A 144,179-nucleotide genomic window follows, 5' to 3' on the forward strand; every position below is an offset into this window, starting at 1 on the left:
CTCTACCACCATGTCTTATTTATCTTTGTGACTAACAAAACGCTTTGCTCGTGGATGCTTAATAATAATACATTAATAATACTAATTAATACAAAGAAATTTGCATTAATACAAAGCAATATTTCCTTCAACAAATAAAAACTTTTGCAAATGACATATCTGATAAGGGTTAGTATCCAAAATATATAAAGAATTTATAAAACTCAATACCCCAAAAATAAATAAGCCAGTTAAAACATGGGCAGAAGATATGAACAGACATATCTCCAAAAAAGACATCCTGATGGCCAACAGACACACGAAAGATGCTCATCATCACTCATCATCAGGGAAATGCAAATCAAACCACAATGAGGTATCACCTCACGCTTGTCAGAATGGCTAAAATCAAAAACAAGAGACAACAGGTTTGGCAAGGATGTGGAGAAAAAGGAACCCTCATGCACTGTTGGTGGGAATGCAAACTGGTGCAACCACTGTGGGAAACAGTATGGAGGTTCCTCAAAGAGTTAAAAATAGAGCTACCCTATGACCCAGCAATCGCACTATTGGGTGTTTACCCCAAAGAATACAAAAATACTAATTCAAAAGGATATATACACTCTTATGTTTATAGCAGCATTACTTAAAATAGCCAGGATATGGAAGCAGTCCAAGTGTCCATCGATTGATGAATGGATAAAGAAGAGGTGATATATATATATGTATATAATATATTATGGAATGTTACTCAGCCATAAAAAGAATGAAATCTTGCCATTTGCAGTGGCATGGATGGGCCAGATGCTAAGTGAAATCAGTCAGTCAGAGAAAGACAAATACCATATGATTTCACTCATATGTGGAAAGCAAAAAAAAAAAAAAAAAGGAAAATAATAAGAGAGAGACAAATCAAGAAGCAGACTTTTCATTATAGAGAACAAGTTAATGCTTCCCAGAGGGGAGGTGGGTGGGGGATGGGGGAAATAGGTGACAGGGATTAAAGAGGGCACCTCTGATGAGCACAGGGTACGGAAGTGTGAATCATTATATTGTACACCCGAAATGAGTACTACACTGTATGTTAACTAACAAATTTAAATAAAAATACAAAATAAAAAAATAAAAACGAGAAGAATCTAAAACTTACATTTAATATGAGGTCATCTACAAATTTCAGTTTCAACAGTATATGTCTCAGACTTTATAAGTGTATAATGAAATTTGATGGTTGGCTAACCAGATTTTTTTAAAAGATTTTATTTATTTGCCAGAGAGAGAGAGCACAGGAGAAAGAGCAAGAGTACAAGGAGGGGGAGCAAAGAGCCCCACTGAGCAGGGAGCCCTCAATGTGGGACTCCATCCCAGGCCCCTGGGATCATGACCTAAGCCAAAGACAGACACTCAACACACTGAGCCACCCAGGTGTCCCTGGTTAACCTGATTTTTAACCACATTTTCTAAAACAAAATAATTTAAAATAACAAAATAAAAGTACATGTATTACTTGATGTTTATTTCATACTTAGACTTTTTAAACTTTTATTATCTATATTAGCTAATAGAACATATGTTTATAAAATGAATGAGAACATTCATTTTTTAAGTTTTCTTCTTTCTGAAGTTTTGAATTGCTTGAATTATAAAGGAAAAGCATGTAACACGAATAATAAAAGCATTATTCTTTAAAAAAATCATGTAAAATCATGTAACTTTCTCTACATAGAATTCTTTAAAAAAAAAAAAAAGATTTTATTTATTTGAGAGAAAACGTGCTCACCTGCGAGAAAGCATAAGCAGGGGGAGGGAAGGGGCAGAGTGAGAGGAAGAAGCGGACTCCCAGATGAGCAGGGAGCCTGACATCACGACCTGAGCCACCCAGGCACCCAATCTACCTAGCATTGCAACAAGAAGAGAGACAAAACAGCAACACTGGGTAACAGCATAATGTTCTGATGTTTAATTTGACCTCTGACAACTTTAAAGAGATATTTTTAAAGCAGTTACTTCCATATCCTTCTTTCTTAGGAGAAAAAAAAAAAAGGCTAAGTTGAAAATGATGAGTCTTGCACCAGGTCCCAAATGCTGGCAATTTGGAATTCTCAAGGCCCAAGCGAAAGTTTGTTTCCGTAAGAAAGAAAACTATATGGTTAATACCATCAGCGGATCAATTAAATTACCGGGCAGCTATCTTCCGTACTGCCTTCACTGACATTGCTGTGAAATTAACTATTAGATGTAGTATAGCAATTGATAGTATATTCCTCAAAAATAACCAGTTTCAACAACTTCTCTGTTTTTCCCTTCATTCCTTTTTGAATGCCAAAGTTCCTCTCACTAATGGATTGCTTATGATATGCCAAGGAGTCTATCACCAGAATAGAGTAAGGGTAGAGATAGAATGTGGTCGTGGTGAAATTTTGCTATATTCCATTGCAGAGGTGATAAAAATACAAGGTGTCTCGTAAGTATTTCTGACCCATTTACTTACAGAGATGGGAGTACTTACGGTTTGGAAATCCCTGGCTATAAAAAGCATTCCAGTTTATTCTATGCTATCAAGTAGCCTTTTGTTAAAGTAGAGTTTTATGGGTGAGTTATTGCTGGGAAATCTGCCTTTAGAACATTAGTAATGCAATAAATTCCATCCAGCACATCTAGGTTATTTTGAGCAGAACTGTGTCTAAATGAGCCAACTGCATTTCACCAAAGATATTCTGTTCTGTTCAGAGGCTCATATGTGATCTTCTTGGTCCTTGTCTTTTTGAGAATAGTAGTGACCAAAATTATCATGGTGGGAGTTTCTTTTAGAGAATTTCAATCAAAAGATGACATAAAAAAATCCACCAAACAAAAATTTGTAGTTAAACCGAGTAACTGAACTGATCCTTATTCACTATTAAATCATATTTCAGTTCATGAAGATTGCATGTGAGATCCATGAAAATATTTTTCTATCTTGAATATGAAGGTTATAGCATGTTCTTTCAAATTTGTATGGACGCTATGGAATCATAGTCCTTTTTTTTTTAAAGATTTTATTTATTTATCTGACAGACAGAGATCACAAGTAGGCAGAGAGGCAGGCAGAGAGAGAGAGGGGGAAGCAGGCTACCCGCTGAGCAAAGAGTCCAATGTGGGGCTCGATCCCAGGACCCTGAGACCATGACCCGAGCCGAAGGCAGAGGCTTAACCCACTGAGCCACCCAGGCACCCCTGGAATCATATGTCTATAGATGTACCATACATATCTGTTTTGTTTTCAAATTAGACTAAAAAGATATTGATATAAGCGTTAGTATATTTAGAAGAAGCCGTTCAGCTTTGGGGTCAGATGTCTTGTGTTTCAGGGCTGGCTCTGACACTTAGCTGCGTGTCCTTGGACAAATCACATAGCAATCCTGTGCCTCACTGTGTCTCACAGAGAAAGACAATAAAAATATCTATTTTTTGATAATTAAATAAGTGTTTTGTCCTCCTATTATTATTTTCCTTCTGTGTGTTCTCACACACAGCATCCTACAGAGTAAGGGACCCCAGGAGGCACCCAGTATATATTTATTGAGTAAATTGGCCTGAGTAGATTTTATATGATTAAAGAGGCATTCAGTAGTAGCCTTGTATGGGGTAGGGATAGATAGGGCTTGGGAGTTAGGAAGAACTGAAAAACTCGGTTTATCAAACTACAAACTTTGCTGAGAAATTGTCTTAGTTTTCTCACTGGTAAAATGGCACCAAGAATATCATCTTAAAAGATCATTGGAATCAGAGACAATATATGGTGAGCATTGGCAAAATATCTGACACTCAATAAATGATAGCCATTACTAGCTAACATTAGTTTCTACTCACAGCATACTTCTGACACAAAATGTATGTGGGGGTTGGTTTCCCACACCACCAATTCCCCAACCCTTGTGTCATGCAATTTCGTGCTGACACTACCAAAAATTAGCGTACACCCACAAGTTAAGAGTTTGGTCCCACAAAACTGCCCCCATTTCACACACCAATTTCAAGTCCGGGAGTCCTGTACTGCTGACCTCTTGGCTACAATTGGAGCGTTCTCACGACCCCCTCCTCAGGTTTGATAACTTTCTAGAATGGCTCAAAAATTTCAGGAAAACAGTTTATTTGCTATGACGGGTTTCTTCTGAAGCATGCAATTCAGGAACAGCCAAATGTAAGAAATGCACAGGGCAAGGTGGGAGGGGGCGTTGGAGCACAGAGCTTCCATGGCTCTCTGGATGCCCATTTCCTCCACACATTGATGAATTCACCATCCCAGAAGCAGTCTGAACTCCATCATTTAGAATTTTTATGAAGGCTTCATTACTTTATTGTGCAGGAATAACTGATTAAAGCATTGGCCATTGGAGTGCCTGGGTGGCTCAGTGGGTTGGGCCTCTGCCTTTGGCTTGGGTCATGATCTCGGGGGTCCTGAGATTGAGCCCCACGTTGGGCTCTCTGCTCAGAGGGAGACTGCTGCCCCCCCTCTCTCTCTCTGCCTGCCTCTCTGCCTACTTGTGATCTCTGTCTGTCAAATAAATAAATAAAATCTTAAAAAACAAATAAGAATGACAACATGGGTCTGCAGACATGATCTCACCACACTGTGTGGATGTCTACCTCGTGCAACAACGCTGTGCTGGTGACTGGGATTGCGAGAGATAGAAAACACATGACTCCTGTTACTCCTACTCTGCTGAGAAGTAGGGTTTTAAAAAGATGGTGAAATACACAAGTTTTGCAAAGCAAGGTCAAATGACAAACCTAAAACAACTGAGTAACAAGTTTGATGTCCTTTTTGCAAGGGAAAAACAATCCATGGATGGGAGGGAGGGCAAATGTCTCACCAGCAGTGGAGGGATCTTTCTGGGGGGTTTGGGGCAAGAGGGAACTTTTTTCTTTTCTTTTTTTTTTTTTAAGATTTTACTTATTTATTTGACAGACAGAGATCACAAGTAGACAGAGATCACAAATAAGCAGAGAGGCAGGTGGGGTGATGGGGGTCAGGAAGCAGGCTCACCGCTGAGCAGAGAACCCGATGCGGGGCTCGATGCGGGGCTCGATCCCAGGATTCTGGGATCATGACCTGAGCCGAAGGCAGAGGCTTTAACCCACTGAGCCACCGAGGCGCCCCAAGAGGGAACTTTACAGAGATTACAAGTGGTGATGGGGCAACGGGGCACAACTGGCTAGTGCTGCATCTCTGACATCATTTAGAAAGATCCGGGAAGGAGATCAGTATTTGGGGATTGGCTGACTAGCTAGCTACATTGTGTTTCTGGTTTCTGTTTACAGAAATTCGAAAGATCAGTTTGTGGATGTAGCACCCTGAGCCCCCCTCCATCTTGGGCCCAATATATATTTCAACTGCGTGGATTTTCAAAACTTACCCGAAAGTAAGTAGAAAAACATAAATATAGATCAAGAACCCTATTGTAATAAACCATGGCCAACACTGTTTTATTAAAATCTTGAGCAGGTACAATAGCACAGTAAGAAGTCAAAAACTAGGTCATGTATAATAAAATGCTTTGTACTTCAGTGGTGCAAAGTGGTACTTAATTTTTTTTTTAATCTGGAACCCAGAAGATGGATTTGAGTAACATAGTTTAAATAAAATAAAATGCATTTTTTTAAAGTATAGGTCCCTGAGAACTGATAGACACCCACCTACACCCTCTCCCCCAAGCATAAGAGGTAATTTCAGGCAGTCAGATATCAGGCGTGACTCTTCACATGCATTGCTGGGCCACTAAAGTTCAGCACGCCTTCATGAGGAAGAAGGGTGTTTCCAGAAAGTCCAGTTTACTCACACCATCATGAATCTTTCTTTGATCTCGTCACATCCCTTGAATTGCTCATCTGCTGGTTAGGAAGTCCAACATAGAAAAAGTTATGTTGCTTGATTAAGACAGCGGATTGCTCAAAAACGACTTCTCATGAATCCTCCCATGTGGGATGACTTTTGTTGTCTGCCCCATCTTACGTTAGACAAAATTAAAAGAAGTACAAATCATTGCCTTTTTGTAGTACTTTCAAAGCATTAGGGAAGAAAATTTAAAGTTCCCAATTCATTTCACCAAGTTCGAAAAACTTTCCAAAATATTATAATCAAAAACAGGAGGTCAGCATTTCCAAAACGGATCCAGAAGTCTTTCTAACACATACTAATGAATAATGCACACACAAAAGAAATTTTTGCAATCAAATAATTAGCTAAGTACCCTTATGATATCCTTTTCTTGAAGACTCATAGTTTTCATGTAAAAGGCTCCAAGAAGCAAAGAAATCAATTCAACCAAGAATTTCCCAAGTTGATTTGGCTGTAAGCAATCACTACCTTTTTTGTGGCCCAAAGCCTTTCCCGAAGCAAAGAGGGTAAAAGATGCCAAAACAATGATGACCCATATCAGATTTCATCAGGACAGGAGACATAGGCCACAGCCCTTGCTCTGAATATTAATAATAAATTTGTTATACCCCTAAGTCTGACAAATACATGATTACCTATTTATCCATTTACATATTTAATTCCTATACAGGTCTTTCAAAGTGGATTTCATTACCTTAAATATCAGCATCTGTGCAGTTTGTTTTTAATATTTGGTTTTTTTCCCCCCATTGGGTTTGAGATACACCAGTGAAATTTGGAAGAGCCAGAAATGTCTGGTGTAATTCTTTACCAGAATGCTCTCTCTGCTCTATAAATAGCATAGGTTTCATATGCTGTTTGACACGAGGCTCTGCTTCGCCACGCCCATAGCCATGATGCCTCTCTGCTGGCTTCACAATGGCAGCTTCAGGCTTACACGGGAATGCTTTCTGTAGCCAGCACAGTGGGCGCCATTGAAACAGTGTTTCCGGCCTCACCCGGAACAACGCCATGACTTTCCTAATATCAATCCATCCAAATAGCTGTCATTTGATAAGGGAAAGCATCCATTACGTAAACTGTATTGGGTTATGAACACCTTCAGCTTGGAATAAACCAAACTGAACAATGTCAAACATTGCCTTCCATGCACAAAAAACTGGGGAGCTTCAGCCTGAAAGAAGTTTTTAAATGCACCTTGATTTTAGTACTAAAGAGCCTGGTTTTGTTTCACAAAATATATTGAAAAGCTATGAATTCCTCTATTTACTAGAGAAATAGAATTTTTATGCAACTAACAAATCTTTGAACACTACATCAAAAACTGATGATGTACTATACGTTGGCTAACTAAGCGTAATAAAAAAAGAAATGGAATTTCTATATGTTGATTACTTAGATACCTGATACAGAAATCAACTGAAATTTCTAGGTGCCATTTTGATGCAGAGTCTACTTTGCTTCTTTTGTTAATTTCTAAATCTAGCGAGAGATCATCAAAATAAAAACCCAACATTTTATTTAACAAGCAAATATCAACAGTTTCAGTTGAATATCTCATGTGTCTTGGTTAAAAGATGCAAAAGTTACTAAGTTCAGTTATGACTCCCACCCCCCCAAAATCCCTAAATATTTATAAAAATGGATGTTGCATACAAAATACAGGGCATGGACCTATAAACTGGTACAAAATAGCTTAGGCTATTTCTTTGAAATTTTCATTGTTATTTATATTTGTGATTTGAGTCAAAACAGTGAAGAAATAAATAATCATAAGGGAAAAAAATCCAGTTATATATGTGTTCAACTCCATTAATTATTTCTTATGAACAATATCAAGCATTTTAATTTTTCATTCTAATGAAGGTAAAAAAGGCTAGATAAATCATGTAAAGACACTATTAAGAGAGGCAATGATTACCATACTAAACAGTATCTTGTAATTTGTTAAGGACTGCTCCAGTATATCCAAAGAGGGAATGAGGTTTTAAGAATATTCGCATTAAGTAAAAAGAGACAATTTTACTCCAGATTCATACAATCGCATCCATTTATTTTATTTAATTTAAATTTTCAGCTAGATGTTAGAGTGAAAATACAAGCACTAAATTTAATGTGTTAAGATTTCAGACAGTCCAGGGGCGCCTGGGTGGCTCAGTAGGTTAAAGCCTCTGCCTTCGGCTCAGGTCATGATCCCAGGGTCCTGGGATGGTGCCCTGCATCGGACTCTCTGCTCAGCAGGGAGCCTGCTTCCTCCTCTCTCTCTGCCTGCCTCTCTGCCTACTTGTGGTCTCTGTCTGTCAAATAAATAAATAAAATCTTAAAAAAAAAAAAAAGATTTCAGACAGTCCATATCAACTTTTCCAGAAGAATTTCTCTTACCAGGATTGAGCATGTACGCTGAGGAAGTTCCCACCATTAAATGGGAAAACAGTTCCCATATAGTCTGTTTGCAGGGAAACAGACTGTGAGGCCGAGGTTAGCATGCAGGAGGCTCCCTGGGGGTCTCTGAGGAAGGACTCCGTGAGGTAGAAAGAGACGTGGGACCGGGCAGAGGGCAAGGTTAAGCTGATGCGGCTGTGACCAAGGTCTTGGTCGGCTTCAGCGAATCCCACAGGAAGCTGTGGAGCGGGTATGGCCCTTCGGAGCTGGGCAACCTTGAGACAAGGGACCAGGCCTTTGTACCTCCACACGTGGGTTTTGGGATGTGCGCCACCTTAGGAAGGAGATAGAAGCTTTGGCCAAGAGCAACGCCTGGGGAAGGACCCAGCTGTGAGCTGGCAGCCTTCAATCCTCGGGGCAGCTGCTGGAATGAAAGCGTCTCAGGCCTTGCACAAAGCAGCCACTACCCGTCCCCAGCGTGTGGACCATTACCAATGGGCGATATTGAGCTGCAAGAATTTCTGACATTAGTAAAATGCAATGAGAAATTCATTTCATGCTTGTCTACTCAGGTAAAATCTAAAGAAGAAAAAGCATCAGGACAAAAAAAAAAAATCAATCTAGAGTTTAAGTTTGGTAAGAACAAAAACAGATACAAGGCCCTTCCGAGATAATGGGTATCTGCTGAAGTTTGGTCCTGCGTGTTGAGATTCTTCCCCCCACCCACGTGCACATACCATACACACCATGACCCTTGAGTCAAGACAATTTCGTTTAATCATCGCTCCTGATCAGACAAGTGGGGCATCACTCTGAGGAGCAGACATCAAGGGAAGACCCAGGCATGCCATCAGTTACTCAGGCCAAAACGCAAAACATGTGCTCACACATAGGTAATATGAGTGCATGGAGACATCGACTCGGCAAGAACGTTTTATTTCCCCCATGAGAGTGTTTCGGCGGCCGAGAAAGTTCTATTTGCAAACACTGAATCCCAATAAAATGTAAAATGTAAACTCCCAATTTTCTATTTCTCAGTCTTCGCCCATCTCAAAACTAAAATGGCTCCTACCAGCCACCCCACTGAATTCAGTCAAATTCTTTTGCAATTAACAAACTATAATACAGACAAGTACATGATGCTTTCAGTTACGTTCGCTAAAACAAACCAGAAAGTCAGAAAAGCATTACTTATTTGAAGTCAAATATACAGAATATTAGAAATTGCCTTGATTGTAGCGCCACAGTTTTGGGTTGGAAGTGTTGATGAAGTCTGTCATGCATTTTTCCTCAACCAGAAACCTATCCGTTTTTCAAAACTAACACCCACAAATCGTTTCAGAATCATTTCCACACCTAAAGTATATTGAATAAGCTATTCTACATGAAGCATACAGTTGCAGAGTGAGAAAGGACCTTAGATCACCTTGTTCAACCTGCCTGTTTTAAAAAGTAAATAAAAATTGAAATTTAAATTTAAAAATGTAAAAAAAAAAAAAAAAAACAAACTACCATTTCACAGATAAGGGAAACAAGGCCAGAAATGGAAAGACCCCAAAGGATGTACAGCTAATTAGTAGCCACTGACATAAGGGAACCTAAATCTCGAAGCAGTGTCCCTCCTGCAGTAGTAGCTTCATTACCATTTCTGGAAGTTTCAACAGGTTCTAGTTTTCTACCATGACTGCAATTAATTCACATTTAATCTGCAGGATATTGTGGTTCCTAATGTGTTGGGTAACACTAATGTTTAAATGTTTAAGCTACTTTAGTGTTTTGTGTATAATAGTGGAAACTGGAGCCAGATTTTGTATCTCAGATAAACCTGGTTATGTCTTTTGTATAGCCCTTAAAGCTGGGAAAGGCGGTTACCGAGTCAGAAAATTCAAATGCATCCGGTGTAAGCTCCTTACCTAGGCCCCAGGCCCGTGCAAAATAACTGAGTCCATGAGACGTATGTATGGCTGGAACTGGCTTCTCTAATAACTTCCAGCCACATTCTGCCTGGCAAGAGGTTTCCAGCTTAAGAGGACGTGTGGCCTGAAGCCAGCACCGATCATATAGCATGAAAAAATTAAAACCAGAATATCGTTTCAAAATCTGTAAGGCATTTTGAAGGCCTGGCTTACCCTGCTTTCCAGGGTTCATCCTAAGCCTTCGTATTTTATTCAGAACAGCATTTTGTGTCAGAAGTTTTGAAGAGACTACAGAGGGGGGAGAAATCCATAACCACACACCTTCCCACACCTCTTAACATTTTCTTACTGTTTTTCACTTTTATTCTGGGTCTTTCAAGAAAAGGAAAAGAATGATATACTTTTGCTGAGCTTATTTTATACACCATCTGCGGCGGATGAGCTCATTCTTGCTCATGCAGCCGAGGTTAAAAGTTCGGTTTCGACAAGAACCAATGACCTGCCCTCTGACTTGTGCTCCTAGACAGTGTTCCAGAACCTAACTACTTCTCTAGTGAAAGATAATAGGAAAGCCCAATAGTGAGTGGACGGCCTCCTCGCACTCCTGGAAAATATCTTCGATGACGCATCCTCCCCTGGAGGCCAGTATCACCATTTTTACGGAAAAAGAGCAGAGGTGCTGACAGTTAAAAAGCAAACAAAACAACTGCGTTCCAGGCCTTGCCCCAGACCCTGGGGATGCAGTCATGGGAAGTTAGGCACAGTCCCTGCCTTTTCAAAACTGGATTCTAAATTTTGCTCCTTCCAGGAGGCCTGTTGGAAAATGTCACCTAACCCTAAATGTCCCCAAGCTTCTTGAGCAGTTAGGGTCTATGACTCCATGCTATAGGAATATGGGACTGACACTGGCTTTCCGCTTGTCTCATTGTTTTTCGTTCCTGCAACACCCCTCTGTGTCATTTCCCCAACCAGATTACACACTCTTTCACATCAAGAACCGTCGCTCTTCGTTCTCTATCTTGCTTAACACAAGAGTGGTCACACTATTGACACCAATTAGCTGTTGCCTTTTTTACTGCTCTTTTTTAAAATTATTTTTATTAAAAAATAATGTATTATTTACCCCAGGGGTACGTGTCTGTGAATCGTCAGGCTTACACATTTCACAGCACTCACCATATCATATACCCTCCCCAATGTCCATAACCCAACCACCCTCTCCCTAGTCCCCTCCCCCAGCAACCCTCAGTCTGTTTTGTAAGATTAAGAGTCTCTTACGGTTTGTCTCCCTCCAGATCCCATCTTGTTTCATTTTTTCCTTCGCTACCTCCCAAACCCCCCACGTTGCCTCTCAAATTCCTCTTTTTTACCAGTCTTAAGCAGCTAAAAAAAAAAAAACAACCCACAAAATTACAGTTAAGGAACACAGAGTGATTTCATATAAAATATGGACTGATAATTCGGTTCCTTGAAAATGATCTTTCAAAACTTAGAGAATAATCTTTGATCCACATAATATGCAAAGCCTCCACGCAAACTGATAAGGAATCTATTCATCCGTGAATGTTAATACACAGTATCTGGATGACATCAAGTGGAAAAAGAAACAAATGATTAACACTTTATATGCCTAGCACAAAAAAAAAATGAAGGTAGACCCCAAAACGCTAAATTAAACCATATGAAACTGTGGCTTGTGTTGCTTAGGAATGTTCAGCTTCCAGCATGTCTGTGAGTAAACCTGCTATTAATCAGGTTTGGTTCTCGATGTGGACCTTATAAATGAATTAAAATGGTCTTCATATTTTAGGTTATTTCTATTATTTTTCTATTTTCCTCCAATGAACATTTTTGTTAAAATTAGAAGAAAGTCTTAAAAATAATTCTGATTCATTCACTATACTAGTCAAGAGTTCTTATTTCACATTTGTGAGATGATGGCTCTGTCACAGGAAGTCTGGCATCTCGCCTCCCGAGTCTCCGTGAGATTTGCTGCATTAGATCGAGCTCAGCACTCCTTGAAAAGGCAGCTTTTAGCGTCTAACACCCTCTAGTGAGCAGATTGCAAACCCTCGGTTCATTCTAGGAATTGCACTTAAAAACAGAGGGTCCCTATCGTTGAAGCCAGCATTGTTACTAGTGGGTTTTAGTTACAGAAAATTGCACTCATGACTTATTAAATGAGCTCGATTTTTGTTCTTTCAGACTGAGTCCGATATGTCCATTTTTAACAGGTCCAGCTCTTACCTTCAATTGAATTTGAGTTGCAGACTCCAGGTGGAGAATAGTGTCACAACGTCAAGGACATCAGTGTTAACTAGATAATCCAGGACCCGTCTAACTTCAGTGCAGCCTGGCTCTACCACGTACTGCGCTGGTCAGAGGGATAACGGCCACGTGATCGGCAGAAGAACCACATTTGTAGCCTGTACAGGAGGACTGGGGGAGGATTAAATGCCACGTGATGGAGCTGTGCCCCTGAGCCAAACATGGCTCTCAATGGTCGGTATTTATTAGGAAATTGGATAAATGTCAGTCATTTATACAATTTCAATTTGCCTTCTGTTGCACTTACATGTGAGTCAGATTTATTGTGGAAACTTACATTTGTTGCGTTAAAGAAATAAATGAACATCTAAATGTATGTGCTCATTTAGAATTTGTACTTAACTCACTTCTTAAATTTATTACCCATTGCTCTCTGAGGTTGAATGACTTCTGATGGAGACCTTTTTGGCACATCTGCAGGGTAACTCCCTTCTTCCCCCAGGAAGGTCCCCGCTAGTGCATCTACACACTCTCATTTCCCTTCAGACTGGGATTCGTTTGTTCTTTGTGAGATACAAGCCTCAGGCTGAAACCCAGCTCACATTTCCTGCTTATGTTGGTTCAACAAGCGTTTATTATGACCCTATTAGAATTAAGTCACACGGTGCTTTTTGTGATGTGTGGGATACAAAGATGAATTTTTTTTTTTTAATTGGAAACTGCCCCTCTCCAGATTATAAGAGGAGGAGTCTTCGTCTGTATGTAGCACCTATAAGTAAGGCAGAATGTAACAGGTGGCCCCTGTGAAAGGTGCAAATGAAGGAGGGGTGTGAGGAGGGAGTGGTGCCATCACCACAGAGGACTTCATGGAGGAGGTGGCACTTGAACTGAAATGATGACCCAGCTCAAAATCTTTCTTCTGCCAATTCCTGCCCTACTCTCCTCTGCACGGATCCCTCCTCTTGGAGTGCACACTAATTTTCTTGCCTATCACCTGTTATGTCATGGCTAGGGATTGGTCAGATGCCAAGGGGGAGGCAGACCTGGGAAAAGGGAAAAAGAACAAAAAGGTCAGGAGCCAGGAGGACAGAAAGACAAAATGTGTCCCACAAAGACAGGTCAAGGGCTCATACTTTAGGACTGAGACAGGGCAATAAAAACCTGTGGCATGTCTGCCTTTTAACGAGCAGTTTGGCTCAGGCCCCAGGTGAGGGAATCATGGAAGTAAAACATACTTATACCAAGACATGTAAGTGCTCAGGGCTCCAGGGAAGTACACCCCTTCGATCTGTCAGTCCATCGCCATAGCGCAAGAAAGAAGGGTTTCTTCCACTCCCAGAATAGCTAAGGTCATCCAGCCCAGAGAGGGGACAGCACTCTCCCTGAGTTATCTTAGCCAATTTGAGGCTTTGAGCTCAGGTTCCCTTGATTTGGATCATTGCATTTCATATACGTTGAAAAAGTGGGAAAAGACCCATCCTTCTTAAAATAGGGAATAGGATGGACTTTTCCTTCAACATCCTTAATAATCGCCTGCCGTAAGTAGAAGATAGGATAGAATAGACCTGGGGAAACGGTCCTTCAAGGACACAACCCCACCTCATATCCCTTCAGGAGGAGGAAGGATGGGGAACGTTAGTGACTGTATACAGTGTTAGGGATAAACACAGACAGATGCTTCCAGACTGTTCGTCGTAAGAATAGGACTCATGTATTAGTCTTGGAGGAGCTCAGGCCTCCTCAGACCTTCACCCCACACAGGACACCTGTGCGCACACTTCACTCCCGGTAGGGGGTGAGCCTACTGCCCTCCCAGCTTCGCTTGCCCACCAGACGACTGGGAAAGGAACATTCTCCCTGAGTTTCACGATCAGAATTGTTCACTATAGAAGCTTCAGCTTCTCACTGAGAAGGGAAGGCCGAGAGGGGAGGCAGCTGAGCATGAGCACAAGTCTGGGAGACGCGGACCCCGCTGCAACCTGGTTCCCACCTCGTTGCATCCACATGTCTCTTGGCAGCTGGCTTCTGGTCTGGGGTCCAGGAAGAGCAGAAGTTCTGGCGTTATTAGCCCTATAAACTGTTTTAAGGACGAATCTTTGGTAAATTATGGCAGCTGGGATTTTGTGCAGCCCTGCTTCCAGCAGATGGCAATGAAGAACTTTCTAATTCCTCCAGATGGGGGAGGGATCCAGTTTATGCTCTTAAATAATTATAAGAGATTTTGTTCTGATATAACCAATGGTTAGGGACAAAAAGAAAAGAAGAATAACACCTACTTTTCCCCTTTTCGTCAGAAAAAAAATATAAAATATAAATTTATTAATTCTTCCGACCCAAATATGTTCGCTGTGGCTCCGAACAGGGCACAGTGGAGGCTCTGTGGGAAGATATTGCTATGAACCGGACATGACGTCCCATCAGAGAAAAACAGGTGGGTCCGGTCTCTCTGTGCGAGGACATTCACAAACAGCCAACTAGAAGATGTTAAAGATAAGTTTGACAAGACGTACTCACTTCTGACTCTAAATACGGAGACTTAATGAAATCATGAAGGCAGTTGGACCAGATCAGTCCTCCCCAAATCTGGCTGATGTTTTTCAAGTTTTTCTTCCAGATAATTCCGATTTACTGGGTCTCGATAAGATTTACTGGGTCTGTGATGTATGTATTTCTAAACACCTCAGGCGAATCTGAGACACCCCATGTCAGATTAGGGGTCTTCTTGCCACTAGATGACCTTTGATGCCCCTTCCACGACCAAAGGACTTCATTACCATGAAAGACAGTCAAGGCAACAGAACCAGTGTCTGCTGGGTCAGTCACCTGCTCAGCTGAGCCAGAGCTGAGAGTTCTGAGAGTTTTAAGAGCAGTCTGTTTGGGAATAGAGATGAACATTTTATTCTGCATATGGACTTGGCAATGTGTACTGTATGTATATGTGTGTGTGTGTGTGTGTGTCTGTGTGTAAACACTGGGAATATATAACAACCAAAGGTGGTCATCACTGTGAGGGTTAGAAAATGTTACTAATGCCATTTCAAAAGAAAAAAAAAAAAGAGAGAGAGAGCCACTGTTTCAATCTTTCAGGAAGCAACATATATGGTGAGTACATTTTTTTTAAAGATTTTATTTATTTATTTGACAGAGAGAGACACACACAGCAAGAGAGGGAACACAAGCAGAGGGAGTAGGAGAGGGAGAAGCAGGCTTCACGCCCAGCAGGGAGCCCGATGCTGGCTCCATCCCAGGACCCTGGGATCATGACCTGAGCGAAGGCAGACGCCTAACAACTGAGCCACCCAGGCTCCTCATGGTGAATACATTTTTGAAGAAACTTGTCAACATTTATGATTATTGAACAGCAACGGACATGGTGCATATCTGTTTTACTTGAAAGCAATTAGAGCTTAAGCATTAGCATATCTTTCTTTTTCAGGGAGCCAATTTAACTTAGAGCCAAACAGACAGCACAAAGCTCTGTAACTTAGACAGAAATAGTTATTAACACTGTCAAAGGCAACACACTTAAGGATGAAAGTAAACTGTAGCTGACACCTTCTCATTATTTGCTCACACCCATGTTTCCCTTGGATCTGTACTTGTCAATTCAAAATTATTAAGTTTCAATGAGTCATTTGTTTTGTTCTGATGGAAATGTCTGAGATCCTTTTTTGGGGGGGATGGAGGTATCCATTCCTGAAGTAAAAATAATGCAGTCCTATTAATTATTAGCAGACATACATATACATTTAAATGGACATTGGGGTGTCTGGGTGGCTCAGTCGGGTCCCCGTCTGCCTTCAGTTTGGGTCATGATCCTGGGGTCCTGAGATCAAGCCCTGCATCAGGCTCCTTGCTCGGTGGGGACCCTGCTTCTTCCTTTCCTGCCCTCTTATTCTTGTGCTCTCGCTCTCTCTCTCTCTCTCATGAATAAAATCTTAAAAATAAATAAATAAATGTAAATTTACATAAATCTCAATTTACATATAAATCCCCGAACTTCCGCTCAAGGACTATGCTGTATTTGTATTTTAGAAATCTTAGAATAAGGGTCTTCAGCTCCAGTGTTCTCTTTCCCGTTCCTGTAGCCATTCCTGTTGTCCGTACCATTCTTTGGACAATAATGGTCTATTCCAGATTTGTGACAATGAGTCATTCTGGTCTTCCTCTTTGCAGGAGGGGGTTATGATGTGATAGGTGGAGTCCACTGGGTCTGTGGACCCACCAACTAAACATTTACTTTGTTCCTGAATTCATCATTGGGACTGGCATGCTTAGTCTATCCCTTTGTCAGTGGTTCTAATACCAGTTGGGCCTCGACAGGGGGAATAAGGGATATCATGGTGGGGAAAGTCAAATCAGAGCCTCAGGAACTGCCCAGCCCCAAATTTTAAATCAGGTCCCAGGGGCGGGGAGGTGGCAGGAATCAATGCCACCCTTAAGGATGTACAGGATGCAGGCTGGTGATTCCCCATCATATCTTCATTTCATTCCATTTCATTCTTCAGTCTGGCCCATGGAAAAACCAAACGGGTTCTAGAGTGCAATACTGAAAACTCAACCAGACAGTAGCCCCAGGTGCAGCCACTATGTCAGAGGTGGTGTTTCTCTAGAGCACATCACCACAGCCTCGGGACACAGTACATGGTCACTGATTTAGCATATGTTCCTTTCTAACCAGAAAAGAAGATTGGGAACAGTTTGCATTCACGCAAAACAGGCCAGATTCTGCAGTTACAATCTGCCCCCGAGCCATGTGAACTCTCCTTCCACTGATAATAATATATTCCAAAGCCATGTGGACACGATGGATATCCCAAGAGAAGCACAGGGATTCATTACATATATAACATGACGCAAACTGGGCTGGATAAGTGAGAGGTTTGCCATGCTGAACACCCCAGTAAGACCCGCATACTCCAGAAGGCAGAAAAAATGCCTGACAAAGATTCAAGGGGCTACATCCAAAAAAATTTCTGGAGTCCAATGGCAAGAGGCATGCCAGTAAATCCTGTCCATAGAAAAAGACAGATTATTGTCTCTTCCACCTTCTACCTTGAAAAAATACACTCAGTGCACTGAGGTTCTCAAGGCAGTGTATGTCACACCCGGGCATATGCTTCAGTCTCGCCAACAGGGGACACAGAGTCTGCCGGCCTGGAGGGGAGCCCAGGGAGGAAAAGAGCCCAAAGCAGCTCCAGGCTTTGGCACCTGCAACAGCTGGGTCCCCTGGGCCTCAGAGCCAGCAGACACCACAGTGTTAGAGATGCTGGTGGTGGGGAAAGATGCCGTTTGGCATGTAGTGTAAGCCCCAGTAGACAGTGACGACACAGGCCCTGGGGGTCTGGAGCAAGAGACCACGCCCTATGCAGGAAAGAATTACACACCTTTAGAACAACACCTTCACACTGGCTCCTGAGCTCTGTGTGAGATCGAGTGCTGGGCCTTAGTCATTCCCATGGTCATTCCCTCAGCTCACAACCACAGCCCCATGGGAACCCCTTCCCAGCAGCAGAGGGCCATGGTTTGGGGGTGGGTCAGCTCCATTGGCGGTACAGCTGAAAGTGTTTCTGCCTCCCTTGTGGCCACCATAGAATGATCTCAAGTCCTGCAAATGCTAACCTCAGGACCAGAAATAATCTGGCCCACGGAAGCGAAACACCAGCAACAGCCGACCCGAGCAGAAATGATTTGTTTTTCTACTGATCGGTTCCCAGGATACAATCACTGGCGTAGTAGGTGTTCAATATCCAGCAGATACTTTTTCATGTTAACTGACGAACTGAAAGCCAGGCGGCTGAGCTACCCTCAGACTAATTGCAAATGATGTTTTCCAGAATCCCAGATCTCTTCTGTTTCCAGCATCATTGCCGTCACCTCCTGAGGGTAAAATGGCTTCAATATTGAGTCACTTTACATCACGATACAAAACAGGTTTTGCCGGAAGCAGGCTAGGAGACTAGGATGTGTACACCTCTTCATGGGAACAAACACGAAGCTTCTTCCCATATTAATTACATTAAGATCAAGGAGCCCTAGCTGCCGCCTACAATAGACTAAAAACAGAGGGAAGTCTGGTTCTTTTAAAAGTGGTCGACAATTAGACTTTACTCCTTCTTGTAAAGCTTATTCAGAAAAGGCAGTACATTTTATAGACGGGAAGACATGCTTTGTCCTTTCCATTACACCCCACTCAGGAATCCAGCCCGAGCCTACTCTTATAGCAGCCCAGGAACTTCATTAGCTTTCTGGTTTTCACTTCCTTTTGCAGCCACTCATTGGGAACGACCAGCATTCAAACACGATCACAGGGACGTGTCCCGGCGGCACTGTGAGACAGTCGCTGCGTTGCGGCAGCGCTGTTGGCCATACCTGACAGGTGCTGCTTCCCACCCCCAGAGCCAGCGGCTGTAGCAAACCTGCCCGGTCCCTGTCCCAGAGGCAGTGTGTGCCACGGAGCCAGATCCTCTGCCTTCTTAATCTTGTACTCACTTAGCATATGGGAAGAAACATGGTAGTTTCCCTCAACTGGCCCTGGGCAAAACCGTCAAATGTGCAAGAGAAACTTACAGCTGAAAAGAAGCCCCCACCTGGACTCATCCTCACACGTTGTAAACCGAAAACCCACCTCGTAAATAGTGGGTGAGACCCTGGAAAGGCTCAGCCAGGGAGCAGGAAACACTGAGGGGGGCGCCGTAGGACAGCCCACCTGGGCAAAGCCACCTGGGTCAGCAGCGGAGCTAGCGGGATTGCCCTGGACATCCTCCTCCTACTCACTGCCCCTCCGCCTCCCCCTCCACACCCCCAGCTCTCTTTCCGGTTACGGACCCTCCATCTTCGCCATCTCTCTGGTTGGTTCCAGCTGTTTCCCCTGGTGCATGCTATCAGCTGGGCTCTAGTCGCGAGAAGAGTTATCCTAGGTATTTAAAACAGAGGGGATTTAATTCAGGACTCGGTTACATGGTTGTCGGAGCACTGAAAGGGCGAAAAAATGCAGGCTAAAACAATCCAGTTATTACTCAGTGCAGGAAGCAGCTCCCACCACAGGCAGGGGAACAACGGGGGAAACACAGTATCAGCAGAGGCTAGGCCCTCACAGGAAGGCTCCCCAGGGCGCAGGTGCTTCAAGGCCCAGGGATACAGTCCTCAGCTGGCGCCTTGTGGCTGGTACCTGGCTCTATGAAGAAATTGTCCTACGGTTGCTGCTGGTCAGATCATTCCAATAGGAGTTACAAACTGTTGGGGCACCAGGATGACTCGGTTGGTTAAGCTTCTGCCTTCAGCTCAGGTCCTCATCCTGGGGTCCTGGGATCAGCTCAGCTCCCCATCATTGGCCTTCCTGTTGGGTGGGGAGTCTGCTCCTCCCCCTCTTTCCTGCTCGTCCTCTCTCTCACCATTTCTGTCTCTCTCAAATAAATAAATAAAATATTTTTTTAAAAAGGTTTTCAAAAAAAAAAAGAAAGAAAGAAAACAAACTGCCTATGAAAATGAACTGTTTCATAGCATCTGAAAGCCTTGTTATGCTAATGAGAGATCATTTTATGTAATCATTAAAGCCAGTCCTTTAGGCATATATACCAGGCAGAACTTTGTAGCCTCATTCTAATTACTGCGTGTAGTTGACAGTAATCAAAAAACATTTCTTCAAAAATACCCTGTAATTAAAACTGCTCACTCAAATTTGACTTTCTCCCTATCCCAACTTGTCCGAATTAGTCATGCTCTTAACAAGAGCGATAAATTAAAACCATCAAAGTCACTCTAACTGTGGTCCGCTTTGTCCCTCAGAGACCTGAAATGGCTTTGGTCATTGCCTCAGCTTTTATCAACAAGAATACTTGCTACTCTTTCTTAAGAGTCCATTAGACACCAGGTAATTTCTAAAAATGTCATTTGATCATCACAACTTGTCTGTGAGGTGTTCTTAGTCCCATCTGAGAGGTGAAGAAGGAGTTATGAAAATTTCCGTGACTCACATTCACGAAGTTTTTTTAGCAATTACTTTATGAGTTACAATACTATTATAGTTATATATATACACATTTAGTTATATATATATAGTTATATATATAATATATATATTAATCTCTATGCTATTATAGAGATTAAATGGAATTATGTAAAAATAATTAATCCAAAAGAACACATAGTAACAAAAACTATCCAAAATGGATCATAGGGAGAATTTTTACTATAGCTGTGACAGCGTCTGTGTCTGGTGGTTCCATTATCTCACTAGTTTCTCCTTGGTTTCTACTGATTGATTTTTTTTGGGGGGTCTAGTTATAGATTTTATTTTCTTGCTACTTTGCATGCCTGATGTTATGAGTTAAATTTCATACTCCCTCCAAAATATGTCAAAGTCCTTACCGCTGCTGCCTCAGAATGTGGCCTTATTTAGAAATAGGGTTGTTGCAGATGTAATTTGGGTTGTTGCAGTAGATAAGGTCATACTAGAGCAGGGTGGACCCTTCATCCAGTATGACTGGTGTCCTTATAAGAAGGGGGCAGGACAGAGACGCACAGAAGAGTACCACATAATGGCGAAGGCAGAAACAAGAGTGACCCAGCTCTAGCCAAGGGCCACCGGGGACTGAAGGAAGCTAGGAAGGGGTAGGGAGAATTTCTACCCAGAGTCTCAGAGGGAAATGACACCTTAATTTCATAACTCTGGCCTCCAGAACTATGAGAGAGTCCATTTCTGTTGTTCTAAGCTCCCTAGTTTGTGTGCCTTCGTTATGGCAGCCCCAAGAAACTGACACCCCTGGGAATTTGGATTGGATGCTGGATATTAGAAATTTTACATTTGGGGGTACTGGATTTTGTTGTATCACTTTAAAGAGTATTGGACCCTATTGTAGCATGCAGTTAAGTGACTTAGGAAGAACTTGCTTTATTTAAAGTTCACCAGGATGGGGGCACCTGTGTGGTTCAGTTGGTTAAGCCTCTGCCTTCAGCTCAGGTCATGATCTTAGGGTCCTGGGACTGAGTTCTGCATCAGAGCTCCCTGTTCAGCGGGGAGCCTGCTTTTTCCTCTCCCTCCCCCTGCTCATGCTCTCTCTCTCTCTCTCTCAGTCACTCTCTCAAATAAATAATAAATTCTTAAAAGAAAAATGAAATAAAGTTCACTAGAATGGATCAAGAGAAACTGGTAGTTCCATGCAAACCCCCTTCCTCTAACCCTACTCAATTCCCTATGCTTTAGAAGGCCTCCCCACTCTGGCTGGTGCCCGATATGATCTATTCCCAGCCCCGTGTGAACTCTGGCATATGTCTGACCTGTTGCTGGCTGAGTGTCTTCTCACACACGTGCAGCTCAGAGCTCAGCCAGAGGCTACAGAGGACCCACCGGAACATCTCAGAGACTCTCTGTATAATTCTCTCTTCTTTGGCATTGTGTCCCACAAACTCTAGGCACCTAGAGAATTCCAATCTCCATCTCTTCAACCCCGGCAGACTCTACACCCTGGAAACTGCCTTTGGGCAGAAGTTTGGGTTAGTTGTAGAGCTCATCGTACTGATTTGGTTGTCCTTTCCTCAAGGATCGTAATCCTTTATCGCTTTAAAGCTGATGTGCGGAAACCTTTGCTTCAGACATTTTTGTCTGATTTTTCTTTTTTTATGTTGGAGATTAATCCAGGCTCTAGTACATCATCATGGCTAGAAGGAAAGTATCTTAGTTATTGTTTAAGTAAACAGGAACATGGTGTTTCTCAAAGTTTCGCTTTTTCCTCCCTCTTAGGATCTGGAGGGCACTTCTCACCTCACTACTCCAGGCTAATGTGTAACATATCACGTATCTTTTCGGTGCCGTAGGTTTTGCTGTGACGTCTGCAAGAAAGAGAAATCTAAAAATTGAATCAGAGCCTGACCTGTCAGACCCAAGGGACCCCAAACTCAATAAACATCTTGTGTTACCAATGACTGTTGGGGGCAAACTGGTGTTTTGCTTTTTAAGTGATTTCTTAAGCCAAGCAGATGGCAAACTCCCTCACTAGCCAAAGTGCAAATTTTCTGATCCCTGCCATTGAAACGATCTTTACTTCAGCACTGTGCTGGACCAGGACAGTGTAGAAGCTTGCAAGGGATGACAAATAAAAGCTGATTTCTTGTGTGGTGTGTGGTGTGATCATCAGAAACCAAGAAATTCACATAAGAGTAAGTTGGGCAAAAAGCAACACTCTTTACTGAACACATGCTAAATTACATAGACTTTATAAACACGCCGAATTCTATAGGCTGACATTTTTTAGCGGTTCATGGATTACAAGACACTCCCATATTTACTTATTTCCTTCAAACTTATTCCATCCACTATCTTCAGTTTTTCAGCTAATGGCAATTCCATTTCCCAAATACTGAAGCCAAAAATGTTAGGAGTCATTGTTGGCTCTTCCCATTCGCATGTCTTCTACCCAACCCATCAGTGAGTCTAGGAGGCTCTAGCTATAAACTAGATCTAGCTGCAACCACTCCCCAGTACCCTTGACGCCTGAGGGACTGTTATCTCCTGGATTCCTGAAAAGGTGTCCTAACTAGTAAGCCAGCTTCCAACCCAGCTCCCCAAGACTATTCTCAATCCAACAATCAGAATGATCCTAGTACAAATCAGATTACATCTGTCCCCTGCTCAGAACCCTGCCATGGCTCCCTATTTCTCCCAGAGGAAAACAAAGTTTTCCTAAAATCTAAGAGCCCGGAGGACCCAACTACCCTGCCCCCACACTGCTTCTTCTTAGCTTGCTCTATTTTTCTTTTTTTCCCATGACTTTCATCATTTAGCGTGCTATGTAATTCGGTTATGCCAAAATGCAATCCAGTCTAGCAAACCAGCCATGTTGATTGAGATGTTGACTTGTACTCCCTAGACTAAGGCACTTGACAAAGACAAGTTTACATACCGTCACTAACTAACCTTAGCTGACATGATCATAGCAGCGGCCTATAGACAGGGTGAGCTGCAGTCCTACACTCCCGCCATCCACGTTATAACAAAAGCAAAGGTAACATTTATGTAGGTGTGTGTTGACCAAACATTTGTTAGCAAGCAGCACAAAACAGCTCTCATAAACTACGTGTAAGCTCAAAGAAGTTCCACTCCCTGGATCCCCTTTATGTGTCCTGAGAATTTCACTTGAGGCAGACACAACAGCACGAAAGAGGCAACACTATGTTAGACTTGGAGGCATCATCAGGTAACCAGAATCCTCTCTCACCAGTGGGACACAGGACTGTTGGGAAGTGAGCATGTGGTACCCTTGGGACATAGACTGCAGGCAGGTGTCCTCCGATTTTTACATCTTGTTCATGCAATAGCTTCAGCCAATCCTTATATGGCGACTACCTCACTCTGCTTACAAAGGAGAGCCCATTTCTGTGTGTGTGTGTGTGTGTGTGTGTGTGTGTGTGTGTGTTTTAAGTTTTCCTTTCTTTTCCTTTTTAAGATTTTATCCATTTATTTAGCAGAGAGCAAGAGCACAAGCAGGGGGAGCAGCAGAAGGAGAGGGAGAAGCAGACTCCTGGCTGAGTAGGGAGCCTGATATGGGGCTCGATCCCAGGACCCTGGGATCATGACCTGAGCAGAAGGCAGACACCCAACCGACTGAGCCACCCAGGCACCCCAAGGAGAGCCCATTTCTAATATGCGTTATGTATTCCATAGACCCCTGTTTAAACAATACCACAGCTCTGATATTTAATTCTAACTGAATGTCTAATTACCATAGCCTGGATTTGATCAAGATACAAATAACGAAGCTTATGGTCACCATGTTGTGTCTGCGGTTTCTCTTTCTAGGAGCTACTACTCCCATGCTTTGGACTCTCCTTCCATATAAATCTCTGACCCTAGATTTAAAGCTTATAATAACTAGGACATACTAATTTCACATGATCTACAGAAACTATAGTAGATTAGAGATTCTGTAGCAATGGCAATGTTAACTGGCACTGTCAGTGTCCAATAACTCAGTGTCTCCTATTTTCACCATAACAAGCACCAAGACAGTGTTTGTTATAGTATATTATATTTTATGTATTGCATATTTATTAGTTATTACCTATAGGGATATATTATGTATTTATTATGGTTATTATTTCCTTATTTTCCTTTTCACAGCCACAACCAATGATTAATTCCAGGCATCCGTCACGTACCATGCCTGTGGAAAAAACTGAAAATCGAGTCATAAAGAAAGAACCAGAAGGGCAGGAATGTCACATCAAAATTTCCTAAGCATAAGTAACTGTCCTCTCCCCACCAAAAACTTCTTAGGTCTGTGGAAAGAAGTGCTGAAAGAAAAATGGCCTTTCTACAAAATCGGAAAACTCCTAAGCTAGAACATAAAGTCAAGGCAATCCGAGTCCTACGTGTCATTCATTTTTATTCCTTCAAATGCTTTCTTTTTATGTCTTATGATTTGAATGATTCCATTGTGAATGTAAAATAATTGGCTTTTCCATTTAAAAAAGCAATAATGTGTTTCTAGTAAAAATGCTAGATTAAAAATATTCCCTTGTTATATGCCAATATTTTTTCATTTTTGTGTTTGCTAACATCTGGAGGCAAATAGAAACATCAGATAAGTTAGAAGTGAATTTCAATATAAAAATTATTCATTGTACATGAGTCAACAATATTCCCCACAGAAAGCTCTGCCAAGTGCTAGCAATCTAAAAAGTATTGCTCTATCAAGCCATGCATCATCTAGGGAGAGTTGTAAAAGAAACTCTTTCTTGATTTTTCTTTTGGGTTCTGCCAAGCAGTATTTCCAATGATTATGTCTTTCAGATCACAAGATGTCTAAAATGAACTATTTAAAAAGATATCTTGAAGTATGTTATGCGTAGCCACCTGGTTTTTCCCAAATTTTCAGTTACTGATGAAGAAAAGCAGAACACATCTTGATCCTGGCCGGGGTTAAAACACTGTTCCCGCCCTCGGAGGAGGCATGATTTGGTCTGTGCCTTAGAGAACTGCTGGTTTCCCGCTCACAGGAGAGAGGCGGTACCATTTCAGACGAAAGCCAAACACAGGTTTGTCATGAAGACCAGAAGGAGCATTGTCAGGGGGAGAGTGAGGCTGAGGGAGGAAAAGCAGGGAGGGAGAAGGGTTACAAGCGTGGTAGTGAAGAAAATCAACAAGGCGAGTGATCTAAGGTGAGTGATCCAAGAAGCAAATCGAGTTCTTGTTTAGGGCTTGAGCAAAAGCAGAGGCCCCACTAAAGGAGACATATTAAACTTTGCCAAGTTTCCCTACAGTTTTGTGAACCAAAATTCTCAGAAGTGGTTATTTACCTTTTAATGTAGATGGAACCTGTGTTACATACATGAGGGATGCTCTGTTTTGAATGGCATAAGGTGAGTGATGAGGGGCGGTGTCACCACCATCCCCTTAGCCCAGGCCCTAGAGGAGAAAGCTGGAAAAGGTGATAGAAAAAAAATCCCCTGGCACAGCGGGAGAAAGAAAGCTGAGTCTTGCAAGGCTTAATTGAGCAGCGCTACAAGGTGGAGGAGAGCACAGTGAGAATCGCAGCAGTCGGGGTGTGAGGCGATCCGGGAGCTGGCAGGAGGGCTGGCCCACGGGTAATTCTGAAAACTACTTCACTTACCATGAAAAAAAGGCAGCGTTTTGGATGGTAAAATTATCCTATTTATGTGGGTTAAATGCAGCTCAATCTGTTAATACTGTTTGTGTAACAATCTCCCTAAAATAACATCAAGTCTTATGGAATGTGCAATACAGAGAGATAAGTAGATAAATCTGTAGATATAGAGATAAAGCTGATTAAATTACTAAAATTAGTTTAATTCACAGTAAGACTAAAAAATATTCCCACAAGATTCATGTATTTTTAACATAAATTCCTCATAATCTCTGAAATGTACAGCTAACGTCCCAACAAAGTTCAGTTTTGCCTTAAGTCGGACTTAAAATTAATGTCTTAATTCTACCTGTCTTTTAAAACCTAGATATGATTTTGGGAAATTAAATGATCTCATCTCACTCAGATATTGAGGGAAAATTCTACTGCATTATTTTCTTTCTGATATTCTTCAGAGAGCAAGTAGATAAGACTACTCAAATCAGAGAGGGAGACAAACCATAAGAAACTCATGGGAAACACCCTGAGAGTTGCTGGAGGGTAGAGGAGTGGAGGAAAGGGGTAACTGGGTGATGGACATTAAGGAGGGCACATGATGTAATCAGCACTGGGTATTATACAAGCCTGATGAATCACTGATCTCTACCTCTGAAACCAATAATATATTATATGTTAAATAATTGAATTTAAATTAAGAAGAAAGTCAGACACCTCCTCCCAAAAAAAGCTTTGAGGCTTAAGCCTGAAAACATATACAAAAATATATACAAAAACATATACAAAAATCCAATTATCTAACATGTAGATTTAAAATTCTAGATAAAATACTGAAACTACTTTTTAAAAAAGACTACAAATCATTTACGCGTGTCTAAAAATAACATGCACTTCTCACCTCACGCCACTAGATGGCATACCTATACATAAATAAACACGGAAATTTGTATAAAGGAGGAAATCAATCTGGGTTAAAATAAGCCTTTCAAAGCAACCCATCCATGACAGTTGAAATGGAGAAAAATAGAAAGTACCTGGAAAACCATTATCCTTTTGACTATTAGGGAATTACTTAAAAAATTAATTCAACCATAGTACAGTGTAAAGTTTCCTAGAAGTGTTTTAACAAGGTACCACAGGGAGTGACTTAAACAACAAACATGTATCAATTCACAGTTGTGGAGGCTACATGTCAGCAGGGTTGGTTCCTTCTTGAGGCACTGAGAGAGACTCTGTCCCCAGATCCTCTCCTAGCATCGGGTGGCCAACGAGCATCCTTGACATTCCTTGGTTTGAGGGCAAATCCCTTCTGTCTCTGTCTCAGCCTACATCTGGCCTTCTCCTCCGTGTGTCTTCCCATAAGGACACTAGTCACTGGGTTTAGGGCCTACCTAATCCAGTACTGATCTCATCTTAACTAATCATATCTGCAAAGAGCCTATTTCCAAATAAGGTCACGTTCTGAGGCTCGCAGTGGACTTGAATTTTGAGGAGATACGATTTAGCTCAGTGTACACAGAGTGACACCCAGGCTGGGCACCCAGGTATCTGCCCAGTTTCACCACTGCCAAGCTGTGAGACCCATGGACAAGTCATGTAACCTATTTAAATTCTATGTCTTCATCTTGGTTAAAAAAAAAAAAAAAAGGAATAATAACCATATGTGCTTCATAGCATCACTGTGAGGATTGAACGAGGTTATACATGGGATATGCTCCATGCCTGGCACATAGTCATCATTCCAAAAATATTAGCTGTTACTACTATTGTCATTGTCATTATTGCAATTCAGAAACATGTTTCCATCAGAACCTGAGATAAGAGGTTCTCTGGATGAGGAAGGGATGAAATGCATTTCCTGAAAGTCTCAGCCTTCTTTCTGTACTGTCTGCCCTCCAGGAAAGGGCCCTGGAGCTCCTACGTTTTGATTTTTTTTTTTTTAACCATGCATTTACTTATATTACTGGGTCTACTTTTCAAAAAGGCTCTGTGGTGACAATGTCCTAGTGTTGTCTCCCTGCTTCCTTGAGCTCTAAATGTATCCACGAAGGGTGCATCCCTGGAAGAGCTAGGGACTCCGCAGCGTTTTAGTAAAGGGTGCTTCTCCCTCTCCCTCTGCTCTTCCCCTCCCCTGCTTGTGTGCGCGCATGTGTGTTCTCTCTCTCTCTCTCAACAGATAAATAATAAATATTTTAACAACAACAACAAAAAATCATGGTTAGGGGCTAACACCAGACATGGACCTGGTGGATAAAAGAGATACTCCAGGGGATGACTCCTCCAAAGCGCTGGAGGGAAGGAGTTTGGAGATGGCCCGAGGACAAGCCAGGCGGAAGAATGGCTTCCAGACAGAGGTTGGTACCAAAGAAGCAGAGAGTGAGAAGAAAAGGTCTCTCTCCAGAGCACCCAGGCTCAGGGAAGACACAGACTCTCAGAAGCCCCACTTAGATGCCCCCTTGACACCTCCAAGCTCCGTGCTCCACAAGATCACCCGTACCAGAAGCCCACTCTGACGTCCGCATTCCCTTTCTCCCAGAAGGCCCCCCAGGCTCACCAGCCAGAAGCCAGGGGTCATTCTGGAATCCTCCTTTGCCCTCATGGTCCAGTCCTGTGGGCTCAACAACTTCAGAGTCACATGAATCCACCCTCTCTGCTTCTGCCTCTCCTGTTACCTGCAGAACAAAGCCTTAAGCGGGAACATGAGGCCTTCATCATCTGAATCCCGTCTACCTCTCCAGTCTCACCAACCTCCCCCACCGGCACCTTGCACCCCCTCTGTGATGACTGTATGGGGCTGCTCAACGAACACAGGGATGAATAAACATATCCCCACAAGCAAGAACAGGTTTGCAGTCTCCAAAGCAGTGACATTAGTTCACAGTTATTTTGCGGTCAAGTCTATGATTTAATAAGTCACTCGGGGGTTTGTTGTTAGATTGACAGTTCATCGTGTATTGAAAGGGTCCCCGTCCATTGCGGGAATAGAAATTCAATCTTCCTCAGTCCTAGCAGAGTACCTCACACAGTAAGAACGATCAAAGGGCAAAACTAATTTGCAGGCCCTGGGGACTTCACTGTGGAGTTTCTTCCAAGGTTGAGTCTCTGGCGTAGATCCTGATCTTCTGCCTTGTATCCGGTAGAAGCAGAAATGGCTGATATGGATGGAGGCACCCTCTTCTGCGGTGGGACCTCCACGGCAGGCAACTCTAACGCAGGGGCAGGAACGAGGAGGGGGACCTGAAGCAAGTAGGATGGGGACGGGGAAGGGGCTGAGTCGATCTGTGGATAGAACCTATTGTAGAAGTTGGGAAACAGACAAATCCCAGAGTGGATTAAGTCAGGTGAGAGATATGGAGACATCAGTGCTGGAGCCCGCAAGGGGGCTCGATTTACATGGACACTCCACACGGGGCTTCCTATGGACTGCAGTGTGGATCCCTGAAAATTCCGATGGTGAAGCCCTAAACCCCAGTGTCATGGTATCTGGAGATCAGACTTTTAGGGAAATAATTAAGGCCCTAAGGGTAGAGCCCTAATCTGGTAAAACTACTGTCCTTATAAAAGAAAGAGACACCAGAGCTCGCTCACTCTCTCTCTTTTCTCCCTCCCCCTCTCTCCCTGCTTGTGTGCCCAGAGGACTGGCCATGTAAAGGTAGACATCAAGAAGGCATCTCTGTGCAAGCCAGAAAGAGAGCTCCCGCCAGGAACCAGATTTGCTGGCACCTTGATCTTGGACTTCATCTCAGTTAGTTTGGGCTGTTAGAACAAAGTACCATGGGCTGGATGGCCTTTACACAACAGAACAGAAAGAGCTAACAGAAACTTAGCTCTGGAGGCTGGAAATCTGAGATCAGGCTTCCAACAAGGTCGGGTGAAGGCCTTCCTCTGGGCTGGCTGGAGACTGCTGACTGCTCACAACATCCTCCCACTGTGGGGAGAGAGTGAGCTTGCTCTCTGGTGTCTTCTTATAAGGTCATCAATCCCATACATGAGGGCTGCACCCGAATGACCTAATAACCTCCAAAGGCCCCACCTTCAATGTCATTACACTGGGATTAGGGTTTCAACACATGAATTTGGGGAGGACGCAAAGATTCAGTATAATAAAGTTAACTATTTTTCTTTTTCCTTTCTTTTTCTTTCTTTTTTTTTTTTTTAGTAGGTGCCACACGCAGCCGTGGAGTGCAGCACGGGGCTTGAACTCAACACCCTGAGATCAAGACCTGAACTGAGATCAAAACTCAGACACCCAACAGACTAAGTCAGTTTAAATTTCAAAATTCAAAAGGTACAAAATGGTATACAATAATAGTTTACCTCATATCTGTCTCCCAGACTTCTAACCTCCAGAACTATGAGAAAGTCAATGTCTCTTGGTTAAGCCACCCAACCTGTGGTATTTTGGGGGGCAGCTGAGAAGACCAAGACAAGTATCTTGAAGGACCAGGCCCCACGCCCTGGTAAGGAGCAGCCCAGTCTGACCATAGAGGACACACAGGGGTGGGGGGGCTACAGGAGACAGCCCCCAATAATCACACATACTTAGGTAAAAGAATGGTTCTGTGACCATGCTCCTGAGTACCAACCAAGCAAAGCAAAGGAAGAAAACCTGACAGAAAGGCAACACAGTTCATCCATCCAGATATCTCTCTGAGCAAGAATTATTTAGGGACCTCACAAAGCAGGGCATTCACCGTAGTTTTGGAACTCAGAAACATCAGGATGGTCAGTCACACTGTCCCTAAATGATTGGCTTCAAAGTGTCTTTCTAGGTTCCTTCTTGTTCTTCAGCCATTTGCTGGCTGACCCGGACCAGACTGTTTCTATTTCAAGGTCAACTGTCTTACCTCCATGACCGAGAGGCTCTCTGTATGCTTTACTTTGAAGATTTGGGAAATTATAGCCACAGTGAAACCAGACATCTCTTGATCTCTGGCAGGTCTAATAAATGTATAAACTCCTTCCATCTTTTTCTTTTTGCAGAAAAAGAACTTTAACAAAATTATTGCTTCTACTCCGTGAAGCTGCAATTAGGAAAACCATTTCCTCCCATCTATCTGTTTGAGTCTTTTCCCCTGCAATCCAAAAAGAATTTCTTCATATGCCTGCTAAGAGTTAATAAAACCATTAACTTGTTATTAAAACATTTTTAAAAACCAGCCACTACATAAACAAGTCGGTGTTTTTCCCTACAAGTTCCGCAACCATTTACACATATAAAAGGATGCTGTAGTTAAACCCCCCCATATGTAGAAGATTGGAAATGCTCTCCTCGGTGTCTGTGAGTAGTGATAGGGCCTTGCTTTTATTTTTTTTTTTAAGATATTATTTATTTATTTGACAGAGAGAAAGAGCACAAGCAGGGGAAGCAGCAGGCAAGGAGAGAGGGAGAAGCAGGCTCCCTGCTGAGCCAGGAGCCAGATGTGGGACTTGATCCCAGGACCCCAAGATCATGACCTGAGCTCAAGGCAGACGCTTAAGCGACTGAGTCACCCAGGAGCCCCAGGGCTGTGCTTTTTCACCAGTACTAGAAGCAAGTGTATTTTCATTGGAACCCTTTGGATACATCATCTCTGTACTCCTGCATTGTTATAGGAATTTTGCATCACTGCAGAAGGAATATTTTGACAATTGGCTTAGGTGTTCCAGACAGACACTTGCACATTTCATTTAATTACTTCACATTAACCCACCATTACATAAACTTTAAAGAATGCCTTGTGACTCAACACTAAACATGGAGGTCTATTACTCTCAAGCTCGGTGCGGACCACTTACCATGCAGTTAAACCAGCAGACTCAGGTGTTGAGGGTCCCGATGATTCATGCAGACTATAGGGTGTGCGACAGGGGATCGGTGAGCCCCAGAGTGGGAAGTTGCCTGTGTCAGGAGCCTTCGATTCTGTCCCTCCCCAGCCACTGACTAATCCCACTAGATGATCTTGGGCAAGTCTGTTTCCCTGCTACAGAGTTTTTGAATAATTAATTAAAATAAGCAATCAGGGGCGCCTGCGTGGCTCAGTCAGTTAAGTATCTACCTTCAACTCAGGTCATGATCCCAGAGTCCTGGGGCTTCTCCCTCTCTCTCTGCTGCTCCCCCTACTTGTATATTCTCTCTCTCTCTGTCAAATAAATAAATAAATAAATAAATAAATAAATAATATCTTTTAAAAATAATATAAAATAATCAAATAAATGTTGAGCTTTCAGGACCACATATAACTATTTGCAAACTAGTTAAACTTTATGTGAAAACCGTATTTTCTGGAAATTCCTCTTGAGGATTAAAAATACAAAAGCAACTCATTAACTAAAAATTTAGCTCTTTATATAATAGTAGCAAGTGTTGAGAAAATTGTACATATTTGCTCATTAAAAACTAAAATCTCTACCTCTGAACCATGCAAGCCATCAGTGGGACACTGAATTGCACTACTCACCTCGAAACACCAGGGGGCTTGATCTGAACACGTTGGCAGAGAACAGAGCATGCTGGCTGTGGTACAGAATGTCAAGTGGGATTTTCCTGGTCTCAAAATTGTGGCAAAGGCCCAAAGTCAAGAACAAAGGCACTGAAAGCTCTTTCTTATTTCAGAGAGCTGACATCTGCCTGGAGCTGGAGTGGGGAGGCAGAATTGCCCCTCACTCTCCTCCCTGGAACCAACCAGACCTCTGAGGACATCCCACCCCCTGCACTTAGATTAAACACGAAGAAAGAGGGAATCTGTCCTTTGCAGGAGGGCGGGGATGGAGAGAAGCTAGACCTTCCTTGCAGGGAGACAGGCAGTGCTGACTCTCTCCAAAGTCAAGTGTGGGGGATCCCAAGGGAGTCTCTCATGAAGATGGGGTGTCTGCAAGAAAGAGAAGAGGGCAGTTCATTCCCTGACCCTGTCTGCTTGGTCTCTGACTCGCCGATCTACTCCCAGCAAAGGACAAGAGGAGTGAGATCAGGGCTGGCGAGGGTGGAGGACCAGAGTGGTCCTCACTCCTGGAATGGCCATGGCAAGGATGCGAGGTCTCCCCACAGATGCAGTGATCATCTGAGACGGGAGCTGAGCTATCCTGTCTTGCCCAAACCTCACCCTGTGTCCATCGGCTGTGGGCGCTCGGGAATCCAGCAGCAGGGCCCTTGGGAGAGGTCAAGGTGTGGTAGAGGCCCAGCAGAGCTGGCTCTCCTAGGGCAGGTCAAGGAGCTCCAGCACGGGGGAGCAGAGGGAGACCCACACCAGCAGTGCCCCCCTGGAGAGGCACCATGGGCTCAGGCCGCCGCTGGGAGAGCATGAGCCCAGGCAGCTGGTATTAGCCAGAGACGCAACAGCGAGACTAGTCTGCCCAGAGAGGGAGTGACATCTCCACCCTGGGTTTCTCCTTCTCTTGGTCCCAAAGCACCAGGAGGGCTTAGGTTAGGAAGAGAAGTAGGGACAGACCCAAATAGATAGATAGATGATAGATAGGGAGATAGATAGATAGATAGATAGATAAAATACCACACCCCCTGCCCCAACCAGCGCATGCACACACACACACACACACACACACACACACACACGTGCACACACACAGGCTGGAAAAACAGAACAGGTGTGACCTCCCCAGGGAGGAAAAGAACTTTAAAAAGTTTGAAACTCAAAAGTGAATGAAACTAAGCCAAATATTGAAATAAGAGTGTGATAAACCAAAGCGATTATAAACTCACTGGGTACCCTAGTGGCTTGTTTTTTTGTTTTTGTTCTTGTTTTTGTTTTAAGATTATTTGTTTATTTAGTTGACAGAGAGAAAGAGAGAGAGAGAGAAAGAAAGAGAGCGGGAACACGAGCAGGGGGAGCGGGAAAGGGAGAAGAAGGCTTCCCCGAGCCCAATGTGGGGCTTGATCCAAGGACCCTGGGACCATGACCTGAGCCGAAGACAGATGCTTAATGACTGAGCCCTTAGGAGCCCCTTCCCTAGTGGTTTAATGTGCTTCCTAGTATTTTTTAAAAGAGTGTCTGCTCCCTTTCCCCTAACCCGGGATTGCAGTGACCCAGATCATCAGTTGGGTAAACAAAGCACACATGCACGGATACAGCATGTACCCACATGCAAGGACACACACACACACACACATTCACGTCCAAGCTGACGCACATGGACATCCAACAGTTCATGCAACTAGTACAACCAACTGTCAATATTATGAGGAAACTCATAATCCTGTTTGAGAAATAGACTTAGATATAAAGCCAATGTTACAGATAAAAGATACACCGTAATATAAGCCACAGAGGCAGTCACTGGGATGTGGAGAAAGGTGAAGACCATGCTGACCCTTATGGGGGAGGGCAGATGGAATGGATCTGTACCAGCCTGCTTCCTTACTTACAAAACGTGGACCTTGGATTAGGAGGTCTAGGGTCCCTTGCCACTGATTTTATAATCTGACATAGACAGCTTCGTTAAGATTCTATTTCTCATTTCCTTTTTAAAGCATATAAAACTGCACTACACTGAAACTTTCCAATCCCCAAGAAAGGCAAAGTAGACTCCTGTGTGGGGTGATTGCCAATGTCCAGAGAGAAAGGAAACCTCCTACCCTGGACAGATGGACTCCCTCCTGCCTCCCCCTCCAACTGGCCAATAGCCCCAGCTCCGGAGGCTGTTTCCCAGCAAACTGCGTGGACCTTGGAGCCCCAAAAGAGAACCAAGATTTGATGGTGTTGCATGGCTCGTTAACGGGGTTGGATGACAGACTGGTTCTCCTAAGCGTCTGCCCAGAGCTGGAACTCACCATGGTCACTCACACACAAGGAGAACCTTGCCTCCATCCCGAGAGGCTCTCCCTGCCATAATCTCATCCAGACACTACAAGATCAGGGGAGCCCGTTTCCACGCACCACCCTGCCAGGTGCTTCTCTTCTGTTAACATTTGCATCTTGGGTCCTGTTCTCCTCTTTTTTCCCTCCCTCCCAACTCTCCTCACTTCCTCCCAAACTTAGTAATAATATCCTCTGTGGGATATTATTCAGTGTGGCAGTGCACACTGAACAAAATGCTTTTGCCTGAGAGCATGTTATCTAAATGAAGCCATAGTTCGATCTTGCATTAGGGATTAACCCCATTTTACAAATGAGGATACAGAGAGGGGAAAAAAGGAGACCCTCCCAAGATGGCAAGGCTGCTTAAAAGCAAGACAACAGGCCCCAAATGGAGCCGCCTATGCTAAACCCCGCATCACCAAACAGACACTTAATTATAATTTTGACTGTCCCCGAAATGGAAGCTTGAATCAGTCTGTCAGAAATCTCCTGATCAGCACTATGCGATTTCCTGGATAGACCCCTGCTGTCCCCTGAAGGAACATGAGCTTGCAATGATCAGCCCACTCTGCTGCCTACATAACATCCTTGTTCCTGCTTCCTTCTGTCTATAAAAGTCTTTTATTTTGAACCGCTCCTCAGAGCCCTTTTCTGTCTGCTAGATAGGATACTGCCTGATTTAAATTGATTTTGCTCACATACATGTAAAATTTTTCATATGCCCAAAGTCCTTTAACAGACTAGTAAATAGTAGCTGTGGGGATGCAGTCTCAGCCTTTGCCCACCCATCTCTGTTTTTCCCCATTCTTGAAAATCATGGGTTTTTTGTGTTTTTTTTTTTTTAACTACGAAACTAAGCTTTGCTAGAGAAAAGCATTTGTGCACTTAACATGCAAATTGTGTTCCTCGGAGGTGATTCTATGTTCACTTACTGATGATTTGCCCTCTGATGACAACTTCACACTGCTCTATTCTAATTCACTTACATCCACTGGAAAAGTGGGTGTTTTTGTCTTTTCTTATTGTTCTCTTTGCACTGTCTCGAGCAATGCCTGATGCTTAGAAGGGCGCTGGGAAATATTAATTGAATGGGTGAACAAGCCCACCGGTATAAAAAGCCAGTCTAGACTCTTTGAGAGTTAGAAACATAGCCAACGGCATTCCTCCTTGTGAAAAGTTATTTTTAAGTAAAATGGAATGATTCTAAAAGATTAAACCTGATGCCACTTGTCATTTTCGTTAAGAAGATGTTTTTCTTTCTTCCCGTTTTCCCCCTTTCCCAAGCCATTGCACACATTGCCCCAAAAGGATGCCAGTACCCAGTACTAGCTTGGAGGTAAAATGAGAGTCTAGGAATTTGTGAATGCTCGACTGTGTGTGTGTGTGTGTGTGCGCGCGCGCACAAGTTAGAAAGAATGAGAAGGGAAAACCCCAGGAAATAGCTTTCCACCTCTTTGCCCCTTAAAGAAGTTGATACTAAAGCAAATGCATTCCAGAAGAGTCTGCTTCTGCTACCAGTGGGGCAAATTGCAGGATGGCAAGGAAGAGCCTCAGAAAGTAGAACCAACAGCCATTGGTCGGCAGGCTGGATGCTCGCATTTTACAAAAAGCTCTCATCTGGAACCCCTGCCTCAAGTGTCTTTCTCTGCATATCACACAAGCAATTATTCTAACGTTGTCACATAAATTGATTTGGAGGACAAAACTTCTCAGAGCACTGCACGGCTGATTCTTCATGAAGCCTAAACAAAAGCCTCTTGGCCTGAGAGATGTTTGCAAAAATTATTTCCATGGTACAGGGCTCACTGAACTGAAAATGAATGCATCAGACGGAATTTTAAAATCGTTTGATAAAAATAAATGGATTTGAATATAACCATGGTGTTACACCCAATTCATTCATTTCTTTAGTAAGATTCTGTTTGGTACTGGGTCATTTATTTCGCATCCTTTTCCCCTGACCCGTCCCACCAACTGGGTAGAAGGACAGGGATGCACCAGTGAACAGAACAGCCAAAATCCTGCCATCTTCTGGTGCAGGAGATACGGGGCCGTCACGGGGAGCTCGGGGGACAACCGCTCCAGGAATTAACTGTCACCACCTCATACCCGCAGAGTCTGCCTTCCAGCAAAGCCCACATGGTAGAGATGGCGAGCAGGACTGAGGGATGAGACCGGCCTATTTTAAATTCCTGAAATGCCCAGTTATCATTGTAGAGCATTATTTAGAAGATGTTGAACAGCTTTAATCTTTTCCAGCCTCATTACTTTTAATATTTACATAGCACTTTCTCAGAGGTCGTGAACGGCTGATCTAAATACCAAAGTTGGCCAGTTGTCAGGCTTTTGTTGAGCCCATTCAATATGTTTTGTGATTGAATTCGTTGCCTTCATTTAAAATTTGGGGCACTTTCCATTTTTTAAAAAGTATGGGTTTCCAGCTCTCTTGAGAAATATTGGTATCTAATCTTAGGCCCATGCTTCTTCATGAGACAAAATCTCTGGAATTGAGTGTAGCTGACCTCCTTAGACAGCACTGTGCTCTGGTTTGCCACAATCCCCACTACCCTCTAGCATCTTCCATGCAACCCATTCCATCTCATTCAGATTATCTGTCAGAAGCATTTGAATTTGCAACCCCTGTTTTTGTCTCAACAAAAGTACTTCTCTAAATGTCCTTTTTATGTGTGTTTGCTATTCACTTCTGAAACGTCGTGCATCTATAATTTGTCAGTTAAAAATATATTCACAATTAGTGTCTTTAATGCATACCTTTGTTCTTGAGACATACGATAGGACATTGAATGGCCATTTTTCTTCTTGTCTCAGAACTTAAGGCCCATTGCTGAGGGCAATTAGTAATAATGTCCTCAAATCCTAAAGAGGAGCTACTGGACACGTCCTGTGAGAACTTCTGAAAGATACACAGGTCATCCCCCTGAGGCCTTCATTTACCTCTGAATCCAATGTAAGGAAAATAATAGTAATCCAGAAGGAAGTCATCGAAGCCAAGAGTCCTGGAGAAGCTGCTTTGGTTCCCTCTCCTCTGGAACCAAAGAAGATGGTGCTCAAAGAGCATCTCTTGAAACATCTAGAAGTACCAGAAGGGAGGGAATCCTGACATCAGTCTCCTCATCTGGGTATCACCAAGGGGCAGGGCTCACAGGCTCACCCCCTCTAAGGAGGAGCACAGGGACGAAGCACATTGGAGAGCTGCCGTCCATTTTCTTGAGTGGGGGCATGCATGAACAGAGACTGGGGCCCACTTCTCATAGGGAGACACCTTCAGGCAGGGGGCAAAGGAGGCTGAGCAGAGAGGGCAGCAGTGGACCACCGGCGCTCTCCCCAAGAGTGCTGGAGTCTCACAACGAGTTCTCAAGTGAATGGGCTTCAGGACTGTTGTCATCTAGTCACTGAGGACTCACGTTCTTTCTCTTTACTTCACTTTCTGAAGGACTGAGGCTTCCCAAGACAGGCTCCCATCCTCATTTCAAGATGCTGACATTTCACAGCTTGTTTCTGCTTTAGCTAAATCCTGAAAGAGAATGTGTCTCAGTCCCTGCATTTCAAGAGAGGATCCTGAGAGGCAGCCGATCTCCCCAGTGAGGGCACCCTCCAACATTGAGCCAGTGACTTGTGGGCAGGAGAACCACTGAGAGGGTGGGGTTGTGGAGACCCACGCTGGCCAGCATCCACCTCGAGCGCTACTGCATAAGAGCTTAGAGGTCAGGGGTGTCCAACTGAATGATAATCCCTTGGAAGCAGGGAGTGACTTGGATAGGCAACTAATATTTCTTTTCTACAGAAGCAATGAAAGATCTTTGAGTAGAGAGTGACAAGTCCACTCATGGATTTGAAGTCATTGTGGCTGCAGCATGAAATCCGAAATAGAGGTATCTTTCCTAGAAATAAAGACTTTGCAATATTTGAAAGTAAACTCTCGGCCTTTAATATGTGCCTCGGTACTTACATCAAAACTTGGAGCAGTTAAGAAATGAAGGCAACTATTTTCCTGACATTGTCAAACATCTCTAAATACTGCTGACGTGACTTCAACCTAGTAAAACCATTGTTCTGAACACAGGACCGTCAACAGGAATCCACTTTCCCTGTCCAAAGAGCACTGCAAGCAGTTGCATGTCATAACTAGAGCTGCAGAAGTTTGACTGCTTATCAAAAGAAATTAACATCTCAACTCCTATTTTTACCTAAGTGCACACACATGCACACACTCACAGCTGCACTCATGTACTCACGGGCTCATAATAACACACATACACACAGACTCATGCCCTCACATATACTGACACACACAATCACACATAGTCTCTCTTTCATACACACACACACACACACACACACATACTTGCACGTGGGTGTTCACATACACTCACAGACACACAGACACTTTAATATATGAGAGCCAGGGCGCCTTGGTGGCTTAGTCGGTTAAGCATCTGCCTTCAGCGCAGGTCGTGATCTCAGGGTCCTGGGATGGAGCCCTACATCAGGCTCCTTGCTCAGTGGGAAGCCTGCTTCTCCTTCTCTCCCACTCCCCCTGCTTGTGTTCTCTCTCTGTGTCAAATACATGAATGAATAAAATCTTTTTTAAAAATTAAAAAAAAATTTAAAATAAATAATGCATGAGAACCAATGCAAGGAGTACCACTTGTTATTCTGCAGGATCCAGAATGGAAGAAGGAAAATGATGAATATTTATTTGGGTTCAATTTTTTACATCTTACTAGTTTATTTATATATTTCAGGGACAGAGGGGAGATCGATCTGGGTTTGGAGATTCACATCTTGGAAATTTCCATCTTCATTATGTGTGCTAACCTTCCGGGGAAAGAAAGGTACTGCTCCCATTTCCACTTTGGCCCACTTAGGTTCTGATTACTAGGATCTCTCAAAGAAAGAGCATCACCGGCTTTCCTAGACTCGAAATTCAGAAAAGATTTCAAAACTATGTTTATACCATTGTATTAAAAGAGGAAAAGGTGGGATGCCTGAGTGGCTCAGTTGGTCAAGCATCTGCCTTCAGCTCGGGTCATATTCTTGGGGTCCTGGGATCAAGCCCCTCATCGGGTTCCCTGCTCATCAGGAAGCCTGCTTCTCGCTCCCCCCTCCCCCCTTTCTTGTGTTCCCTCTCTCACTGTCTCTCTGTCAAATAAATAAATAAAATCTTTAAAAATAAAATAAAAGAGGAAAAGGTGAGGCTAATACCATGTTACCTATAGAAATAATGGAACCGCGGAAAACTAAGATGTGTCTGCTTCTCAGGTACCATCTGGGGGCCTGGAGGAAATGAGCTTTTAGTCCCCGCTCTGCCACTGACCAGCTAAGATGCTTCCATCAAGTCTCTTGAACTTTTTGAGCCAGGTTTTTCCATTCACTGATAACAGAAGCCCTTTTCAGATTCAACTTTCACAGATTTAATTGGGTAATAGTGAGGTAGGTAATTTTTCTTTGCAGAGCCTGACCTCGACCAGCTCCTGGTAATTGCATTTTCTAGGTAGCTACACACGGGTTCCAGGGAAACTCATTGCGCAAGCCACTGACACGCTCCTTAAACCATCAGCACCAGTTCAGACCTCTCTCTCTGCTCGGCCAGAAGAGCTTTCTCAGTGAAGTTTGTGCCCACACGCTGAGGACAGAGGGCAGAAGTGATGAAATGTAGTGGGGCGTCTCCACAGCGCCTGCTTTCCAGCTTTCTGATGAGAGAGAGGGAGAAAGCACTGTGGCGAGATCTGTCCTCTGAGGCTGACTGTGCCCAGCCTGGCCTCGGGTAACAAAGGCTTTGTGTGAAAAAAGAAAGCACACTCTTATTTATCTATGTCAGAATTTGTCATCCTTGATACAGCTAGAGAGATATTTGCACCGGCTTGAACAAAATCTCGCCAATTAGATGCACCGATGTCGAACAACAATATGGTTCTATTGCAGCTTTCATTCCAACCCTAGAAAAACCTGAGAAGAAGGTAACATGCATGTGAGCCGAAGGCCCCCCCACCCCTGACCTTTCTCCCTGGGATTCCAATCCCAGCCCTGAAGGTTCCCCCCACTGATCCCCAGGTTCCCAGGGCATCTTACGAAAACACACTGTAATGGCAAAAAAAATAATTCTAAGCCTTTGTCCTTTCGTCCCCTTCGAAACCTGCCCGTCCTATGTCCCTACACATTAGCTCACAGCCCTTTGCCAGAAAAGCTGTTATAGCCTGGGTGTCTGCAAATCCAGCATGTACAATTTAATTGTACACGGGGAAAAAAAACAGAGAATCTGTATTTGTGCAAAGGCAAGCCAAGTAGCTCTCCTAGTATCCCGTGGAAGTGGCAGTCATGTCTCCAAGTCTAGAGGGGAAACTGCCGTGTGGGGCTTATCCAGAGGCAACAGGACCCCCAGAAAACCATGTCCATATTTATGGAGCTCACAGCAAGCCACTCTACGCAACTCAAGGAAAGGAAAGATTCTTATCTCAAGCGAGGAAAGCTCGCTATTTTACCCCTTATGACTCATTCTTCTGTTTCCACAGGGCTCTTCGTGTGCAGCACAAAACCGGAGTTCTGTAATTCCCCATCAGCTACAGCCTAAATAAGTGACCACAGGAGCGTGGCAGTCTGCCTCCTCTCCCTCCCCGCCCTGGACCGCCCCCCCCACCCCGGCCCGGCTTCTCCAGTCTTCATTCCACAAGCTGCCACCTGCCATCTACTCTGTTCGATGTTCTGACTTCATAGCTTTCTATTAAAACAATACAAGCTCAGGGCACCTGGGCGGCTTAGTTGGTTAAGTGTCTGCCTTCGGCTCAGGTCATTATCCCAGGGTCCTGAGATCGAGCCCCATGTTGGGCTCCCTGCTCAACAGGGGGTCTGCTTCTCCCTCCCTCTGCCTATTCCCCTGTTTGAGCGTGCTCTCGCTCTGTCTCTCTCTCTCTCGCTTACTCTGTCTCTCAAATAAATAAAATATTTAAAAAAAAAACAATACAAGCTCATAAAAGCTGAATTCAAAGACTGTAAAGGAGCAAAAGTGATGAGATCTACATTTTTCCTCTCAGCGTTTATGTACAGAAAAGAGGGGCTGATTCCATACAGACAATTACATTCCCTTCTTTTTCTCTTAACGTGGTAGTGCAAGCACTTCCCCACGACATTAAAATCCCTCTGTAAACAGCATTTAGAAGGGTTATATAATAGTCCAGTGTATGAATATTTAGCAATGTACTTAGGCATTCCCCTGTGGTGTGGAGCATTTAAATTGCTTCCATTTTGCTCTATGACAGCGTGTACCGATCTTACGCACTTTATGCCCCTCTGTTGTCATTATGTTGTCACCTGCCTGTCACATCCTTCTGTCTGTTCTCCGCCTCATAAACTCCCACTTACCCTTCAAGCCCCAAGCCTTGAATCTCACCTGTTCTGCATAGTAACTTACTCTGCAAGGAACTCCTCACGGTCAGGTCCTTCCCAGTCCAAGTTTCTACATCACCAGTATGTCTATCCTGATAGTGTTGACATTGTCTAATACTCAGACGTTTGAGCATCCCCTCCACCAGAAGGTGAGCTTCCTGAGTAGAGAGTCATGCTCTTTTCTTCATCTTTCTTACTGTATCACCAAGCACTAGGCCTACTGCATAGGAGGGGCTCAACAGATACTTGCCTGGGAGTGTTTTTTCCAGAATTCTTCCATTGCAGCATTCGGGAACTTTGTCCTTTCATTCTTTCGTCCATCTGTGCCATAGACCTGGTTGGGAGGAATAATGTGATAGATACTGGAGAGGAAAATTACTGTATTTCAGGAAATCTAGTTTGTGACAAAAGCACCAAACCAGTAACCAAAATTAATAGCGATAACAGCTTCTTGGGTAGAGGCAAATCAGGTTTCGTCAGTTGAGCTGGAAGGTCTGTAAAACTTTTCTTAGATCTTGGAAACTACTAGAAACAGAAATATGGCGTTTTAATGTCAGGTCAAGAAAAGTCTGCTGACACACTGACCTCCACTACGTTTCCCTCTTGGTCCCCGGAGGCTCTGGATTAGGTTCATGTTCATATTTTGCATGCTGTCCTCCCAAGCCAAGGGCAATTTTACAGCTAAAATTCGAGGCCAATGTTTAGAAAATCATTATTTTTGACTTAAATGTGAATGGTCTTTATAACTGATTCTGAAATTTGCTTGTTAGGCGTTCAGCGGGAGTGTTCTCACGTTGGGGGAAAGAACCACTTTCATGGAAACCAGACACACCACCTCTCTCTATAAACGTTAGGTGCGCCGATGACTCTCAGTTCCACCAAGAGAGATTCGTGTGTATAATCCTGGGTATAAGAGTTTTCTGGTAGTGGGTAGGTACTGTGCTATTTTTTTTTAAGCCTTATTTATTTATGTATTTACTTGAGAGATAATGTAAGCAAGTGAGAGAGAGAGAGAGTGAGAGAGCATGAACAGAGGGAGAGGGAAAAGCAGACTTCCCACTGAGCAGGGAGCCTGATGCAGGGCTCAATCCCTGGACCCTGGGGTCATGACCTGAGCCGAAGGCAGATGCTTAACTGCCTGAGCCACCCAGGCACCCCTGCTAATTTTTTATGGAAAGAAAAAGAAATAAGGATAATATAAGTAACAAGAAGAGGAAGTGGAGGAAGGGAAAAGAGACCCAAGTTTCCCCCCTTTGGTGGATGAACAGGAACGTTCCAGACACTATACTTTGTGTTCTCATCAAGCCATGAAAAGATGGAGACACAGGTGTGGAATTGGTAGAGTTGGACACAGAAGGTAGGTAAGGGAGAGACAGCATATTATCTGGGTTCTTGCTAAAAATCTACTACTTCTACAAAATCTGCCTTGAAAATTCCAACTCCCATGACTCCTCTTTTACAATAATACTCATTTTAGCAGATTGTTATAAACTATCGTTTTAACTTCCACATTTCTAAAGTTATTTCTGTCTGCCCACTCATTTTTATCTCCCTTTGAAAAAGACTCCAACTTCTCCCTCTAGGTCTTATACTAGACCTAGTAAAGTTTTGGGCACATACTTGGCAGGAACTGAAAATGTTTGAAATATACTTTTTAATCACAGAAAGCCTTCATACTTTTAGAATGCTCTCCAAAAATTTCATGAAGAAAGGGGGTGGGCTAAATTGTGTCCCCTCAGAATTCATACTAACAAAATCCATGCTAACCCCAGTGCCTCAGAGGGTAACTGTATCTAGGGATAAGGTCTTTAAGGAGGTAATTAAGATTAAAAAGGTCGTTAAAGCAGGCCCTAGCCTGACCTGACTCGTGTCCTTATAAGAAGAGATTAGGACCCAGACACACACATGTGGAAACACCATGTGTAGACACAGCGAGAAAAGAGCCATCTACAAGCCGAGAAGAGAGGCCTCAACAGTAACCAACCCTGCTGACTCCTTCATCTTGAATTTCTGGTCTCTAGAACCATGAGAGAATAAATTTATGTTATTTAAACTGCCCAGACTCTGGTTCTTTGTTTTGGCAGCCCTCACAAACTAATACAGGAGGCTTTCTCTCTCATTAATTTGATGGAGAAGTAGTGAGAGATTTTGTAATTTGTGATTAACAAGATAAACAAAGTGGAAAGTCTCATCTGTTGGCTCTTTCTTTAGTATAAAGAAAATGTTCCCAACTTCAAAATTCTTACCCCTCCCTGAACCACAGACATTTGCCTATAAAGTTTATTTGAATACTTATAATCAACATCGTCTGTTAACTAGATCTACCATGATTTTAGCTGTTGTTATACTTGTTTCTTTCGAGAGCCAGAGGCTGAAGGAAGTGGGGGAAAGAGGCGGAAGGTGAATCCTGTGTGTAGAGTGCTTCCAGAAAGACACCACCTTTTGCTTGGGGCTTTCTGATACTGGCCTCTCTCCAAATAAAACAAAAGAGAAGGTCTGACTGTGGTGATTCTGTCACCGTTGAGTTGGCTCTATTACAGAGGTGTCTAGCTTCCTGGGCAATGACTTCCCAGCTTTGCCAACACTTCCTTCTCTCGGGTTTTCCTGGAGGCCAAGGCTCTACACTGCTTTTCTCAGCTATGGAGCTCCTGTGGCCGCCATGACCACTGGACTCATCTGACAACACTTGAGGTGAGCTCACACAATTCCCTCAGGGAATTGACAAGGAGATTTCTCTACCTAGGCTTTGCCCAGTTAATTTGACATTATATTCAAACAAATTACTTCACCCAATACTATATCTGGAGGGAAAGTAGGAATTTTGTCCCCCCTCTAATTTCTTTAAAACAATAGCAAGAAGGTAGTCCAGCCAATCCATAGCGACTAGAGGAAATATCACATGTAAAGGCTCAAATGTGCTAAAATAAAGCACAGGGTGCAGAATTTTTCAGTCACACAATATTCTCCATGCTCAACTCTGTTTTCACAGAACCTCATCGAAAAGGCCCACACGCAGGCCCACGTCAAGGATCATCAACTCTTTGCCCTGCACACATGCCCATAAACATGGGAAACAACCATTCCTTATCTGACAAAATGGAAATATTTCAAGAGATCCATCATGATAGTTCGTCTCAGTCCAGGAAGCTATGGACATGTCCAAGTAACCACCATTATCTTTGCAAAAACCAAAATAAATTTAAATTCTTTGAGTCACAATCCCATTTGTGGGATTTAACCTTAAAAATGTCAAGGTTAATTAAGTAAGAAAAATAATCTGAAAGAAAGGAGAGTAGATTACAAGTGTTCATCTCTACATTATTTGGCATGATGATACAATCATCAAAAAATAGGTAAAGGACTAAAAAAAAAAAGGATGTCTGCATTAATTTAGGATATTATAGACTGATTTCTGGAACCAGACAAATCAAATATAATAGATACTGCCTCGAATAAATCAAAATACAGGAATATTTGATAGAATTCCCCACGCACAGGCTAGGGGAGAAGCAGCTACCACACTCCACGCCACACTCAACCAAACCAAGCACTAACTCGTGTGTGTGAATGAACGGCTCTGTCAAATAAAAGCAGGACCTGGAAAAGTCTGGAAATGGTAGGCTGCCAGGATCCCATAAGATAAGGAAAGTAGGGATCATATGGCAGCCACCAACATTTTGGCCTCTGCAAAGAACACTGGGAGTATAAGGCACCCTAATAAACAGTGAGGGAAGGCATGCAGTGACCGTGGCTGCATGGGCTGGACAGCCTATGACCCACTTGACCATCTGGACCAATCAGGAGCCGTCCTTGGACACGCATATAAGGAAAAGATCTGGGAAAGGACACAGTAAACCTGGTTCCTTAGTGTTATTCAACAGACTTTAGAGCGCGGCAGCCACTGATTGACAGAGAGACCATGCATCATATTTGTGGTATGGATGGGAAAGGGACTCCCAGAAGCAGCGACATTCCAAATTCGGTGGCCAGAAAAGGGTCCTGTTTTCACTTACTCCCAGTTTTACCATCTCCTGCCTCCTTTCCTTTCTAGAGCACGGGAGCCAGGGAAGATGACTCTCCCACAGACATCGGATGGTCTTCCAAGGCCACCTAGTGTCTCCTTTGCCATTCACCTTGCCCCACCAGTCTCCGATCTTAATGTGGCCTGTTGTCAGATCCCAAAAGCTACCCCAACCCCAGCATTAGGCCAAATTCCCTCTGTTCCGGTAAGGACACCCCTTTGGTGAAATCCAAGGCATCCCCAATGGCCATAAGGGTCACCTTACCAACTTAAATAGTCCCCTCCTCTTCAAAAGCATCTTGACACAGAAATGAGGAAGAATAAAATTCAGTTATGTTCCCCTGGCTTTTATGCTAGTACTCTGACCTGTGGGTGAATGGTCATACCACCGGACCGTCACTGCCTCAGAGCGTTTGTTAGTATTAACATAAATAAAATACACAGAAAGTATTTATCCACTGAGACTTGCCATAGATACTGAGTAGAAACAGAACTGGCACTGAGGACCCGGGTGCATTTGCTCAAAACATCCCACCTCCCACCCCAAGGGGAGGACTCCGGGGAAGGCACTCTTCGAAGAACAGAAGGATACCAACATTGGCATTCTGCAAACTTAGAGTCAATGTGGGCCCTAAAGTTCCCTGTTTTCTTCAAAACAGCAGCCTCACAACCCTGTCACTCTCCTGTCCTTTCCACAACCACTACCTGAAAACCCCCTCTCCCTGTGTGCACCTAGACTTCTATTTGCTTTTTATTTCCATATGTTTAGCAACAGCTATAAAGCTCTCCTTTTGAGGAAATGCTTTCAGCAATTGTGTTACCTACTTTGAACTTGTTTCTCCTAAGCCATCGGCATTTCTCTTCCCCACTGTGAAATTGACTAAAAACAGCGTGAAGCTGACAGGTTTTTGTATAGAGACTAGACACAGCACTAAAAAAATGTCTGAAATTTTTTTCCCCCTCTTTTAACAAAAGGCATCTTCCGATGCATCTTTTATTATTATTGTTATTATTATCATTATTCACCCAAAGTTTTTGTTATCCCAAAGGAAAATTCAGAACTAGAGACTTTATTCAAACGATTGTTCTCAAACGGAGCTCTCCTGGGGAATGACTTATTCACTAAACACAACATTACACTGCTTTGTGGAAGAATAGAGCAAGGAAAGATGGAGTCTTTTGATTTCCTTTGTTCATTTGAGTTTATTCGAGCCATGGCATATTTTTCGGTAAGAAGTGGCAGCCTATTTACCCTGTTTCACTCGGAGAGAAAGAAGAATAAAGGAGGGGGACATAAAGCTTTAAAAATAGCATCGGTCGCAGAAGTAGACACCCACCTGGGGAGCTATGTCTCATTCCTCATATCCACCAAGCCAAGCACGATACCCGGCACACAGCAGAGGCTCGGGGCAGGTTTGCCAAATAAATAAGTGAGGGAGCAGAGCAGGTCCCCGTGGAAGAATGACTGGGTAGAGGATCTCGGGGGAGAGCCTCGGCACATTCATGGCCCTGGCCAGCTGAGCTTAGAGAGGAACGACTTCCCCCTGCCAACTCGAACCTACTGTAGACTCAGCCTTGAGAGGATTCTGCCTGGACATGACAGCCCTCTAAAAACCTATTTCCAGAGAAGCTTCTGGGTCCCCTCTAGAGTTTAAGAAGCCTGGGTTTCCAGGACTAGCTCTAACTGGAGTCTGGACCCATCCTGCAGATCTCACAGCTATTTCCAGAAGTTGCTACCCAGATGCCTAGCACCTTCCTATCTAACCGTATGCTTTGGTTTCCAAAATTATGTCTCCAGTCAGACAGCTTTCCTGGAATTTAGATGCATGTCCCATTTTCTCCTGAACATCAGCCCGGGACGTCTTATAGAAACCCCAACTCGAGCCATCAATTTTCCCCTGAAACATGCCCAACTTCTGTGTGCCCCAGTACCAGACTCATTGCTGTGTACCTCAGGGGTACTCCATCCCCCCTCAGCACTGGACTCCCCATAATTCCTTGGATACCTCCATGCTTTTGTGAGAGCTGTATCTGGTGGCTAGAATCTTCTTGCACCCATATCTGGCTTGGAAGACTGCTCATCCTTCGGGAGCCCACTACACGTGACTTTCTCTGCTTACCTTTCCCCACTCTTCCAGAATGGAGTGAGTTTCCACAAAACTTGGTTCAGGGGTTCTACCAGTACTTGTAATTGATCTACTAGCTTATCTCTCACCTCCTGACTACAACGGCTTACCCCCTGCGCAGTTCTCACACTCAAACAAATGTCAGAATCACCTGTGGAGCTTTTAAAATGAGATTCCCAGGCCTCCTGACACCCAGGGACAGAGACACAGTAGGTCTGTGGTGGAAACGGGGATGCTGAATTCTAAAGCCCCCAGGGGAATTCTGAGGGCAGCCACACAGGGAGCCTCCTCCCAGATTAAAGCTCCTGTGTTTTGTTGACCTTCGTTACCCAGCACAAGGAACAGCATTAGCAGCAGCGGAAGAACCTTCTCTGTTGGATGGGAGTGTGGGTGAGTGGGTGGGCAGCTGGAGGCTGAGGGAGAATGAGACATTCTGAACAACTAGAAGACTGAAAGGAGCCTGGAGAAGACGTCAGTTTAGCTCAGATCCTCTGGGAATGGGCAGCAGTACCAAGCCCCATCCCCAACTCCAAAGAGCCTTGGCTACTCGGAGCAGCAGACTGTCTGCAATTAATTTCTGGTAGATTCTCTTTCTCCCTCTGTGCATTTCCTCCCCGTCTTCCCCACCGCTTTTAGAAACCAGTAACTTCTCCAGTCTTCCCCAGGTGCCAGATCAGGTGTCTCCAAGCCCCCAGGGTGTGTGGGGGGGTGTGGGGGGGGAGGAAGGGGGTTTGTTGCAGGATACAAGCCACCGACCTAAATAACCTAGCTGGACACTTGCAGCCTTGTGTGGCCTCCCAAACAGGGTCTAGCCCTCCAGAAGGCCTAGTGAGATTTCTGAGTCAACCCTGAGCAAGGCATCGCACCAAACACAAAAACCAATTTTAGGAGGGTGAGGAAAACCTTGAACTGGACATCCGTGAGGCTGGTGTGTTGCGGTGCAGGAAAGTGAAAGTTCCCTCCCGCGGTGCTATCGCTGACAGAGGCCGCCAGCGCGGGCTCCCCTGCGTGGCTTGCTTGCCATCTGGCAGCCTTCAGAGCCCTGGTGGCTCTCTTTAAGAGCCATTTGAATCATCCACAATTCAAACTCAAGAGCATTTTCAATGTAAAAAATAGTAATGCTTGATTTAATTTTATCGCCCTGGGGGCTTTCCCAGGAAGAGGGAAGGGGGAAGGGGAGGGGAGGCTGGAAGCAGGGACATCTGCCACTGGTGGGGGAAAGGCCCAGTGCATCGCCTTCCTGTGCCGTTACTCCTGGGCACGAAAATAAAAACAATCCACATTTTCTCCCCAATCTGCCAGCCTCTTCGGGTGTCTGGAAACAAGCTCCTTGCCTTTGGGCAACTTGACAGGCTTGCCCTGGAACAAACATCAGCTGTCACAGGCACACCGCAAGGAGAAGGGAAGACTCCAGGGCCCAGAGAAGGCTTTGGGACAGCTCAGATGGGGCCACCAAAGGGACCCTGCAGATAAGCTTGAGAGAGCATCGGGTAGATAAGAGTCCGGCAGATGGCTCTCCGGGGTCTGCTTCTGTCTGCTTTCACATGGAGAATCTGTGGGCTATTTCCATACACAAATCTCACCTTCTCAAGAAAAAAAAAAAAAAAACAATGATAGGTTAAGAGCAAAAATAGACACATCAAAACTGGTATCACTGAAATCCTTAATACAGTGACAGAAACTCCAGCATCCTCCAAAGGTTCCCAGCTGGTACGTTTCCCGCACTCAAGATGAGCCAAGAGGAGGATATAGGTCTCCTGTAGGTGGAGGACCAGATGGCTTCTCCCTCTCCATTGCCACCTGCGGACCCTGGAGTGGTCTGGCCAAGGCCACATGTCTCCCTGGAGCCTTGGTTTCTGAAAGCCAGTGTCCCCCGGAAAGGTTGGCAACATGAGTTAGTTGGGACTTCACTGCGGACTTCATTGTACTTCAAGGTGAAGAAATTAATTGTGGTATAGCATGGGACAGGAAGCAAGCCTGCCGGTACTTCATATAGGTATGTATTGGTAGGAATAGCCCTGCAGATCCTCCTCTTGTCTGCCAGACTCATCATCAATGCCATCAATGCTAGGATTTCAGCCACACCCACCCAGGTGGCTCGCTGGTCCCACATGACCCTGAAGCCCTGCTTATAGCAGGTTAGACCAAGAAGACGTGCCTGATCCAAGAGCAGCCTGGCTCAGGGACCCTGCCAGACGGGCACGACTGTGACCTAATTGAGCTGATCAGATCTCATTGCTTGGACTATTTGAGAACCTGACATAAAAAAGAAAAAAGAATCTGCAGTTCATAGGCGGAATAAAAGACATTTTTTTTTTTTTTAAAGAGATAGACTCATTCTACTCTATTTATTTATTTATTTATCTGACAGAGAGAGAGAGAGGGAGAGATCACAAGTAGGCAGGCAGAGAGAGTGGGGGGGAAGCAGACTCTCCACCAAGCAGAGAGCCCAATGCAGGGCTCGATCCCAGGACCCTGAGATCATGACCTGAGCCAAAGGCAGAGGCTTAATCCACTGAGCCACCCAGGCGCCCCAGAATAAAAGACATTCTGATTACTGAATAGGCAAAGTTCATATCTACTCACCAGAGTGCCAAAAAAAAAAAAAAAGTATTATGGAAAGAGTTGATACTTGTTTTATTGTGAAAACAGCATTGAAATGATCATCACAGGGGAAAATACCAGAACTTTTTCCAGACTTATTTATATTTATCATAAAATTCACATGGCATTTACTTTGAAATTCAGAGCAGGTGAGGAGGGGGGAGAGACGCCTACACGGTTTCTAGTCTAAATGCCTTGATGTGAATCTGAAAAAAAATACATATAGAAGGAGCAAGAAGAAGAAGCTCTAAAACAAGAGAAGAGAACATCAAGCAGCCAGAAGTCAGGAGCAACAGGTGCAAAGTGGGAGAGCTGCTGAGTCCCAGGAGTGACCAGGCAGCAGAGAAGGAGCCCGGGAGCCCACTTCTGAAGGGACATCTACTGAAATTCCGGTTGGGCCCCAGAGCTTTTGCTGCGGCTTCCGTGTGGCCTAAGGCTCATTTATTTCCCCGGTGTGGTCTGGCTGCAAATCCCTATCTCCTGAGCTTGAGTTGTCTTTGCTTCTGGAAACCTAAAAGAGCCTGACTTCAGTGTCAGATTAGCAAATAAAAGAAACAATATTCAAAGCCAAAGGTAAAGAACTTTGAAAGGAGCAGACAGGAGGGTGTTGTGATTCATGTGGTTCAAGCACAAGGTTCAGTTCAAGAAGAGCTGTGAGTTGCAAGACAAACTTTGCATAACATGGAATGCCTTCCGCAGAGACCAGGATGGACACCGGGGAAACCACGTCTTAAATGGGCAACAATCAGGAAGCTGTTTGTGTAACGCGATGAAGAGAAAAACTCAGGAGGCTCATGATAGATGCCGCCCTGTGTCAGAAGGGCTGTCCCGTGGAAGAAGGATTGGAATCATTTCACTCGCCAAAGGGAACAAATAGGCATGTGGAGAATAGAGGCTTTGATTCAATATTAGGAAAATCTTTTCAAAATGTCAGAAGATGGGGTGTCCTACTTTAGTTGTGAGTTATCACTGAACCTGTTCAAGGAGAAACAGGAAGTGCTTGGGCAGGGATGTTTTTGTTTTATTTTTACTTTTTAAGGATTTATTTCTTTTTGCAAATATGAGGGAGGGGCAGAGGGCGAGAGAGTCTTTAGCAGACTCCACACGGTGCCCAGAGCCCAATTTCACAGCTCTGAGATCACAGCCTGAGCCGAAACCCAGAGTCAGATGCTTAACCGCCTGAGCCATCCAGGCACCCTGGGCAGTGGTGTCTTTACGAAGATATTTAAGAACTGTCTCAATTCCAAGAATTGAGAGACAGCCCCCTTCCATCTACAATCTTTCTTAGGAGGAGAACACAGATTCTGGACCCTGACGCCCCGGGTTTGTATACTGGGTGACCCTATGCAAGTCAGTTGCCTTCCCACACCCATTTCCCACTCTAGAAATGGAGAAAACGGTAGCACCTCTAGCCTAGAGAGGCTGTGAAAATTAAATGAGACCATTCAAATCAAGAGTTTAGAATAATGCCAGGCATCTAAGAAGCACTAGATACATACATGGGTGGTGGCTGTTGTTCAAAGCTAGTTCTCCAGGACTCGCTTCAAAGTGATCACAGTCAAACTAATCCTCATTGTGCATGGAGTATCTGCTCACCATTGAAGGAAACAAATACTAGAACTGTTTTGTTTATCTGTCATTAAGTTAGCAAATGAGAGGTGCCTGGGTGGCTCAGTCAGTTAAGCATCTGCCTTCAGCTCAGGTCATGATCCCAGGGTCCTGGGATCCAGCCCCGAATGGGGCTCCCTCCTCAGGGGGGAGCCAGCTTCTCTCTCTTCCTCTCCCCCTCCCCTTCTAATGCCTTCTCTGTCTCTCTGTGTCTCTCTCTCTCTCAGATAAATAAATTAGAAGAAAGAAAAAGTTAACAAATGAATGTTGGAGAAATGTCTCTAGGTTTGGGGATATTCCTTTCTTTAGAAAGTCACGGATGACTAAAAAGAACGAGAAAAGCAGCTCAAGGTGAATCATAATTGTATTCCACCATTGGTCCAGTAAATATTTTGGGAATGCCCACCCTGTGCTTAGCAATGTACGAGACACAACAAACACAAACAAATGAATACCTTGCTCTCAAGAGGCTTACTTCCAGTAGGAAAAGGAATAAATAAGCAAGATCATAGCAAGTGCAGAGAGCACGTGGAATGGTGTGAGGGCACTGGGGGGGCCAGCGAGGGTGCGGTGCCTTCCTGTGGCCTGAATCCTCGGCAACTGACATCGTCCTTATCCCACTGGGGGAAGACGCAGACAACTGAAGCAAATCCTTGTTACCACGAAAAGAAGAACTGAATTTAGGCAAGAATCTCTGTTCAATGTCCCAGCTTTTCTACTAAAAATAAAAATGGATGGGCCATTTTTGCAGACAAGACAAGCCTTTGCAATGGTTTAGTCATGTAGCTTCAATTTAATTATCTATTCCCTTCCTCGGTAGCCTCCTCAAAAATTAAATTTCTCACTTTTCTGATGGTCAACTTTGCCTCTGAGTAATAAGATCACATCGATAACTGAAACTAATACAGCAACCAAAAATTTCATTTTACTCAAAATTATCCAATTTCCACAACAATTCTGTAGTAGCCAGCCTATCTTCTGATGGACTGGACTAAAAGGAAACCGGAAATTAAAGGAGACATAAAGTGGTCCAAATCATACTCCTTGTGGTCCTTTAGCTCCCACGTAATAGAAAATTCTGGCTAGGCAGTTTATTGATCAGGTTAAGCTAGACCATTCTAAGAAAGTATTACAAACCTCCAAATCTCTGTGGCTTAACACGACAGTAATTTATTTCTTTGCTCATGTAAAGTCCAGTGAGGACAAGCAACTCCCTGGGGTAAATTTTCCTTCGCATGGTGACTTAGAAAGGCAGGTTCTCTCTGTCATGGTTTCTAGAATGTGTGAAGCAGAGCAAGAGAGAGTGACAAGAGCTCACACCTCCTCTTAATTGCCCTGATTAAAAGAAACATGTATCTATCTCTTCTTTTCACTCTGTGTTGGCCAATACCAAATACATGGCTTCAGTCTCCAGGCAAGGAGGCTAGAAAAAGTAGGGGAGGACATAGAATATTCAGGGAGCATTACCTCATTCTTTGGCATATGCAGGTCTCATCAAAATCAAGTTTATGCTGAGGGCATTCAGATACCTTGGAAATTCAACCTCAGTCAGGTGCGGGCACCGCAACCTCAACATGCCACAGTTTAAGAATTTCTACTTGTCTATGTCTAAAACCCATGTAAGGCTGTCTTACCAGGAGGGAGCACCCTGGTACATGAATAAAGTGTTAATAGAAAGCCAAACAACCCCCAGTTTTTGCAGAAGATGGAACTTTAAAGATGGCAGCAAAATTAACACTGTTCTTGTCAGTCTTGGCCCAAAAGTTGGAGATTATCAAGCATCAGGCAGTACTTAGCATGCAAATAAGCCTGTCATTGGGTATAGATAATGTAATTGACCAAAAAAGGGGGGGGGGTTGTTGTTGTTTTTTCAAAATTTTATCCATTACGAAACATGGAACCTTTCCACTGTTCCATGAGTTTTGGGCCCCCCCCCAAGAATGTAGTCTTTAAAAATGTTCACTGCCTTGTGACACTAAGATAAGTCCATCTGCAGGAGAAGTGCTCTTTGTTTTCTTTTTTCTGAGGCTGAGTGAATAGAACTTGAGCAGATCAACCCTCACTATGCAACTGTTTCACTGCCAAGTGGACGTGGGAGTAAGTACATCATGACTTTTTTTCTAGTCATGTTACACCTGGTGGTCCTTGGAAAAGCCTTCAGTTCTCAGAGTGCGTATAGAAGAAAGGCATTCAGGAAATAGAATCACAGTAGTAATCCTAATTTAAGAAAGATATGTGACTGAGAAATATGAAATCATCCTAATAGCACCAAGAGTGGCAACTTTATTGACTGACCCTTTCATTCTCCTTTTTTTGGGGGGGGGGTTGTTTTTTAATGGCAATTACTGACCTCCAGGTTTCTTTTCAATACTCTTCTACCCTAACTACTTCCGCCATCATCTGGACAACCCGAATCTATAAGGGAGACTTATTTAATAGGGAGGCTCCCATTTCCAAGACTTTCTGAACGTCAGTTACCTCCTTAAGTTCCATCCACTTCAATCACCCCTATATGTGTGGCTCAAATCCTGTGAAAAGGTGGTGGGTATTCTGGAGGGCATGTATTGCATGGAGCACTGGCTGTGATGCATAAACAATGAATTCTGTTATGCTGAAAAGAAATAAAAAATGTAAAAAAAAAAAAAAAGACATTAAAAATAGAGCTACCCTACAGCCCAGCAATTCACTACTGGGTATTTACCCCAAAGATACAGATGTAGTGAAAAGAAGGAACACAGGCAGGGACGCCTGGGTGGCTCAGTTGGTTAAGCGGCTGCCTTTGGCTCGGGTCATGATCCCGGCGTCCTGGGATCGAGTCCCACACCGGGCTCCTTGCTCGGCGGGGAGCCTGCTTCTCCCTCTGCCTCTGCCTACCACTCTGTCTGCCTGTGCTCGCTCGCTCTCTAACAAATAAATAAATTTAAAAAAAAAATTTAAAAAAAAAAAAGAAAAGAAGGAACACAGGCATTCCAATGTTCATTGCAGCAATGTCCACATAGTCACACTGTCGAAAGAACCAAGATGTCCTTCAATGGATGAATGGTAAAAGAAGATGTGGCATATATATACAATAGAATATTACTCGGCTATCGGAAAGGATGAATACCCACCATTTGCACTGACATCGGTGGAACTGGGAGGGTATTAAGTGAATACCTCACTAAGTGAAATAAGTCAGTCAGAGAAACACAATTGTCATATGGTTCCATTCATATGTGGAACATAAGGAATAGTAGAGGGGACAGTAGGGAGGGTGGGAAAAACTGAATGTGAAGAAGTCAGAGAGGGAGAAAAACCCTGTAAGACTCTTGGCTCTAGGAAACAAACTGTTGTGGAAAGGAAGATGGGTGGGGGGATGGGGTAACTAGGTGATAGATATTAAAGAGAGCATGTGATATGATGGGAAAAAAAAGGAATAATTCAATTGCTCAAGCTGAATCTCTAAGATCTCAGTCTTCAAGCATGATTTTCTGTTCTTATGGAACACTCATTCCATTAATCCCTGTGTCCACTTTACCACATTTTTGTGGCATCCAGCTTCTTCATGCCTGCCCTGGAAGTAATGAGTTTCTTGTCTCTCCTGATGTTCAGGAGAAAAAGGATCACTGTTTGTTGGGAATACCAGAGAGGGCTACCCCAGCCTTTGGAGAAAGTTGTGTTGCCCGAATAGTTGGAAGGATATGAAGTTCAAAGACATATTGCAGCTGTGATTCAAATGCTTGATTCTCCTACTTACAGGAGGCTAACCCTCCAATAAGTGTTTTGTGTTTAAACCATCGAGGGTCCAAACTGGGTACTAAATAATCACAGAATAATTAAAGTGGTAATTACTGAAAAACTATAGCATTGTCTATCAATTTAAATAAGCTGAATAAAGTTACAGGCGACGGCTTAAAAATGCAAGACATACAATGACATACAAGAGATTATAATTAATGTAATACCCAATTTATGGAAGGAAATTGTTCTGCTCAAAAATCATATAGTGTTTAGGTTTAGACTTATTAGGGAGGAGGAAAAAAAGACTTATTAGGGCCATAACATCAGCTTCAAATCTAATATGCTGAGGTAAATTGGAACTTGCCTCAGTTTTCAGACTCAATTTAAACGGAACTCATTAGAAGAATCTTATTCGTTGAATAGGAATGGCTAATACAAGAAAACCAATCCTATAGTTGAAAATTAAGTGAAAGCAACAGCAAGGCAAATATATTGAACAAACGTGTAACCAATCTGAAATCTGTAACGGTAATCTCTAGACAGCTGAGATGCAAATACTCTTGCATAGAAATTCTACATTTATTGGATTTGGGAGTATGTCATCAAGGCAAGCAATCATACCTATCCATCTTTATTTAACTTTAACTGGTCAAATAAGGGAATATTTTATGCACCAAAGATTGTCACAGACATCAGTTACCAACTGATACAATCAAGGGGTAGAATGTTAGAAGAGAGGCTCAAAAATCTTGGGACAATCTAATATATGTGTGTAATTATTTCTCTCTTCCTCAGGGAACAAAAGGAAGTTTAATAGACTGTAATCACTGTTTGCAAGCAAGTTACAAGAAGATCTATGTGCCTGTTCTCCAGGAGATAAATACAGGGAGGGAAAAGAAAATGTAACATCCGCCAAAAACCTTGCTCAAAGCTCTTTGTTAGAAGACTGTGCTGACTTGCTCTCTATAATTCTTTTCGAAGAGAGAATCTCATCTCCCATTGTCCTGGATGAGTTAAGACAATTATTATTGACAGACACAGGGGACCCAAATTTTTTGTTCTGAGGAAGGTCTGAAAAAGAATCGGGCCACCTTCCAGTTGCTACTGTCATACTGGAACATCCAATGCATTTTTTTCCTTTTCAGACAGCTCTGAGATCACGACCTGAGCCAAAATCACGAGTCAGATGCTTAGCCAACTGCACCACCCACTTGCGCCAACAGTCTATGCTGAAGACTTGAGAACGGTGAATGAAACCTTTCTACTATATCCCACCAGCCAGCAAGCTCTGCCACCTTCAGCTTTTCCGATCTTTAAATCTCACTTTTGACCAAAAGCTGGAATCCAGACAGACAATACAAGAATGTTTTTTAGCCTTGTATATGGTAGTGGAGAAAGAGATGACAAAACCCTTTGACTTAGAGCCCTAAAATAGCCATCTCCTTGCAGGGAAACCATATCAATAACTTCTAACTCTGTCTTCAGAGACACCCTCGAATTTTAGAAAAGTTCTATGACACTTTATTCGGTGCTCAACTGCACAAGTAACTAGTCAGTTTAATTGTGACTCTAGAACATTACACATGTGCTTATGTAACCAGATTTAATATCTAGCCACTGAAATAGTATCTCACTCAAATGTTCAAAGGATAGGAAGGGAAATGCGATGAGAACAGCTTTAGCATTTCCAAAAAGGAGAAGTTGATCTTTATCATTTGATGTGCAATCAGACACTGGACTGATTTTTTCCACTCGTTAACTTTTCAGCAAGAATCCTAAATTTGATGTTTAAGGGTCACTACTGTTATGGGTATTAATCCCCCTTTAAAGATATTTATAAAACATTTTTAGGTAATCAAACCTGAAAACAATTGGAAAAATATTTCCACTGTACAGTATGGAATATTGAGCAGCTATAAAGTTGCTCAAATGGATTAAATGTGGGGACTTGTATTTAACTCATTGGCTTTATTCAGCCCACCCCAAGATGACCAAAAATTCATCAGGAAAATAATACAAGACAAAATACCAGTTGGCTACTATCACAAGGTAAAATGGTCCTAAACCCTAAATAAGTTCAGTTTTAAAAGAAAAATAATAAAACCACTGGCTTAAAAGCAAAAACAAACAAACAAACAAAACAAAAACTTAAAAAACAGCAATGCAGTGGAGACTACCCTGCATTTAAAATGACTAAACTATTTAATGTAAGCCAGGTATGATGTTTTTGCTAACCGTTAGAAGCTGCTAGAACATATGAAATCCTAAGGAATCCAGTAACACATGCTGTGTGATGAATCACACAATACTTCTGAATATAAAATAGCAGAGAACACAAATTTGAGATTTGAAATTTAAAAGAACACGAGATCTGACATCCTTGATAGAAAGGCTTGTATTAACAATGGCCCTTTAAAGTCTAATTTAAAAAAAAACAATAAGCAAATTCATATTCTTGCAGAATGCATATACCCATCTAAGAGAACCTACTATGCTGACTACTTCAGATGGCACGTAAATGGTGTCTGTCCCAGGACTGGGCTGGGGAGGAATCCAGTGTTTATAACTTCCCATCTCCCAGCCACATGGAGTTGCTCTGGTGTCTTTCTCTCTCACACTGGTTTGCTCTCCAAAAATACAAAAAGCCAGATGCCTGTGGGTTCGGGTGTGCCTAATTGAGCCACGCTGAGCACCAAATGACCTGGAAATGTTTAATCCAGCTTTTGTCAGAACAAATTACTGGGATGTTCTCACTGCCCCCTTAGGGACTAATTTACAATTGGATACCAAGTCCTGTGCAAAGCTATGGGCCAAGGCTGATGCCCAATTTACCCCGGCATGCGAAGTCTGGGTGTTCCGCTCTGATGTGAAGAGGAACCACTCTCAAGTGGTGGAATGGATAAGAAAGAGGATGGCCAAATAAAAGACTGCAAGGGTCCCAGAGGGAGGTGGACATTTGTGCCTTCTGCTCCTCAAAGAGCTCATTTGCGGAAAGAGAGGCTTAGTGTGCTCTCTGCAAATTGCCCAGCTATATACTGCCCATGAGTCTCTACATCACATGAATGGACTAAATGTCAGTGTCCCCCCCATTCATATATTGAAACACTACCCCACAGTGTGATGGCATTAGTTGTTGGGAGCTTTGGGAGATGATTAAGATTAGATGAGGTCATGAGAGTGGAGTCCCCACGCCGGGGACTAGAGCCCATCTGTGGGTCACAAGACTGCTTGCTCCCTCTGTCTACTGTCTGCCCTGTGAGGATACGAAGAGAAGACAGCAGTCTGCAACCAACCCGGAAGATGGCCTCACCAGGACCTGGCCATACTGACACCCCAATCTTGAACTTCCAGCTCCTAGAACTGTGAGAAGTAGACTTCTGTTGTTGATGCAGGTACCCAGTCTAAGGTACTTTCGTTACAGCACCCTGAATTAAAGCACCATTCCATGGCAGTGAGCACTAGCCTAACAGATCTGATTATTTAGTATCAGATGATTCCCATCTCATCAACAAGTCACCAGGGTGCAGGGCTTGCAGAAAGCAACTTGAAACCCAGGTTTGAATTTGGTATATATTGATGTCAGTTGGAACAGGTCCCGCCCCTTTGAGCTCCCTCTTAACCCACCACCCTGCACATTAGGAGCTTGAAGGGGCAGGATGCTGGCTTTAACCCCTTCAGGGACTCAGTTCTCCCGAAGGGCACCTCCTACAGCCTTCAGACTTCTCACTCAGCCCCCACACTTGTGCTCCCGGTTGCTTTCTTTGTTTTGTTGTTATTCTGCTTTTGGACTTGGGATGGACCGTGCTAGGTACGGTATTCTTCTGTTTCAGGCTATCATCACTGATCCATGCAAAGCCCGTTCTCTTGTTTTATTTCTGTGTTTTATTTCCTGTCTTTTATTTCTGTGTTTTGCATAACCCACACACTTACTTCCCTTCTCCCTGCCCCATTGCATCAATTCTAATGTGTTTTATGTATCATTGCATCCATAGGTGTCTGGGAAAGATATGAGAATGTGATTTCTGTTAGGGCCAATTTAATGTTAAAACCTGTTTAACTATTAGGGCCTGCTTAGCCAGAGCAACTCCGTATTGCTTAGGTAGCCATATTGTTGTTTACATCCACGGACTTCATTCCGGGAATAAACGCCCCAGTAGTTCCTAGTATGGTTCTGGGTATCGATTCTGGGAGTAAACACCTTAACAATAGAAGCCACGTACCTTGGGTCTGCGGTTGTGCCGTATAAAACCAGCCTGTGAGATCGGGAGAGGGTCGCTCTCTTCGGAGGCGGCCGTGGCCGGTCAGTCTAACTTCTAATGCTTGGCATAAAATAAGACTTTGCATAACTTTCACTTTGTCTCAGTCTCATTCCTTGGATAACGGACCCCAACAATTTCCATCGATACAAATAGTACTGAGGGACGTCTGGGTGGCTCAGTTGGTTCAGCAACTGCCTTCAGCTCAGGTCATGATCCCAGGATCCTGGTTTCAAGTCCTGCATAGGGCTCCCTGCTCAGCAGGGGGTCTGCTTCTCCCTCTGACCCTCCCCCCCCTTTTATTTATTTCAAATAAATAAAATCTTTTTAAAAAAAAGTATTGAATTATGTAAGGCATTCAGTTTCTATATATATATATATATCTACATGGGTATCGTGTTGTTACCTCGCTATGTGGTTTTTCATGATTGGCATCCACCGCTCATTACGAAGTACTACAACTGATCGCTCTTCAGAAGTAGCTCCTTCACATTCCCAGGAGGGATGCCTGAGAATTCCTGTCTGCCCACACTTGCTGTTTTCCAACTTTCTAACTTGTGCCAATCTGATGGTTATAAAGTGTGCTGTAATACTGTTTTCATTTACATTTCTGATTACTACGGACATTGGACATCTCTTCACATGTTACCCATACAGATTTCTCCTAAGCAATATAAATATTGCTTTATTTATTTTGAGCATTTTTGTTTGTTAATTTGTTCATTGAGTATCTTAGATATTAATCCCTTCCCAAAATATACAGTATGTATCTTCTCCAAGCTCATCCACATTCTGTTAAATTTGCCCACGGTCTTTTTTTATTAAACAGAAACCCTTAATTTAGATATAATTAAATCTACTTTTTACCTTATTTTTGCAATTTTCCCATCCTGTTTAAGAAAATATCCACCACTCTGACACCACAAGGACTTTTTAAATTAGAACTGGGTTAAGTTTGAGGAGTCTCTTGAGGACAGTTTATATCTTTACAACATTGTCACCCTGTCATTAATATGCTATAGCTCTCTAATCATTCAGGACTCATTTTAAATCTCCTATGGGGTTAAATTTTTTTTTTTTTTTTTAGTTTACCAATTTTCTGCATTCTTTGTAGGTGACTCCCAACTACTTTATATGTAATTTTGTTGTTATAGTGCCTGTTTTCCTATAGCATTTTCAAGTAAATTATTGCTGTAGTGGACTTAGTCCTAAGATTTTCTATAACTAAGAGTTTGTCTAAGAGTTTGTACTAAGAGTTTGTCTGAATAATGTGCTCTGTTTTGTATGTAAATGATTACATTACATCGATGTAGATGATTACATTGCATGCAAATATGACAAGTTTGTTCTTTCCAATCCTTGTCTCTCTCTTTTCTATTTGTCTTTCTGCATTAACCAGGACTTTCAATTATTTGTAGGTCAGTAAGCTGTGCTGATATGCCATGTCCTTCTCTGGTTCCTGCTCTAAAAGGGAGTGAATTTCAAGTTTCTCCCTTAAAAAACAAATAAATACACTTTTCTCTATTAAATATTTTCCTTTTTAAAAAGATTTTATTTATTTATTTAACAGAGAGAGAAAGAGCACAATCAAGGGGAACAGGAGAGGGAGAAGCAAGCTCTCCACTGAGCAGGTAGCCCAACGCGGTACTCGATCCCAGGACCCTGGGATCATGACCTGAGCCAAAGGGAGATGCTCATATGACTGAGTCACCCAGGTGACCCTCTATTAAATATTTTCTGTAGAGTTTTCCTACATAATATTTATCAGGTCAAAGGAGTTTCCTTCATATCTTAATTTACCTTGAAGTACTGGTTTTTTTCCATCAAGAGATATTAAAATTTATCAAGTTTTTTTCTATTAATGTGGTTTATTTAATGATAGATTTTCTAATTTTAAGTTAGTCTTTTGTATTCCTGGAATAAATTCCACTAGATCATATTATATTTCTATAATACATGATTGGCTCTCATTATCTAAAATTTTGCACTGGAATTTTCTCTCTCTGTCATAAGTGACACGGTATTAAAATTTTCTTTTTTTGACTGTTTTAAGAATCAAGAATATGCTACCCTCAAAAATGACTAGTATCACTTTTAATCTTTTCAATTTTCTGGACCAATTTACTTAGATGAGAATTTTGACTCAGAACCAAGTCATATGGTAAGAGAAGTAGACAATTTGGGCTTAAATTGTGCAAATGCAGCATGATTCAGGAGCTAACAGCCTTACTAGTGGCTCCTTAATTCAGCCTTCTTCTGACTATAGTAGGAGAAGCAGGTCCCTAGCTGACTCAATTCTGCAGTGAAGTTTCGGGGAGAGTTTCCTGAAAGTTCAGCCTAGAAACTGTTTCATCAGGCCTTCCAAAAATAATTTGAAAAATCTATACCCTTTTAAAATCCTTTTTTACTTAAACTTTCTTGAGTGGATTCTGTCATCTGCAACCAAGACTTTCTCTTGGTTAGGAAGATAATTTTTATTGTAACTCCTTTAACGATTATCAGTTCATGTGAGATGTCTATGTTTAAATTAGAAGTGATAGTTGCTTGTAATTTTATTGTCTTAAAATCTCTTTGGTTTAGAATTATTTCCTCTTTTCACAGCATATTTTGTTTATTTGCACATTCTGTTGTATCTATGATGAATCTTGTCAGACTTGTCAGATCAAGATCCTGAACAACAAGTATTTTAACATGTTTTTACAACCATGTGATAACTTTATTACTACCTTGGAAGTATATTGGTATCATCATAGCTTTAGTTTTAGATTTATAATGGATTTTTTTTCTTTCCAAATGTATTAGTTATCTGTTATCACAACAATGCCATGTAATAAACACAAAATATCAATGGCATACAACACTAAACATTTAGTTTTGTTCACAAATCTATGAGTTAGCTGGGCTTGGTAGGGTTCACTCAGGCATTGAGGTGAACTGCGGGTCAGTTAGATGCCTTTAACTCTCTTGGCTGGTGTGTATGTCTGGGGCCTTGTCTGGGATGACCGAGCCGACATCTCTGTTTGACATGCACTATAATCTTCCAATACCCTAACCTGGACTGGATTTCATGGTGGTAACAGAGTTCCAAGAGAGAGAACACAGAAGGATACAAAGCTTCCTGAAGCTTTGGCTCAGAACTGGCACACTATCATTTTTTCCTACATTCTAACAGCCAAAGCAAGTCACAAAGCCAATGCAGACTCAAGAGATGGGGAAACAGACTCCACTTCTCGATTAAATAAGCTACCAATTCACATTGCAAAGGGCAAAGATACACGGAAGGAGGGACAATCAGGGAAATGTCTGTGATCAAACTACCACTCATTGTTTCAGCTATCTATTGCTTTATAACAAAGCACCCCAAAATGTTGTGGCTTACAACAACAACTCATTATGATCTCTTATCGTTCTACACAATGACCAGATTTATATAAACAGTTCTTACAAGGGTCTCCAATGCAGTTACACTCTAGTGACAACTGGACTGAAGGCTCTTCTGGGCCAAACATCCAAGACAGTTCTTTGGTCACAGATCTGATGCCTTAGCTGAGACCTTGAAATAGGTGGGGACTTGGCTCCATGTGGCCTCTCCATGTTGCTAGCTTGGACAGGCTCAGCATAGCATTCTCAAGGTATTCAAACTCCTCACATGGCTGCTCATTTTCACCAGAGTAAGCATTCCAAGAGATTCTGAGCTAGCCCTAACAGTCACACAGTGTCTCTTCTGCCACCTGGTTACACAGGCCAGCCCAGGTTCAGTAGAGAAAGGGTCTGCATGAAGAGAATACTAGGCATTTGTATGAGTATACATACGTGTGTGTACGTGCGCAGTATTATATGTATATGCAATGCAATATCATCTGCTTTAGTTCTGAATGTGTAGTTGATTGTTTTCCAGGTAAATAAAGATATGTACATTATATTGCTTTTTTAGGCAATCTATTTTACATATTCATGTATTTCCTAGAGTATTGGGTTTACTTTTCCTTTTCTAGGATATATAATTCTTTCAACAATGTTGTCAAAGTGGATACTTTTGAGGCCTTGCATGATCAAGAGTATCTTTATTTTATACTCATATTTAATTTTTCCAAGTTCCCTCCCTTCATTATTTTACATCCAATGTTGCTATTCAAACACTTCTTTTCTGGAGTCATTAGGCCAGTTTTCTTTGTCTTTGATTTTTTTTTTTAATTGTGCTCTCCTTTTTGTCAGTCTAGGCTCAATTATTACTTGCTTCATCCATCTCCTCCCAACACACTTAACAAGCAATGCTGTTTCTCAAGGAACTCCCGTGTTTCCTACCCAGGCACTGCTCTTTCTCAAGAGCTGCCTCAGTGATAATCTGGCTCTTGAAGTGGAGAGTGGGGAAAGGAGGGAGACTTCAGGGTCCCCAGCTCAAGGCTGCACTTGCTTTCTTTGACATCTATGGACAGGCTGACTACGATGATTGATGTTGTCCTCCAGCCTCTAGCTGGCCCTACCATTGACCCTCCTCAGGTGGCTTTAGGAAGGTGATGTTCCACTCAGGGAGATGTGGGGCTCAACAGAAACACTCCCCCAGCTACTTCAAGTTAGGTAGTTCTATCTTCCCTGTTCCAGGTTACTCCTTCACCCAATCCCCATTATTCCCACCACCACCTCTGTAACACAGGGACTCAATCAACTTCCACCTCCCCAGGTAGTTCTTACAATCTTTATTCTGTTATTTGACCTTACCCACCCCCCTTAGCTCCATGTCATTCTCAGAGCCAAGATGGTATTCTACTGCCATCTGATCAGGAACAACATGTTCAATGTCAGAGACCAGACCCTTCAGTTTGTATTTGGACAACATATTATATTAAAGTGTAGTGTGGAAATTAGGATATGGCAAACTGCAGAACATAATGTTTGAAATGAGTTTTCTAATCACCTTTGCCTTTGAAAAATTCCATGAGATATTGTACCTTACATAACTATCTTATTTAAAAAAAAAAAACTGAAGTGAAGAGATCAGTATATACCATACATGATTATTTTCTGAGTTTGTTTAATCAATAAAGAATAAAAGAGAACAATGATAAATATATTCATCTTGGTAAAACAAAAGGACACAAGTGTCTTGTTATATATTAATGCACACATTCCCTTATTTCCCTTTTCCCAGAACATTTGGCATTCTTTATCAACCAGTGTATATAAAAGAATAGAAGAATAGGAAAACAAAGATTTCTCATATAGTCCTTTGTATTTCTATATTAATAAACCAGAAGGAAAGTAATGAATGGTTTCAATTATAGAAAGGAGGGGATCTGGCTTAGCATTTTAATAGGGCCAAAGACAAGTTTTTCTTATTTTTGGCTCAACCTCTATCAATCTTTGAAGTCACTCACTGGTCAACATTTTAATTGTTTTCTTCCAATGCTATCCATAAATATAATTATTTTCAGTATGGAATGTTTTCACTTACTAAATTCACTCCAATAACAACCCTCTTGTTGTTTGGGGTTTATTGTTTGTTTGTTTGCATTTAGTACATGGTTTTCCAAGGTTGTCATTTTCACCTCTAGCTTTCATTTGAAGCCTCCTTTACAGATGAGAATGCATACCTTTCAGTGAAACAGAGTTGGGACCAGGTAAACCCAGGGTTGCACCATAGTCTTTTTCTCCATATTCTTAACTATAAAATATATCAGTAAATAGTTCCATCTTTAGATTCTAAGAGTTGTACATATATAGAAGTGCTTTTGCCAACTGTTTCTTTTTGGATGTTTATTGACATGAACCAACAATAAACATCTTTCAACCATAATCTATTCCATTAGTACTTCTTCAACTGGAACATAACACATATATATGAAGAACCTTCTTGAACCAGCACATTGGACATAGTTTCCCTCCCACCTAGCTGAGTTTTGGAAGAATTTCTTAAGCATAAGTTTCATGAGGAACATTGAAAAGTCATATAGTGGTTAATGACTATTGTATTCCTTTAATTTTGAATTGCTTCCTTGCTCTCTGAAAAATTTTGGTGGATTAAGAGATATTTTTCATCCAAATCAAAGAATAACACTTATTTCTAAAAATACATCATTGGCATTTTTAGATTTGTATGGGGTTCAGCCAGAAGTAATCCTTAGAGGTATCATAACTCAAGTGGTAATTTCATTATCAAACTCTGTGGAATTGGCATTTTTTTCTGGGGTGGGTCTTTTTTGTCACTGAAATACAAGAAGCAATCACAAGAGTTGCTTTTTTAGTTTTTGTTTATTTGTTTTGTTTTGTTTTGTATTTTATTTTGTTTATTTCATTTGTTTTATTTCTTTTGTTTTATTTGGAGTCCTTTTTCCCCTAAAAATAAAATTCCTCCAGCAGGGGCCCTACTCTCCATGGTGACAGCCCCCTGCTTACTAGCACAAAGGGCTGGAGTGAGGGCGCCTGCTCTCCATTGTCGCACAACTCCAGCCAGGCCCTCTGGTGCTAGGAAAGGCATGGAAGCAGGGAGTGGGAAGGAACACATGGGCCCAGATCCTGCACTGTATGCCTGCCCAGCCCCTGTGGGATTTGTTGCTTTTTCCAGATGGTCTTGGTTCCAGACCCTCTTTTCACTCTTAGCTCCCTGCTTGCTACCTCTCCTGGGCTCAGCCAATCCCACTCCATTCCCATACTTCATCTTAGTGCCTGGAAAACCAGCTGTGTCCAATGACCAGGGTCTGTGCCTTGCCCAGGGAGGGAAGTGACACTTGAGGCCTATAACTGACCAGTGAAGGGTAGCCATTGCGCTCTCATGAACTCTTCTTGGTATAGCTGAGGATCAAAATGCTTCACCATTTAGGGGAAGATCGAAGAGAGGCAAGTTCATTCTTACAAAGAATACAGCAAGGCTACATTCTAAGATGCTATGGCCATTCAGTCAAATGAGAAGTGGAGAAGAACCATCTGTTTACTGTGCAAAGTAAGCAAAAACTAGACATCTGGGGGACAGGTAATGAAGTGGAAATAGAGTTGAACTGAAATTCAGGAGGCTTGTGTGACAGGCCTTGCTTTACCCATGGCAGCAGCAGTGTGACCTTCCAGGAGGTCAATTAACCTCTGAGGACATCAGCTTCCCCAGGAGCACATCAAGAGTATAGGACTAGATGACACCCAAAGTATTTATAAACCCAAAAGATTTTTTCTTGACCCTAATTGCCCTCTCCTGCTAAAGCAGGTCCTCATCAAACACAGCCATTTGCTCATAATAGGGATTCAATATGCTAAATTAAATGTCCAAAGGCAAACTAATTAGGCAGACAGTGGGGCTGTAGCTGTTTCTGTTGTGACTCCGGTACCCTTGAAAAAGTGTCCTTTGGTCTGCTCAGTCCTGACCTTGACTTTCAGAGTGTTAGGATTCTTTGCTGACTTATGGAGAATAGCAGTTATACTCCCGTCAAATCTTTTTGTCAACCTAGCAGAATGATATTCTTACTCAGTAGTTAGTACACTTTATTCCATGTGGAAAAAGTTTGGGGTTTCAGATGATTTGTTTGTAAGCTAAAATGGGGTCATTTTATTCAAATTAGTTTCTATAAATTTTGGTTATGAATTGAGACAGTGGCTGAGGGCCAAAGAGGAAGGGTTATGTCTTAAAACAAGCATTTCAACGGTGACAAGCATTTTAATTCTCACCTTAGATAGCAAGATCAAAAGATTCATCCTAACATTTCCTGAGGTCCTTTCATCGGCTCAAACATTTACGTAAATAAGAATTATTTTCTCTTAAATAGGAAGACACTTAAGTACCACAACTTCATGTGTATTTTTCAGAAGTTTTTCACTGAGGATTAACCCACCAGATAAGAAAACTGCTATTAATTTAAAGCGTAAAGAATATTACTATAACCTAAGTCATGAGCCCAGAAATTCTATGCACATTGCAAAGAAATAAAATATTGAATCACAATAACAGACTCATCCCATTTTTCATTGACCCAAATGGTTGGTGTCATAGAAACAGTGTAATTTCTATACTATATCAATAATTCAATAGTCTGAAGTGGCATTAAGAATAAAAGCATTCATTTTGTTCGTTTTACTATAAAAGGCACTGAACAAAATCAAAGGAGAACATCCTATGAGGATCAGTTCGCTGGATTAAAACTGTTTATTAATATAAATCAGCTAAAATAAACCCCTATTCAAAACAGTAGCATGCCTCTCTTCCTTTGCTCACTCTCTCTGCAGTTGACCCTCGAATTGATGTTAAAGCTAACCTGGTTCTGGGGCGCCTGGGTGGCTCAGTGGGTTAAAGCCGCTGCCTTCGGCTCCTGGGATAGAGCCCCGCATCAGGCTCTCTGCTCAGCAGGGAGCCTGCTTCCTCCCTTCTCTCTCTGCCTGCCTCTCTGCCTACTTATGATCTGTCCATCAAATAAATAAATAAAATCTTTAAAAAAAAAACTAACCTGGTTCTATTTTCAAATGATCTGAAGATACATAACATTTTTGGATACATTACAGAAATTGTACTCTAGTTATTAATGGTTATTCTTCATTCAAGTAAGATTTTTCTATCAAATATATTTTTAAGTCTACTGTATCTATATTTTAGTGTCATTTTCCCCCCAAACTCATATTATCAGAACTCTTTCACCTTATCAATAGGTACTTGTTGAAATCACTATGTGCTAGGGTGATTTTGTTTTCTTCATTCCAATATCAATCAATATGCAATTCTATTAGAGCAAATTCTCCAAGAAATCTCAGCAGTGTAGGCATAGTATTCTGGCGTTTAGTCTGAGATGATGGCTGAAGTATCAAAAGCCAACTTCCATTTCTGTTTCTTGTCTCTCTTTAAATCAGAGTAACAAAGTATATCTTATCAATCACGTGGTTTTGACCCTATTGCAATTCTTTCTGTGCCTTTGATTTCTTTTTTTTTTAATTTTTTTTATTTTAATAAACATATAATGTATTTTTATCCCCAGGGGTACAGGGCTGTGAATCGCTAGGTTTACACATTTCACAGCACTCATCATAGCACATACCCTCCCCAATGTCCGTTTCCCCCCCCACCCTCTCCCGTCCCCCCTCCGCCCCGCAACCCTCAGTCTGTTTCTTGAGATTGAGTCTTTTATGGTTTGTCTCCCTCCCAATCCCATCTTTTCATTTGTTCTTTTCCTACCTCCCTCCAAGCCCCCCGCCTTGCATCTCCACTTCCTCATATCAAAGAGATCATATGATAGTTGTCTTTCTCCGATTGACTTATTTCGCTAAGCATGATACCCTCTAGTTCCATCCACGTCGTCACAAATGGCAAGATTTCATGTCTTTTGATGGCTGCATAGTATTCCATTGTGTATATATACCACATCTTCTTTATCCATTCATCTGTTGATGGACATCTAGGCTCTTTCCACAGTTTGGCTATTGTGGACATTGCTGCTATAAACATTTGGGTGCACGTGCCCCTTCGGAGCACCATGTTTGTATCTTTAGGATATATACCCAGGAGTGCAATTGCTGGGTCATAGGGTAGCTCTATTTTCAGTTTTTTGAGGAACCTCCACACTGTTTTCCAGAGTGGTTGCACCAGCTTGCATTCCCACCAGCAGTGTAGGAGGGTTCCCCTCTCTCCGCATCCTCGCCAGCATCTGTCATTTCTTGACTTGTTAATTTTAGCCATTCTGACTGGTGTGAGGTGGTATCTCATTGTGGTTTTGATTTGTATTTCCCTGATGCCGAGTGATGTGGAGCATTTTTTCATGTGTCTGTTGGCCATCTGGATGTCTTCTTTGCAGAAATGTCTGTTCATGTCCTCTGCCCATTTCTTGACTGGATTATTTGTTCTTTGTATTGAGTTTGATAAGCTCTTTATAGATTTTGGATAATAGCCCTTTATCTGATATGTCGTTTGCAAATATCTTCTCCCATTCTGTCAGTTGTCTTTTGGTTTTGTTCAATGTTTCCTTTGCTGTGCAAAAGCTTTTGATCTTGATGAAATCCCAATAGTTCATTTTTGCCCTTGCTTCTGTTGCCTTTAGCGATGTTCCTAGGAAGAAGTTGCTGCGGTTGAGGTCAAAGAGGTTGCTGCCTGCATTCTCCTCAAGGATTTTGATAGATTCCTTTCTCACATTGAGGTCCTTCATCCATTTTGAGTCTATTTTCATGTGTGGTGTAAGGAAATAGTCCAATTTCATTTTTCTGCATGTGGCTGTCCAATTTTCCCAGCACCATTTGTTGAAGAGGCTGTCTTTTTTCCATTGGATATTCTTTCCTGCTTTGTCGAAGATTAGTTGACCATAGAGTTGAGGGTCTATTTCTGGGCTCTCTATTCTGTTCCATTGGTCTATATGTCTGTTTTTGTGCCAGTACCATACTGTCTTGATGATGACAGCTTTGTAATAGAGCTTGAAGTCTGGAATTGTGATGCCACCGACTTTGGCTTTCTTTTTCAATATTCCTTTGGCTATTCGAGGTCTTTTCTGGTTCCATTTAAATTTTAGGATTATTTGTTCCATTTCTTTGAAAAAAAATGGATGGGATTTTGATAGGGATTGCATTAAATGTGTAGATTGCTTTAGGTAGCATAGACATTTTCACAATATTTGTTCTTCCAATCCAGGAGCATGGAACATTTTCCCATCTCTTTGTGTCTTCCTCAATTTCTTTCATGAGTACTTTATAGTTTTCTGAGTATAGATTCTTTGCCTCTTTGGTTAGATTTATTCCTAGGTATCTTATGGTTTTGGGTGTGATTGTAAATGGGACTGACTCCTCAATTTCTCTTTCTTCTGTCTTGTTGTTAGTGTAAAGAAATGTGACTGATTTCTGTGCATTGACTTTATATCCTGACACTTTACTGAATTCCTGTATAAGTTCTAGCAGTTTTGGAGTGGAGCCTTTTGGGTTTTCCACATATAGTATCATATCATCTGCAAAGAGTGAGAGTTTGACTTCTTCTTTGCCGATTTGGATGCCTTTAATTTCTTTTTGTTGTCTGATTGCTGAGGCTAGGACTTCTAGTACTATATTGAACAGCAGTGGTGATAACGGACATCCCTGCCGTGTTCCTGACCTTAGCGGAAAAGCTTTCAGTTTTTCTCCATTGAGAATGATATTTGCGGTGGGTTTTTCATAGATGGCTTTGATAATATTGAGGTATGTGCCTTCTATCCCTACACTTTGAAGAGTTTTAATCAGGAAGGGATGCTGCACTTTGTCAAACGCTTTTTCAGCATCTATTGAGAGTATCATATGGTTCTTATTCTTTCTTTTATTAATGTATTGTATCACATTGATGGATTTGCGGATGTTGAACCAACCTTGCAGCCCTGGAATAAATCCCACTTGGTCGTGGTGAATAATCCTTTTAATGTACTGTTGGATCCTATTGGCCAGTATTTTGGTGAGAATTTTCGCATCTGTGTTCATCAAAGATATTGGTCTGTAATTCTCTTTTTTGGTGGGATCCTTGTCTGGTTTTGGGATCAAGGTGATGCTGGCCTCATAGAATGAGTTTGGAAGTTTTCCTTCCATTTCTATTTTTTGGAAAAGTTTCAGGAGAATAGAAATTAATTCTTCTTTAAATGTTTGGTAGAATTCCCCTGGGAAGCCATCTGGTCCTGGACTTTTGTTTGTTTGGAGATTTTTGATGACTGTTTCAATCTCCTTACTGGTTATGGGTCTGTTCAGGTTATCTATTTCTTCCTGGTTCAATTGTGGTAGTTTATATGTCTCTAGAAATGTATCCATTTCTTCCAGGTTGTCAAATTTGTTGCCATAGAGTTGCTCGTAGTATGTTCTTATAATTGTTTGTATTTCTTTGGTGTTGGTTGTGATCTCTCCTCTTTCATTCATGATTTTATTTATTTGCGTCCTTTCTCTTTTCTTTTTGATAAGTCTGGCCAGGGGCTTATCAATCTTATTAATTCTTTCAAAGAACCAGCTCCTAGTTTTGTTGATTTGTTCTATTGTTTTTTTTAGTTTCTATTTCATTGATTTCTGCTCTGATCTTTATGATTTCTCTTCTCCTGCTGGGTTTAGGCTTTCTTTGTTGTTCTCTCTCCAGCTCCTTGAGGTGTAGGGTTAGGTTGTGTATTTGAGACCTTTCTTGTTTCTTGAGAAAGGCTTGCACTGCTATATATTTTCCTCTCAGGACTGCCTTTGTTGTGTCCCACAGATTTTGAACCGTTGTGTTTTCATTATCATTTGTTTCCATGAATTTTTTCAATTCTTCTTTAATTTCCTGGTTGACCCATTCATTTTTTAGAAGGATGCTGTTTAGTCTCCATGTATTTGCGTTCTTTCCAAATTTCCTCTTGTGATTGAGTTCTAGCTTCAGAGCATTGTGGTCTGAAAATATGCAGGGAATGATCTCAATCTTTTGGTACTGATTGAGACCTGATTTATGACCCAGGATGTGGTCTATTCTGGAGAATGTTCCATGTGCACTAGAGAAGAATGTATATTCTGTTGCTTTGGGATGGAATGTTCTGAATAGATCTGTGATGTCCATCTGGTCCAGTGTGTCATTTAAGGCCTTTATTTCCTTATTGATCTTTTGCTTAGATGATCTGTCCATTTCAGTGAGGGGACTGTTAAAGTCCCCTGCTATTATGGTATTACTGTCGATGTATTTCTTTGATTTTGTTATTCATTGGTTTATATAGTTGGCTGCTCCCATGTTAAGGGCATAGATATTTAAGATTGTTAGGTCTTCTTGTTGGACAGACCCTTTGAGTATGATATAGTGTCCTTCCTCATCTCTTATTATAGTCTTTGGCTTAAAATCTAATTGATCTGATATATGGATTGCCACCCCAGCTTTCTTCTGATGTCCATTAGCATGGTACATTGTTTTCCACCCCCTCACTTTAAATCTGGAGGTGTCTTCGGGTCTAAAATGAGTTTCTTGTAGGCAGCATATGGATGGGTTTTGTTTTTTTATCCATTCTGATACCCTGTGTCTTTTGATTGGGGCATTGAGCCCATTAACATTCAGGGTAACTATTGAGAGATATGAATTTAGTGCCATTGTATTGCCTTGTAAGGTGACTGTATATTGTCTCTGTAAGGTGACTGTATATTGTCTCTGTAAGGTGACTGTATATTGTCTCTGTTTCTTTCTGATCTACTCCTTTTAGGGTCTCTCTTTGCTTAGAGGACCCCTTTCAATATTTCCTGTAGAGCTGGTTTGGTGTTTGCAAATTCTTTCAGCTTTTGTTTGTCCTGGAAGCTCTTTATCTCTCCTTCTATTTTCAATGATAGCCTAGCCAGATATAGTATTCTTGGCTGCATGTTTTTCTCATTTAGTGCTCTGAATATATCATGCCAGTTCTTTCTGGCCTGCCAGGTCTCTGTGGATAGGTCCGCTGCCAATCTAATGTTTTTACCCTTGTATGTTACAGACTTCTTTTCCTGGGCTGCTTTCAGGATTTTCTCTTTGTCGCTAAGACTTGTAAATTTTACTATCAGGTGACGAGGTGTGGGCCTATTTTTATTGATTTTGAGGGGCGTTCTTAGCATCTCCTGGATTTTGATGTTTGTTCCCTTTGCCATATTAGGGAAATTCTCTCCAATAATTGTCTCCAATATACCTTCTGCTCCCCTCTCTCTTTCTTCTTCTTCTGGAATCCCAATTATTCTCATGTTGTGTCATCTTATGGTATCGCTTATCTCTCGAATTCTCTCCTCGTGGTCCAGTATTTGTTCGTCTCTCTTTTGCTCAGCTTCTTTATTCTCTGTCATTTGGTCTTCTATGTCACTAATTCTTTCTTCTGCCTCATTTATCCTAGCAGTGAGAGCTTCCATTTTTGATTGCACCTCATTAATAGCTTTTTTGATTTCAACTTGGTTAGATTTTAGTTCTTTTATTTCTCCAGAAAGGGCTTTTATCTCTCCGGAGAGGGTTTCTCTAATATCTTCTATGCCTTTTTCGAGCCCGGCTAGAACCTTGAGAATTGTCATTCTGAACTCTAGATCTGTCATGTTACCTATGTCCGTATTGATTAGGTCTCCAGCCTTCGGTACGGCCTCTTGTTCTTTTTTTTTTGAGGTGAGTTTTTCCGCCTTGTCATTTTGTCCAGATAAGATTTGCTTTCTCCTGCTGTGGAATTCCGCTGTTCTTGGTGACTGAAGTTGGTTTTGGATGGGTTTCTTGTTGATCTTCTGGGGGAGGGGCCTGTTGTAGTGATTCTCAAGTGTCTTTGCCGCAGGCGGAATTGCACCGCCCTTGCCAGGGGTCGGGCTAAGTAATCCGCTCGGGTTTGCTTTCGGGAGCTTTTGTTCCCTGAGCACTTTCCGTAGAGTTCCGGAGGACGGGAATGAAGATGGCGGCCTCCCAGTCTCCGGCCCGGAGGAGCCGAGAGCTTGGGGTTCTGCTCCTCAGTGCACTCTCAGAGCAAAGCGCCCAACCGCCCCACCTCCCTGGCCTGCAGTCGCGCCTTGAGGAAAGCAGTCAATTGCTGGAGCTGGAGAAAAGCGCCAGGTCGCTTCTGTCTCCGTGGCCTCCGCCCGCGCTCCAAGCCCACCCAACCTGCGACCGGCACAAGGTAACCCTGGGCTTAGAGCTCACTCCTCGGCTTTGTCGCTGTACCTGGCTTCCCCGCTCTAAAACCTGTGAGCTCTGCAGCACTCAGACACCCCCAGTCCTTCTGTGACCCCGCGGGACCTGGGGTTATGCTGACCCCGCCTGGGTTTCCCCCCGGTTTAGCCTCTGGAGCAATGTCTCCCAGTGGAGCCGACTTTTAAAAGTCCCAATTTTGTGCTCCCGTTGCTCCACCTCTTCCTGGGAGCCGGCCCCTCCCCCCGGGATCTATCTTCCCATCGCTTTGGATTCACTTCTCCGCAGGTCCTACCTTTCAGAAAGTGACTGATTCTCTGTTTCTAGAATTGTTGCTCTTCTTCTCTTCGATTTCCTGTTGGATTTGTAGGTGTTCACAATGGTTAGATAAGCTGTCTAGCTGATCTCCTGCTACCCGATGTCGTCTCAGCCTGCTACTTCTCCACCATCTTGACTCTTCCCTTGTGCCTTTGATTTCAAAAGAATTTTCTAATTTGACTTTTCAGTTACCTATTGTTTACGGCTCGGCCTTTGGAGACAGTGCGGCTTGGATTTAGATTCTGATTCTGCTACTTACAAAATGTTCGACTTTAGGCAAGTTACTTGGAGTTTCCGAGCCTTAATTACTTCATCTCTAAAAAAGCAGGATAAGAGCATGTCTATCTCACAGGGCTGTCTTACATACTGAACGTCAGCACATATGAAAAGGCCAAGCACACCAACCAACCAGAAAGCATGACTCAATGTTGGTTTTCTTCTTTATTTTTTTTTAACTGTAACTTCTTTATTTTTTAATTTCTTCCCTTGCAGTGGGTTTTTTTCTTTAAACTCACGCACATGACTCCCAAAATTCCTCTATAACTGTCTAAAGCTGATTAACTCCTATTTAACCACATACCATGTGCTGACAATAGTGAACACAGCACAGTATTTCCCTCTTCTGGTCTATTTAGAATAGCACATGAATAGCTAATTCATGAGGACAGGAAAATCTCACTTGATCCAAATATTAGAATAATCAGGAAGAAGGTGGTGAAAAAGGTTAGGAAGAAGCAATACCAACAAGGGATGACATAAGACTATACAACATCTGGGCCTCCATTACTAGTATTGTTCCTAAATTTTTTTTTTATCTGAGTATAGTTGACACACATTACATTAGTTTCAGGTGTACAACATAGTGATACAACAAGTTTATACATTATACAGTGCTCATCACAAGTGTAGCTACCATCTGTTACAATACAATGCTATTACAATGTCACGGACTATATTTCTTATGCTGTGCCTTGTACTCCTGTGACTTATTCATTTCATAACTGGAAGCTTGTATTCTTCCTATTTCAGGTTGTGGGTAAGCACTTAGGGTCTCTACAACACTCACAGCAAAGGGAAGCAACACAGGGCGATGAATGTGGGAGAGAGGCAGTAGGCTAGGGCAGCCAAATGGCTACTTCCAACATGCCCCCATCTGGTGTTCAGTTTTTCTTCCATGTGACACTTATGTAGAGGAGGGAGGGTTACAAGAGTCTCATATCCATATTAAAGAATACAGCTGGGAACCTGGGTGGCTCAGTTGGTTGAGCGACTGCCTTCAGCTCAGGTCATGATCCTGGACTTCCAGGATGGAGTCCTGAATCGGGCTCCCAGCTCCTTGGGGAGTCTGCTTCTCCCTCTGACCTTCTCCTCTCTCATGTTCTCTCTTACTCATTCTCCCTCAAATAAATAAATAAATAAAATCTTAAAAAAAAAAATACAGCTACTGGTTTTGACTAGAAGCCATTTGAGATTCAGCCCCCTTCGTAGATACCTGAGAATAAGTGCTGATCGGAAAAACAGATGGTTTACATCAACAGTGGATGCCATCCAAGGACACAATATCCCATTTCCATCTAGATAGTGCCCCATCTAAACCACCCCACCATTCACACCCTCAGAATTTAAATGGGATCCTAGGGAGAAAGGGAGAGATCTTAAATTTACCTGAGAAAAATCCTAGAAGTGACTAGCCTTGAATTATACAATATTAAATTTCAGCTTAATCAGGTTAAATGAGAGTGGAAGACAGATGTTAATCATTTGGGGTAAAATTATACCCTCAACCATGGTTTATAAGTATCATGACTATAGATAATGATGTATTACTAAAGGAACTAAGGAGTTACAAAGAGACATATCATGGAACATTCTGGATGGGGAAACAGAAAAAAAAACCAGGGGAGATATCAGTGCTCGGCCCAGGCATACAGCAGAAAACAGATATTCATGGACTAATCAGGTAAGAAGTAAATAAGAAGTATTTGACCACACCGGAAATTATATTTAGTTTCCTCCAATTTTAAATTAACTTGTTTTGCTTATGCTTTCTTAGGATAAGAATTGGGGCCTGATGGAAAGGAAAAAGTAAAATTACCTGTTTACAGTGAAAATTCTAAAGACTTCACTAAAAACATATTCAGACTAATAATCATAGTATTATTATATAATACATCATACTATATATTTTATATATATACATATATGTGTGTATATATATGTATGTGTGTGTATATATATGTGTGAGTGTGTGTGTGTGTGTATATATATATATATATGTAATATCATAGTAGTATTATAATCATAATAATTCAGGGCACCTGGGTGGTTCAATTGGTAAGCACCTGCCTTTGGCTCAGATCATGATCATTGAGTCCCAGAATTGAGACCCTCATCAGGCTCCCTGCTCAGTGGGGAAGTCTGCTTCTCTCTCTGACCCTCCCCTTCTCGTGCTCTCTCTCACTCTCTCTCTCTCAAATAAATAAATAAAACCTTTTTTAAAAATTTCAGTTAAGTTGCAGGATACAAAACCAACATAAAAAAATAAGTTGCCTTTCTTCAAGGGAAGCAAGGACAAAAATGAACTATTGGGATTTCATCAAGATCAAAAGCTTTTGCACAGCAAAGGAAACAATCAACAAAACCAAATGACAACTGACAGAATGGGAGAAGATATTTGCAAATGACATATCAGATAAAGGGCTCGTTTCCAAAATCTATAAAGAGCTTATCAAACTCAACACCCAAAGAGCAAATAATCCAATCAAGAAATGGGCAGAGGACATGAACAGACATTTCTGCAAAGAAGACATCCAGACGGCCAAAAGACACATGAAAAAGTGCTCCACATCACTTGGCATCAGGGAAATACAAATCAAAACCACAATGAGATACCACCTCACACCAGTCAGAATGGCTAAAATTAACAAGTCAGGAAAGGATGGATGTTGGTGAGGATGTAAAGAAAGAGGAACCCTCCTACAGTGTTGGTGGGAATGCAAGCTGGTACAGCCACTCTGGAAAACAATATGGACGTTCCTCAAAAAGTTGAATATAGAGCTACCCTATGACACAGCAATTGCACTATGGGTATTTACCCCAAAGATACAAATGTAGTGATCCGAAGGGGCATGTGCACCTGAATGTTTAGACAGCAATGTCCACAATAGCCAAACTATGGAAAGAACCTAGATGTCCCTCAACAGATGGATGATGTGGTATATATATATACAATGGAATACTATGCAGCCATCAAAAGAAATGAAATCTTGCCATTTGCAATGACGTGGATGGAACTAGAGGGTATTATGCTTAGCGAAATAAGTCAATCAGAGAAAGATAGCTATCATATGATCTCCCCGATATGAGGAAGTGGAGATGCAATGTGGGGGGTTTGGAGGGTAGGAAAAGAATAAATGAAACAAGATGGGATCGGGAGGGAGACAAACCATAAGAGACTTTTAATCTCACAAAACAAACTGAGGGTTGCTAGGGGGAGGGGGGTCGGGAGAGAGTGGTGGGGTTATGGACATTCGGGAGGGTACGTGCTATGGTGAGTGCTGTGAAGTGTGTAAACCTGGCAATTCACAGACCTGTACCCCTGGGGCTAATAATACATTATATGTTTATAAAAAATTAAAAAAAAATAAGTTGCCTTTATTTACACTAACAATGAACTATCTGAAAAAGAAATTAAGAAAAATAATCCCATTTATACTAGCATCAAAAAGAATAAGATACTTAGAAAAAAATTTACCCAAAGACGTGAAAGATCTGTACACTGAAAACTATAAAGCATTAATGAAAGAAATTGAAGAAATATAAATTCTGTTTATATTTGTATAAATGGAAAGCTATCCCATGTTCATGGATTAGAAAAATTAATGTTGTTAATATTCATACTACCCAAAGTGATCTACAGATTCAATGCAATCCCTATCAAAACCCAGTGACACTTTTCACAAAAATAGAATAAACAATCCTAAAATACATATGGAACCACAAAAAAATCCAAATAGCTCAAGCAATCTTGAGAAAGAAGGCAAAGCTAGAGGCAACATACTTGCTGATTTCAAATTATATAACAAAGCTATAGTAATCAAAACAGTATGGTACTGGCATAAAAACAAACACATAGACCAAAAAACAGAGAATCCAGAAATAAACCCACACATGTATAGTTTACTAATCTTTGTTAGGATGCCAAGAATATAAAATGACAGAAGGACAGACTGTTTAATAAATGGTGTTGTAAAAACTGAACAGACACACGCAAAAGAATGAAATTACACCCCATCTTACACCACACACACACATACACACACAACTAAAAATAAATTAAAGAGTTAAGTGTAAGATCTGAAACTAAAACTTCTAGTAGATAATGTAGAGGGTAAGCTCCTTGACAGTTTTGATAATGATTTTTTGGATATGACACCAAACACACAAGCACGAAAACCAAAAAGAAACAAGTGGGACTACTTTAAACTAAACAGCTTCTGCACAGCAAAGGAAACCATCAACAAAATGCAAAGGAAAACTGCAAAAATGGGAGAAAAACATATATCTGATAAGGGCTTAATTTGCAAAATAGACAAGGAATGCCAACAACTCAGTAGCAAAAAAAGAAAAACAAAACAAAACAAATAACCCAATTAGAATCTGGGCAAAGGACTTGAATAGACATTTCTAAAAAAAAAAAGACAAATGGCCAACAGGTATACAAAAGGTGCTCAACCTACTAATCAGGAGAGAAATGCAAGTCAAAACCACAAGAGATCTCCTCATGCCTGTTAAGATGGCTATTATTAAAAACAAAAACAAAAGAGGAAAGTGTTGTTGAGGATATGGAGGAAAGGGAACCGTGGTACACCATTGGTCCATTGGTGGCGATGAAAATTGGAGAATCTACTATGAAAAAAATATAGAGTTCCTCAAAAAATTAAATACAGAACTACCATATAATCCAGCAATCCCACTGCTGGGTATATTTCTAAGAGAATTAAAATCAGGATCTTTAAGAGATAGCTGCATTCTCGTATTCATTACAGCATTGTTCACAAAAACCAAAATATGGAGACAACCTAAATATCCATGGACAGATTAATGAACGTTGATGTGGTAGATACATGCATCAGAATACTATTGAGCCTCAAAAAGAGGCAATCCTGCCATTTGTGACAATATTGACCTGGAGGACAATGTGCTAAATGAAATAAGCCAAATACAGAAAAACAAATACTGTATGTTATCACCTATATGTAGAATCTGAAATAAACTCATAGAAACAGAATAATGGTGATTGCCAGTGGCTGAGGGGAAGGGAGCAATGGGGGAGATGACGGTAAAACAATACAAAGTTTCAGCTATTTAAGATGAATAAGTTCTGGAGACCTGCTATACAACACAGTGCCTGTAGCTGACAATATTGTATTGCATACTTAAAATTTTCTAAAAGGATAGATCTGTGTTAAGTGTACTTGTCACCAAAAATAATAATGATGATGACAATAACAACAACAAAGGGGGTGACAGGAAACTTTGGAAGGTAATTAATATATTTATGGCCTTGATGGTGGTAATGGTTTCCCAAGTGTATATTAACCCCAAACTCATGTACACATTAAATGTGTGAAGCTTCTTAATATGTCAATCATGCCTCAATAAACTGGTTTGAAAAATGAAAGAAAAATAATTAGGGCTTGAGATAAGTCAAAATTGAGAAGAAATTGCCCTATGACCAATTAAGGCACTGTTTCCACTGCAATCCTTTATCTCACTGCTGCCAAAGTGAACTTTCTAACCCAAATCTCATTTTTCCATATCCTGAATAAACCCTAACAAGGCTTTTAATGAGATCTCTACTAAGATCACATTATCCTCATAGGATAAAGTACTAACTTTTTAGCACCCTGTGCTACTCCTGCCTTCCCCTTTTCTTCATGTTTTCCAAAGACCCATGCTCTTGGTACCAGTTATGTTGAAAATCTATAGTCCTCTAACACACTCTCTTCATTCTTCCACGCGCTCTGATTAAATAAGTAGCTGATTAAATAAATAGCACTGGTGTTGTTGACCAGCAACACCAGTGCTACACTAGTGCTAACACTACCAGCAACACCAGTGCTAACATTAGTGCTAACACTACCAGCAACACCAGTGCTAACACTACCACCACTCTGAGTTCTGTCAGCACATTTCAGTCCATCAACACAGTTGTCACCATCATCACCGCCATCACTGCCACCAGGATCACTTCCACTGCTACCACCGACACCCAGATGGCAAAGACCCTTGATGGCTTGTAAGACTTGCTTTCAAGCATTTGCTTAAACCTCTGTGAATCTACAACTTCATTCTCAGTGTCATCAACGAACCCTAATCAACAGCCTCTCCTGAAATGTGATCCCTGAAGCACTGTACTTTGGATATTAACATGCACTCCACACAATCACCTTCATTAATGCCTGCTTCCATATGATTTGCATCAAGTCTTTAATATTTTTAAGAGCAATGTTTTTCAATAATATAAATGACAGAGAAAATATGATTTTCATGCCTTTAGTATAATAGTTGTGAATAATAGATTTATTATCCTTCAATCAATTTGAACTCTATGGTTTTGAAAGCTTTATGTGTTGGAATCATTTATTTATATTTAAAAGAAGGATGTCCTCTGATTTATGTATTAGCATTTAGATGACATCATTAAGGAGGTTACATCATACACACATGTGTATGTGTATGTTGTATGTTGTATGTGTATGTAACCTCCTTAAACAATGATGTATCATATATAAACAATGATGTTTATGTTTATGTGTGTGTGTATATACACACGTGTATGTGTAGTTTTAGGATTTAACTATGTATAACGATTTTTTTTTTCTAGCCCTCATGGCTAGAGGTGAAAAATAAAAAGCAATGTGTAGGTGAATAATCAATCATATGGCAATGGCACTCTCAGTTCAATGCCAAGGGGAAAAAGTTGCAAAAACAATGGGATAAATTTTCTATTTTTTTAGAATTAAATCTGCAACTCAAGTGTTAAAAAATTCACTTTTTAAGAAAAAATTATTCATACAAATAGTATTTGTACAACGCCTGTTGTGGCAGACACTGCTGGGCACTGAGAATCAATGATAAACAAGACTGACATGGTCTTTATTCTTAATGTAGATTCCACATTTTTTTAAAGATTTTATTTTATTTTTTTTATTTATTTATTTGAGAAAGAGAGTGTGTGCGCAGGCGCAGAGAACGAGGGAGAAGCAGGGTTCCCTGCTGAGCAGGGAGCCCACGTGGGGCTCCATCGCAGGACCCTGGGATCATGACCTGAGCCAAAGGCAGACACTTAACCAACTGAGCCACCCAGATGCCCCTATTTCAACATTTCTGAAACTCAGAATGACTTTCACTGTTAAGTGAAGCCCGGCTAGGTCAGGAAAAGAAAGGATTTCATAACATCTCAAATCAGGTACCACAATCAATTCAGAGACAGGAGAAATAGCAAAGATCCAGAGCAGGCTAATTTATCCTATTCTATGTGGCTGAGATTTAAGCTGTCTGTGAGCCAAGAGGTACATGTAATCTCTGTGAGAAATTCAGGTTTCTCATAAGTGGTGGTATTTCACACTTCTCAAATAAAGGCATGGATGTCAGAATCAAGTCTGTAGATGTCACTGTCACAACATGGTGGGTGAGATAGGGCCACTCTGGGGCTCCTGTCTGCCTCCGACAAGGTATAGCAGCCGCACCTGAGTCCTAACCCCTCTCCAGCAATGTGTTAGCTGTGTGACTTTGGCAAGTCACATTACTGTCCTGATCCCATCTCTAGATTTTAAAACAAGAATGATTAACATCCCTGGAGTATCTGACAAGAATATCAAACAGGGCCCAGACCAATGCTGCAATTTAATACAGTGATACTATGACGATCATACTGGAAACTCACCCTCTAGAAAGGCTTAAGGCCTTGGTTTCCCAAGTTACCATGAACATCCCCATTCCAGAGCTTCTCTGTAGCAGCAAGCAATTTTCTTTTGCTCGGTGAACGTGGTTGCTCCCAGGACTTCAAGATCCTAACTCTGATGACCAGGCGGAAAGTATGTCCCTAAAAACAGAGCAGTCCTCCAAACTCAGTCACTTCTCTCAAATGTCACTTAGGAGACTCATCAGGAAAACTTCATTTAGCCTTTTTCTCTTCAAAGCACAGTTTCTTAAAGGACTCACTCTTGAGTGGTAGCAAAACAAGCCTTGTTTTCTAAAAGGTAAGGGTACTTGACAGGTCAGAAGAGAGGAAAAGAAAATTGACTTAAGGAACCCTTTCCGTTCTTCTGACTCTAGCTGCCTTGTCTCCTCACTAGAGGTACTTAAGTAATCAGTATACCCTAAGTTAAAAGTTGATCTTTAGCAGGTAGGCAGATAACACCAGTTTAGAAAAGTTAGCTGAAGTAGGAGGTATATTCTGTGAATATACAGGATAGCAAAGCTTTGAAGTGACCCTAAGACATCAGCTGAACCCGCAGACAACTTGCCAGACTCAGAAGCGAGCGGGCTGTCTGGCAGGGAATAAGAGGGGGCTGCAGGAGAGAATGTGGGGACCTCGGGATGTGGGAAGGAGAGGAGCAGCTCTGGCCCCACTCCGGGCAGACAGAGCATCTGTCAAAGACAAAACAAGTAATAAGTCATGATGTCTAAGATAGTGATCAAGCCATTTCAAGCTCCAGAAATAGGTTCCACTAACAGCAGAGTCATTCCAGGAGTCCAGATTTGGTCTCCAGCCCAGACCAGGGGCTCCTGCACACTATACAATGTCGTTAATGAGCTGAATTGTGTCCTTCAAAATTCATGTTGGGAATCCTAACCTCTAGGACTTTAGACTGTATTTGAGGATAGAGCCTTTAAAGAAGTCATTAAGGTTGAATGAAGTCAGGAAAGTGAGGTTCTAATCCAATAGGACTAGTGTCCTTATAAGAAAAGGACAAGACATCAGGGATGCATGCATGAGGGGTAAGAGCATGTAAGGACACAGCGAGAGCCATCTGCAAGCCTAGGAGAGAAGCCTCAGGAGAAACGAACCTGCAACACCTTGATCTTGGATTTCTTGCTTCCAGAACTGCAAGGAATAAATTTCTCTCATTAAAACCATCTAGTTATGGCAGCCCTAGCAGACAAATATATACATGTAGTTGCGAACTTGTCTCAATCCAAAAACAAAAGCAAACACAAAACCTAGAACAACAACAACAACAAAACCCACCTGGGCATTCAAGAAATATTAATACTTTATTTTCCTATAGCTCAATTTATAGTGATTTCAGAATCTGAAACCCCACCTGAAGCAGTGTAGAACTTAACCTCAGCCACAGTATGGTGCAGGCAGGCAAGGACCTTATGTGGCCCCTGGGCCTTGTAACATCCTTTGTCCACATCGATCATTTCAGGTTGGAATTTCTGTGAGGCCTCAGTGGTCCGCTAGGCCTATTGCACATGGTTTGACATGACATGGTTTCTCTTTTCTGAGATCACACTGCCTCAACTTACCACTGCCAAGAAGCAAGGCCTGGGCTTACCCAGGATTTGGTCCATGTTCTCTCTCCTAGAGCAGGCCACTGTTTCCCACCCAACTTCTAATCAGAACTCTCTGTCTATAACCACACATCGCCTTGCACCCAAGGTTCAAGTCAGCAGATAAGCCTGTCCACTGAGAAGGCTATCATCTTTCCTAATTAAAGCCGACAGGCTAGAGTGCTTTAGCCTTGTGACTTAACACAAGGACAACAAACCAGTAATACTGGTTTCACCTGGGAGCCTGTTAGAATTACAGAATCTCAAGTCCTAATCTAGAATCAGAAACTGCGTTTTAACCAACTCCTAGGAGATTTTTTTTTTTTTTTGCACTAAAACCTGCAAAGCAGTGGTCTTCTAGCACAAGGGTTCCCCAACTTTAGCAGGCGTCAGAATCATCTGGAGGACTTGATGAAGCCCCCCATGCCTTGGCTGCATTCCCAGACTCTGATTCAGTAGGTCTGGGGGTTGTTCCCAAGGATTTGCATTGCTAATAATTTCCCAGGTGAAGGTGATGCTGCCAGTCTGGGGACCAGAGTTTTTTAGAATTTGTATGGAACATCTAAAGATACATTGATGTTTTACAAGTTAAGAGACCTTGGGTAACAATTCCTGCCAACTTTATTATGAGTTGAAGCAGGCCTGTCATAACATATGTGGAGCCCGGAGCAAGAATTCAGAAGGACTTCCATATACTATCTGTATAAATATTTAAAAGTTATAAATCAGGCCGAAAGAAAGGGGGTTTAAAAATATTCTGTCTTGGGACGCCTGGGTGGCTCAGTTGGTTAAGCCGCTGCCTTCGGCTCAGGTCGTGATCCCAGGGTCCTGGGATCAAGTCCCACATCAGGCTCCTTGCTTAGCAGGGAGCCTGCTTCTCTCGCCGCTTCTGCCTGCTTGTGTGTACTCTCTCTCTGAAATAAATAAATAAAATCTTTAAAAAAAAATATTCTGTCTTAACAAATATGCTTTCATAATGATGTGGAAGATCAGGTTCAAGGGTAGATTTCTCAGAACTCCATGTGTGCCCTTGTCCAGACCTGCCCCATTGTCTTCCTATTCACTCCAACCCTGGGAAAAGAACAGGCTTGGGGCCCTTTGGACAGGGAGTTCTAGTGTCCCAGGAACCCAGAGGAATGGGTCCAGAAGGGAGACACAGGCTCCACAGTGGCAAATCACTTGGTTTCATGGACTCCTTACCCAGGGAGAAGGGTGAGGTCAGAGAAAGGCGAAAATGGGGCCATTAAAAGCAAGGGACACAGAGCAGGACTCAACATCGTCAAGTTTAAGAGTGATACATATTCGGAGGCATAGAGAGCCCGTGGCGTTTTTGATAATATACCTAGAGTCATAAAACTAGTTTGTCTCCCAAGAAGTATTTAAGATAAAATGCAACAGTTGACCTGCTAAGTTCGATGGCTCTCAGTGTGATCTCCAGACCAGCAGCATTATTGTGGAGTAAGTGTCTGTGCCTCTCTAAAATTCATCTGCTAAATCGCTGTGAACAGAATGGTTGGTAGAAATCTGGGTGGTTAAAGGGCCCTTCTGGTGAGATCGCAGACAGAAAGGAGGAACAGATGATTGGACCGTAGGGGAAAGGTGATCCTCTCTCTAAAATCAGAAACAACTTGGGTTAAATGAACTGTGTTCTAGGCTTTGGGGAAGGCAGAACTTGTGAAGGATGCACTTGGATACTGAGCCGAGGAGATTTCTGAGCAGAATGTTAAAGAGGTGGCTTAGTTATTTCCAGCCTGCTTATAGTAAAGGTAAGGGGAGAGGTGAATTAAGGAAAGAATTTTCAAGCAAAAAGGAACCAGAACGTGGGGATTGTGAAAGATCGTACACTAAGGGTGTGGTCTACCAATCATTTGAGAAAGAGATTATGGTGTGACTCTTGGATTTAACCAGTCCTCTCCCCAGAAGTCAGAACAGGAATAGAATTATACCAGCAAAAACACTACCTGCTGAGAATAAAGAAGACAGAAGAAAAAAATGGGATAGAATGAAGGAAGACTGTCAGACTTCAGGAATTCTGTAGGACCAAACAGGAGGCATGAATACAGCTATCTAGCTGCAGACATGCTTTATTCTTCAAGGAAGGAAAGGGAAGAAATTCAGACATCATCCAGGCTACAACTCTCACAGGCCGGAGGCTGCTTCCTCCGTAAATTTGAAGGGTAGGGTCCTCTCAGAGAGCTGTCAGGGTGGTATTCTGTGGAGCTGAAGGGGCCGCCACCCTGCCAGACTGTGGGGGTGTCACTGCCACCCGAGTGTGCCTGGAGGCAGAGCACCAAACCAAAGAGGATTATTCTCAAACCCTAAGATCTCACGGAATTTGTCTCGCCAACATTCCTTCTTTCCTTCAAATGTCTCCCTTTTTGGAATGAGAATGTCTGTCCCACCATTGCTTCTGGGAAACACACAGCCTGTCTAGTTTCACAGGTTCACAATTAGAGAGGAATTTTGCTTCAGGTTAAGTCATACTTTAAATCTCACCTGATTCACATGATATATTTTTAAGATTTTATTTATTTATTTGACGGGGCAGGCACAAGCAAGAGGAGCAGCCGGCAGAGGGAGAGGAGAAGCAGGCTCCCCAGCGAGCAAGGAGCCTGGCGCATGACCCCATCCCAGGATCCTAAGCCAAAGAGACACTTAACCGACTGAGCCACCCAGGCACCCCTAGATGATATTTAAGTAAGACTTTGGACCTTGGACTTTAAAGCTGATGCTGGAATGAGTTAAAACTTTTGGGAGCTATTGGGATTGAATGGATATATATTGCCTGTGAGAAGTGCATGAATTTGGGGGAGCCAGAGTTGGAATGTTACAGACTGAATGTGTTGAAGCCCTATCCCCCAGGATGATGACTTTTCGAGAGGAGACCTCGAAAGGTGGTACTGGGGGTTAAATGAGGTCATAAGGAATAGGTTCTTATAATGGGATTAGTGCTGGGATAAGAAGAGATACCAAAGAACTTGCTCGTCTGTACTCTCTCTCCTCCATGGAGGACACAGCAAGAAGGAAACTATCTATAAGCCACAGAGTCCTCACCAACAACTACATCAGCCAGCACCTCGATTCTTAGACTTCCCAGCCTCAAAATCTGTCAGAAAATAAATTCCTGGTGTTTAAGCTATCCAGTCAATGTATTTTGTATGGCAGCCCAAGCCAACGGATACAGGCTTACCGCAGGGCTTGTTGGAAATGCAAATCCCTGGGCCCCACCCCAGACCTCCTGAATCAGAAACTCTAGGGCTGGGCCCCAGCACTCTGTGTTTTAACAAGCCCTCCAGGGGATGTTGATGCTTGCTTCCCTGGCTCAAGGTACAGTTTTGATTCTTTTATATTCCTCCATCAGGAACATCTTAGACACTTTTTTTTTTTTTTTTTTTTGAGAATTCTGCTTTGGACTGCTCAGAACTAAAAGCGCCCCTTATTCCATTATCAGCAGGATCTCTAGTCCTCAAGGTCATGAATACAAAAAGAGACGCCTATATAATGTGTGTTAAATTGTTGCAACTGGTCAAATATATCCAGAAAGTCAGTTCATATTACTTTATTTCCAAGAATTTTCAGATGCATCCTTTTGTTTCAAATGAAGTTTTTTAAAAATATTTTTACTTCTTTAAAATTATGGTGATAAGGCCTTAGAAAAGCATCACTAAAAAGCACATTTTAGAAGGACATCTCTTTGTCTTATCGAATTTATATTCATGTAGGCATAAATCATAAGGAGTTATGACAACTACTGATTGCTTCAACCTCTTTCCTGAGCTTCTTGGGAGAGTCGTGTCTCCCTAGTAATGTTTAAATGGAGTGGGGATTTGGTATAAAAATAATAATTAGTGCTTGGATTTACATTACCATGACATGGCACGTTTTTGTACGTACTCGGTGAGAAGCAAAGGAAAAGGAAGTCATATGTCTTAATCATATATCATATGTCTTAATCCACTTATGAGAGACTCTTTACGTGCCTCATGTTCCATTAAACCATCACAGCATTTTGACGTTGGTAGCATTATCCTCATTCTATAAATGAACAAAATGTAGACTCAGACAGCTGGCATATCCATCTTAATAGGGCAACTTGGTTGCCCTGTTAAGGGCAACGGAAGCTATGGGATTTGAATCCACGGCTCTCTGCTTCCAAGGAAATCCTCTATATTCCTAGAATATCACAATATCCCTTACACTTATGGAAACTGCTTTACATCCTTATAATCTGACCTTCTCTGGAGAGACACCTGCAATACAACAGCTTCTTAGCTCAGGCTCTCATAACTTTTACTACGCTTGCCATAAGAAACTCCCAACAAGTCTGACTCTCTACCTTGTCTGCCAATGTACCTCTGACGGTAGTTCTCTGAGAAGGAAATTTAATCATGTCGCTCCCCCAACTAAAAAGTCTCACCTCAGCCTTCAAGATTAAGACCCAGCTCTCTGACATACCACAGAGGGCCCTTCCCAATTTGTCATCTGCCTGCACAGTCAACACCCTTGACACCTCCCAACACGCCACATTCGTGGGGGTCCTCATGGGAATTTTCATTTTCGTTCATGAATCAGTCCCTGTGTCTACACCAGATATGGAGGTCCTTCTAGAGATTGCTTCCAGTCTCCATTTCTAGACAATGGCCCCTGTTGGACTACTTTTCTTTCTATCACCTATTGCTGATGCTGAGCCTGCTGGTACCATTTAACCCTCCATGCCCTTCCTCAAGCATGGCTGAATCCACACTGAGAAAAAGTAGACCAAGTATCCTGCTCCTGTCAGAGATTTTTGTGTGAAAACAATTCTTTCTCTTTTATTTTGTTTTTCACTTTCAGCTCTGTACCAAAGGTTCAGTATCCAGAGAATAAATGAGATTCAGGCACTGCTCTCTTCTCACAGCCACCCTTCCACTTTCATGACTGAGACCATAAATTTGGGCAAAGTTTGTCCTGACTCTTTATCCCTGAGGAGTCCTCCTCTAGTAGGTTTCTTATTTCCACATGCAAATAGACTCCTGGTGGCCCTGCCCCCCATCCCTCATCCCATATTCTGGACTTGCCCAGAAAGCTCCAAATCCCAGACATAAACTCAATTTAGGCTCAAACCAGTATCTCTACTCCTCTCTCACCTGTAAGGTGAGACACTAGGTACACACAATTAAATAGGACATGGCTGTTATTTCTTTACATTGAAAATGCTATTATAATTAAATCCTTCAGTGAAAGAAAAAATATACACCTTCCAGATCCCCCTCTTCGATAAGACAGAAAACTCAAGAAACTCTGGTTGTTCAAGATTTTATGTGAGTGTGGGTCCTGGCCTTGGCTTTCATCCATTTTCTTGTTTCTTTCAGCCCCGGCAGCCTGGCCCACAGAGGGAAGAGATGATAGATGGACTGATGAAGTCAGAGAGGAACATAGTGAGCCACTATGGTGGTCAGGTTGTGGTTAAACTTCTCTGAGAAAAAAGTTGAACACATACTTTCTAATTTCTAAGCACCCTCAAGCAGCAAGCATCCCCCTGAATCCAGCATTTTCCTTAGAATTCTTAGTTCTTGGCAGAGCTGATTTGGTCTCCTCGAAAAGACAGACGAGAATTTGGCCATTAGCCTCCCAAGAAACTTGTTTTTTAAAGAACAGGACGTATACCATCAAATTCCTTTCATTACCTTCAGAAGTAACACTTTGCTAACTCCAGGGCATTCTCCCCAAATGAGTGTCTACTTCCGCAAGTCCCAATCCAGAAAGTTCTACCCTACATGTCGCTTAAAACCACAGCATCTGTGTGGCCACCCGAGTGGAGGAAGTCCTGTTTTGGGATAACCACTGGCGAAAGGGGAAGCCAGAGACTTCTGTGGCAGAATTCTGGAAAATGGAAGGCCAATGCCTTAGAAAAACAAGCACATTCCTGGTGCTAGGAGTGTAGCTGTTGCCATGGTAACATGGCTCCCATCCAGTCCCAACTTCAGATGCTGCAGAGGCTCCACAGAGACCAGGTCTTCAGAGCTGACAGCAACAGTAAGATGCAGCCGCTAATTATACATTAAGGCAAAAAGAACCCCCTCCCGCACCCCAATATGCTACAGATGGTGTCAGGTTCTGAGGTAAGCTCTTAGTAAGAACAGAGCTGTCATAGATAAAATCCTTGTTTGCCCTTTAAGAATGCACAATGCTAGGTCATGTCTGGGGCAAATGAACCCAATCTTCGGAACACTGAGGCTACATATCTCCTTTGATTGTCCCCACGGTATACACTGTCACTCTGCCTGTGCCTGTGTGTGCCACACACACCTTTTTTTTTCTTTTTTACCATTATCACATTGGGCACTATTTTTTTTTTCATGGTATGATCTTAACATCCATTTTTCCAATTCCCTCATTTAACACGTGATAATGTTACCTTACTCAAGTTCACATAGCTAATAATTGATGGCGCAAGGTCTGTCTGATTCCAAATCAAACCCAGGCTTTTCCTTATCAGTCCACATTGCTTCCCTAGAATAGTGAAAATTATGTTATGTTCTGTGTCAGTTAGGAATGATTTGGGGCTGTAAGTAACAACTACGACAATAAAACTAAGAGTATCTTTACTATAAACAAAAATTAAATCTGGTCATGGATAGTTCCAAAACTGGCTCAAAAACCACACAGGGTCAGGACCCTGAGTCAGCATCTCCGCACTTTTCATGAGTTTCCTCATTTGATCATCAGATGGTCATCACAAATGTGGCAACAGGCCTATACAAACATGTCCAACACCAGGAGGAGGGGACGGCTGCATAACAGGAGGAAAAACATAAAAAAGAACCATTGTGATGGCCTTCTCTCCTTTTATCGGGGAGTAAAGTTTCCATCACCAGATCTAACTAATCATCCATGCATTTAATACAAAAGCATTTTGAAAACAGTTGCTTGGATTTTCTATTCTGTGCACAAGTGGAAAAATTCCCAACAAAAACACAACAGAAGAACCCATTGTCTTTATCTGCCATTCTCACCTGCTCAGACTCCAGGGTCATTTCATGCAGACCCTCCTCATGACCCAACCCCCCAGATGAACCTGAACTGCTGTACCTTGTCGGGGGGGAAGAAAGAAACTCATCAGACGCTAAAATCAAGAGTGACACTTAAAATCCTTACAGACTTAACAGACTGACTGCATGGAAACTTAGATGGTTGGTTTGTTTGTGTCTTCCTTTCTTTTTAATACAATCATTTCAGTCTGGTTGTTGGTTTTCAGATTTATTGACTTGGAAAATTAAAACTTTCCTATGGGATATTTTATGTTTGTCACTTAATAAAGTCGCTGCCTGTTTGATTTAAAGGCCCAGACTCAGACAACTTCATCCTAAAAGCCACAGAACATTTGAATTTGTTTTTTATCCATAAACAAGGGCTGTAATGATGTGTCAATAAGAACACACAACCGCAACCCTTAAGCATTGCAAACTCCGGGAGGAGCCCTCACATTGTCATCTCCGTAAATGGAGCCCCTGGAGAGTTCTGCAGCCGCAGTCCTCACAGTAGTGGCTCCCCAAACCAGCAGACAGCATACGCCTATTCCCTGACAGCCAGTCCCCACAACATCTGCCCTCAGCCACGAGACCATCCTTTCTAGGTTGCCACAGCACATATGTGAAGCTTGTGCTTAGGAAGAGTCGTCCCGCTCAGAGGCCACACTCACTGCACGCTGAACTGAGCAGTTGTTCCTTCATTCTTTGTAACATGATACGGAGCTCTTGTTTTTAAATGGCAAAAGGAAAGGACCCTCTGTGCTCCAAACTACCCTTCCCTAGTAGAGAGTAAAGACAAATGACAGAATAAGGAATGAAGGTTTGATGAGGAACAGAGGCAAACGCCAGGAAGAGACTGGCAGAACCAGGACACATAAGCTTGTAGGTCCCTGAAAGGAAGATGCAGGTTATTTTTCAGGCAGAAAACATGCCAGTTTGGCGGAGTCTGAGCTGAGCGTGTTGGAATAGACAAAAGAAACTCCAGCAGTTAGATTAATCCATGGGGAATTAGGCTTAACAGAAGAGAGCAGTCACAGAATTTTTATTGCGCTTTTCGTTCGTCCAACACAAATGCATTGTGTGTCTATTGGGTCAGGCATTGTGCTACGCCAGGCACTGGTATGTGATTCAGCAGTGGAGGCAGACATAGCCCTTGGCCCCAGGAAGCTTACAGTCTGGTGGGCAAGGCAGACATTAAACAAATAATCACACCAATGGGTGTTCAATTTGAATTGCAGGGTTCAGGACATGCTACCCCGAAATATGCTACCTTGGCATGTTGAATATTTCAAATTGAAGGAATTTGAGAAATGGCATATTCAAAAAAGACTTTCTGACTTTCCCTGAAGCAAGCCATTAAACTGTCATGTGAGAGGAAGGGAGCATCTTTATGTCCAAAGACAGGGAGAAATCTAGAATTAACAGGCCCTGATAAGTTTCCCCCAGTTTACTACACTTACCTTTCCTTTGTCCTATTCTATCCCATCTTTCCATGACCTTCCACATGTCGTTAAACCTCGCATGAAAACACTCAACATTTCACCACTTCTTTGGATCTTCATTACCTTATGAACGCTCCTATGTCACATAAAACTTAAATACCGTGTATGCTTTTTTCCTGTTAATATGTCTTTGTCTATTTAATTTTTAGGCCTAGACAGGAACTCTAAGAGAGCTAAGGAAAATTCTTCTTCCCCTACACAATCTTTTCAAAAGAAAAATACAGAGCACCGGAAGAATGAAAAACAAAGGCACATACCCAGACTAAGGCAGAGGGCATCTAGGGAAAGGATGTTTAAGCCCATGAAGGATGGATTGGGTCCAACCAACCGAAGAAGCTGGAAAGCGTTGGAAGCAGAAGACACAGCATGTTAGGGAGCTCTGCGTATGGAGGAACCCTGGAACATTTGAGGACAAAAGGAGGCCAGTGTGAGCAAGGAGCATGGTTGCAGAAAGCCGGGCACTCAGATTGGCTGTAGCATGCAGGGGCTTTTAGAGAAAAGTCCTCATTTCAGGTCCTGAAAGATTCTGGGCCTCATCCTCTGCAAAGTATCCCACTGGGCAGCTCATCAACCACATGCAGGAAGCCACCTGGCTTTGAGGACACAGCTCCCTGTTCTGAACCTTCAGCAAAATGTACATGTGTGCTCCAAACTAATTCAGTTAGCAGTAGAAGAAATGGCAGGCCAGAGCAAGCCAATGGCCTGTGGAAAATGATATAAGTAGAATATTTTAAAATGGGGCCAGAGTAGCCATTTCAGAGGAACTTCCTTGCATATCTTACTTTCTGAATCTTTGAACTGGGCCAAACCACCAACTTTCTAAGAAGTCAGCAAGAATAAGGATATTCTGTCTGAAAAGACTGATAAAATTGAACTTGTGTCTAGTGACCACTTTGCCGGACCAACTCATGAAGTACAAATCTAGCCCTGCTTGCCAGCACCAACATACTCTTCTTAAAAGCAGCTTACCCAATCTTCCTCTTTCTTTCTCATAAAAACCCCAAGTCTACCTCTTATAAACAACACTATTTGTGTTTCTGCTTCATCTGTCTACCCCAAATTTTAATTCTTTGATCCCATATAAACCCTTTGTCTCTTGAACTCATTTCTTGTTTTCAAGTTGCCATTCCTAGTGTCAGAAATGTGACCTGAAGGGACCAATGATTCCTCTAGGACCCTAACAGACTAGACTCCACAGCCACAAATCAAGAGAAAACATCAAGGAATTTTAGACCTTGTAGGATATTTCAGGAATTATATGTCCAATTTTCCCCTAATAACACAACCCTTTTATTTCTTACTATGATATGACAAACCCAATCCCATAGAATGAGAAGAAAATTCTCACATGCTTTCCATCAACTACGAGAAGGACTCCTCAGCCCTCCTGCATGGGGGCACCCTAATTATCAGCTTCCCTTTTTCTCTCTTATACATAAGAAGGAGAGGAATGTTTTGGGAATCCTTACCCAGAACACAGAGGTCAACACAGACCTCTTGGCTTTTATAACCAGCAATTAGACCCAGTAGCCAAAGGACTTCCTCTTTGCATGAGAGCTATTTTCAGCCACAGCTGCTCTTACATGTCAACAGAAGAGATAGTCATGGACAGTCCCCTCACCATTATGTTCTTCATGCCATGGAAGATTTATTAAATTCCCACCGCACTCAATATTGTTCTGCAAGCCAGCTCACCTACGCTAACTTCTCCCTACATTACTCTTTCTCACACCAGGCGTAATCTGGCAACTCTTCTCCCTTTATCTGTTGACAATACGCCCCATGGTTCTCTAACCTTGACTGACCAACTACTGACACCTAAAACTGGCTTAATAGCAAACTCCCATTACAAATATCAAACAAATGCTCATGGTCTACTGATGGTTCCTATATGAGGAACGATGGAGGGAAATACAGTGCTGGATGCACTATTACTTTGAAGTAATTGAAGTAGCTCCTGTCCCAATGGCTACATCTGCACAACAGGCAGAACTTTTATCCTTTAACTAGACTTTGTAGTTTAGCCAAAGATAGAACTGCAAATATTTACACAGATGATCACGACACATTTGGGATTATTCATGATTTGGGTGTGCTTTGGAAATAAAGAGGATTTTTTAACCTTCAAAAGCTATCAAATTAAAAATGGAGTTTTGTCAATGAATTGTTAGATTCAGTTCAACTTCTCTCCACCTTGGCCATTATGAAGTTCCCTGGCTATTCAAAATTAGAATTGGATGAAGCTCAAGGAAATAGTACAGCTGATCAAGCAGGAAAAACAGCTGCCTTGAGTTCCACAGAAACTAAGAACCTTACAGCAAATATTGATTATTTTCTAAAAGAATATTTGAATCTTATTGTTAAGGGTGTCCGAGCCAAGACTTCCCATAGAGAAAACCTTATTGAACCGACAATGGCTGTATTTTCAGTTCATTAACAAATTTATGGTGTGGTCCAAACAATAAACCAGTGCTACCAAAATTTATGGGAAAAAATCCTACTTGAAATGACCCATTAAATGACTCACTGGGCAACTGACAAACTTACAAGCTTTATGAAGCAATCCTGGTGAGGAAATGTCTCTAAGGCTGCTAACAAAGTACAGTTCACTTGTACTGTTTGTCTAAAATTTAACCCAAGGAAAATGATTCAGACAGCTGCTGGCCATTTTATTAGTGGACCATTACTTAGTGGGCCTTTCGGGGTTCAGCAAATAGATTTTATCCAGCTGTCTCCTTCTCAAATTTACAAATATGTCCTTGTCATGATCTGTATATTTTCTCATTGGTTTGAGGCATTTCCTTGCTGGCATGCTACTGCTTTAACTGTTGCAAAAGTATTGTTAGAAAAGATCATACCTGGGGTGCCTGGGTGGCCCTGTGGGTTAAGCCTCTGCCCTCCGCTCAGGTCGTGATCTCAGTGTCCTTGTATCAAGCCCTGCTTCGGGATCTCTGCTCATCGATGAGCCTGCTTCCTCTCCTCTCTCTGCCTGCCTCTCTGCCTATTTGTGATCTCTCTCGCTCTGTCAAATAAATAAACAAAAATCTTTAAAAACTAAAAAAGAAAAGGAAAGATTATACCTGCTTGGGGCATGCTCTTGGAATTACATGGTGACCTTGAAACATACTTCGCTGGCCACACCACGAAGCAAATATACTCTATTTGGACTATATTACATTTCCATTGTGCCTACTACCCTCAGTCCTATGAATTGGTGGAAAGAGTAAATGGCCACATTAAAACACAATTGGCTAAATTTATAGAAACATTCATTGACCTGGCCTACAACATTTTCTATGGTCCTGTTAAGCTTAAGGTCCACTCCTTTCAGAAAACAAACTCTCTACCTACAAGAGTATAACTGGGGGAACTTTGCATCTGGCCTTGGCTGCATTTAATGATCAACTAATTAAAGAAGATATTCTTCACTTTTTCAAGGGACTAATTAAGGTCATGAACAAAAGTCATGCAATCTTTCAGTGTGCTCCCAAGAGGCAAAGAAATAAAAGACCACAACTTACAAGCAGGCATTTTTTTTTTTAATTGAAAATGGCGTCTCCAAAAGAATTCCTTACAATCAAGATGGGAAGGACCATATCAGTACTCTTACCTAAACTTTGTGCTGCAAACCTCAATGGTATTGATTCCTGGATTCTATATTTCCCATTTAAAGAAAGCTCCTGCTCCCAGTTAACCTGACAAATCAACACAGTTTGCCATCAAAAGCCTCACTCTGTACATAAATCTAGAGATCTGTTAGTACATTTAATTACCAATTTTTCCACCATTCCTCCTCCAATTCCTTGTACTAATTCCTAGTGTCCTATTAAACCATTGTATTTTGTAAGGTCTACCTGGATTCCTTCTAGAACTTGCTCAACCAAGAGACCCTCCAGAGATTTAAGAGGTAACACTTATAAAAATGAAACATTAAGCTTGCCAGGCACCCCAAGTTTCAATAGTTTTTCTTCTGCAACCTTTACTTCTATATGTCAATATAATTTTACTCCATCTGCAGATAACCTTCTGAGTTACTTGCATTTTTCAAATCCTTGGCTCAATCAATATCATTATGATGATGTCATGACCCATGTCCCATTTAGATTTATTTTTAATGTGGTGACAGAAAGATTTATGGGGAACATATTGCTTAAATCTTTATCAACTTGAAGGTTATTAGGCAGTTGGCTTATTGGTCACACCTACTTCATTACATGATTAGAGACTCAGACTTGGACATCCCTCTTTAATCCATATCACACATTAAAATGAGAATTGCCAGAAGATGTCTCTGACACTAACGGAATAAGATTTTTGTGAATTTTATTTCCATGGTGGGGTGCTGATGGGAAAGCATACATGACCATAAACTTATAAAAAACTTTAGGGGATATTGATGAATCTACTGATAAGGCAATAGATGTCTAAGAACAATCTTTCAATTCACGTGCTTGAGCTGTTCTGCATAACAGAATTGCTCTTGATTATTTCTTAGCAGAGCAAGGTGGCATCTGCTCTATTGTTAATACCACCTGCTGGAATTGGACAAGTTCTTTAGGATTGGATGAAACTCAATTGCACAAAATCAGAGAATGAGCCCACTGGGACCTCTAGAAAGCTTTTGGTCTTGGGGCACTCGGATGTCTCAGTCAGTTAAGAGTCCAGCTCTTGGTTTCAGCTCAGGTCATGATCTCTGAGTCCTGGGATGAAGCCTCATCTCAGGCTCCGAGTTCAGCATGGAGTGGGCTTATCCCTCTCCCTCCCGTCCTCTGTTCCTCCCCTCTCATGCTCCCTCTTCTCAAATAAATAAATAGAATATTTTTAAAAAATTAGAAAGCCATTGGTCTTTTGACCTATTTAGCTGGCAACCCTCAGAGAGAGCCTCATGGTTTAGACCTATTACACAGCTTGGAATGTGTGTCTTACATGTGACTCTCAGGATCACTATTATTATAAGACTCTGTTTCTATTGTTCATCGCAGTGCTATAAAACTCCACACCAATAATGGCAGCCCAACATTTAGAATTGATTTCCAGTATTTATTTGGCCAGCTAAAAGAACTTTACCAAATTTTGCTTATTTTATAAAACTTGATAACAAGCCTTCCTCTGTTTTGATGCACTTGCTCAAATGTGGCCTAAAGGATACTGAAGAAGCCATGTTCCCTCTGACCCATGAAAAGAGACATCAGGAACGAGCCTTCCTGGCCACAAAGAATTAATGAGTCTCTTCGGCAATGAAGGATTAGATACCCGAAACGTGAGAAAACTCGATTCTAGTGGTTGCTCAATGATGCTTTCAGATGAAATACTTGATTAAAAGGGGGAAATGTGAAAAGAGATAAAATAGTGAATCTCCTTAAAAATAGAGCCAGAGTGGGGCACCTGGGTGGCTCAGTGAGTGAAAGCTTCTGCCTTTGGCTCGGGTCATGATCCCAAGGTTCTGGGATCGAGCCCCACATCAGGCTCTCAGCAGGGAGCCTGCTTCCTCCTCTCTCTCTCTGCCTGCCTCTCTGCCTACTTGTGATCTCTGTCTGTCAAATAAATAAACAAAATCTTAAAAAAAAAAATACTACAGCAGATCAAGCAGTCTTGGGTACTAGCAAGGAGAAAGCTAAACAATAGATCTATTAAAAAAAAAAAAAAATAGAGCCAGAGAAGTCATTTTCGGAAATGCCTTCCACATCCGATCTTCTGAACGTTTGAGCTGGGCCAAACCATCAACATTCCAAGAAGTCATCAAGAAGGAGAAAATGCTCTTTGAAAAGACTGGTAGAAGTGGACTTTTGCCTAGTGACCACTTTGCCTGACCACTCAATATCTAGCCCTGCTCATCAGCCCCAATGATCTCTTCCTAAAAATAACTCAACCTAACCTTTTTTCCCCCATAAATACCCTGTGTTCATCCCCTGTAATCAGGACATTATTTGGGTTTCTACCTAAATTTGTATACCCTGAGCTACAATTCTTTGTTTCTAAATAAACACTTTGCCCCTTTGAGCTGGTTTCTTATTTTTAGGTTGACATTCTTCCCAAATTACACTTTTCATACCATGAGCTTCTCTTTCTCTCTTTCCTTTCCTCATTGCTAATGGTTTCATTTCTCTGATGTTAGATTTGAGGATTTTCAAAATTAAAAAATCCTGCACGTTTTCCCTATTTGAGGATAAATGTTGGTCTGGCAGGTCTGAGAGCATTTTAAAAGAAATACAGTTTCATTACTTCCAAGGACAAAAGATAACACTTTGAAAAAGAAACAAGAAAGCCTTGCACTTGAACGGATCAGAGTTGTAATTAGCCTGTTCATTGTTTGAAAGCAAATTCAGGCTCACAAATAGATGAACATTTCCCTGGCTTGTGCTCTTAATTCCATTAGCAAATCATATTCTCTTGCATGCATAAAATCCCATTACAGAGTAATATTCATCACAAAAATTAATCCCAGGGTCTCCCATAATCACAAGTATGAATCCCTAGGACTGGCCCAGTGCTTTGTTCATATGATTACAACAAATTTTCCACACATAAGCACAATTGATGTTGCCACAGCAACTGAGCCTCCCTTGCCTGTGTGGGCCTAGAATACTGACTCCTGCGACTGGTTCTCAACTCTGAAGGTGAGTCTGCACCACTGCCTCTCCCACTTACTGTCCCAGATCTCCGAGGCAGTAGATCTGGTGTAAGCAAGAGGTGAGCATTTCTAAGAAGTTCCCAGCTTATGCAGATACTGCTGATCTGAGGACAACACAAAGAGAACTGCCACTTTAGGGGCCTTAGGAATGGGACATAATAAGCCCAGCCGAACCTACCCTTCTCCACTAACATACACAACCCAGTTATGAGATTCCCAACTGAGAACAAGCCTCTTGTCCTTGGAAAACAACAGGTTACCAGGGACTTCAGTCCATGCAAAGCATACAACTGACAGCAGCTCCTACAAGATCCTACCTTGAGAGGAGTTTGGAGGAAGATGATAGTGAGTCAACTAAAATGGTAGACCCAAAGAGGCAGAGAGGAGCGGCTGAGAGCACAAACTGGATCCACACTCTCTAGTCAAACCCAAACTGGCTTTCTAAATGAGAGCTTATCCCCAAAAGGAAATGCCTAGTTCTGTTGTCTTTTGGTTATATGTGAAATAAGAAAAGGAGAGCGGAGAAAGTGAGGGGGTACCTGAATGATTCTGGGTCCTTGGTGTCCCAGCGTGCCAGTGACCTACAATCACCTCCTGTACTGAAGTGTTCTTATCGTTTTCTGTCTAGTTATCTCACTCTGTGATATTAGGAGCCAAAAGGGTGGATGTCCTATTTGATATCTGGTATGTTTGGTTTAGACGTAAAATGAACTGGATAGATTTGTATTTGTCCACTTGATTGAGAGCTTGAAGAAGGCTTTGACTTCTACGTGTCACTAAACTGTGTGCACCGAGCAAAGTAAAGCGGTAAAATCAATAATAATTAGGTTCCACCTCTTTGAGCAGTTCTGAGGAAGAAGTAAGACAAGCCAATAAGCTGTTGCTCCTGATGGAATAACTTCAGGTAGAAGAACTGTGAGGTGGATGATTCAACAGGCTTGGAGAAAAGGGAGGAGTACTAAGGAGGGCAAAGTGCCCACAGGACACGACACCAAGCTTCTGCCCATGAGCTTCTTGTCTGTTCCCATGGTGGGCTGAGGCTCTCCCTTCATTTCACTGACTCATTCAGAAAAAAAAAAAACAAGCAAACAAACAATCGAAATATATACAAAGACAAGTCTCTCCAGAGCAGAACTATAGGAGCATGAGAGGAGAGGGGAAGTTGCTACCACAGGGCACTTTCTCCATGTCAAGGACTTCAAAACAGGTTTTAGCATGAGGTGTTGACATGGTAGTTGTTAAGACAGTGATGAGAGAACTTAAAAATGAAAGCAAGACTTCCTGCATAGGTTCATTTTACTCCCTCAAGTACCTCTTTGATTCATTTGTGGATTGGCTAATAATGGAATAAGAATACATGCTATAGGGGCGCCTGGGTGGCTCAGTGGGTTAAAGCCTCTGCCTTCAGCTCAGGTCATGATCCCAGGGTCCCGGGATTGAGCCCCGTATTGGGCTCTCTGGTCAGCAGGGAGCCTGCTTCCCCCTCTCTCTCTGCCTGCCTCTCTACCTACTTGTGATCTCTGTCTGTCAAATAAATAAAAATCTTAAAAAAAAAAAAAAAGAATACATGCTATAACATAGTTTGTAGGGTGATTATGTGGGAAACCCAGGGTAGTGGTCAAATGACCTATTTTCTGAGTCAAATAGGAAGGATGTAATTGATCCTATGAAGAATTTTACTGAAAGTGGTAGGCAAGCAGATCCTAATGGGTCAAATTAGAATGATACAGATTTGATGCTCTGTGACTATGTTTAACTGAGTCATGAGATTGTGATAATTACTAATACAGAAGTGAATAGTGTATTAACTACTAGCAATCCTATAAAACTATTCTTAGATTTATGTCAAAGGTAGCTGATTTGAAGTCAATTATACTATTAATACTTGAAAAGTAACCTCTTCATCAATAAATTAATACATAAAGTAATAGTCACATGACATCTACAAAGGGTCAGCATCAAGCAGCAACTTTAAACCCAAAGCACTGATTGGATGTGAGGTGGAATTTTTGTTGATGCAGAAAACATGTGATGAAGGAGTGTTAGATCAGTGATTACATGCTACCCATGACATCTTCTTCCTCTAGAAAAGGTTGAGCCATAGATGTTGTCAGAGGCAGTGAACCTCTTTTATATTACCCTGAAGCTTGTAATAAACTCCTTAAACAATGGTGGTAAATACTGGCTATAATATATGTTTGAGATTTTCTGCTATTAGACAGCAGTGGGCTCAAGTAATAAGAATGTCAGAAGCTGCAAGGATTAAAGCATCAAATAATGATAATTCTAGTGGATGTAGTAGGTAAATAAATGTCTATTGTTGGTCAGCATCTGCCAACTCCTGGCACAAGCATTATGTTTTAGAAAATGCAGAAAAATCCTGCAAAGAAAAGTGCTTCTAACAGAATGAAGAGCAATTTTTCCATATCAAAGTCATTTTATTCAACTGATGTGCAACAATCTTGGAAAATACACTCCTATACAATGTCTCACCATCAATATATTGTTAATGTGTTGGTTAATAATACTAGTATTAAGAGGGCTAATGAATTGAAATAGAATCATATAGTCGATTCTGAGATTGTTAATAGGTAATAGAATCAATGCTGCTCCTATTAATGGGTAAGGGCTTGGGTTTCCTCTATGGTTAGTATATATTTGGTGAGTTTTGATTTATTTCCCAAGTGAGTGAAGACCATGAGGATTAAGGCAACAGCTAACTCTAAAACTGTAAGAAGTATTAAAATAAGTTCTATTGACAATATCAATGGACAAATTGACAATAGGGCTAATATCCTTTCTCAAATTTGGTGAGTTAATACATGGCCAGCTGTAACATTTGCTGTAAGCTACATGGCAAGTCTGTTGGTTGATTATTAACATGAGGATAAGTGGAACAGATATGCCTTGGGGTAGAAAATGTACAATGAGGTTTTGGTTTTGTAGCAGAAAGCAGTAATAACTGTTGTGCTGATTAGAGTAGGACTGTTATTTGTAGGGTTATTGAGATTTGAATGGTTGGGGTGAATGTCTGGTATAACACCTCTAACAGGTCTGTAGTCCCAATAAGTAAAAATAAGTGACAGTGACACAAATAGTAGCGATCCAGTTTGTTCTCAGTGGCTGTGAATTAACTTTACTTGTTTCTAAAGTCATTAGACTATGGATGGCTCAGTTAGTTAAGTGTCTCCCTTCAGCTCAGGTCATGATCCCAGGGTCCTGTGATGGAGTCCTCAGCTCCCTGCTGAGCAGGGAGCCTGCTTCTCCCTCTCCACCCCTAACCTCCTGCTTGTGCTCTCTCTCAAATAAATAAATAAAATCTTAAAAATGAATAAATAAAGTCATTAGACTAATCACTGTTGGAATGTAATGAATTATGCAGTTCCTAATAAAACAGTTTCAGAAGAAGAACAGAATTACTGAAAATATAATCAAGATTACGATAGGCAATCCTAATATTATGGAGTAATGAAAGAGGAACATACATTGTGCTGCATTTTGTTTCTCAAGAGCCTGGATGTTTTTGGTATTTCAAGTGCTTTGAACGAGGTTGATAGTGTAAAAAAGAAAATCAGAGATTTTAAATTGAAAATTGTTAAATGATGCTAGGATTCCTGATAAGAGTGTTTGCTGTATCTAATTGGGTCATGTCTTTGAGGAGCAATTTAAATTCTCAATGTATAACTGAAAACGTTGATGTTATATGAGCTCAATTTATAGTATGCATGCAGATCAGCTTTTGAAATGTTCTATAGGTGCCATTTCAAGCACTCTGGGCTGAATCATGATTTCCAAGCACAGTTCTTAACAGATACCAAGTCTTGTGAATATTAATTTTGCTTGATTTAAAACTCCTGAAATAACATCTGTCTCTTTAAATCTCTGACACAGCTCATGAGTGGAGCACATCTTTTGATAAGTGTCATATATGGATCTAAAGTTTTATGAGAGGACTCTCTGATTATCAAGTTCTAGTCGATGAAATTTTCCAGGTTTTAAGTCAGTCTGTGTTGAAATTATGTATGAATCAAAGTTAAGATTTCATAGCCTATATATTCATAACTTCAATATCCTGTTTTCATGGTTAAGAACAGGTTACTAAACTCTTGGCCATTAAAAATGGAAATTAGGCAAAGAATTCACAAGGATAAAAAAATGAAAATAACTGCAGATAACATAGCTAATACTGTTTCTACTCCGTGAGTGTCTATTGTGCTTGCAGAAGATAATTTTGCACATAATGAAATATAATTATAAGGGCACGGTCATGAAAATAGAACAACTTTCTAAAATAGGAGAACTTGCATTGTGAAGCTACAGCTGGAATGCTCCACCATCACGGCACAAGGAATTTTAATCAATAAGGCACTTTGACAAGTCATATTTTTACTAATAATTTATCTGTGAAGAAAATCCTTAGGGTTATGAGATTGAAACTAATTTTGAGAAACTTGATTCTCAAGCTGTTAGGTCTTTTGGTATTTCAAATGTTTTGAATACCTAAGCTTTTATAAAAATTGGTTCTTCAAGTGCTTGATACGATGGAGGGCACACTTCTTGTCTCAGTTGCTAACTATTAGGATTACTATTTTTAGTGAAGTAAAGGACCCTATAGATGAGACAATGTTTCATGCTGTGTAAGTCTGAGCACTGTTATAGCAAAGTAGAAAGACTGAGACTGTTTGGGGGGAGGGAGTTAAATTAAACCCCTGCCTAGGAATGTCATTGTAAGGTGGGCTTTGGGCTCACGTAACATGATGCATATCCTGAAAATAATGGGAATCAGTATACAAAGCCACACACTCCGATAGATAGGACATAGGGGAAATGAGAAAAATCTGAAATTTGTAGGACCATCTGGCAGGCTGGAAACTCAGGCATAACTTAATGCTGCAGTCTTGTAGCAAAGTTTCTTCTACAGGAAACCTCAGTTTTTGCTCTTTCGGCTTTTCAACTGATTAGTTAAGGCCTACCCCCAGCATCAAGGTTAATCTTTACTTAAGGTCAAGTGATTGTAGATATTAACTATGTCTAGAAAATACCTCACTACAACACTTGGATCAGTGTTTGATTAAATAACTGGATACTATAGTTCAGTCAAGTTAACAAAAAAATCAACCAACACACCCAACAATGGTAAATAGGAAAATAAAGCCTAAGGATTATAGTATATCTGGCCATCATTTAATATTTCTTCTATACGAAGCATCTAGTCAACTGAACAATTTTACCCATATTAGGCAAGCAATAATTATTGTAGAAACTATGAAGTATGTATATCTCTATGTTATTTCTATGGTATCTATATGATATACTCACAATATATTCTGAAGATGCAACTGATAGTATTGTTCATATTATTTCTATGTAACCAAAGGTCTAATTTTGCTCCTGAATAATATGTCATCATAAGTAAAATTATTCTTTTTTCTAAAGATTTTATTTATTTGACAGAGAGAGACAAAGTGAGAGAGGGAACACAAGCGGGGGGAGTGGGAGAGGGAGAAACAGGTTTCCCGCTCAGCAGGAAGCCCGATGCCCAGGACCCTAGGATCATGACGTGAGCGGAAGGCTGACGCTCAATGACTGAGCCACCCAGGTGCCTCATAAGCAAAATTATTCTGAATCAAAATAAAATTAGGATAAATCTTTCAGGAAGTTCAAAGAATCAAAATAAATACTCATATAAAGTTTGGTCAAGGCATGGACCTGGGTGGCTCTGTCGGTTGAGCATCTGCCTTTGGCTCGGGTCATGATCCCAGAATCCTGGGATTGAGCCCTGCATTGGGCTCTCTGCTCAGAGGGGAGACTGCCTCTCTCTCTCCCTCTCCATGCTGCTCCCTCTGCTTATGCTCCCTCCCTCTTCCTATCTTTAAAAAAAATTTGATCAAGAAAGTCCTGTTAATAGTGTAGTAGTTATGGTGGTAACTACTGGAACCAATGATAATAATACAACTACAACAACTGATACATATAAAAGAGAAAGTGCTATCTTGTTTGCGATATTCTAGGTGGTTTAATAAGTGTACTAATAAAATTAATGGCATCTAAAATGATAGGTACCTATTAAATGAAGGGAGAAGATGGTTCAATACAGGGGGTGCCTGCATATGCTGAATTCCCAGCCGATGGAAGGACATTCTTCATCCTGTCCCAGGTCTTCAGACCCCTTAAGGGAAAAATCAAAGGCTGCAAAATTACTCCAGATGGTGAAAACTTAAAAGGCTTCTCTGTAATTCTGTAGGTATCTCAGAAGGTCAATCTCAAGGAATTTACGTAGAAGCATTCTAGTGAGAATCATCTGCCCAGGATGTACTACTTTGAGCCCAGACTTTTGTGAGAGCTGTCTCCAAATTCCAAGGGCATCTGGCCCTGAAAATCAGGAAGGCAGCAACACTCTTCAAGCACTGAGTGAACAGAGCTCCACCCAGCTCCTCTCAACCAAAATTGGTCCTGCGACTTCTTGTAGGGGTCATTGAGAATCTTTGGGGGTGCTTTTTCAAGCTTATCTGCTCTTTCTTATTTGTATCCTAGAGGAATTTAAAACACTTGAATCCTTCTTTAACCCCAACCCAGCAGAGAACAACTGTTGGGTTCCACTCTACTGACAGAGTAAGTTGTGTTCATGGATCTTGGAGAATATTATAGAATGGGAACGCAAGACAATCATTAAGAACTCTTGGTCTATTAGCCATATAAATAAAGGTCTTCATGATCTAGCATCTTTCTACACTTCTGACATCATCTCTCATCACAACTCTCCATTCCCATCCCCATACTCTACTTACATGCCCAACAATCATACCATGTCTATTCACCCTCTTCACACTTTTGAACACGCTGCTTCCTTCAACTAGGAAGAATTTCCCCTCCTTGTCATCTTTGGTAGTCCATACTGACTCCTGAAGATCCAGTTCAGTGAAGTCTATGAAGTCTTTCCTCACCCCGTCCTGAGCAGAATTAACCACTTTCTTGCCTGTGCTTGGACAGCATCACAGCATTGTACTGCTGGGCTCTTTCCATGTCTGTGCCCCCACCCCAAGCATCCTAATGCAGGAACCACATTCCAGTCACATCTGCATCTCTTTCTCTTTCAATCTCCTAATACATGATGTAGCACAGAGCAGGTGCTCAATAAATGCTGTTTGAAAAAATAATGAAAAACAACAGATTATAATCCTCAACTGCACGTGTGATGTTTGTCAAAGTGACCCACTCTCTTCTCTTCTGCCCCACCCAGAGTCACTGGGGACACCTGTAGCAGCGCTGACAGGGACAACAATGCAGGTCTTTTTTCACAGGAAACTTCTCCAGAGCTCAGATAGTTCCTTTGTTGGATGAATTCTAGACTTCCCCTGGGGTCCAGCTTTTTCTCTCTGAAGCAGGACCAAGATGTACTACCCCTCATCAGGGTGCCCTCATTTCTGGCACAGTCTGCAAGCAAAATACTAGACTTGGCAACAAACCCAGTGTCCTCTTCATAACATCCCTTATAAGAATAAGAAGCTATTGCATTAACCAAGTCCTTCCGCAGGCTGGCACAAGTATCCAGCCTTCCAAATAAGCAATTTGCTCTCTGGTAATGGTCTTCTGTTACATTTGAGGAGTTCTCTGTACTTGTCAAAGCTATTTCACAGGTAACAGTTTCACTTGACCATTACCATAGCTCCCTGTGGCAAATAAAGAGAGCAGATCTGGTACTCCCATTTTGCAGATGCAGAAGAGGCTCCAGTGGTCAGCCACTAGGTGAGGACCCTAACCAAACTTGACCTCAGATCTTAAGACACCTAGTGCCATGCTCTAAGCACTGTAACACATCACATAGATTTCAAGCTGTCTCCAAGATCTGCTCGTCTAGATACAAGCTAACTCAGCTAACCATTGCCAGAACTAGTCCAAGGAATGCCCAGCACAAGAAGCAGCACTAGCAGTGGAGTTGGTAGACTAAGCTTAGAAACACTAGTTAATAAAAGTAATCTCAACTGCAATTCCATTTTAGACTCTATTAGAATTGGGATGTGACCATGCTGAAAATATTTTCAATTCTTCTTTGATTAAAAATTCCTTTCATTGGGGCACCTGGGTGGCTCAGAGGGTTAAGCCTCTGCCTTTGGCTCAGGTCATGATCTCAGGATCCTGGGATCGAGCCCCGCATCGGGCTCTCTGCTCAGCGGGGAGCCTGCTTCCCCCTCTCTCTCTGCCTGCCACTCTGCCTACTTGTGATCTCTGTCGAATAAATAAACAAAATCTTAAAAAAAAAAAACATTAAAAAAAATTCCTTTCATTTACCTAACATCTGTCAAGTGGTATACTGTGCCTGTAAAGATGGGGAGACATTGTAAATCTGAGCCACCAACAAAGGAGATTCCAAGACTCCAACTCACCCCTGTAGGAACTCACCATGGTTCTTCCCTAGAAACTTCTATTCTGAAATGTTAAAAGGTAGCTGAAGAGGAGAAAGGGTAAATGTTTTTCCAGAAGGCCATGGTAACACCTTATTTCCCCCACAATCTATTTTGCTTTTAGTGTGTGTGTGTGTGTGTGTGTGTGTGTGTGTGTGTCTCATTTCCCATTCCCCACCTCTTTCTTCCCATGACTAGTTCAAATTCAGTATGTAGAGAAGATCATTTTATTCCATCAAAAAAACTTTAAAGGACAATTCATTCAAAAAAACTAATAAGTGACAGACATTGTCGGAAAAAAAAATTAAATACTCTGATGATTTTTTCCTTGCTTTTGGCAAGAATTCATCTTTACTCTAAAAAGAAAAAAATAAAGTACATACTTTGCAAAGTTGAAGTGATTCATCTTATTCCTCCAAGGTGAAGTGACCTACAACATTTCATCCTTTCAGATTAGAAGTCATGTGAGGCTTCAAAATGAATGTGATTGCTCAAAGGTAAAAGTTGAGCACACCACAGTGAAAAGGCATAATATTCAACTTTTCATTCCTCTGGTTTGCATTTTTCAATACTTCTTACTTATATCTCTTTCCAACTTGCCAGAGTGAGACTTAAAAAAAAAAAAAAAAACCCAAGTGCTTAGAAGTAGAACTGTCTCCTTCAATTTTCATTGTATATGGAAGAGGGACAGTGGGAAATTGATCTTCTTGTACATATCGGGACCTTGACCTTCTTCCTTAGGAATGGCCAGAGCCTGAGTCTTACTTTTTTTTAAGAACCATAATCCCAACTTTAGAAAGGAGAATGGTAAATTTGCTTATTGCAAAGTGGCAAGATAGAGACAAGAAGATGGCGGAGAAGTAGCAGGCTGAGACGACATCGGGTAGCAGGAGATCAGCTAGATAGCTTATCTAACCATTGTGAACACCTACAAATCCAACGGGAAATCAAAGAGAAGAAGAGCAACAATCCCAGAAACAGAAAATCGATCACTTTCTGAAAGGTAGGACCTGCAGAGAAGTGAATCCAAAGCGACGGGAAGATAGACCCCGGGGGGAGGGGCCGGCACCCGGCAAGCGGCGGAGCGACGGAGCACAAAATCGGGACTTTTAAAAGTCGGCTCCACTGGGAGACATCGCTCCAGAGGCTAAACTGGGGGGAAACCCAGGCGGGGTCAGCATAACCCCAGGACCCGCAGGGTCACAGAAGGACTGGGGGTGTCTGAGTGCCGCAGAGCTCGCAGGTATTGGAGCGGGGAAGCCAGCTATAGCGACAAAGCCGAGGAGTGAGCTCTAAGCCCAGGGTTACCTTGTGCCGGTCGCAGGCTGGGTGGGCTCGGAGCGCGGCCGGAGGCCACAGAGACAAAAGCGACCCGGCGCTTTTCTCCAGCTCCAACAATTGACTGCTTTCCTCGAGGCGCGACCGCAAGCCAGGGAGGCGGGACTGTTGGGCGCTTTGCTCTGAGAGCGCACTGAGGAGCAGAACCCCAAGCTCTCGGCTCCTCCGGGCCGGAGACTGGGAGGCCGCCATCTTCATTCCCGTCCTCCGGAACTCTACGGAAAGCGCTCAGGGAACAAAAGCTCCCGAAAGCAAACCCGAGCGGATTCCTTAGCCCGGCCCCTGGCAAGGGCGGTGCAATTCCGCCTGCGGCAAGGACACTTGAAAATCACTACAACAGGCCCCTCCCCCAGAAGATCAACAAGAAACCCATCCAAAACCAACTTCAGTCACCAAGAACAGCGGAATTCCACAGCAGGAGAAAGCAAATCCTACCTGGACAAAATGACAAGGCGGAAAAACTCACCTCAAAAAAAAGAACAAGAGGCCGTACCGAAGGCTGGAGACCTAATCAATACAGACATAGGTAGCATGACAGATCTAGAGTTCAGAATGACAATTCTCAAGGTTCTAGCCGGGCTCGAAAAAGGCATAGAAGATATTAGAGAAACCCTCTCCGGAGAGATAAAAGCCCTTTCTGGAGAAATAAAAGAACTAAAATCTAACCAAGTTGAAATCAAAAAAGCTATTCATGAGGTGCAATCAAAAATGGAAGCTCTCACTGCCAGGATAAATGAGGCAGAAGAAAGAATTAGTGACATAGAAGACCAAATGACAGAGAATAAAGAAGCTGAGCAAAAGAGAGACAAACAACTACTGGAACACGAGGAGAGGATTCGAGAGATAAGTGACACCATAAGACGACACAACATTAGAATAATTGGGATTCCAGAAGAAGAAGAAAGAGAGAGGGGAGCAGAAGGTATATTGGAGACAATTATTGGAGAGAATTTCCCTAATATGGCAAAGGGAACAAACATCAAAATCCAGGAGATGCTAAGAACGCCCCTCAAAATCAATAAAAATAGGTCCACACCTCGTCACCTGATAGTAAAATTTACAAGTCTTAGCGACAAAGAGAAAATCCTGAAAGCAGCCCGGGAAAAGAAGTCTGTAACATACAAGGGTAAAAACATTAGATTGGCAGCGGACCTATCCACAGAGACCTGGCAGGCCAGAAAGAACTGGCATGACATATTCAGAGCACTAAACGAGAAAAACATGCAGCCAAGAATACTATATCCGGCTAGGCTATCATTGAAAATAGAAGGAGAGATAAAGAGCTTCCAGGACAAACAAAAGCTGAAAGAATTTGCAAACACCAAACCAGCTCTACAGGAAATATTGAAAGGGGTCCTCTAAGCAAAGAGAGACCCTAAAAGTAGCAAAGTGGCAAGGATTCCTCAAAGCACTCCCCCTAACTTCTTAAATTTTCTAGCTCTTTTGCACAGGCAATATACAACTTTATATATACTTCTTCATTGTTCCTCTTTTGTCCCTAGATAACTCAAGATTTAGTTTAGATGTAACATCCTAGTTCCTCTCCCTCTTCCTCTAAAATAGGTAGTCTTCCTTTCTGTTTCCATAGAAATCTATGTACACTGGCTATAGTATCAGAAGGCCAAGATTTAAACCCTGATTTCTCCTGATAAGGTTTTAACTTTGAGAAGAAAATAAAAAGAAAGTAATATTTCTCAGTCTGAGTTTTTTATCTATAAAAACTGATGAAAGCAATTAAAGCAAACACAAATGAGTGGAAAGCCCACATTTTGGTTTATAAGGATTAATATTGTTTATTTTTTTTAAGATTTTATTTATTTATTTTTTTTTAGAGAGAGAGAGACAGAAAGCACAAGCAGGTGGAGGGGCAGAGGGAGAAGCAAGTCTCCCGCTGAGCAGGGAGCCCCATGCAGCATGGACTCCATCCCAGGACCCTGGGATCATGACCTGAGCCAAAGACAGACGCTTAACTGACTAAGCCACCCAGACACTGTAGAAAAATTAATATTGTTTAAATGTCCATACTATTCAAAGCAATCTACAGATATAATACAGTCCCTATAAAAATCCCAAAGACATTTTTTTACCAAAATAAAGAAAACAATCTTAAAATTCATAAGGAACCCCAAAAGACCCCCGACAGCCAAAGAAATCTTGAGCAATAAGAACAACCTGGGGGCGCCGGCCCTTCCTGATTTCAAAATATGTTACAAAGTTACAGGAATCAATACAGACATAGAGACCAATAGAACACAAAAGATAGCCCTGAAATAAAGCCACGCATATATGATCAATTGACCTTTGACAAGGGCACCAAGAATACACAGTGGGAAAAAGGACAGTTTCTTCATTTAATGGTGCTGGGAAAACTGGATAGCCATACCCAAACAATCAAAATTAGACCCTTATCTTACACCATACACAAATATTAACTGGAAATGGATAAAATAGTTAAATGCATGTGCTGAAACCATAAAACTCCTAGAAGAAAACATGAGGCAAAATCTTGACATTGGTTGCTACAATGATTTCTTGGATATGTCACCAAAAGTAAAAATAGACAATTGGGAAACAAAGCTTCCAAACAAAGTTTAATTTAACATAGTTTGCAAGGCTGACTTGATGTAGATCATTTCTTGCTTGTGCCTCTGGAAAAGAAAAGCAAAAGTTGAACTGGTTCCCAAGGTTGATATGAGGTAACCATGGAAAATTGTAATATAACCAATCACTGTAAAGAATACACAGTCACTGCCTTCTCAGTATACACGCAACTTTATAACAACATGTCCCTGAGCCTCTTTCCATGTTTTGGTTTGAGTGTTCCTCTATGGTAAACTGTCTTTTTAATAGGTGCATAATAAATTTTAACAATGACTATTTTAGTGATTTATTTGTTTTACTTTGTCTATTTTGAAACTTTGACAGGATGTATCAAACTTAAAAACTCTGCTCAGCAAAGGAAACATCAACAGAGTGAAAAAAGCAACCTATAGAAGGAGAGAAAATATTCGCAAACCATATAGCTGATAAAGGGTTAATATACATATTCCAAAGTACATAAGGAATTCCTACAACTCAATAGCAAAGAAACTCAATTTAAAATGTGCAAAGAGAAATAGACATTTCTCCACGATGGAGAATGGCCAAACATGTACATGAAAAAGTGCTCAAAATCACTCATCATCAGGGAAATATAAATTAAAACCACGAGATATCTCCTTATCTATTAGGTTGGCTATAACCAAAATAATAATAATAATAATAATAATAATAAAATAAGTGTTGGTAGGGATGTAGGGAAATTGAAATACTTGTAAACTGTTGGTGAGAATGGAAGACGGTAAAGTTACTACGGAAAAATGTATACAGTTTCCTCAAAAAAGTAAATATAGAACTACCATATGATTTGGCAACCCCATTTCTGGGTGTATATATATATATCCTGACTGATATTAGGATCTTGAAGATATACCTACATTCCCATGTTCATTGCAGCATTATTCACAATAGTGAAGATATAGAAAGAAACTATACGTCAACTGACAGATGAATGGATAAAGATGTGGGGAGCACCTTGGTGGCTCAGTCAGTTAAGGATCTGACTGGATTTCAGCTCAGGTCATGAGATTGAGCCTTGCCTTGGGCTCTGTGCTCAGTGGGGAGTCAGCTTGAGATTCTCTCTCTCCTCCCACTGCCCCTCTCTCCCGTCTCTCTCTCTAACAAATAAGTAAATCTAAAAAAATAAAATCGGGGCGCCTGAGTGGCTCAGTGGGTTAAAGCCTCTGCCTTCAGCTCAGGTCATGATTCCAGGATCCTGGGATTGAGCCCCGCATTGGGCTCTCTGTCCAGCGGGGAGCCAGCTTCCCTTCCTCTCTCTCTGCCTGCTTCTCTGCCTACTTGTGATCCCTGTCTGTCAAATAAATAAATAAAATCTTTTTTAAAAATGTGATATATACATACAGTGGAATATTATGGAGCTTTTTAAAAAAGGGAAATGCTAACGTTTGTGACAATATGGATGAACATGAAAGGCATTATGTTAAGTGAAATGTCTGTCACAAAAGGATAAATACTACATGATTCCTCTTATATGAGGCGTCTAAAGTAGTCAAAGGTATGGAAGTAGATGTTAGAATGGTAGTTAGCAGGGGCTGGGGGGAGGGGGACATGGGAGTCATTGTTTAGTGGGTATATAGTTAGTTATACAACATGAGTAAGTGCCAGAGGCCTGCTGTACAACATCGTGCCCATATTTAACAATAAGGTATTGTACACCCCAAAAAACACTAGAAGGGTAGATCTCATGTTGTTTTCTTACCAAGGCGTGAGATATGGCTTTTAGAGGTGATAGATATATTTATTACCTTGACTGTAACATGAGTGCATACATATGTCCAAGCTCACCAAATTGTATATAGATATTAATTATGTATGGTTTTTGCATACCAATTATACCTCAATAAAGTTAGGAAAAAAAGATAATCCCTTGGATTTGAGAAATGCTCAATAATGCCAGCTATTGATATAATTACTATAATACTTGTGGTGTTATTTCACTGTAATTTATGTTTGTATCCATATCCCCTAGTATACTGTTTCTTAAGGATAGAGAATATGACATTTTAGACTAAATTTATTCAACTTCATTTTTTCCAGTTTTATATAGAATTCTGGGTTGGCAAAAATATTTTATTGAGCACTTTAAAAATATCATTCAGTTCACCCAAGGTGTTTATTGTTTCTGTTGAGAAGTCTGCTATAAATCTTACTGTTGATCTTTGAAAGCATTGTGTCTTTATTCTGTTTTTAAGATGTTCTTTTTGCCTCTGGTTTTCAATCTTTTTGTCTCCATTTTCAAAAATATTATTATGTAACTGAGGTTTGAAATTTTAATTTCATTCATAGTTTGTGGGCCTTTTTAAATTTGTGAGTTGATGTCTTTTAGAGATCATTGAAAACTCTTACCCATTAGATCTTCAAATATTTCTGCCACATTCTCTTTCCCATCTCCTTTTGGGACTGTAATCACATATGTGTTAACCGGCATCCCACATGTTTCTAACATTTCTTTCTGTATTTTAAATTTTGTTTCTCTATTACTCCAGTTTGGATACTTTATATAGACCTCTCTTCAGCCTCTTGTTATTTTGTTGGTCTGTTTTTTGAGTATAGTTACTCTGGCAAAGGATAATTCACTGGATACTAAAGAGATCTCCATTATATTAAGTCCTTAAAGTGAGGGATTTTTCTTGTGTGTTCTTCTGTAGTTCAATCTTGAGACATTAAAGAAATAAATTCTGGAGAAATAATGAGGTATTTCAATTCTGTATTGCAATAGACTCAATGTCTGTGTTCCCCCTGAAATTTATATACTTTAAACTTCACTTCTAATGTGAAGATATTTGGAGGTGGGGACTTTGGGATGTGATTAAGTCATGAGGATGGAGTCTTCATGAATGAGATTAATACACCTATAAAAAAGGTCCCTTCCGCCATGTGAGGTTGTGGTGACAAGAAAGTTATCTATGAACCAAGAAGTGGATCTAAGCAGACACCAAATCCACGGGGTCTTTGATCATGAACTTCCCAGCCTTCAGAACTGTGAGAAATAAATTACTGTTGTTTATAAACCATCCCGTTGATAGCATTTTGTTATAACATGCGCAACTGGACTAAGACACTTTCTATTACAATGACTACTACACTTGTGGGGCATTCATGAACATTTTTCTCTCCCCTATTGTTTTCAACGTTTCCTATGTTATTTGATTCTTTGTGGGCCTGTTCCTAAAACCAGGACTAGATATTTACCACCAGCATTAAGATTTCTATTATATCTAATAGAGAACCTGAATAGAAATAGGCAGAGGGCTAAAAACTTTCCTAGTATGCTCTGTAGTAGGGACACTTAGATAAAATAATACTAACAATAATCCCACCTATGGTTCTTTCTGCGATTGGTGAGAAAGATCTAATATAATCTAAGAAAAGAAAGAACGAAATATTGAATGCAAGTTAACAAACATCTTCAGCTTGGAACTGTTCTAAGTGTTTATTACACAAAAATCAAAATCAAGAATCGTCTATGCTTTTAAAATGTAACATTAGGTCACCTAAATATCATTTAAACTCCTCTGGAAGAAGAGCCTTTACAATTTGTGAGCATTTATAAACCTGAGATGGGAGAGAATATAAACCCTGTGTTTTTGGTTATGCATGTTCTGAATGGAACTAGGTTCATTCCAGGTGAATAGACATGAGGAGGCAGCTACAGGAGTGTTCTATATTTATTTAAGTAACCATCACCCCCTTAAGGAAAATATTTCACAACTCTAATGGGGAAGTGAAGAGAAATCATGCATGTTATAATGCCTTCAAGTATAGCAATGGCCTGAGACTCCAGAGAAGGAAGCCATATGCTAAGAAACTATCCACCTTGACAACACTTAGGAAACAATGAAGAAACAGGAACTTTCTGGTTCCTTCCACTGCCCTAACAAGGGCTTCCACATACCAGTAGCTGTCATTGATAACTACAGCACCTACCCTAGAAAACTACAGCAGATTCTAAGGAGAAACCAAGTTTTATCCTCAAAACTAGAGGTAGAGTTGGCAGGGGTGGTGGGAAATGAGCAGGTATGCTTACATGAAGAAAAATATCTGTAAACACAGTATCATTCTCTTGTCATTGGCTCATCAGACCCAAACATAAATTTTCTCCCTCATAGTTCGTTAGTAGTGGGCTGTATAGCCCCTTGAATATTAATGTTACTCATACCCTCAGGTAATATATTAAAAGAGAATCACTAATTTGTTTCAGAATTTTAGGAAAATTTCTAGGAAAATGTTCTGGATTTCATAGCTCTCACATATCATCTACTATCTTCTTTGCTTTCTGCCACTAAATAAAGCATGTTAAGCATTAACTGAGAGATGAGAAAAGCTCCCTCTTGCATTCTGAATAACACCATGTTATGACTAAGCACAGCTTTGCAAGATACAATAGATTCAGAGACCCTTCCAGAGCCAAAAGTATGTTAATGTCTCCAAATATATAAGTGATGAGTGATTACATTTTTTTAACTTTTTTTACTGCAACGATACAGATGTAGTGAAAAGAAGGGCCATCTGTACCCCAATGTTCATAGCAGAAATGTCCACAATTGCCAAACTGTGGAAAGAGCCAAGATGCCCTTCAATAGACAAATGGATAAAGATATGGTCCATATATATAATGGAATATTACACAGCCATCAGAAAGTATGAATACCCAACTTTTTTTTAATTTAATTTTTTTATAAACATAAAATGTATTTTTAGCCCCAGGGGTACAGGTCTTTGAATCACCAGGTTTACACACTTCACAGCACTCACCATAGCACATATCCTCCCCAATGTTCAAAATCCCACCACCCTCTCCCAACTCCGCTCCCCCTGGCAACCCTCAGGGTTTTTTGTGAGATTAAGAGTCTCTTATGGTTTGTCTCCCTCCCGATCCCATCTTGTTTCATTTATTCTTTTCCCATCCCCTAAACCCCCAACGTTGCCTCTCCACTTCCTCATATCAGGGAGATCATATGATAGTTGTCTTTCTCTGATTGACTTATTTTGCTAAGCATAATACCCTCTAGTTCCATCCACGTCATTGCAAATGGCAAGATTTCATTTCTTTTTATGGCTCCATAGTATTCCATTGTATATATATACCACATCTTCTTTATCCATTCATCTGTTGATGGACATCTAGGTTCTTTCCATAGTTTGGTTATTGTGGATATTGCTGCTATAAACATTCGGGTGCATGTGCTCCTTCGGATCACTACGTTTGTATCTTTAGAGTAAATACCCGGTAGAGCAATTGCTGGGTCATAAGGTAGCTCTATTTTCAGCCTTTTGAGGAATCTCCATGCTGTTTTCCAGAGTGGTTGCACCAGCTTGCATTCCCACCAACAGTGTAGGAGGGTTCCCCTTTCTCCACATCCTCGCCAGCATCTGTCATTTCCTGACTTGTTAATTTTAGCCTTTCTGACTGGTGTGAGGTGGTATCTCATTGTGGTTTTGATTTATATTTCCCTATAATACCCAACTTTTGTGTTAACATGGATGGAAATAATGAAATAATGAAAGCAGAGAAAGTCAATTATCATATGGTTTCACTTACTTGTGGAGCATAAGGAATAACATGGAGGACATTAGGAGAAGGAAACAAGAAGTGAATTGGGGGAAATCGGAGGGGGAGATGAATCATGAGAGACTGTGGACTCTGAGAAACAAACTGAGGGTTTTGGAAGGCGGTTGTGGGGGGTTGATGGTGGGTATTATGGAGAGCACGTATTGTATGGAGCACTGGGTGTGGTGCATAAACAATGAATCTTGGAACACCGAAAAAAATTAAATTAAGATGTTAAAAAAATTAAAAATAAAGGTTTATTTATCTGAAAGAGAGAGCATGAAGGGAGAGAGAGAGCATAAGTGGGGAAGCAGAGGGAGAGGCAGGAGCAGACCCCTCACTGATCAGGGAGCCCAACACGGGGCTCGATCCCAAGACCCTGGGACTGTGGGACGCTTAACTGACTGAGCCATCCAGGCGCCCCTGATCAGTGATTACATTAAGAAGAAAAACTGCTGAGAATCAACATGTTAAATATGTTTGTAAGCACAGCACAAAATGGACAAGCAAATGAAATTCTGATCTCCTCATCAAACAGAGGCAAGAATGGCTAGAATCAGATTTTTCCCCCCTGTGGTAGTAAGACCTCTGAGAAATAACATTTTCAAAGGTTTTGTTTACCTCTGTTGACTAAGGGAGATGCTAAAAAGTGCAGTCATTAAAACAAGTTAAATGGCACAATTTCAACTGCATCATCTGTAGCCATTTGGATTTCAATTTTCACTAAAGGTTATTTCATTCTGTCCCACCTATCCCGCCCCCACCACAACAGACCCAGTACCATCACCTCCGTAGCTCTTTCTGTGCTCTTCAGTGTGATGAAATACATTGTTTCCAGAATATTTTGCACAGCTAAGAAGAAAGGATTGAATAAAATCTTATAATTTACAAATCTCACTTTGCAAAATATGTGCATATAAATCAACATTTCTGTTGAAGGCCCCCAAATCCTTTTAGTCTCCCACTGAATTACTCAGTGTCCCACATAAGAATACATTCAGGGGAATAAGGCATTTTGAAAGTGTCTCACTTGATACTGATGGTTAAAAAATAATTCAATGAGATGATTCCACCTTGAAGCCTCATTTGAGCTGGAGATGGAGGTGGGGCTCAGTCATGCCATTTTGTTCTAAAGCTGCCAAGATGAAGGCCTAAGAGAGAAAGGCCTCTGGTCATGTGAGTGGTGCCATTCTACTCAAAAGAGGACTCTTTACACACACACACAAACACATGCACACGTATCCATCCTAGGTGATGGGTGTGGTAAAAGGAGCAGAACCTGGACAGGGCAGAACTAAATTTGAATCCAAATTCTTCACCTTGATCAAACCATTTAAATTTGCTAAGCCTCAAGTCTTTCCTTTGGAAAATGGAAGCAATAACATCTACCTCTTTTTTTGTGAGTTTTGTGAGGATTCATAAAGCATCATGTATACATGAACCTGGTACACAGTAGACTCCCATCCAATAATGGTCCTCACATCTTTCATCCTCCCTATTCCCTGGGGTAACAGGTTGGCAAGGAAAAACACAAGAACTCTAATTCAAGTAATGGTTCCTAAATTACATCCAGTGTTTTTAGCAGTATGCCCTCTGTCTACGGAAAAATAAATCACACAGGTTCCTGAAACTCCGGCATTATTGGCTTCTCACAGAAAGGGTGGGTAGTAAAATCTAGATCCAAATTGTCTTACTGTCAGCCTATCAGACACATAGCATCCAAAGAAATATATAAAACAATGCATTTCTTCAGATTTGACTTCTAACTGGGGTGGGACCTTAGTTCTTAACACTTAATACATCCACATAGCCACCACTTAGGAGACAGCAGAGAAACCTCTCCTACACCAACTTTATCTTCCCAACTTTATCTTGGAAACAAAGAGGTTCCTGTTTCATTCTGTGCCCTTAGAGCATTCTCTTTTTGTGTGCCAGTAATCATCTCTTCACTCCACCAAATGCCATCTAGATGGTTCTCAGGCAGAGCATTCTGGGAGGGTGAGAAGAGGAGGGAAAAAGGCATTCAGAGATGTCTTCATTTAAGAGGCAGTAGCTTCCTGACGATGAACACACTCACACTGCCCAGAAAATCCTGTGGGCATCTCCGAAGTGTTCTTTTTTTTTTTTTCCTTTTTTTTAGATTTCATTTATGTATTTGACAGAGAGAGAGATCACAAGTAGGCAGAGAGTCAGGCGGGGGCGGGGGGGAAGCAGGCTCTCCGCTCAGCAGGGATGCTGAGGCAGATGCGGGGCTCGATCCCAGGACCCTGAGACCATGACCTGAGCCGAAGGCAGCGGCTTAATCCACTGAGCCACCCAGGCACCCCCTCCGAAGTGTTCTTATGTGTGTTTTCTCCCAGCTAGAAAAGGAGAAGGGAGAAAAATAGACACATCCTGCTATGCCCTTTGTGTGGCAACATCTCATCCTCACGAAGGCTAGTGTCTCCCTCTGACCTTACTTGTGTGTGAAAAGGTACTAAGGTTTCTCCATATGTACTTTGCCTTCACCATTCAGTCTCCTGACTCGTAGCTCCCAGAACCACCAGCTTATACACTGCTCTCCACCAACGACACTCCCTCTGTCAACCTGTACGCACACACCAGAGGTCACACTGCTTCCAGTATACTATTTATAATCCCATCTGGACACTGCTAGCTCCAGATTGAGTTCTTTACAAGGGGATACACGTCCTCCCTGGTTAGAAATGGTAAAAAATATCTCCATACCCTTGAGGGGAAGAATCACTGAGCCCCTAGGCCCTCCAGCATCACCTTAGATGGAGTAGAGGGGACTCTTCTTGACTTTGAAATCAAGCCAACAACCTCTTCGTGGGAGAGGTCAATTTTCTGAAAAAGAACAGATCCTCTCCCTATAAGCTCCCAGAGGAATAAGAGAACATTGTGATCCCTTGGCTTGGTCCAAACTTAAACGAACCTCATAAATTTGAAGGTATCCTAGGTGGCCTTTCATTAGATTGAATGTTGGTTTCAAATACTGTTGAGTACCATCTATTAAGTGCCCTGGATTGCTGATTCCTCTGCAGGTGACAAGGGATTAGTCTTAGACTTTTTCATCCTAAACAATTGAACCACTTTCATTGGAAAACAACTCTCAAAATTTCTTCCTTGATAAGAATGGACCCAAGAGAAGAATTTTATTTCCAAATAGGACACTTCATTTCTAGATCCTGGAAAAGTCATGTACCTTCCCTGCTAGAGGGCTCACTTTCCCCTTTGTCCATTGCCTACAGCCCCCAGGCTTCTTATTGAGGGTTTTGCCCACCCTATTCCGACAGGGGCAGTGGTGAGGAGTTTTGCCTGACAAAAATTCTCAGCAGAATGTGAACATCTTTCCAGCATTCATCTTGTCTTCCTCAGTCAGGGGTCTGATAACACCCAGTTCTCCGATGTGAACTTGAGAACAGGGGCTCCTCTCCCAAGAGTCCGAGGCATTCAGAACCTGCAGCAGCACACTGATCCACTTCTGCCCATTTGTTTAATATTATTATGCTTTCTTATAGAACCTGTCTCCTTTCATCATCCCAGCACTTCTTATGTCCAGTGCTGGGAAGAGGAAGGGAAGTAGGAAAACCTTGTCCTTCCGCTCATAAACACACAATCTTGTACACAATTTGAAGACACACTTTTACCACCTGTGTAGTTGGCTAGAGCTGCCATAACAAAGTACCACAAACTGAGTGGCTTAAACAATGGAAATTTATTGTCTCACAGTTCTGGGAGCTAGAAATTCAAAAATAGGGTGTCAGCAGGGTTGGTCCTTCCTGAGAGCTGTGAGGAAGAGCTCTATTTCCAGCCTCCCTCCTTGGCTCGCAGATGGCCATCTTCACTCCGTACCTCTTTACATTGTTTCTCTTCTATCCATGTCTATCTCTAGGTCCAAATTTCCCTTTTTATAGGGACACCAGTCACATTGGGTTAGGACACACCCTAATGACCTCATTTTAACCTGACTACCTCTGTAAAGACCCTAGATATTTTTTGACAGGGGGAGGGGTTCACACAATTCAACCACAACACTTCCACTGATAGACTCTTCAGGAACCCCCCAGACTAAAGTATCATTGTGGTATAAGACTAAGATTCCAGTGGCAATTAGGAAAGAGTTCTGTCTACTTCTTACATTGATGCTCAGTCAACAACAAAACACTGTAGTCCCACACACAGATTCATTGATTGCATCACACAGCATCTATAAACATTTTTTTATTCCGAATTTCTGTATGTAATGTGAACTCCTGGCATCTTAAAGCCCAACTTTCAAATGGATAATTTAAAAAGGGCACTTGGTATTTTTCAATTAATTTTGTTCATAATATTGTACATAATTATGGGATTTTTTGTTGAAATTTATTAACTCTAGTGAATTAACAATGTGCTGAATAAATTGCCAGAGTGAATAAAGTTGCACAATGAGTTTTCCACTTGCCGATTTTTTGTTTTGTACTGCCTAGGCAGTAACAACATGGTTTTGTACTCTGTAAGATCAAGAAATTACCATTCACGTATGTGTCCAGTTTAGCTCAGGGCTCTGAGTTCTTTAAAAGTTAAATATCCAAGATCTATAAAGAACTTTTCAAACTCAACACACAAGAAAACAGATAATCAGGTCAAAAAGTGGGCAGAAGACATGCAAATGGCTAACAGATACATGAAAAAGTGTTCACCATCATTAGCCATCAAGGAAATCCAAATAAAAACCACATTGAGATACTACCTTGTGCCAAAAACTGACAAGGCAAGAAAAAACAAATGTTGGAGAAGTTGTGGAGAAAGGGGAACCATCTTACCCTGTTGTTAGGAAACCAAGTTGGTGCAGCCACTTTGGAAAACAGTGTGGAAGTTCCTCAAAAAATTAAAAATAGAGCCACCCTATGACCTAGTAATTACAGTACTGGGTATTTACCCCAAAGATACAGATGTAGTGAAAAGAAAGGCCATAGGCACCCCAATGTTCACAGCAGCAATGTCCACAACCAAAATGTGGAAAGAGCCAAGATGCCCTTCAACAGACAAATGGATAAAGATGTGGTCCATATATACAATGGAATAATACTCAGCCATCAAGATGAAGACCCAACTTTCGCATCAACTTGGATGGGACTGGAGGAGATTATGCCAAGTGAAATAAGTCAAACAGAGAAAGTCAATTATCATATGGTTTCACCTATTTGTGGAACATAAGGAATAACATGGAGGAAAATAGGAGAAGGGAAGAATGAAGGGGGAGAAATTGGAGTTGGAGACAAACCATGAGAAGACTATGGACTCTGGGAAGCAAACAGAGAATTTTAGAAGGGAGGGAGTGGGGGGATGTGTGAGCCTGGTGATGGGTATTAAGGAGGGCATGGATTGCATGGAGCACTGGGTGTTATACAAAAACAATGACTCATGGAACACTACATCAAAAAACTAATGATGGTGACTAACATAACACAATAAAAAGTTTTTTAAAAAGAACTTTTAAAGAAATGTTTGGTGAAATTTGAAAAATATCTTCTGCTTTACAAGTTATTCTTTGATAGGGTGCCTGGGTGGTTCAGTTGCTTGAGCACCTGACTCTTGGTTTCACCTCAGGTCCTGATCTCAGGGTCAAACCCTCCATTGGGTTCCATGCTCAGCAGGGAGTCTGTTTGAGATTCTCTCTCTCTCTGTGCTCCTTCCCCCCAGTCTCTAAAATGAATATATCTTTTTAAAAATGAAGTTTATTCTTTGAAAAAATAACCCTTCTTCTGTTGTCCTTTGAAGAAATGGCACTGTAAGACAAATTAAGCCAGACAGAAAATAAGGTTTCTAGAAGGGATATTGGTTTTACACAGATTTGAAATTTCAGAATCACACCTGCCCCTCAGGCCCAGAGTCTATTTCAGAAACCAAGATGACTTTTTGCTTTCAGCTTTTAAGTTTTGATAAAGCCTAAACCCTATTTTTCCCCCCAAATGCTCTTAGAATGACACTATCTTTTCATAAAGGTCTAAATACTTTATTTTGCCATGCAAACCAAAAAGAATTCTGGAGATTCCCCCAAATGAAAATCCAATGAGAAGAATCAATGCCGAGAAATAATATGAGCTCTTTCTTTTGTTACATTTAGGTGAAGACCATGAAGTACTGAGTCACCCAATGTTTTCAGAAAGGTTGAGGTCATCTGAACCTCACATTCTTGAATCAGGCCAATTCTCGATGGTGTGACAACTGGGGAGGGAGGCAGAACACCTGGGAGAATGTGTCACACTCAATAACCGAGACAGCTTGTTAACATCCAGTATCACTTCGGAATATAGGTAGTTAATATCCCTCTATGCTAACTTTATTAAACTTAGTATATTTTTTCAGAAATGTGCCCCAGGTGATCTCCCAGCCTACTTATCCTCTCTCAATACTATTCAGTCTGAATATTTGAGGGGTTGACCTTTTTGAACCCACAGCAGGTACAACTATGCCTGGTCTGTCAGGTAGAAGTCTGAAAAACTGACAGTCCAGCTCAGCTGGCTCCTAAGAGCAACCCTCATTTTCATCCCTACATCTTTGCCTCTGGTTTCCCCATCCCAGGCAACATCTCCTGTTTTGCCCGGGTTAACCCAATGAACACAGTTACCGACATTTCAATAGTTTTGGGATTTGTGAACTAATTTGCATCTCAGTTTCTTCTTCTGGACAATTATAAGTGATATATCCGTATTTAGCAGTTGTATAAGCAATTTAATCACCTCGATTTTGACATGATGAAGAGATCCAGTCTAGGAGGAAGCTTTCTCATGGAATGGCTCGCAGTCAGAGGATGCCTCCTTTTGGATCATGGCTCAGGTGGTTGTGGGTTTCCACTTCAGTTTCTCGGTTGTAGGAAGCTGAGAAGTGAAGCGTGATCTCAGAGCATTTGCTAAACAAGCAGGTTATTTTCAATGCCGTGCCCGGATTGTGTTCTTGATGCTTTTCTTCAAGTCGGTTATTAGAAATTGAGGATTATTTCTCATTGGTCCACATATTAGCCAGAATTCTCCAGGGAGACAAAACCAATAGGGGACATACATGCAAAGAGATTTATTACAAGGTATTGGCTTACATGATTATGGGGCTGAGATGTCCCCTGATCTGTAGTTGCAAGTTGGAGACCCAGGAAGGCCAGTGATGTAGTTTGAAGTCCTGAGGGTCAAAAAGCCGATGGTGTGGATTCCTGCCTGGGTCTGAAAGCCAGAGAGCTAGAGGGGCTGAGGGCAAGTGGAGATTGATGTCCAGCTAAACAGTCAGGCAGACCTCATTCAGACTTTCTCTGCCTTTTTGTTTTATGCAGGCCCTCAACAGATTGGATGAGGCCCACTCACACCGGGGAGGGCCATCTGCTTTACTTAGCCACCAGTTCAAATGCTCATCTATTCCAGAAACACCCTCATAAGCACCCAGAAATAATGCTTCCCTGGATATCTGGGCATCCCACGACCCAGGCAAGTTTACACATAAAATTAACCATCAAAAGTCACATCCCCTGGGATTGTCACATGAAAAACAGGAGCTTACTTTCCATTGACTTGTTTCCTTTTAAGTCACGGAAATGGGGATTTCTTTCTCATTGGCTCGCAAGCTTATATATTTCTTGGTAAACCAACAATTAATAATACTGGGCCCAGAACATATCTGCAGCCAGCATAGGCTTCACACAGATTCAATCTGCTCTTTTTCAATGGTATGTGCCGCACATAAACTAACTTAATGCTTGCTTTCATTCCTTTATCTTGTAGAGCAAGAACAGAACATTGAAAATCCCCAATTCACTCAGGTTAACTTGACCTAGAATTATGTTGTTGATGAAGGCATTTGGGGGAACACCAACATAAGACAAATGGAAGAGAACAGACAAAATCAGGAACCAGATTCTTTCAAGCCAAAAAAAAAAAGAGAGAGAGAGAGAGAGAAATAATTGCCCTTCCACAATTCCACATAATTATAGTACGCTATAATGTGCATAATATTGGAAATACATTCCATTTAGTTTACCAACCCTTAAATTATCTAACCGATATGTTTTATAAAAACTTTATACAGTGTGGAATACACCTTTTTTCCCTCTGCCCCCCCCCTTTTTTACTTCATTTCTTCCTTTTTGTGCTCTCTTGGTGAAGTTTAACGACATGAGAACAGAGGGTATTCATAAGATTGCAGTAAATCATTCTCTCCTTATATATTTTACATTATAGTCTGCAAATTTAAACAAAAATTTAAGCACTAGATTTAAATCAGTAACACTCTAAAGGAATTTTGTTGGTATTTAAATTTTTTATTAAATACAGTGATTTGTAATTACTGAAAGAGTTACTACCTATGAATTATTTTCTTGTCTCATTAGGGAGTAATTTGTATTAGTTGTAAACATTCTATGTTTAATTATGTGTAACTTTCATATAAAATTCATCTATGAAAATATATTTACAATATAAATCATTTTATAAATGACTTTTTTTTACTTAGCTAAGTAATGTGAACATTTTTCTTATCATTAGTAACATCAGACAAATTTCCATAATTGCTCTCCACAAAGGCTAACTTATAAATCTACCAGTAATAAATGAAAAATCTTCTTTCGCTTATACTGGCAATGATTTTCAAAATACAGATCTACTCTGTTAACATGATCATTAAAAAAAGTAGCTCATTGTTTTGTTTTGAATGTCTTTGATTTTAAGTTGGAAAATATATTTGTTGTTACCAATTTAATGACTGTTTCCTTTGCATGTGTTCTCATCTGGGATATTCACTCACCTTGTTCTTACCAGTGTAAAAGCATTTTATGTATTAATATTATTAACTGTTTGTCTTTCATAAATGTTATAAAAATTTTTTTCTTTACTCTCATTTTATCATCTGCTTTTATATTTTGTAAAGTACCTTTAATGCCCTAAAGTTCTAAACTTTCATGACATCAACTCTATTTATCATATCATGCTGTTTCTACCTTTGGTGTATGGCTGAGCAAGGACTTTTTTACCTTGAATCTATATAATATCCACCAACATTTTCTGTAAGCTTTATGGCTTTATTTTCATACTTATACCTTTAATCCATATGGAATTTATTTAGATTTATTTTAAAATTTTTTATTTAAATTCAATTAATTAATATATGATGTATTATTGGTTTCAGAGGTAGAGTTATATAATATATATAACACTTACATATATAATCTTCTATATACATAATCTTCTACAATACCCAGTGCTCATTATGTCACATGCCCTCCTTAATGTCCTTTGCTCAGTTACCCCATTCCCCCACCCCTTGCCCCTCCAGCAATCCTCAATATGTTTCCTATGACTAAGAGCCTCTTAAGGTTTGGAATTTATTTGGATTTAAATGTGAACTAAGAAACTAACTGTTCCTCTGCTCCCCACCCCACCCATAGCACGTTAGTCAGTTGGTAAACGATTTATTAAATAATTCATAATTTCAACATAGATTTAAACCTCTTCATCACACTTCTTTTTTTTAGAAAAATCTCCTATACATAGATCCTTTGTTAAGATCATTCTGTAATTTTTGTTGTTTCTGTTTTTTTAATCCATTGTTATGTGATTAAGACTATATTTTTGATCATAGGAAGGGAGATCGACAGTCCCACCAAATCGAATCTTCCCTTCAGCAGCTCTCTCGAATCAAGTCGTGAATGTCCTTCAATAAAATATTTTCACTGTCTTATACAGAACTTACTGAATAAACATTTAATATTTTTAGCAGCTATTTGAAATTGGATCACTCTTTCTCTTTTATTTTCTATTTGACAGCCGTTGCTATGAAAAGGGTATTTTGTTTTTATTTTATTTGTTCATTTATTCCTTTGTTTGTTATTTTATTTGACTAGTATATTCCTGAGGATTCTTAGCATAGGAGAAAGGACTGGTGGTATTCAAGGAATTCAGAATTACTTTTAGTTACTATGGTTTGATGCTACGGTGATCGAAAGAAATGCTGAATTTCTGTCAGAGATTAGTGAAAACAAAGGTGAAACTGTTTTTCCATCCAAGTTGACAAATCCCATGGTAAGAGCCCCTCATGACTTTGTCACTCCTTAGGCTATCCTTGAAGTTTCTGTCAGTTCAGATGAAGACGAGAGAACATGCCCTTAACAAATTTTTGCTGGGGATATATTTTTGACTCCTTTATTTTTCAGTCTTTCCAAGTCATTTCACTTCAGATAGCTCATGTACACATCACTCGTAGACTTGAATCCAGTCTGAGAGTCCCTCACAATTATTATGGGTATCGAACTCCTTCAAAACTTATCCCCGCAATCTTATTTTTCTGTGATTATTTTTCATGCTTCGATGTTATTTTGTTTTGTAATTTGTTACATTTTTTGCCTCCTTTTAAAAATAAATTTAGAAGTTTTATATAACCAATTTCTATCCTTTCAGAGTTTTAAAATACGTTTGAGCTGACACTTTTCTGTCATTGTTGCTACCAAAAGTAACTGAAGACCTGATACCAAACATAAAGGCAGGCCTGATTGAAAGGATATTATTTATCTCTTTCCTACCCCATGCTACTTATTTACCCACGCTGAACAGAAAGGAGAAAAGGAAGGGTGGAAAAAGTCCTATCACCTATCCCCTTAGGTCTTGGTAGGCACTGAGAGATAGAGAACATGCAGCTAATAGAAGGAGACAGAGCAGTTTTCCTACACTGCTTTGCAGATGGCATGGAAGGAGGAATGAGACGCAGTCCAGGAGCTATTTCTTTTTGAAGTAGCTTGCCTAAGATTGCCATGCCATCAGCCGACTGCAGTCTGTCCACGTGGGCATGGCCATGAGCCCAATCTACAGCAGCAGTACTTTACCTAGTGCGAGTGTCCATCTTTCCCTCCACTTGGGTCTCCTCACCTATTCTCTCTGTATCTGGGGGGCTACTGGCTTGAAATACGAATTTTACTTATACTAATATATCCCCTCCTCTGCCTTGCACCATACCAGCACCCACTTATTAGCCAATGACTTTTTCATCATCTTGATCACATGACAAATGTATGTAAGCATATATATGTTTATACTTATGTAAATACCCACACTAATACAAACAACTTCTATTTCACTATGTGTATTTCAAGGGCAGTATAGAAGTGTAATTAAGAGGCTGGAAATGGGAGCTAGATCTTCTAGGTTCAAATCCCAACTCAGCTATTTACTGACTAAAAATTTGAACACGATTTTTAACTTCCCTATGTTTCAGGTTATCTGTAAAGTGAGAATAAATATTAATAGCACCTCCCTCATGGAGTTATTGTAAAGATTACTTGTTGACCCATGTAAAGTGCTTAACATGGTGCATAGCCCACAGCAGGTGCTCAGGAAATGTTAGTTATTACGTATTACACACATAAAACAAGCAAGTGCTCACGAGTAGCGCTTGTAGCCCTCTGGAGCTGGGGTTTGTCTTTATTAGGTGCTGAGGGTAGAAAAGGACAGTTTCCAATAAGTTTGGGTTTTCCCGCAAAGCCCTTTTGACCTCACAAAGGTGTTGCTAGTCCTTGACCCCACCCGGGTTGTGACACCCGATGAGGGGAACAACTCGGGGAATTCTATAATCCCAGGAATACACTGCCACCGGAGTTCTTCCTACCCAACCCCCTTCTCTCAGCGAGTGAATTGGGAAGTCCATGATGGTGCACTGCATTCTAGAAACTGTAGCGTTCCCACTTCCTCTGCTGTACTTCTCAGGGGGTAAGGCGTGCAGTGAGATCTCTGAAATAATCTGGGGGCAGAATCAGGAGAAATTCCTCTAGCCTTCTTAGAGAAGCAAGCGTCTTTTTTGGTTGGGGTACACCTGGCTCCCTGAGGCAGACAGAGGAGATAGAAAATCTATCCCTACTGTTTTTATGCTCTCATTGCTTCCAGAACAAAATACTGAATAGGATTTTTTTTCCCTCGGCCCAGTTCCATTTGCTTTAGACTTAGTACATTTCTACCCAGTTTATTATAATCGTTTTTAAGTTTCAGCTTTTGATGGTATGGCAACCTTTCTGTCTGTTGTCATAAGCAATTTAATTGGAAGCTGTTAGATGGTTGTCATTTGAAGCGGGAGCCTCCACTACCATCTCTTCTATAGTTTAACTGTTATTAAAGTCCCAGATAACATGTACGATTCTGAAATACACAGTAACAGTTTATTCAGTGGTGTTTGTTTTTCTGCCTAGAATCTGAGAAGTTGATTCTTTGAAAAATAAGCCAAGCTGTAGTTTATTTTTCAGGAGTGAAAATTTTCACAATCAAGTCCCAGTTTCCTACTCATTTGTAGTCTACAATTTGTTTGGGAGATCTGAAAAGCTCTGTATGATGGAAACTTCTTTGAAATTGCTCTGAGTCATCAAGCAAGAGCCATCATTTCTCATCTGATCCACCAAACAGACCTGTTCCCAGGAGGTGGCTTGATATTAGATCTCAGGAAATACTCAATTTTCTCAAGAATAGGAAGTTGTGATTGAACACAACAGTGCCACCAGCGACTGTGATTCAGAATCCCACAAGGTGGGAATTCAGGAAGTTGCGTTTCAATAGCATGGTGATCTGGGGCAAATATTTGACACCCCATACTCGGACATTGATAACAATGTTGTCATGCATGGCGAACACTTGGTATCCTGTTTCCTTTGAACCCAAGCTGGCAGAACCTGTCTCTCATAAGAGAGAATGAAAAGTCAGATGCTTACTTTTTCATCTTCTCTTACAACTAGGGTGTAGCCATATGACCCAGTTCTGATCAGTGAGGTATAATGGGAAGTCTGATGTGAAGAACAATTTTCTGCCCTGATTAAGAAACCCGGGTGGGAACTGAGAAACAGAGAGGCCTCACTCCTCCTGATAAAAAAGAGGCAGAGATCCCACCCCTCTCTTCCAGCTTTTGGATATTGACATGAGAGGATGTGATCTTTGGACCTGTAGTGGTCATCTACTACAGGTGACAAAAAGATGACCCTGACAAATCAAAGATGTCAGAGTGGAAAGACAGGAAGCAACTCAGTCTTCAGTAACTGCTGAGTTACTGAAACAACCTTGGGACTACATACTTCCAGATTTTTCTACTGGAGGAAAAAAACAAGTCCTTGAGAGAACTTACTACCTTTGGTGGCCAATATCCTACTCTGGCCACACAGGAGCACAGCACTTCTCTGCCACCAAAGCATGGCCCATTGACTTGAAGTGCAATGTGACTAGAAGTATTGTGGCCACGTCCAGTGTTTGACTCCCTGCTGCTCTTCCCTGCAGTGGTAGTCAGGGGAGCACGTACACTGATGGCGTTGCCTAAGATCCAAGCATTTGGAATGATGAGCCAAAGCCTAAAAATCAGCCGCTGTGGAGAACTGCCTGAACTCTCTGCTGACTTAGCATGAGTGAGAAATAAATTTCTGTTGTGTTAAGCGACTGGGTGAGGTTGTTTGTTACCATTGTATAATATAGCCTACCGTGCCTGATATGCTCCTAGTAGAGTTGAAAGCATCCTAATTGATACATGTATAGCCATTTGAACTGCAAACAACTTTTTCTATAAAATAAGAGGGTTGCATTCATGGTGAAGGGAGCATCTACCATTTTTGTCAGGCTAGCCTCCAGCCTCCATCTTCTGGTAACAATTTTGCTTAAGGAAACCATCATAGTAAACATGTCTTTCATGGACCATGTCTTGTCAGCACTCACTTCTACTCACAGAAAGCTGCTTGCTGTAAACCTCTAGGACTCTTTGTCAGAGAACTTTCTTCTAGCTGTAATAGCGTGTTCAATTTTTACACAGGGTAAGCCAGAAGTACCCAATAGTTAATGTCCCAGAAGTCCTCAACAAATCTTGTAAAGACATATGGTTGAAAAATATCCTGTCTTCCTCGTCTCTCAGTTAACTGATCTGTTCTAAACTGTCTCCCTTGGGGTCAGAGTTCGGTTGCCCAGAGTGAGAACTGCTTTGGTAACATATCTTTTATTGGCTTCTTTCCCTTCCCTGTCTCTCCTCCACACTATAAACAAACAAACAAAAAACAAAAACAAAAACAAAAACAAAAAAAACATCGCTGGGATCAGCTTCCAAATAAACCACTTGTTCTTGAATCCTTGTCTCAGAGTCTGGGGGAACCCAACCCAGGATACTATTTCTCTCCAAGCAGACCCAATCTTTTTGCAACTGTCAATAAAGGTACAATACCTGCTCTTTGAAATTTGGATCTTGAAGGCAGTCAAACAAAGACTATCTTTAAAGAGGCAGAGGCTCTTCAAAGGGTCTACTCAATAGTTCCTTCTTTAGAGATTCCTACAGCCCCTCTGACACCTGTCTTTTTTGACCCAGATTTCTTGTTTTTTTCCCCCCAGTCCTAAGAGTTATTCCATAACCTTTCGATAAATTCATTTTGGGCTGAGATAGCTAGAATTGCTTTCTGGGACCTGCAGTCAAAGAAATCAATGAATATAGATGATATATTAGGCCTCTTTCAGCTATAAAGATTTTGTGATAAAAATGAATGAGTTATAAATAGTATAAGAGTACTAAATGCTATGTATTTATTATTCATAAAATCAGATCCATAGAAGTCACTTTAAAATGTCAATGTTTTCATGTTTCTTCACATTTTACTTGAAATGGCATCTCTAGCTGATGAGACTATTTTCTAATATTTTAACATAATTCCCATAAACAGTTATTAATCTGGAAGAGTAAAATAACTTGGTTCATGGTGGTTGTTTCATTTTTATCTGAGGTGGCTATTAAGTTCCCATGACCTGGTGTAGAATCTTTAATTAAATATTTTTAATAGTAAAAAGTTCTTGGGGTGCCTAGGTGGCTCAGCGGGTTAAAGCCTCTGCCTTCGGCTCTGGTCATGATCCCAGAGTCCTGGGATCGAGCCCCGCATTGGGCTCTCTGCTCAGCAGGGAACCTGCTTCCTTCTCTCTCTGCCTACCTCTCAGCCTACTTGTGATCTCTGTCAAATAAATAAAGAGTAAAACGTTTAAAAAAAAAAAGAGTAAAAAGTTCTTAAGAGATTTCTATGCAAAGAAATCCATAATGCTATAATCATAGAGAAACTTTATGCTAATCTTACATACCTGAATATGAGCATTCATAGAGAAAAGCTATTTGAATATGCTCCTAGAAAGACAATTATCATATGATCTCTTTGATATGAGGAAGTGGAGATGCAATGTGGGGGGTTGGGGGGAGGTAGGAAAAGAAAAAATGAAAGAAGATGGGATTGGGAGGGAGACAAACCATAAAAGACTCAATCTCAAAAAACAGACTGAAGGTTGCTGGGGGGAGGGGGGAAGGGAGAGGGGGGTGGGGATATGGACATTGGGGAGGGTATGTGCTATGATGAGTGCTGTGAAATGTGTAAACCTGGCGATTCACAGACCTGTACCCCTGGGGATAAAAATACATTATATGTTTATTAAAATTAATTAATTAATTAATATGCTCCTAATAACCACATCTAGGGCAAGTTGAGAAACAAACTAAATAATGAGAGTAATGGATTCTAACCCAGAATATATTATTTGTGAGTCCATAGTGATATAAATAATTGAATAAATAAATAAATGGGGAAGAATTCCAATTAATAAATGTAGAAGGAATAGTGGAAATACAAGAATAATTAATAGTCAAGAATAATTAATAGATGCCAAAACTAGCAGGTGAAAAGTGTGATAAGAAACAAAATGTTTACATAGTCTCAAATATCTCCCCACAAGATAGTTATAAATACAAAGCGGAAAATAGCAATGTTATAGTAGAGGAACTTGGACCACTCTGCTTATCCAAGTGATCCAAGTTAATATCACCAGTAAAAGACAAAATGGCATCATGTGTCTTTTGATTTGATATGCTGAGAAGGTATAATAGTTAATTTTATGAGTAATGAGGTATCCAGATACTTGGCTAAACATCATTTGGGGTGTATTTGTGAGGGTGTGTCTGGGTGAAATTAACATTTGAATTGGTAGAATGAGTAAATCAAATTACTCTCCCCAATGTGAGTGGGCCTTGTCTAATCTGGGCCTGAGCAGAATAAATGGACTGAGTTCAAAGAATTTTTTCTCTCAGACTCAGACTGGAACTATACCATTGGCTCTCCTGGGTCTGCAGTTCTCAGCCTTCATAATTATATGAGGCAAGTGTACACACACACACACACACACACACTTGGTTCTGTTTCTCTGGAAAAACCCTGATTAATACAGATATTTTGATACTGAGAATGGCTTTAGAGGAACAGAATTTGAAGGTAAGTTTTCTGACTTGATTCTGGGCTGTCTGGAATTGATTCTCCAATCTGACTAGATTTAAAAATACTAGGAATTTGAGAGGCAGAGAGGGGGGCTGTGGGGAGAAGGGAGGAAAAAAATGAAACAAGATGGGACCAGGGTGGGAGACAAACCATAAAAGACTCTTAATCTCAGGAAACAAACTGAAGGTTGTTGGAGGGGAGGGAGGTGGGGGAATGGGGTAGCTGGGTTATGGACATTGGGGAGGGTATGTGCTATGGTGAGTGCTATGAATTCTGTAAGATTGATGATTCACAGACCTGTACCTCTGGAGCAAATAATACATTGTATGTTAATAAAATAAAAGTAAAATAAAATAAAATAAAAAATGTTAATGACTCTGTCTCCAGGTGTAAACAGAGCACTGATAGTCCATGGCATGACTTGATGATACAGATATAAAATATTTGCATTGGATATTCTTAATCAACCACTTATAAGAAGTAGCTAGATGATAGGTATAGATGATATTTTCAAACATTTTTGGAAATCTAGCTAATATAATGAAGTTCGTTGGCTGCTCCTGATGTTGCTACACAAAGCAGTAGAAGAAAAAAGGATGAACTCATGGATTCACATTCCCAGCTCAGGCACCACACAAATGACCTGGAAGCTTCTACCTGTGCCCTGAAGGATGCTTATCTCTTGCAGCTGCAGCACTGAAACTGCTGAAAATCAAAAGCAGAATTTCATCCTGTGATTAGCTGAATTAGGACACAAGTTGAATTCCCAGACTTACAGAGTATCTACTGTTGAGTGAGGGCATTGGTTGGGGAAGAATGGGATCCTGTAAGCTAGCATGCCGCTATGTGGGAAGGCCCTGATAGAGCTGGGGACACTGAGCTCCTAAATTCTGAGGAGACTCCTCTGACAGTGAAGAGATTGCCCCACACTCACTGGAAAACAGACAAAGGCTAAGGAACCTTCACAGATTGGGGGAGACCAAGACAGTATGCCACCTAAATGCAATGTGAGATCCTGGATTGGAATCTGGTCCAGAAAAAGCATCATTAATGGGACAATTGATAAAATTTGAATAAAGACTTTAGATGAGTTAATATTATTATATGACTATTAACTTCCTGTTTCTGATAACTGTGCCGTGGTTATATGAGATGTTAACAGTTGGGGAAGCTGGGTGGAGGGTATGCAGGAATTCTCTGTGTTATTTTTGCAACTGTTTTATAAGTCTTAAGTGATCTCAAAATGAAAAGCTCAAAAATAAAAAAAGCAAGTTCAAAACATTTAAGTCCATTTCACAAACATGTGCTGAAATAGCAACTGGAGATGGAAGATACACTGAGGGAATAAATGTGAAAAATATCTCAGATATTGTTTAGGCCCTCTGAAATCATACTGTGTTCAAAGCAAGCTGTGATCTCACTGTGAAAAGCAAAATGGAAATAAGAAACTAGATGTTAAAAAAAAAAAAAAAAAAAACCCAGCACGAAGAACAACGCAAAATGACCACTTATTCAATGCATAAATGTCAAGGAGTTCAGAAAAAAACAACTGATTGAAGAACGATTTGGCGGTATGAAGAAAAATGTGCCTGGAAACAAGTGAAGGACTTTTCCAGATATGAGTGATATCCTTTCTCCTATTAATCTCTGATACTTAGAAATATGTACATCTCTATCGGTGAATATAGATGTTCTCTTTTTTCTAGTAAGTATGTATGGGTCTATAAATTATAAATAGAAATTTCTATCTCTGTAAGAAGGAAAGGGTGTATATAGGGAATTGTGCACAAGTTAGAAAATTCTGTGAAAAAATGGGAATTGTACTCCGAAGAGCAAGAAACTGATCAGCCCAGTGGTTATACAACAACAAAATGAAAAGAATAACACGGAAATCATTGGGAGATGGAGAGGAAAAGTGAGTGGGAGACAAACCGTGAGAGACTGTGGACTCTGAGAAACAAACTGAGGGTTTTGGAGGGGAGGGGGTTGGGTGCTTGGGTGAGCCTGGTGGTGGGTATTAAGGAGGGCACGTATTGCATGGAGCACTGGGTGTAGTGCATAAACAATGAATTTTGGAACACTGAAAAAAAAATTCAAAAAAAAAGAATACGTAATATTATAAGATAATGATATAGTATAGCAGCCAAAATTTGATTATTTAGTGTACACCAGCCACTATTAATCAACAATTTTACATGTTAATTCACATAATCCTCCCAACATAGGTGGTGGATGTATTGTTATTCCCCTTTTACAGATGATGGTAAAAAGTAAATGGTAAAAATGGGATTTGACCGTAAGCAGTTTGACCCAGAAGTGAAGCTGTTAACCACCTGATTGCACTGCTTTGAATTTGCAAGAAAAGACTTGACTAAACAGATCAGTCTCCCCTTCTCCTGGGAGATGAAATTTCTAATTTACAGTACATAATGCCTTAATATAATAGTTCCCAGAAATAGGACCTTCCTGTCCCCCGGAGGGGATGGACTGGGGCATGGGCTGCAAGGTGAGGAGTTGAAGGTAGGGAAGGGGGTGGATGGTGAGAGGGACTTAGAGCCCCTCACTGTCAATGAGGTTGGTTGTAGCTCCCCTCACGGCAAGGGATCTCAAGGGACCAGAGCGAACATCTGCCATACAGACACTGCCTGTAGACCCCAGGATGGTCTCCTGCACATGGAATGATTAGAAAAGGTCTTTCGGGTAGAATTGGATTTGAACTGGTGACATTAGGCCTTGTCACAGGTATCTTCTGACTCCAAACTGGCATCTGGGAGGAGAGTCAGTGGCAGACAGTGAACAGATTCTCCTACACGTGAATTTAAATTTGAAAAACATCCACAATTACTTCATATAGTCTGTGTTCAGAAAATATGGACACCAACAGTCAGGACTCACCAAGGTTAATTGAATAGGAAAAATAACATGATGAAAACATTTGACTAATATTTGTTCTGGGAGAATTTGCAAATGAATTTAGACGAGGGTCAATTCAAAAGCCAATGGAAGCCAAGGAGATAATGGATTGCAATCAAGTAAAACAGGCAGAACTGTTTTTTTGAAGAGGTTTTGTTTCCTTATTTAACACATATTCCATTCATTACTTAAACAACGAAATAGGCTCTCTCCAATTTTGCTTTTAAACACAGAGCACTTTTGTCTTTTGTTTTCCTCGCTTTGATGGAGAGACATGGACAGAGAAATAGTTCTGTCCTGTGGGATATCTAACAATGTAAGCATGGTGATTAATATGGACTGACTAGCTCTAATCATCAGAAGGAAGAGGGAGTTGGGGGTGGGGAGAGAATGGGAAGCTAGAGAGTGCATGCCAAGTGCTGGGCACCATGCTCTGTGTGCCTACAACTGGTTTTTACCATGCAGAACGTGAGCCCAAGTGTTGTCAGACCTGCTGATTAGTCAAGAGAGGCTGGAAAAGCTACATTTTTCTATGAAATATCTTGACCTTCCAATCTTTATTTATAACTTTTCAAACTATGTGTAGACCTCCTTCTTAAAACATTTGTACTTTTTCCTCCATACTTGGGTAGTTTCTTCCTTTTGTACTGGAAGTTTCTCATCTCCTTTTCTGGATCCTTCTCTTCTGCTCATCATCTAAAATGAGGGTGTCCTGGATCCCCTTCTCTGTTGTAGCTACATCCTCCTCCTGAGCAACCTCTCCTGACCCCACAGTCCTAAGCCACTGGTGCCGGAGATTCCCAAAACTCTTTCCAGCCCTGTCCTCTGCCTGACTCTACAGAATCTGTTAAATCACCATCTCCAAATCAATGTCTAACAGAAATCTCAAATTATCATGGCCTGGAGAGAACTCTTCCCTGATCTCCTCCCCATCTAAGGAAATGGAATCACCATCCACCAAGTTGCTTAAGGCACACACACACAAGCATTTTCTGCATATATGGTCTAATTTTATGCTTCCATATGTTCATGCATTTCCCTCTTCCTAGGAGATCCTTTCAGATCCTTCTCCTCCTCTTTTCACCAAGAACACTCCTATTTATCCTTCGAGAGTCCGTTCCAGCATGATCACCCTCAGACATCCTGATCAATAATTTTCTGGGCCCAGTGTCAAATGGGAATGTGGGTGAAGTCAATCTCCCCACCACACAGCTGGCCACTCCAACCCAAGGGATTGTAGACTCTACACGGGGACACCCTTGGTACCTCAGTTGAGGCAGGGAGAGAGGCCCCACCAAGTTGCCTGTGAGACATGCCTGTGGCACTGCCAGAGCAGCGTGGGGACAACTGCCAGCTTGTCCCACCCCAGGACGCTGCAGCGCCCAAACCTGACCTTGACCCTCCTTGCTCCTATGCCCTGGTGTCTGCTGGGGGTGAAGGGTAATGGCAATACTCAGGCCTCATGGCTTCAGCCAGCTGGGAATGCGCTGCTGAAAACCTCTCCCGAGGAGACGGAAGCACTGGAAGGTGGAATTGCACGGAGCCGAGGCTTTACGTCCTTGGCATATACATCGTTGTCCCACTGGACTTCACTTTAAAACAATTAAGGATTTCAGAAGGGGGCCATAAAGTATTACCCCCAGCACGGACACTTCTGAGACTGGGGCCCTGAGTTACTGGTTGCACGCCCATGAATCTGGTCCTGCTCAATAGGCCTTTGATCTGTATTTAAAAGGCCTGACACATATGCTAACTGGCCGAGCTGAACCTAATATATGCACCGTCCCTGCTTCGCTCTGCTGCAGTTGCCTCCCTCACTTCCCAGCCAGAACAGCCCAGCAATGGATCACACGTGACTGCCATGGCCACTGCCACCACCGCTGACTGAGAAGTTTCCGTGCAGCTCAACAAGGAGAGGTCACCATGCCTGAACACTTGCCAGAAGATACCTGTCTTCTTCAGGGTGTCTGGGAAAGGGTGGGAAACACAGCTAGGAAGGTGGGAAAGTTAACACCCTAAGGAAGAAGATTTCAGTAGTGAAAGGCAAGAGATAGAAAGGAGTCAGAGATATTGTTTGTCATTCCTTCCCCAAATGGACTGAAATGCAGTCATTTTATTTGGCCTCTGTAAGACGGGGCACCCAGCTGTATGTTATAAAGCCATGGCCAGCTTGGCATACTCCCTGTGGTTTCTCTCCTTCCTTCCTTTTGTCTCTTTCCTTTTCCCCTTACTCTTGCTTCCCTGGGACTGTACCTCAACAAAACACTGGCACAAAACTATTCCCTCAGACTGTCTTCTTTGAGAAAGCCAGCATGAGACAACTGGTACCCAAAGTGGGTTAGTAATAATGGCTGGCATGCTATGGCATCAGATTTGCTGATGTTCTCATTTGTGGTTGATACAGTGGAGGTTTACGGTGAGCTTTGGGATATCAAGTTGCCACTGTAATTGATCAATACAGGGGGAGGATAATTACAGAACTTTCACAGTGGATGGCTACATATGATGGCATTGAAATCCTTGATAGGTTCAGTTAATTGTCATTTTAAGGGATACTTTGAAAGTTATAGATGGCTCTGAAGCAGGTGGTAAGACCAGATCATAAATACATCAAGAAAACCAGAGAAACACCCATGGAGGTAGAACTTGAGGGTGTTATACCAGGGGAGTGAAAATAAGACTGAACAAAAGAGAATATGTTAAAATGGACAACTCACTCATAACTTGGAATTTAATGTCTAGCAAGTCTTAATTATGTCCTAATAAAATGTAACGTCTACCAGTCCTAACAATTTGCTGGGATGATACCTGAAAGCCTGGATTCGCAATGGCTAAGTTGGGGTAGAATTGTTGGAACTTCCTTGACAGAGTAATGAGGAAGGGCTCAGAAGTCTCAGGAAAAGGAGAATTTTAGAATAAAGAAAACCTATGACTTGAGTACATTCTCCAGGAGGGCCCAGGGGACACTTCCTTCACTGAGAAATGCACCAATGGTGAGAGTGCCAACATCACTGAGAAGCCCACCATTGGCTGCCTTCTTCAGGGCAGTGTTGACAACGTAAGATCCTGGCATAGTACAGGGCTTCTTTTTTTTTTTTTTTTTTTAATATATGACACATAGGCTTTTTTTTTTTTTAAGATTTTATTTATTTATTGGACAGACAGAGATCACAAGTAGGCAGAGAGGCAGGCAGAGAGAGAGAGGAAGAGAAGCAGGCTCCCCACCGAGCAGAGAGCCTGATGCGGGGCTCGATCCCAGGACCCTGGGATCATGACCTAAGCAGAAGGCAGAGGCTTTAATCCACTGAGCCACCCAGGTGCCCCAGTACAGGGCTTCTTTTTTTTTTTTTTTTTTTTTTTTTTTTTTTTTTTTATTTATTTGTTAGAGAGAGAGCGAGCGAGCACAGGCAGACAGAGTGGTAGGCAGAGGCAGAGGGAGAAGCAGGCTCCCCGCGGAGCAAGGAGCCCGATGTGGGACTCGATCCCAGGACGCTGGGATCATGACCTGAGCCGAAGGCAGCTGCTTAACCAACTGAGCCACCCAGGCGTCCCAGTACAGGGCTTCTTAATATCAGTCTGGATACTGGGATTCCAGAAAGGCAGAGGTCAGGTAGATATAATTACCATAATGAACAGTATGGCCAAAATGGCAATCAAGCTGCCTTGGCAAAGTAAACTATCATTACAGCTAATTGATAATGGTTTTTCCAAAGGTAATATAGACAAACAACCATCTAGAGCAACAATTATTGGTGTGTAGGACACCACTTCATGTAGTGTAGTGTAGGATTACAGATTAAGCAGTTTAGCATCACCCAGGAACCTATTTGAAATGAAAATTCTCAAGCTTCACTCCAGATCTACCAATGCAGAAATTCTGGGGAAGTGGTTCAACAGTCTATATTTTAGATAGCCCTTTAAGTGATTGGGATGCATGCTATAGTTTACAAACCATTGTACTTGGGTTTTGCTTCATTTATTCAATCAGAAATAACTGAAAACTGATAAACATAAGGCTAATGTTAGACACTATGATGGACAGCTGCAATTTCCAGTCACTACAACAAAGTCAGTTCACAGAGCCAGAGCCCATTGGAGGGAAACCTGGATCTCCACAATGTCGCCACAAGCATGGTAAATATTTCTCTAGCCTTTCCTCAACTTTGCCAGAGTAACTGTGCAATGAAGGAAAGGGAATGCCCAGACTTCTTGAGGATAATTAGAATGAGGTCAGAACTAACACTGATATCAGGGAACCCACATCACCACCATCATCCTCCAGTATGGTACCTTAGATTCTAGGGTGTAGATAGTGTTTGAGCTCAAGGCCATCTCACTGTGAATCCAGTAGGTCCAGGGATGCACCCTTGCATTTCTCAAGTCTCTGAATGCCTAACAGACTAGTTACACTTAAAAGTTGGACCTTGTTTCCTGACCTGTGAATTAAGATGCAATGCATCTTCCTATCTGGCCAACAGAGTCAATCAGAAGAAATATCATCTCCCAGGAGGAACTGCAGAAATAATTACCAACAAAGAGATTCAGGGATAGTTATTCTCCTATCTAGTCATTTCACCTATCTGGTTTCTGCAAGAAAAAAATCATATGGATCATGGTGGATGCCAATGGATTACTATAAACTTAAATGGTAGCCCCAGTCACAGTTTCTGGGCTAGGTATGAATTTTATTGGAGCAAATCAACTCAACCTGTGGTACTTCATTTGCAGCTATTATTTTGAATGTTTTATTCCTGATTCTTGTCAATAGATAGGATCCAAAGCAGCTCATCTTTCCATTGCAAGGACAGTAATAAATCTTCACTGTCTTGGTCTAGCTCTGTGTTAATTTTCCTACTGTTATGGTCTGTTCTGTAGTGATCTCAATCATCTTGATTTTCCACAGCGCATCACTCTAGCCTTCTACATAGATTGACATTTTACTAATTGGACCTAATAAGGAGAATGGGTCAAGTAATTTGAATGCCCTAATGAAACACATATGTCACAGGGTAGGCAATAAGTCCTTAATGATTAAGGGCCTGCAACATCAGTGAAATTTGTAGTGGTCCAGTGATCTGGAACATGAAGTGACATACCCTTTGAAGTAGAGCCTGAAAGCCTGACTGTGATATACCACGTAACTGTATAATTGGGAGCTGTCCATCATGAGCTTGGTGTTAACAGAAACTCCCTTCCAAAAGGTCGAGAGCATAGAAACAAACTACTGTATAAAGGAAATAGAAGATTAAGGAAAAGATTCAAACAATCTAGAAGATGCAAAAAAATAAGACGTTGGGCTAGACCATATCATCTCTGTTGCACTGGTGCCACTTCCTCAGCCCATACCTGTGACCTCAAGGGATATTCCCTACAACCAACTGAGGAGAAAGAAGATCTTGAATCCAATTAAAAAGCAGTTTGGTATGCTCTATTGGGATTCTATAGAAATGGGTCACTGCAACAACACAGTCTCTGTTATGAATGACTGAAAGAATAAGCATTACCGCAAGGAGGCTCCCAACAACTAGGTAAATAGGATGACCTATTCCCTGGGTGTTAGCTTTTCTCCTTGGTCAATCCACTTTTTGTGGTGGGCTGATGAAAAAGAGTCCATGGAAGCAGGCTCAGATCCTAGACATGGATCTAAAGGAAGGGCTCCAGGAACCAAGGGGTAGAATTAGGATCAGCCCATTTCACTCTCTTTCTCAGTGACCCAGTTGCAGAATTTTTTTGTTTGGTTGGTTGGGTTTTTTTGTTCCCTACAACTTATATCTGCTGGATTAGAGATCCTGATTCCCAGGGTAGCATTGCTTTCTAGAAAACACTTAAATGTTCCACTGAACTGGAAATTAAACCACTTAGAACTCCTCATGCTAGTGGACAAGCAAGATAAGAATTACGGTTTAATTGACCTTGACTATTACAAGAAACTAGGGTTGTTGCTACAAAACAGAACAAATATGAGTACATCTGGACTACAGGACTCACTGAGGCATCTCTTGGTGATTCTGTGCCCCACGACAGTTGTAAATGGACACTCAGAACAACTATTGCCTGATCAAAGGAAAACAACCAAGGGTTCAATCTATCAGGCAAGTAACCTACAGCAGCTGAAATGCTAAGTGAAGGTGAAAGAAACTAGAATGACTGACAAGTGAAGGAGTTGATAATTATCAGTTATGACCCTGGAACCAACTGTACAGTGAAGACCTATAGTTTGGTTTGCTGATTTCCCTCTGAATCTTGCTTAAGGGATTGAAAATGACTACTACCTAGAAGGACTGGCCTTGCATCTCACCACTCATCTCAAGGAAGTAGAAAAGGTATCTTGTCCTCACACAAGGTCTAGGATATTATAAAAGGATGCAAGTAAATCCGAATGGAGCAAGGGATGTAGTGTAAGAAACACAATTTATGTATCACCCTAGATCCACTCATCCCTGCACAGGTATCAACCATCTGCAATGCTTTCAGCTATTCAAAATATTCCTAGAGTGGTTAAGTTCCAGCCACTGCCGTTGTCATCATGCACTGAGGATCCCATTATGTAGCCTGAACTGACACAGAGAGACTCCTGCACTGCAGGCCAGAGGCTCTGGCTGCCCCAGTGCCTGCATAACACAACTTGGACACACAGGAAGTTAATGCCTTGTAGGGTAGACTTCACTGCACAAAAAAAGTAGATGGAAAGGACATCCAGAGATTTATTTTCTACCCTTCCTCCTCTTCAAGGGACTGCTCTGAGATGCAGTCTTTTCATATGGCTTCTCTGGAGACATCCTGCAAATCTAAGCATCTGGTTGATTGTGTCGTGAAGCTTTGACCTTCTCAGTAACACGTCTCTTTGAATTTCTCTCTTTCCTTTTCTGCCTCAATTCCCTCTTAATCTCATTCTTTCTTCTCTGAGAATGTATTCCCCCCAACAAAATGTTAGTGTGTTACATTTTGTCATAGGTAATTTTTCTGAGATCCTGAGCTAAGGTGT

Source organism: Martes martes (genome assembly GCF_963455335.1).
Source record: "Martes martes genome assembly, chromosome: 1".
NCBI classification, from domain to species: domain Eukaryota; kingdom Metazoa; phylum Chordata; class Mammalia; order Carnivora; family Mustelidae; genus Martes; species Martes martes.